General features: G+C 43.0%; 3 protein-coding genes across 5 annotated transcripts in view; 1 reads left to right on the top strand and 2 right to left on the bottom strand.

Annotated features, from left to right (window-relative positions):
- LOC308297661 (uncharacterized protein) overlaps nt 1-52,995 on the bottom strand; it is a 67,709-nt gene extending 14,714 nt beyond the window's left edge. The window contains exons 1-22 of the mRNA XM_080741192.1: nt 52,605-52,995; nt 50,154-50,701; nt 49,696-49,743; nt 40,176-40,366; nt 38,963-39,005; nt 37,914-38,105; nt 35,230-35,334; nt 34,042-34,263; nt 29,278-29,424; nt 28,254-28,466; nt 26,440-26,658; nt 16,051-16,197; nt 14,660-14,860; nt 13,267-13,404; nt 12,343-12,708; nt 10,892-10,996; nt 8,468-8,605; nt 7,904-8,011; nt 6,500-6,552; nt 5,935-6,153; nt 1,727-1,940; nt 1-937 (exon numbers count right to left, since the gene is read on the bottom strand). The exon at nt 1-937 is cut by the window's left edge and continues 518 nt beyond it. Coding sequence (XP_080597318.1) covers nt 1-937; nt 1,727-1,940; nt 5,935-6,153; nt 6,500-6,552; nt 7,904-8,011; nt 8,468-8,605; nt 10,892-10,996; nt 12,343-12,708; nt 13,267-13,404; nt 14,660-14,860; nt 16,051-16,197; nt 26,440-26,658; nt 28,254-28,466; nt 29,278-29,424; nt 34,042-34,263; nt 35,230-35,334; nt 37,914-38,105; nt 38,963-39,005; nt 40,176-40,366; nt 49,696-49,743; nt 50,154-50,701; nt 52,605-52,722 — 4,672 coding nt within the window. The 5' untranslated portion in view covers nt 52,723-52,995. The remainder of the gene's footprint in view (nt 938-1,726; nt 1,941-5,934; nt 6,154-6,499; nt 6,553-7,903; nt 8,012-8,467; nt 8,606-10,891; nt 10,997-12,342; nt 12,709-13,266; nt 13,405-14,659; nt 14,861-16,050; nt 16,198-26,439; nt 26,659-28,253; nt 28,467-29,277; nt 29,425-34,041; nt 34,264-35,229; nt 35,335-37,913; nt 38,106-38,962; nt 39,006-40,175; nt 40,367-49,695; nt 49,744-50,153; nt 50,702-52,604) is intronic.
- A 7,368-nt stretch (nt 52,996-60,363) lies between these two features.
- On the top strand, nt 60,364-61,804 carry LOC308297119 (E3 ubiquitin-protein ligase TRIM39-like; the record flags this gene model as incomplete). The annotated part of the gene is made up of 1 exon (XM_080740533.1): nt 60,364-61,804. The coding sequence occupies one exon, from the start codon at nt 60,364-60,366 to the stop codon at nt 61,765-61,767; it is 1,404 nt and encodes a 467-aa protein (XP_080596659.1). The 3' UTR covers nt 61,768-61,804.
- Nucleotides 61,805-65,496: 3,692 nt separating this feature from the next.
- cul9 (cullin 9) lies at nt 65,497-128,254 on the bottom strand. 3 transcript variants are annotated; one of them, XM_080740313.1, is made up of 45 exons: nt 128,130-128,254; nt 126,641-126,896; nt 118,056-118,210; nt 117,010-117,307; nt 115,585-115,781; nt 114,651-114,851; nt 113,492-113,633; nt 111,769-111,965; nt 107,961-108,141; nt 106,947-107,198; nt 105,386-105,581; nt 103,089-103,290; nt 102,622-102,812; nt 101,687-101,883; nt 101,400-101,530; nt 101,013-101,095; nt 100,670-100,775; nt 99,742-99,969; nt 98,444-98,534; nt 97,497-97,668; nt 96,522-96,627; nt 95,869-95,964; nt 95,218-95,393; nt 94,124-94,257; nt 92,630-92,869; nt 86,863-87,008; nt 85,496-85,678; nt 84,877-85,034; nt 84,140-84,341; nt 83,330-83,519; nt 82,207-82,364; nt 81,312-81,438; nt 79,140-79,345; nt 78,067-78,299; nt 75,030-75,453; nt 74,488-74,628; nt 73,950-74,114; nt 72,836-72,999; nt 72,148-72,241; nt 71,982-72,056; nt 71,348-71,458; nt 71,135-71,252; nt 69,542-69,675; nt 68,496-68,587; nt 65,497-67,616 (listed from the first exon to the last, which is right to left on the bottom strand). In XM_080740313.1, exons 2-45 carry the CDS (start codon nt 126,879-126,881, stop codon nt 67,400-67,402), a joined length of 7,551 nt encoding a protein of 2,516 aa, XP_080596439.1. In that variant the 5' UTR covers nt 126,882-126,896; nt 128,130-128,254; the 3' UTR covers nt 65,497-67,399. The 3 variants fall into 3 exon arrangements, with proteins under 3 accessions (XP_080596439.1, XP_080596440.1, XP_080596441.1); XM_080740314.1 differs by having other exon boundaries at nt 106,947-107,195; XM_080740315.1 differs by lacking the exons at nt 111,769-111,965; nt 113,492-113,633; nt 114,651-114,851; ... (3 more) ...; nt 126,641-126,896; nt 128,130-128,254 and adding an exon at nt 111,715-111,735.
- Nucleotides 128,255-144,179: the final 15,925 nt, after the last annotated feature.

Below are 144,179 nucleotides of genomic sequence, written 5' to 3'. Positions count from 1 at the left end.
TGTACGAACTGTTGGAAGGAGCTTGGGTGTAGGAGCTGCTTGAGGGAGCCATGCTGTAGCTGCTGCTTGAGGGAGCCATGCTGTAGGTGCTACTAGGTGGAGGTTCATAGGACGTAGGATAGGAGGAGGCGGGGACAGAAGACTGGGTAGGTTGAGGAGATAGAGCTGTCTGAGGATGAGGAGCAGCCGGCGAGGGATCTCGGCGGAGCTCCGGAGGCGGCGGATCGTACGGGCCGCCGTATTTCGGCTGGTCGCCGTACGGGCGATCGTACTGCTGCTGCTGCTGGCGGTCTTCGTAGGGGTCGTCGTACACGTCGTAGCGATCGGTGTAAGGGGCAGAGCCGGGGCCAGGGGCTGGGCCGGGGCCCCTGGGGGCCGGTCCGGGGCCGGGTCCGGGGCCAGGGCCAGGGCCGGGGCCGCTGGCGTAGGGGCGGTCCCCGTACGGCCGGTCGGCGTAAGGGCGGTCGGGAGGATAGGGACGATCGTCATAGCCGCGGCTGTCAAAGGGACGCTCGCCGTAGGGCCGGTCCCGGTAGCGATCACCGTAGGGGGGGTCGTCGTACGCCGGGCGTTCCCGATAGGGCGGCCCGCCCCTATCGTCGTACGGATCGTTATAATAAGGGGGTCTGTCCCTGTCCCGCTCGTCGTAGGGTCCCCTCCTAGGCTCCATGGAGGACGGGGGGTAGCGGCTGTAGTCGGGACTGTCGGGGCGTTTCTTCAGGATGGACCGGGGCGGCTTGTACTCGCCGAGCGGCACAGGCTGCCGCGAGCCGTGGCCGTAGTCGATGCAGGTGCCGCCCCCCGGCCCCGCCCGGGGGTCCCGGGGCTCCACCAGGGCCTTCTTGTAGGCGATCATCTGGTTGAGCTCGTCCAGCTCTCTCTTCTTCCTGGCCAGCTCGTCTTCCACCATGGGACGCCTGGAGTCCTCCCGGTAGGACTGCACCACACAGACACAGTGTCATATCTCATATATCGATACAATATATGATATTACTGTACACATTTCATATTCAATATATTAAGTGTTGCAACAATCAAAACTAAGCATTATATATATATATATATATATATATATATATATATAGATATATATAGACATATATATAGAGATATATAGATATAGATAGATACATATATAAAACAATAGCATAATAACAAGTCCATATCACTCTTGATTTTAAGTGCTATTGGGTTCCCACACTTGTTATTTGATATTCTAAGTCCATATAACCCCCATATATGTATTTAAATTTAAATATGTGGCCTTCTTGTGGGCGATTTATTTATAAATAAATATATGGGCGAAATTGAACTGAAGTGATCGCAAAAGGCAACAATATGGCATACATACTACTGCCCAGGGCGATATATCGCCCATATCATTGCCTTTTTTGCGATACTGACATAGCGCATGGTCATACCACAATAACAATAGACCCTATTCACGGCCCGCCCACGCACGCAGCAAATTTCTCATTAACTTCCTGGTGCTGACGTCAGCTTTGAAGGGTAAATTAATACAGAAATTGCTCGACTTAAAGCCAACAAATCATTATTTCTTGATCATGCTAGCCATATTTTATACTGTACTATTCGGAAATTGCATTAAATTTGCGATTTCTGTGTTAGGCTTTTAGTAGTTTTCCCCTTCAACGTGACGTCAGCACCAGGAAGTTGCGTAACGTGAATTCGGTCAATACGATAAGGACATGTTGTGCAGCGCTACCTCCCGGGGCCTCTTCCTCAGGATGAGCTCCGGGGTGGGGCTGCGGCGTGAGCGTCTCTTCCTCAGGATGAGCTCCGGGGTGGGGCTGCGGCGCGAGCGCTCCTTGCTGTGCTCCCTGCTCCTGCTGCGGCTGTGGCTCCTGCTGCGGCTCCTGCTGCTCCTCCTGCCGCCGCGACTCCTGCTGCCGCTGCGGCTGCGACTCCTGTAATGTCGCCTTCAGGAGGAAAAACGAACAACAAACGTGGGCTATGAACAATTATGTGAAGTCGCCGCGTCGATGCAGAACGGCGCAGGGCTGCATCGCAATGCAAGTAAAACGTCTTAATGAAAAACTTTCTAAGAAGTCCTATACTTCTACTCCAACACGACACTGTTTACTGTGGTTTACTGTGCTGCGGGTAGGGGTGGGCGATATTGAAAAATACTAATATCACAATATTCTTCCAAGCTGTATCACGATACACAATCTTATCGCGATTATTTTTACATGTTCTATTTCAAGTTAATTAACAGTACAACCACCTACATGGTAACAAAAACTAAAGGAAAAAAAGAGTAACACGTCATTTTGACCATTGGTCCTCAAAGTGGGGTCCAAAGTGTGTTCCTTTTCGAGGTCTAAATTTGACCCTACAAGTCTAACTCTGACAGTATACAAATGGAACCAAATGGACCCTTACGGGTCCATTTGGTGCCATTTGTATACTGTCAGAGTTAAGGGGAGGCTTGACATTTTAAAGTTTGAGAACTACTGATTTAGACCAAAATGCAGGTTTAAATGGATTGAGGATTCTGCAATGAAACACTGTATTAACAATTAAACAGGATTTTTTACAAGGCTCCCTCATTGTATCACGATATACGATATCTCTGAAAAGGCATATCGTGGAGACATTGTATCGTCTCAACAATAATTATCACCATATCGCCCACCCCTACCTATATGTGATTTTTGAAACATGGCGCGCGCACACCGCACATCAATATTTGAGGTGTTTCCCTCAAGTTCTGTGAATGTGTGTGTACGCCAATCCATGCTTCATTTTATAGAAGTATCTTCTGAAGTTCTGTTGTATTCTATTGCTAGTTCAAAATACTCATATCTTGAAATTATAACTGATTTTTTTTTTGTTTGGAGATCACTTGACTAGCGTTTTGACGACTGTCATTCACGCCGCGGCCATCGCTACACCTCCCCATCTATCTATACTATAATTTTGCGAATGTCTGTCTGTCTGTCCCAGCGTTTCTCCTCGGTGGCTGGAGCAATTGATCTGAAATCGCATCACCATCAGCATATGAACACACCTGACATAACTGTGAAGGCCGTTTGTCACTTTCACAAATCGTATGCTGTATATTAGCATTTTTATGGTGCATCTATATCTATTCTGCATCTAGCATGAGGCATATCTATTCTGCATCTAGCATGAGGCAACATGTTTAACCAGCTGTGTGTGTGTGTGTGTGTGTGTGTGTGTGTGTGTGTGTGTGTGTGTGTGTGTGTGTGTGTGTGTGTGTGTGTGTGTGTGTGTGTGTGTGTGGGGGGGGGGGGGGGGGGGGGGGGGGGCGACACAGTATCTCTGTAGCCATTAAACGAAACGGGTATTTCTCACATTGATGCTCCTACATATTATCATGCAAGCACCAGTTAAAGTTACTTTCCATCCCTCATATACTGTGTGCACAGTGCACATCCCATAACCCACACACTGCACATCATTTCGGAGCTCATATCTTTGAACGGGTAAGGGCTATTATTCAGAAAAGCCCCTATGGGATCCTCAAGACTGAAATCAGTCCCCAGGACTGAGAACTTTAACCCCTGAAAACGGTACAGGGCTGCATCGCAATGCAAGCAAAACGTCTTAATGTAAAAAAGAAGTCCTATACTTCTACTCCAACACAACACTGTTTACTGTGGTTTACTGTGCTGCGGGTGTGTGTGAAGTACAGGCATGGGCACTTTTAAGTTACAGGCAACAGAAAGGGAGTGCTAGATTTGTTAAAAATCGAACCTCTGTTCGAAGTGGAGCTGTGTGTGTGTGTGTGTGTGTGTGTGTGTGTGTGTGTGTGTGTGTGTGTGTGTATTGCAGTTGAAAACAGCGCCCCTCCCTTAACATGTGTGGTCATAAAAGGTACTTCACCACATTCTTGAGGCTACATACGGACCCACATAGACAGGGCTACATACGGACCCACATAGACGGATACACACACGGCCACGTATAGGGAGCTCCACACAGCTCCAAAAAGAAAATGCCCCACTACCCCATCCACCCACACCACCAAACTACTGGCAAAACGAGCTGAGAACAACAAGCAAATGCCCCAACAACAGGACTCCCTCCCGAGTGTCTTCAGTCAACCTGTGGGTCGAGACCCCAGAGAGGTCCCCAAATGATTTTGGGGGGTCCTCAGATCACAGCGAAGTTACAATTTAACCTTTGAAATACCTCAAGAAAGAAAATAAACAGAACAATACAGCAAAGTAATGAACTATACTATAAAAAATAAACGTTCAAACCTTAGCCAAATTGTAAAATAATATTAGAGGCAAACATTTTGAAAGTAGCCGGTCACAACGCTCAACAACATTGTATTGGGGACCCATACAATTTTGAGGTAACTGTAGCAAGGGATGTAGACAGTCACACAGCACTCTTTCTCAGACAGTTACTTAAATCAATTGAGTTGAATAATTTCACTTATAAATGCCTCCTCATTGACCTCATATCACTTTATTAAAGAAAAACATTATTTGATAACTTCTCATCGTGACCCTAAAATCATTTGTGTGCTACTAGATTTTTCAACTTGCTTTCAAATGCTAAGTGTTAAGCACTGATCTACATTATATATTCTTGGAGAAAACATCATTTTGGCGGGCTTTGATGGCATTGTAATGGGATATTTTACACTTGGCGGCATGCTGAAAATAGCCCAATTACAAGCTCATGATGCGTTGCATTTTCAGAGCGCAACACCCGAGCGCAACCAAACACAAATCTACTTACCGGTATGCGGAAACATAAATCTGCTTATAGTCTTTCAGTTCTACTGGACATCTTCTCTAAAAGTCCCTTCATATCATAACATAGATGTGTTATTCTAGTTTGTATTTGTTGACGAAATTGTCAATCTATTAACTCATTGACTGCCAAGGCCCGAGTTTCCCGAGTTATTACAGTAGTCCCAGGCTGCCAGAGCCCGAGTTTCACGAGTTGGAAGCCATTTTGAAAAAAAAAAAAAAAAAAAAAAAAAAGGGTTTTTTTTTTTCAATTTTTTTTTTTATAAAAAAAATTCTAAAAATGCCTCAAATGTATTAGGCATGATCGCAATTGTGAAATTGCATGTGTAGCCCCATAACAAACAAACACATCTTTCAAAATGTCAAAAATGGCTGTTTTGTCTGACTTTGAAGGCTTGTAACTCATGAATGCCTGAACGGATTTCCAAGCGGATTTTTTTGTTTGAAAGCTGTTAAAAAGTACTACACATATGATGCATATATGGTGCATGGGCGTGCACGATCCGTGCACTAAAAATTGATCCGTGCACTAGAAATCTAGGATAGTGGCAGTCTGGTACTTGGGGGCAGTTTTCTGTGACATAAGCAGGAACCATGCAATTGCTTAATTTAAAAATGTATTTAAATGTATTTACATTTTTTCAGGCGGCTAACAATGCTTCCTAAAGAAATGTTGTGTGTGACACTTCCTGGGGCTACAATCTGCCTAAAACTATTATTTTTATCTGTGAGAAGTTCTGTCATTGGTCGATTAAACTGGGTGCCCATCCAAAATAACAGACCAATCAGGACCGCCTCTTGTTCTTGTTCAGATTGGTTGACCTGTCTGTCAATCCTTTTAGCCCCGGTCGGCTGGTTCATGCACCAATGAGCTGCTAATGACAGAGCTTCTTACAGATAAAATAATAGTTTGGGAGGTAGACTGCGGCTCCTAGAAGCGCCACAGAGACTAGATTTGTTTAGGGAGCATTGTTAGCCGCCTGAATATAATAAAATAAAAATAACAAATAAAAATAAGCAATTGCATGATTCCTGCTTATGTCAGCAGAAAACTGCTTATTTCTGCTTTAAGTCTTAGTCATCACAGGTTTTTATTTAGTTCCGATTTAGTTTTCATCAGTATAAAAAGGCAGTCGACGAACATCTTTCGTTGTGGTTTTAGTCAATGACAGTGTACCTGCTGCTGCTGCTGCCCCCCCTGTCCTGGCTGGGGCTGCGTCTCTTCTCCAGGTAACGTCCAAACTTGTCACGGGGAGGACTCCTCCTGCTGGAGGGACTCCTGCTGCGGCCGGCGCTGTAGCTGTAGCTGTGTCTGTGTCCAGAGCTGCTGCTGCTGTCCTGAGTTCGCAGGTTTTTAACCACCGCCTTCAGCTTGTCGTTCTGCGGTTTGTCCTTCCTGTAGAATTAATAATTGGAATTACGCCTTATGTCTAAACTTATTAGGCCCTTTTGTTTGTCTTTCTTTTTCTTCTGTTTGATAATTTTTTTTTTTAAATTGTGGACATAGCCCATCTACAAGCACTATACACATCAATTCTACAAATGCCTTTGAAATCAGTAGTTCTCAAACCTTTGCTGGCGAGTGTGAATCGTTCATATATTTATTCTAGCAGTGAATGAGTTTAAAACAGAAATTTACAGCTTTTTGATGTATTGCACAGCGATAAGAAGTACGTAAAAAGAGATTCATTTTGCAAGCACAAGAGATACAGTACGTGTACAATAAGGTTTCATCAACTCACTCAGATTCTTCAGTCTCCTTAGGATCAGGCTCTTTAGCCAGCTTGATGGTCATCTTCAAGAAGGCACAAGTAAAGTATTTGTGTGAAATCAGATCATTTAAAATCATTTAGCAAAATAAACGACAAAATGTATGTCTGTCTGTAAACGACCCAATGTCTGTCTGTCTGATGTTGGTCTGACATCACTGATACGTCTTACATCCTATGACATCACTGATGCCGCGGCCATGGTAACAGCCCAAATGTGTGCACAAATTTACAGGTGACTTGCATCACTGATACGTCTTAAATCTTACTATCCGATACTTTCACCTCAGTACACACTAGGGCATTAACGAAAAAGCCGACAAGTCGACTCTGTCAACTTCATTACACAAGTCGACTCCCACCAGAGAAAGTCGAAAGTCGAAGTAAAAAGAAAAATCAAAAAAACTTTCTATTGTGAAAATAGCAGATCTACATGCTCACAACGCCTCGCATCGTAGATCGGCTATTTTCACAATTTCTGTCTCTACATATTTGACAATTTGGACAATGTTTAATTTGCCATTTTAGAGTCCTTAAAAAGTCCTTAAATTGTCACTTTAGAAATGTGAAGATACCCTCTATACACTTAAACTTTATGTTGGTTTGTTTACAGTTGAGTGAGAAAACAATGTTTCACATTAAGTTAATCATCTGGGGACCCCCCAAAATAATTGGGGGTCGTCTGTGATGTGATGACGTCATCAAGCAATAAAGTCGACTTCAACTCACCTTTTTACTGAGTCGAGTCGACTTGCAAAAATCACAAGTCGTTAATGCCCTAGTACACACCACAACAATGGGCAAGGACTAGTAATATCTTATATATACATTCCTTTAAGAGCCACTCCCACACTCCACACAACGGACATGAAGCCTCCACAAAACGGACATGAAGCCTCGGACATGAAGCCTGATTCGCCCCCTGTCGCCACTGGGGGCCACTGTTCACTAATATATGAGACAGCAATGTGGGCACTGTTCACTAATATATGAGACAGCAATGTGTTCACTGCTCTCTGGCCAGCCTGTGATGCTGAAAAAAATTATAAAAAATTAATTCATGTAATCAGCTTTCTGCACACCTTCTTCAAGATGCCTGCCAAAATGGCCGCCATCCACATGCTGTAATTGTTTGTGTGTGTTAATCTAAAAATGGATTTTTGAAAACATTTTCCTTTTTTTTTTTTTTACTTTTTTTTTTTTTTTACTTTTTTTTTTAACTAGATGTCAGCGGCCCGAAGGGCCGCGACCCTCTAGTTTGATTATATTTACATAGATGTGCTAGCTACACCAAACAGATCAGTGATCTGAACTTTTATTATTTTTTACATAATCTAAACGTTCAGTTTTCAGAGGTAATCTTGTTGGTTGTCTCACCTTTGCTTTTGTGGCTCCTACGCCTCCCAGTTTACGGACAGGCAGGAACACCTTCTCAGTGAAACGTTTTACCCTGATGGCTTGGAGTCCTCCCTCTGCCGTCTCATGCTAGAGGGAAACATGATCAAACGTGTAGAAATAAAACACACATTTAAAGAAATAGCAGATATAACAAGCTCACTCGGTGCAGCGCTGCGAGCTTGTAGATCTGCTTTTGAAAATCGTGACATGTTGTGCAAGTTTTTGACCGATTCTATAAGTGTCTTCTAAATCCTTCTAAAGTTTTTTTTTGGAAAACCTATGTTCCTATGTCAGTGGTTCTCAAACTTTTTCATCAAGAACCCCCAAAATTATATGTATTTGGCTAATGGATGCCTTAAACAAAAAATGTTGTTTTTCAGGGATCCCCCAGAAGGAAATATTTGTTACAAATGTTCGCTTTCAAAAAAGATATATTCAAAGATTTGCAAAAAAAGTTCACAATTTTTCAAACATAGCAGATCTACATCTAAAAAAAACGGTTTCTTTTTAAAGAACACATGGTGAAGTGCTGAGCGATCTTACCGGCACCACGCTGAACTCCACCTTCTCGTTGAGCTCTAGTTTCTTCCTTTCGATCACCTCCGTCATGTGGAAGTACAGCTGAGGATTCTGGGTACACTTGATGAACCCCGAATCTTCCATGAACTCAATGACGATACCCTGTGAGAGAAATCACAGGCACAGCCGTTGATTGAGTTTTCTGAACAATTTCAAATAAAAAAATTACAAACAGATAATGTTGCTATATACTTTACATAGCAACAAGAACCCCAAAAAGGGATAGGGTTCCTAGTAACACAGCAGCTGTTCGGAGGACGTCTGAACAGTGAACATAGCGATGGATATGTGTTATTTTGACTGTCAAGGTCACAGTTAATATGAAGACGTGCACCTCATGCCCATGGGATGGTGGCGGCAGTGCGTATACTGCATATACCGCCCTACTTATACCATCTGGGATTGCTCGGGCAGACTCGATGTAGGGGGCGGGCCATTTTTTCAAATTCTTTAGCAGGTGATTGGATGGGGCCGTCTATCACAGTCAGGGAGTGCTAACTCCAACCACTCATATTGGCCTGTCTGCATGACGTTAAACCCAGAATCCGCCTTAGGGGTGGGCGATATGGCGATAATTATCGTCTCGACGATACAGCTTTGCCACGATAGGCCATTTCAGAGTATCGTTTCTCTCGTGATACAAACGGTCATACAGAAAAGGCTCTGGATACAGCGAGTGCATGTTCTATGAGTCGCAGCTCTATTGCTTAATTTATACTTCTATAGTACTGTGGTGTAATTCGCCAAAAAGAACAGATCTACCAGCTAACAACGTGTCGCGGCTCAACGTGTCAATAGCTTGAGGATCTGTCCCTTTGCTTTCACGGCCCCGCCCCCGGGCAGCACGCAGACAGGCTGCGAGTGTCTACACTCTACAGTGACTGGCTGTAGCACCAAGCGAGCACGGCACACTGGTCCACGAGTTTCACTTTCACGGGAGTCCGGGACTTTGTAAAGCAGTGATGCCCTGCATTCTTTGAAGCATATTTTTAATAATGGATGCCTTAAACTAACAGGACGCAAACTACTTTATCTGTCCTGCTATCGCTATCAGCCATCTCACTGCAAAGCTGAGCTATGTGTGCTGGAGTCTCCACTTCATAGCTGTGTGTTCTGACAGTATTGATGAGGTGATAGATCGCCTTGTAAATCCATGCTTCTGTTTTTATTAACTACAAACAAGTAGCTATTTGCCGCTATCGCGTCTATTTCGCGTCCATTTCATAATTGGCTTAGTTATAAAACCATGCCATTATTGTTAGTAGAAAAGCTAAAAGCTAGGATAACAGTATTGTAAAATACAGAGTAATTCTGTAACAAACTTCCTGACTTTGGTTGGTCATAGGGTAATTTGTTTTCCCCCCAAGTTTCAATGGTAAGGCATGGGTTGTTGTCAACCTGTGGGTCGAGACCCCCAGAGAGGTCCCGAAATGATTTAGCCAAATTGTTTTGAAAATCTACAAGCTCACAACACTCAAAAAACATTTTATGGGAACCCATAAAACATTTCTGGGACCCATATGAATGACCTGAACCATCATCACACCAACTAGTAAATATTTTGAGGTAAAAAATGTTAATTGTTTAATCAAAAATCAAAATATGTTATCATTAAAAAAATCATAGATTAGGCTATCTATCTTTCTATCTGCAGCATAAAAAATTAATGGATTATCAAAAGAATATCTGTGCGGGTCTAATAATCATAATAAACCTAAAAACTCGCATAAAACAGTATCGTGATAATATCGTGTATCGTGATACAGCATGAAGAGTATCGTGATAATGTTTTTTTCCAGTATCGCCCACCCCTAATCCGCCTCCTGGGTTTCCACGTGGTCTGCAGTCAGACTCTATTGGCTCAGAGCGCTCAGAGCCCGCCTGTAGCTGTCGCTGATTGGTCCGGCCCAGGACTTTACGAGTGTTATCAACTCTCCCTGAGCAGGTTCAGATGGTAAAGTAGGGCGGTACGCACTGCTGCCACCATTTGGTGGAGTCAGGTTATGGGTCACACTAATGCGCAACATTTCGTTACCTATCGGCTTCAGTTCCTCCCTCCCATTCCATCCATGAAGGCAGGTCACAAAACGTTGTAAGTAACACATTTGGTGTAACACATGGGTCTGTAGCGCGTAGCTGAATAGCTGTGTCTTTCACATGATTTAACACGCTGTTTAACTGAACGCTCAGTCAGCTGTTTTTCAGCACAACTTGACGGTCGCTTCTCGGCCTTAGGGCGTCTTACTTGTCGATCAATCAGTTGCCAGGTCATTATACGGTATATATGCACCCACTTGAAGTTGCAACCAGGGTTGCCATGTCTGCTTATTATGAGGAACTTGTTTTTCTGTAAAAAGTTTCATGTAGTTAAGATTTCCTTAAACTTACGTGTCTTCGCTGTTCAGTGGATTCTTCAAAGGAGTCGGGGAGAATCTCGACGTACGTGGCGCGTTCCTCTTTGGTTTCCCGGTGGGTGGCGATGTTGAACCGCACCTTTGTAAAAAAAAATCGACTCACACTTTAGTTTACTGCTTTACAGGGCTAGGGTTACATTCTGTAATGTGTCCTGTGTGATTCTTATCAGATAAAATGCATGAACAGATGGGAAAACGAAGTCATGCACACCAAAGTATAACTCTAATCTTCAATTTCCACACTTGTAATGAACATAATTTTAAATTAGAAAACAAAAGTTTAACACATTTCGTTCCGAAAGACGATCTCTGTTCTTTTAAAACGTTATCGGAAGAATTCGTGAAAATAGCTGATCTACAAGCTCTGCGTTGTGAGCTTGTTGAGCTAGTTTGGAACCTGGGGGAGATCTCAAATCTCTCTTTTCGGTCTCGAGCTAAAAAGTATGGGAACCACTGGCCTAACGCATATCTATGGAGCGTTGTAGTATTGCTATAAGGTCTATAGCAATGATTTCTACCAAAATATAAAGCTATTCAGCACTTATTTGACTTACAACCCCTATCCACAAGTTTCCAACGTCCCATCGTGCATTGCACAGCAGGTGGGCGGCAGTTCCGGCGTCGGCAGCCGAGCCGATCAAGCTCACAACGGTCGCGTCTGCGACGTGACGTGAGCTTGTATGTCAGCTGTTCTCAGCTGTTTTCTACATGCTTACCGGATGTGTTCCACACATAATTCTACAGTAAATCCCAGCGGAAACGGGGGGATAAATATCAGTGTGAAACTTTTCAGAGATCCGATCTGATATGATCCGATATAAAAAATGAAATCAAAACATAGGCCATGCATATGAAAATTGGAAATGTACGGTTTGTAGATCAGCTGAAATCTAAGTCTAAGCCAGGGGTTCCCAAACTTTTATGTCTCAGGGCACCCTATAAATACTTTTTTAATCCGAGGCACCGCTACAATATAATTTTCACTCCCAGCACCTTATATTTATAGCATATCGTCGCTGTCGGGTGGAAACCTTGTATGTCCAAAACCTTTTTTGTATTTATCATCTATAAAATGTACTAAACTAGTGAAAACAGCTGATCTACAAGCACACAACGCATCGCGAGGCGTTGTGTGCATGTAGATCGTCTGTTTTCACTAGTTTTGTGCGACAGAGGTTTCTGCCTGACAGTGACGATATTTTAGTGATTATTTTGCGAGGAAAACGTTGAGATAATAGCCATTTTGGTTATTAACGGACTGAAAATAACTTTGTACTTCAAGTTTAAAATGATACTAAATATTTCTTCAAGTGTCCAAATAAATTCCAAATATTATCAAATGGTCTCGCGGCACCCCTGGACTGCCGTTGCGGCGCCCCAGGGTGCCCCGTCACCCACTTTGAAACCCCCTGGTCTAAAGCTCACCTTGTCTCCGACCATCATGGTTGCTATGGTGAGAAGGTCGCGGCGGCCGAACGTCAGCTGCTTCTGTTCCCCGGCCACCGTCATGACCAGCTTTCCCACGTCCGCCGCCGCCGCCGTGTCCTTGCTCTTCTCCGCCTCGTCCGGCTTCTTCTCGTCCACGGGCGTCTCTTCTTCCGGTTCCTTTTTCACCTGCACCACCGCCGCCGCCGCTGCTGTTGCTGCTCCTTCCTTTTTCTCCTGCTCCTTCTCCTCCTCTCCACCCGCTTTCTCCCCCGCCTGCTCCCCTCCTCCTCCTCCCTCCTCCTCCTCTTTCTTCTCCTCTGCCTCCTCTGCTTTGTCGTCCGTCTTCTCTTGCTTCACTTCCACCTAATGGTTAGAAGAAAAAAACACACACAGACTGACTTAGGCCACATTTACGGCAAACCTAAAGGAAAATCTACAAGCTCGCAAAGCGACACATTGGCTACGGTTACAAGGACAACATGTATTCATTCAGAATGAACCCATTCCGAAAACAGAGAATCATACGCAACTATTTACATGGAATCTGAATAAAAGTCTATTCTGATTCAAACGGTATATATGCCAACCCTCCAAACCCACAAGAACATTAATTCGGAATGGAATATTCTGAGGTGTTTACATGAGCATTTCCATTCTGAATACAAGCGGAATATACCTGCCCATGTAAACGCAGCCAGTGAGCTTGTAAATGTAATATTTTAACTTTTCTTCTTTTTTTCTTTTTATATAATTTATGCCTATAACAACATGCCAAAATAGGGATGACAGGTTGAGTCACACCTTTAATAAAAAAGCAAAACCACCCATTCCATCCAGCACACTTTGTACATAATGGTGTCATTGCTTCATTTACCATCCACTGAGCTATTAGTTTTTTAGCAGAAAGGTTTGGTTCCAAACCTTGTTCTCGGCGGGCTCTTCGTCCGCGTCCTTGCCGTAGGATTTGGGGATGGCTTTGAGCACCGTGCCCTCGAACCGCTCTCTGCTGATGTCATCCATGGAGTCTGGGCACGTGAACTTGAAACCCAATGGAGTCCACTGTGCGCACGCACACACACACACACACACACACACACACACACACACACACACACACACACACACACACACACACACACACACACACACACACACACACACACACACACACACACACACACACACACACACACACACACACACACACAGAGAGAGAAGAGATTAATGGATATCAATACTATAGTGTGACATCTATTTTGGTCAATCATTTATAAGTACAGGTATGTATTTATCAATTTGGACTGATTAAAACAACTTCTTGTAAAAGTAGTTCTCACACATTCAAGATGTTGTTTTTAAATGGAGGAAAGAGCTACGGCTTTTTGGGTGTATAATCCACGTTGGCTTTTTTCCGAATTAATAAATGACATTGTGATATACAGTATATGTTTTTTTTAACTGCCAATAAAGTATTCTATCATCTATCTATACGTGTGGGGATAGATAGTGACTTTTCTGTTTTGAGAAGGGCGAGAAGCGACCTGGCCCTAAGACTGGCACAATATGTCCATATATGAGAATTCCTATAATATAGGCATAATATTGATGGCATCAGGGATCTCCATATATGGGCATAAGCGCATGAGATTGCCACACTATGTCCATGTATGGGCATTCCAGATATGGGATTAACAGGGTTCCCACACATTTTTACCAATTAATTTCCAAAACTTTTCCAGAGAATTTAACCCAATTTCCAGGACAATATAACAATAATTCAGCTCAATAACAAGTCGCTTACTCCTATGTGCATTGCGCAATGCCCAACGACAGGTAGTGTATGCCAGTGGTTCTCAACCTTTTCAGGCTGTGACCCCCGAAATAATATATATTTACATATTTTAACTGGGGACCCCGGCACCCTGACGAGCACCAACAGTTGAAGAATTTTGTATAACACGTTTCTATTGTGAAAATAGCAGATCTACATGCTCACAGAGCATGTAGATCGGCTATTTTCACAATTTCTGCCTCTAATATTTGACAATTTGGCCAATGTTTAATTTGTCATTTCAGAGGTATTAACAAAATCAATAACCAAAGACAATGCATAGCTATTTCTTCCAGGACCTTCCAGGACCCTTGATCAATTCCAAAACTTTTCCAGTACTGGAAAAAAAAAATCTAATTTCAAAATATTTCCAGGAATTTCATGACCGTGGGAACCCTGGATTAATGTTGATGACATCAGGGATCTTCACCTCTGGTCTTCAACATGTTATCTATCCATCCATGCGTACAGTCCAGTTAGTACCTTGCCCTTAGCGGCGGCCAGGGCGGCGGCCACCTCAGCCTTCTTCAGCCTCTCCTCCTCCACCTTCTGCAGCTGCTCCTGCCTCTCCTTCTCCTTGCCCTCCTTCTGCTTCCTGGCCTCGTCCGCCCGCCTCCTCAGCTCCTCCCGGATCTTGTCCTTCTCCATCCTGCGCAGGCGGATGGCTCTCTTCTTCTCCTTCACCTGGGAGACCACAGATTAGGAAAAAAAACATTTGTTAACCAGGAACTAACAACCACGCCTTTCAAGACGAATGCAGGGGCCGGTCCGGTGCATCTCGGGGAGCGGGACTGGTAGGCACTAGGGCATTCACCAAGTATTCGAATATCAAAGTCACTATTCGACATTGTTCATCGAAGTCGAATATTCGCTTATTATTTTATTTTTTTGTATTGTTTTCTCTTTAAAAAAATATGCATATATTTCTTCATGGTTTATAAAGCTTGGCTAGATAGGAAGTCATAAGAATGAGTTGTCAATGCCCCTGGTGGATGAATTCGTTAATGCTGTATACCAGGGGTTCTCAAACCTTTTTAGGCCGTGACCCCCAAAATAAACATATTTGAACTGGGGACCCCCACCCTGACAAGCACTTGGAATTGTAGGTATTACATTTAATATGACTCGGTTCCGCAGATAAATATTGTGAAAATAGCAGATCTACATGCTCAACGCCTCGCAACGTGAGGCGTTGTGAGCATGTAGATCGGCTATTTTCACATGTTTGCCTCTTGCTTACTTAATATTTGACAGTTTGGCCAGTCCTGTCGAATATTCGACAATTCGAATACTTTGAGGTTGAATAATTCGAATACTAAAAATCACTATTCGTGAATGCCCTAGTAGGCACTATATAGGCACGGGTCATCAATATGTCTGCCTAGACTTTGCCACGGACAAATGTGTCCGTGGCAAAGTCTAGGCCTTGTCCGTGACACATTTTAGATTTTCTGTCTTTTGGGGGGTCCTTGACCTGAAAAGGTTTTAGCACCATTGATATTAGGCACACTTGTCACACACCATTAGGCGCATTTGTCACACTTCAGGCACATAACATGAAAAATCTACCACAGGTCTTCAAGGTAGGGTAAAAGCAAGGGTCCTCCGATCAAGATCGAGTGGGAACGGGGCTTACGCATACGAAGGCCCCACTCTATCCTGATTGGAGGAAGGCCCCCACTCTCTCCTGATTGGAGGAAGGCCGTCACCTACAAGGAAAACTGACACTGCTTGTTTCTTTCTTCTCACAGGGGATAGGGCGGAAGTCCTTATATGGACCAAACACTCTATAGTAACTCGTTTTAAATTAAATCTCTTACCCTACCTTTAACGGGTTGAATTCTTTTTTTTTTTTTTTTCTTTTAATTCCTCACCTCAGCCAGAGTGAACTCCACCTCCTTGTCCACGTCCAGGGCTCCGAACTCTGTGTCACTGAAGTTCTCTTTGACGTCGAAGGGCAGCTCTCCATGTTCCTCACTCTTCAGCACGCCCTCTTTGGGTCCCAGAGATAGCATCTTCCCCTGAAACAACACATTTACTTTAATAACATGACCAGAGATAGCATCTTCCCCTGAAACAACACATTTACTTTAATAACATGATCAAAGATAGCATCTTCCCCTGAAACAACACATTTACTTTAATAACATGGCCAGAGATAGCACCTTCCCCTGAAACAGCACATGTCATTATTACACGATCTTTGTCATCTTCCCCTGAAACAACACGTTTACTTTCATTATTACATGATCTTTGTCATCTTCCCCTGAAACAACACGTTTACTTTCATTATTACATGATCTTTGTCATCTTCCCCTGAAACAACACGTTTACTTTCATTATTACATGATCTTTGTCATCTTCCCCTGAAACAACACGTTTACTTTCATTATTACACGATCTTTGTCATCTTCCCCTGAAACAACACGTTTACTTTCATTATTACATGATCTTTGTCATCTTCCCCTGAAACAACACGTTTACTTTCAGTATTACATGATCTTTGTCATCTTCCCCTGAAACAACACGTTTACTTTCAGTATTACATGATCTTTGTCATCTTCCCCTGAAACAACACGTTTACTTTCATTATTACATGATCTTTGACACAATATAAATATCTCAATAGAGGAGCAGGGAGGCAAATCATACTCTAATTTCTGTATAAATATACTGTATAAATACTCTACAACAGTGTTTCTCAAACTTTTTGGTCTTCAGTAATCAGTACCCCCTTTTCCTGATTGCTGAATTCCCCTTTTATCGACAACAACATTTTGATGAGAAAATACTGACATCAAAAGTCCAGTTTTTATGTCAATATGTTGAAAGTAAAACTAGGTTGCCTTTTTAATATTCAGTAACAGTTGTGCTAGTCAAAACATGTACTTAATTTGTCAGTAAAATAAATGTTTCCATTTTTCATTTTCTCTAGCACCTCTGAGTAACCCTAGGGGTACACGTACCCCCATTTTGAGAAACACTGCTCTACAATATATACTGTATAAACAAACTCTACCATACAGAGTGGACACTATTACATGGTATTCTTTCTAGGGAAAGTTAGTTCTGCTTAAATTCGGTTCATATTGTATTATTTTCTTATTCTCCATAAATATTAGGACAATGACTTGCATGTTATTATTTTAATTATCGTATTATGTGTATGTCTCATGCTTGCATTTTCATTAGTTTCCTGTGACAGTCTTGTAAGATGAAGCAGGGCTTTACTTTACGAGAAGAAGAAAAAAAAGTACACGTTTAAAACTTGGAGATAGGAGGTTTCTGGTGGACAGGGACGATATAGAGGTGTGTTTGGAAGGGTCAGCAGATGGGAGCAAGCAGGCGCGTGTGGCCGGGAGAGATAAGCAGGGACGTGCTGGGCCCCTGATTCAGCCCGGGAAAAAGAGTTGGAGAGGCCATTGTTTTTTTTGTTTTTGTTTTTTCGTCGTTGTCGGGTGGAAACCTTATATGTCCAAAACCGTTTGTTTTGTATTTATCATTTTAAAAATTATTTAAAATAGTGAAAACATCCGATCTACAAGCACACAACGCCTCGCGGTGCGAGGCGTTGTGTGCTTGTAGATCTGCTGTTTTCACTACTTTTGTGCAACGGCCTTGTATGATGAAGCAGGGCTTTGCTTTGCGAAAAAATGTATACATTTGAAACTTGGAGAGACGAGGTTTCTGCCCGACAGTGACAATTTACTTTGTTGGCCGCACAGCCCCCAAAATGGAACGAAGGCCGACATTAAAAAAAAAAAAAAATCCTAATGGCCGGCCTGGACCGGCCGGGAATGAACCGGCCGTTCGGGAGTTGTCCCGCTTTTCCCAATGGCCAGCACGTCCCTGGAGATAAGGGAAGTCTAGTCATGCTTTCAGACCTCTGTGATAATAATAAACTAACTTAGGAACTGGCCGGCCACCAATGGTGGTGTTCTGGGCCCACTGGACATGCTGCACAAGTAGAGTGGCCTACGACAACAGTGGTTGTCATAAGAAGAAGAAAGAAGAAGAAGAACAGTGGTTCTCAAAGTGCAGTGTGGGGGGGGGGGACCCCCGGTGGTCCTTGAGAGGGTTTCCAGGGTGTCCCCAGCTAAATGATCGACAGTTAGGGACCAAATGGAACCTTAACAGCCAGTAATTCTAAAGAGTGTTTCAACAGAATGAAAACAAAAGGGCCTATTTGGTTCCATTCCTTTCGTTTAAATTCGCTGAAGAGTTATGGGGGTCCGTGACCTAATGCATATCAAACTGGAGGTACTCGAAATAAAAATAAAAAGTTTGAGAACCACTGGCCTACAAATAAATTCCTGTGCATGCCCCAGCTTCCCCCTGACAAGGCATCTAACCCTTCATGTGTGTTTCTGATGGGTTTCTGAAGGGTGGAGCCTCTGCCTACTGCTGCTTAAGGGGAGTGGCCTGGGCATGGCACAAGGGGGGGTCCAGGGGAGTCTGCAGCATGGGCAGAGTGAGTCCACAAGGGGAAAGGAGCAGAGGGCATGACATGGCATGTTTTAGGCCACTACTATTGGCATGACATGGCATGTTTTAGGCCACTCCCTTTGGCATGGCATGTTTAAAGCCACTCCCCTTAGCTTAATAGGCCACTCCCCTTGGCATGACATGGTATGTTCTAAGCCACTCCCTTGGCATGAGTTGGCATGTTTTAGGTCACCACCCTTGGCATGTTTAAGCCACTCCCTTGTCATGTTTTAGCCCACTCTTGGCATGACATGGCCCGTTTTAGACCACTCCCCCTGGCATGTTTTAGGCCACTTATCTTGGCATGAAACCTGGCCTGTTTTGGGCCACTCCCATTGGCATGTTTAAGCCACTCTCCTTGGCACGACTTTGCATGTTTTAGGCCACTCCTCTTATGCATGACTTGGCATGATGACTTGGCATGTTTTAGGCCACTCGGCTTGGCATGTTTAAGGCCACTCCCACACTAGAAGAAGACTTTCCTCATCTCTCTTGACCAGACATGCCTGCTTACGTCTATCTGCACATTTGCTCCGCCCTTTCCTCTATAAATACAATGTAACTTCATTGCAGAGCCGTCCAAAGTACGACGCCTTCTTATACATCTACTTCACATGGATTTATTTCTCTTGGTATTTGAATTTTCTCTCTCAAAGATGTGTTGATTGGCAGCATATCCATTCTTTAGAGCCGTGACCCTCAGAGACCCGCCCACGGGCTATTTTGGGTGTGCGATGCAATTTTGATTGACTTTTCGTTGTCACGAATACATTTTCTCCCGAATTCTAGACCGAAAGCAATGATCTAGTTTTGTTTTTCGTTTTTTCAGGAAAAACTCTCACTCGAAACTATGGAGTAGAAGTGCAAGTCAGCAGACTCACCTGCCTGACCACATGTTACAGCGAGCAGCAATGAGCAGCAGTAGCAAGCGCCGAAAGGTCGATGCAGAGAATCCGCAGTTTAACCCACGATGGACCGACGAGTTCGCCTTCATTTTACCGACTCACGCCAATCCTCGACCAATGTGTTTGATTTGTCAAACCAAAGTGTCGTCTGCCAAGGTCCGCAACATAAAGCGCCAAAACCAAGGTAGACACGCGAGCTTCCACGCCGCCTTCCCCCTCGGCAGCACGGCCAGACGAGAAAAGATCGCTGCACTTGAAACTTCCTACGTCGCCTCCAAGACTATATTGAGAGCAGCTGCAACGCCGACGCAAAAGGCGGACGCGGCCGCGCTGCGCGTGACTTGGGATCTGGTTAAAAGATGCAAGCCTCATCTGGACACTGAACTGGTGAAACAGTGCACTTTAGGTAGGGGTGGGGGATATGGAAGAATTCATAAGCAAATTCCAAGCTGTATCACACAATACACAATTGTTCGTATTCTTTTTCATGTTGGTTTTTATTTTTTATTTTTTTTATTTATCACATCATCTTGCCCACCCCTAACTGGCGGCGCGCAGGGTGGAGATGTTATACCAGGACAGCTTTTCATCTTTGCTGTCAGATCTGAAAGCAGAGGAGTTGGAGTGCATGTCCGTTGCAGTGGACGAGTCAACGGATCAAACGGACCCAGCTCGACTATCCGTGTTTGTGAGGTACTTTGACGGACATGTTTTTGATGGACACGCGATATGGTGATAAATATCATTGAGACGATACGACGACTCCACAATATACTTGTTCAGAGATATTGTATATATCGTGATACAATGAGGGAGCCTTATAACAAATCCTGTCCAATTGCTAATACAGAGATTCATTGCAGAATTAAATTTAAACCTGCATTTTGGTCTAAATCAGTAGTTCTCAAACTTTAAAATGTCAACGTCTCTCCGTAACTCTGACAGTATACAAATGAAACCAAATGGACCCGTATTTGTATAATGTCAGAGTTACATACTTACTGTGTAAGGGTCAATTTAGACCTCCCAAAAGGACAGAGTCCGTAGACACTTTGAGAACCACTTTTTCTTTTAATCTGTTACCTTCTAGGTGGTTGTACTGTTAACTTAAAAAAATAACCATAAAAACTAACACGAAAAAGAATCATGAGAGATTGTGTATCGTGATAAAGCTTGGAAATGTATCATGATATTGTATTTTTCCATATCGCCCACCCCCAGGTACTTTGATGGACACGTGTTCAAAGAGGAGCTACTGTGCCTTTTGCCCCTGACAACACCCACAACTGGAAAGGCGATCTATGCAGCCGTAAAGAACTTTTTAACGAGAATTCCTTGGACCTCGGTAAAATCAACCTCGTCGTAACCAACGGAGGGCCATCTATGATCGGGAAGGACAGGGGCTTCACATCGTGTTTAGCCACGGAATATCCCACTGTCAACTCGCTGCACTGCATCGTTCCTCAGACCGTTTTGTGTGCGCTGCTGTCCGGAGAGATGAAACAAACCATGGATGGGGTGAACAAAACGGTGAACCATATCCGTTCGACGTCAAGTAAGCAGCAGCGGCTTTTTAAACCGTTGCTCGGGGAGCAGGACGCGGAACATCCCGACGTCCTCCAGAGCGACGATGTAAGGTGGCTGAGCGGGGGTCGGATTCTGGGCCGATTTTTCGCACTGCGAAAAGACATAGCCGACTTCCTCCGCGACCAGGAGTCCACCGAGGCGGAGGAGCTATCCTCGTTCGTGCGCGATCCAGAATTCGTGTCCCGTCTGGCATTTCTGTGCGACATCACAGGGCACCTCAACGAGCTGAACCTGCAGCTGCAGCGTGGAGGTGCGACCGTTGGAGAGCTGCTCCACAAGGTGAACACGTTTCAAGCCGATCTGGATTCATTCCCGTCCGATCTGAAGGGGAGGAAGTCACACTTCCAGACTCTGCGCGACGTCCCTGCAAACGCAGCGTCGCTGGCAGCAATGGAGGAACTAGACAAGGCAGAATTTCTGTAAATGTGCTTGTATAAAGTCCCGAAGGCATTTTGCGAATATTTATTATATACAACTGTTCTAGGGGTATTAAGGGATGCTGAATCCAAATTTGCTGTATATAATGCTCAAAAATGTTCCTAAATGGCTCAAAATTGAGAAATCCAACATGGCCGCCACTGCAAGGCTGAAATCTATTTAAGTGAAAATCTTTTTGACGAAACAAAGTAGAAACTTGAACTAAATGTGTTTTTCTAGGTTAGCCTACATGGGGAATTTGAAATTCTATCCTGATTTTAGATCAGACGTGAATAATTGGCTTGAAACTCATACATGTATAGCAGAAAAGGTTCGTTATTGATGCATAATTCATCAAACAGAAACAAAAGCAGGATGAACCATGGTTTTATTCATCAAAACTCTTTTGATTTAGATTTTTCTATCAACAAGTCATATATGCAAATTATATATAGTCCTTAATATGAAGGTAGGCTACATTAATTTAGCCTATTTCCAGTCATCAATATTTCGAGCAGATCTCATAGGTATCTTGCAGCTGCATGCATCCAATTCCACTTTTCCTGAATAGAATAGAATGGATTATAATATAATATAATAGTATTTTACCATATCAATAAAAGTAAATGTACATGGGAATACTTCTTACTGTAATCCTTACTGTGGCAGTTTATTCACAGTCTTGTGAGTTTTTTTGCAGTTGCATGCTTCCATACATGCCATATGACTCTTTCTGGATAGAATAGAAGAGAGTTTATAGCCAGCACAAGTACATCAGGGTAGGGTTCATCAATCTGTCAACATCTAAGAGTCTAGAGTATGCAGTCTAGTAGGCTGATATTCTCTAAAATTACCAAATCCCATTAGTACAATCTATTATACATACATACCTGCAGCTGCAGCGTTGGCTGAGGCACTCCTTTGTACACCCACATGAAGTGAACTCCCTGCAGGCTTTGGGCATAGGTGGCAGAGAGAGTAGCCGTGGCACTAACTGGCCTTCCTTGATCATCCAATACCATTTCCTCCACTGGAGGAAGATCGGGGTGTGGCAGGTGAGCTTGATTCCATATAGTTGCTTGATAGTGTGCACGCATGATATGGAACCTCACAGCATCTGTGGTTGGTGGCAGAGTCTCTTGGGGACGACTTTTGCAGAATAACTTTACTCGTGCTTTGTTGCATGAATCAACGTCAGGCACACCATAGATCTTACAAATTAATCTTTCTGATGATGTCACGATATCTTCTGTGAAAGGGCCCTTCCCAAGGCCAGCAAGATCAGTGTGATGTTGTTCGAACACCTGCCAGGCTGTCTTCTTTCCGTGGCTGCTGAACTGAGACACACTGTCACATCCAGTAAGGGCATGGAAGGCAAGGAGTGTACACAAGGAAGCTGATACACGACCTTCACTGTATCCACGCACTGATGGAAACAGTAGTTGTGTCAGCACGTGATACAGACGTGCTTCTACTACTGCTTGCTTACTTTGACAAAATCAGATGTACCTATGTCTACATGAAAGCTGGGATATCAAAGGACCCAAAGTTTTTCCCAGTGCATGAAATTCACAGGATACTGTCTGAGGACAACTGGACACACTCCTTGCCTTCCATGCCCTTACTGGATGTGACAGTGTGTCTCAGTTCAGCGGCCACGGAAAGCCTGGCAGGTGTTCGAACATCATCACACTGATCTTGCTGGCCTTGGGAAGGGCCCTTTCACAGAAGATATCGTGACATCATCAGAAAGATTCATTTGTAAGATCTATGGTGTGCCTGACGTTGATTCATGCAACAAAGCACGAGTAAAGTTATTCTGCAAAAGTCGTCCCCAAGAGACTCTGCCACCAACCACAGATGCTGTGAGGTTCCATATCATGCGTGCACACTATCAAGCAACTATATGGAATCAAGCTCACCTGCCACACCCTGATCTTCCTCCAGTGGAGGAAATGGGATGGATGATCAAGGAAGACCAGTTAGTGCCACGGCTACTCTGTCTGCCACCTATGCCCAAAGCCTGCAGGGAGTTCACTTCATGTGGGTGTACAAAGGAGTGCCTCAGCCAACGCTGCAGCTGCAGGTATGCATGTATAATATATTGTACTAATGGGATTTGGTAATTTTAGAGAATATCAGCCTACTAGACTGCATACTCTAGACTCTTAGATGTTGACAGATTGATGAACCCTACCCTGATGTACTTGTGCAGGCTATAAACGTTGTATCCCCTTCTCTTCTATTCTATCCATAAAGAGTCATATGGCATGTATGGAAGTATACAACTGCAAAAAACTCAACATTTGCCGGAACACTGAGGAAGACTGTGAATAAGCTGCCACAGTAAGGATTACAGTAAGAAGTATTCCCATGTACATTTACTTTTATTGATATGGTAAAATACTATTATATTATATTATAATCCATTCTATTCTATTCAGAAAAAGTGGAATTGGTTGCATGCAGCTGCAAGATACGTATGACATCTGCTCGAAATATTGATGACTGCAAATAGACTAAAATGTAGCCTACCTTCATATTAAAGGGATATTTCTCTTTCAAAAAACGTTTGGTAATTTTATCGTCTAATCAGGCTTTTAAGAACACCCCGAACAGTTTTTAATTTGCTTGATTCAATATTTCGATATTTGATGTAAATGTTACCAGGCCCTCGGCCTCTCCCCACAGACACCCATTGTAACTTCAAACTTCATTTTAACCATGATAGATTCATTAAAAACACCCATTATTTTTTCTGGTGACTCATATTACCCTCCTAATATGTGAGCAGGTCGTGTTTTTTCAATAACATTTTTCATTTATTTTTAATAATTATTTTTTGAATTAAATTTTTCCCATTTTCCCAAATAATTAATAAAAACAAATGAAAAAGGTTATGGAAAAAAAACACGGCCTGCTCACGTATTAGGAGGGTAGTATGAGTCACCACAAAAAATAATGAGTGTTTTTAATGAATGGTTAAAATGGAGTTTGAAGTTACAATGGGTGTGTGTGGGGAGAGAAGCCCTTCCCCTGTTTCCCTGTTGAAAGTGGAATATCCCTTTAAGGACTATATATAATTTGCATATATGACTTGTTGATAGAAAAATCTAAATCAAAATAGTTTTGATGAATAAAACCATGGTTCATCCTGCTTTTGTTTGTTTGACGAATTATGCATCAATAACGAACCTTTTCTGCTATACATGTATGAGTTTCAAGCCAATTATTCACGCCTTTCTAAAATTAGGATAGAATTTCAAATTCCCCATTTAGGCTAACCTAGAAAAACACATTTAGTTCAAGTTTCTACCTTGTTTAGTCAAACAGATTTGCACTTAAATAGTTTCAGCCTTAGAGGGGCGGCCATGTTGGATTTCTCAATTTTGAGCCATTTAGGATTTTTTTTTTGCATTATATACAGCAAATTTGGATTCAGCACCACTTAATACCCCTAGAACAGTTGTATATAATAAATATTCGCAAAATGCCTTCGGGGTTCTGATTTTCTGAAAATGTATCCTGTCTAAACTGCTGCAACACTTGAGAGATAACTTTAGGGCGCGCTGCGACCATTTCAAAATTTGCGAATTGCTCAGATTTGTGCAGGACCCGTTCGGCGTCGCTGCCGCCGGGTCGTGTCCAGCAGCAGAAGCGAAGGCTCTGCTGCCTGGTATCGACGAGGGCACGTTCCGGCTGGAAACGACAGAGCTACGGACGGACGACGCCATGAAAGCCAAGTTCAGGGAGGAAGAACTGTGGGCGGTTTGGACTCGTTCGGCACGACAGTACAGAAACTGCCGCAAGCTTGCCATTTACCTTTTGACAATGTTTGGCTCCACCCGTATTTGTGAGACAGGGTTTTCAACCGTGAATCTGATTAACAATCGGGGGCGCGGTGGACTGACAGACGTGCAGCTCAACCAGTGCCTGCATATCGCTCTGACCTCATACAAGCCAGTGTTCAGGAATATCGCAAAAAAGCAGAGAATATGACACCCGTCTCACTAGACTGGGTCATCTGTTTTCAGGTAGATTTCTATTGGATTTGATCGATTACCCTAAGCCACTAATGTACTATTTGATTGCACATGTTGCTTTTATGGAACAACATTGTTCGTCTTGAATGTGGTTCATGTCATAATATAAATAAATGACAACTGAATGATTTCAACCTAAATTAATTGAAAGAGTTGTGCTCAAGTATCAAGGGATATTCCACTTTCAAAAAAACCTTTGGTCATTTTATCGTCTACTCAGGCTTTTGTGAACACCCTGGACAGATTTTAATTTGCTTTTCAAACAATAAAAAAAATAATAAAAAAAATCATGAAAAATGTTATCGAAAAAACATGGCCAGCTCACATATTAGGAGGGTAGTATGAGTCACCAGAAAAAAAGACGGGTGTTTCTGATCAATCTATCGTGGTTGAAATAAGAGTTAATAATCATATTTTAACTGGGGACCCCCCACCCTGACGAGCACTAAGAGTCAAGGCATTACATGTTGTATAACACGGTTCTATTGTGAAAATAACAGATCTACATGCTCACAACGCCTCGCAACGCAGATGCAGATCTGCTATTTTCACAATTCCTGCCACTAATATTTGGCCAATGTTTAATTTGTCATTTTAGAGTTGGTCTTTGAATCGTCACTTTAGAAATGTGCAGATATACTTTAAACTTTATGTCGGTTTGTTTATTGTTGAGTGAGAAAACAATATTGAACATTAAGTTAATCACCCCCCCCCCCCCCCCCCCCTTGGGTACACAGGTTGAGAACCACTGGTGCCGGGGAAGGTGAAAGGGATCTTACCTTCTCTCTCTTCTCTTTGGTGTAGGCGAAGGTGAAAGGGATCTTACCTTCTCTCTCTTCTCTTTGGTGTAGGCGAAGGTGAAAGGGATCTTGGGTCTGATGTTGGCGGCGCGGCGCTTCCTGGTCATCTGGTCGATCAGCAGGTTGATGAGCACGTGGTCGTTTTTCAGCAGGGTCACCCCAAGGTCCCTGTGGGAAAAGGTCACGTTGGTCCTGAGGGGGCCGATGTTGGCGTGGATCTGCCCGGGGTAGCCTACCATATTAGGCTGAAAAACAAAAACAAAAAACAAAAGAAGAGATTTTTATTTCTTTTACACGTGCCGTGCAATCAAGATTTCTCCACAAATATGATGTTATCAGTGTACGATTTTTTTTTTTTTAAAGGAGAGGACCATGCCTTTCTCAAAACCAGCGGTGATTCTTTTTCCTTTGTGTACATATAGCCTGACAGTCAGCGGGTCAGGCTGGCATTACAAATGATGAGCGATGACCTTTGCTGCGTGTCACTAACCATCTCTCTCCCCACCCCCTGTCGGTCTACTGTCCTATCAATAAAGGCATAAAGCCCCCCCCACCCCCCCCCACACACACACACACACATACAGATCGATCTAAGAAAGAAAAGAAATGTAGCAGACGCCATAGAATCCCAAATAATCATTGACTTCAGTCACATTATAAATCATTGTTTTGAGTGGTCGCTTGTAACATTGTAATATATTTTAAGCTAAGTATTTTTGTTTTTCATGAGCTGAATGCCATACAAATCTAAATTAAAACAAAAAAAAAGGTTTTGTATATTGTGTTGCATGCACAATGTATCTAGAATAAATGAAAGTTCAAATGTTTTTAATAAATGATAGAAAACAATTCTATTCTACAATATTCTATTTTTGTATTATTTATTTTCTCTAGTGGTCAAATGTTTTGTGTAAGGAGTGACTGACGAGTGGCAGCAGATAGGCCTGTCACAATTATTACATAACCGTCTAATCGCAATTATTTGACATAATCACAATCATTTTGTCATAATCGTTTCCATGTTGAACAATGTTCATATATTTTCAAACATGTTACAAAATAGTTGTAGATCTGCTATTTCCACTATCACTGTTATTATAACAGTATAAAGTTGGCAAATGTGTCAGTAATTTCTTTGTATATTTAGGTTATGTGTCATATCTGCCATGTGCGACTTCAAAGCCTACAAGCCAAACAGAAATGTAATTGTCAACGAAAAAAACACAATTAAATCGCTAATCGCAATGATTTGAGTGACAATTAATAGTCATGTAGAATGTCATAGCCGTGACAGCCTTAGCCATGTTCTTGTTTTGTGTCTCAGTTCGTACAGTGGTCCAATGTTTTGTGTATGTAGTGCAGGGGTTCCCAAACTTTTTTGTCTCAGGGCACCCCATAAATATTTTTTTTTTAAATTCGAGGCACCCCTACATTATAATTTTCACTCCCAGCACCTTATATTTATAGCATATCGTCGTTGTCGGGTGGAAACCTTGTATGTCCAAAACCGTTTTGTATTTATCATCTATAAAATGTACTAAAACTAGTGAAAACAGCAGATCTACAAGCACACAACGCCTCGCGACGCGAGGCGTTGTGTGCTTGTAGATCGGCTGTTGAGATAATAGCCATTTTGGTTTAGAACTGACTGAAAATAACTTTGTACTTCAAGTTGATACTAAATATTTTTTTCAAGTGTCCTAGTAAATTCCAAATATTATCAAATTATCTCGCGGCAACCCTGGACTGCCGTCACGGCACCCCAGGGTGCCCCGTCACCCACCCACTTTGAAAACCCCTGATGTAGTGACTGACGACCAGCAGGAGACAGTGTTCTCACCGTGGGTTCTATGATGGTCTGGCTGACGATCCCCTCGTACAGCTCTGTGTCCAGGACCATGGTCTTGTTGTTGAAGACCAGAGGCCGGTCCTGGCTGGGTTGGATGGGTCTGTCGGGTTTCTCCTCGGGTTTGTCGGGCGTGCCGGTGGACAGGGTGAGGAGCAGGGGCTCGTTGGAGCGCTTGATCCTCACCGCGCGCTTCACGTCCTTCACCTGGACAGACGGGACAGGACACACACAGGTTTGGATTATTATACTTGTGAGGACAAGCACCAGTTTTAGACCTCAGCTATTAAAAAATGGTAGATATACAAGCGCATAGCACAGAACCGAGTGCCGCGCTATGAGCTTGTAATGTGTGCAAATATTTAAAAAAGAATATATATATATATATTTGGGCTGGGATGCGATTAAAAAATGCAATCTAATTAATTACAGGCTCTGTGATTAATTAATCGCAATTAATCACATTTTAATCGCACACCGATATTTGACCTGAGAAAAAAAAAATTCAAGTAAAACACATTTTGTTGTACGAGTGAATCAACGAGTGAGTTTTTTAAATCTAAATTTCGAATCCACTGGGCCAAGCAAAGCGCTCTGATCGGCTACTTCTCCCTTAGCGTTGATCGTTTGTTTTATGCCCGAAACTGAAGGTTCTGTGGTGCAAAAACTAAGTGCGATTAAAATGCGTTAATCTTTTTTATCATGTTCAATTTCTGTAATTAATTAATCGCAATTAATCAGTTAAAGTCCCAGCCCTAATATATATATATATATTGTAAAAGCGTAGCATGCAGTCTGGGGCACACGGCACTGATGCAAAAATCATTGTCCGTTCCAAGGGGAGTATTCTGGTGGTGGTGCGTTCACGGAGCCTCGAAAATAAGGTTAAAAAACCTGAAAAATCCTGGCAGAATCTGCTGAATTAATTAATTATACATGTGTTAGTGGGCATTAGTTGCACAAAAAAAGGACATCAAAAAGTCACATTCATATATTCTCGGGAAACTTGAAGGCTCACGGTTATGATGGTGAACTCCACTTCCTCGTTGAGGTCTTCGGAGCAGAAGTCCACGTCACTGAGGTTCTCAGAGACAAAGAATTGTAGATCGCCATGTTCCTTGGACTTGATGGTTCCTTCCTGCTCCCTCAGAGACACGATGACACCCTGGGGACAACATAAACACATCTTAGTGACGGTCCCTTACACCCTGGGGACAACATAAACACATCTTAGTGACGGTCTCTTACACCATGGGGACAACATAAAACATCTTAGTGATGGTTTGGATTACTATACTTCAACTTCAAAGCCTACAAGCCAAACAGAAATGTAATTGTCAACGACAAAAACACAATTAAATTGTTAATCGCAATTATTTAAGATGTCATAATCGTGACAGCCCTAATCCAGGGAGCAACATAAAACATCTTAGTGACGGTCCCTTCATGATGACACCCTTGGAGACCCGCGGGGTGACAACATTAATAAACATTGTCATAAATACTTTATGGTTCCTGTCGCTAGTTTAAAGCCTTGTTTCAATCCCCATGATATGCTTTTTGTGAAAATATGGTACAATTTAAGTTATATTTGATGTTATAGCAGGGTATGCCGTAGGAGGGGCTTGTGATCATAGGCTTGTGATGATTCTTCTTTGTGTGCTTTATTTTCGGCAAGCTCAAGACAATGTCCCATCTATCCCTGCGGTTGCACGTGACCGTTGACAGCCAATAGCATTCAGATGGTACCATTTCTACCAATGACCGTTGATTCCTACAATGATGGCGTCACCCATACAACGGCCAAAAAAAGCTTAATTTGTGCAGCATAGAAACCAATGGCTTTCCACCGTCCATAATCAACCACCACTGTGCACTCAATGAGAATGCAGGCTTATACTCTCTGACCGAGAGGCGGGACAAACACTGGTACTTGTTTTTATTTAAAGGTATTTCAGGTATGCTCCCCACATATATCTGTTCCATGCTAGAACCAAGTGAAAGCACTTATCACACCCGCTCCAGTGATCTCCTTTTGCTGAAGGCTTCTCTAGCACACACAGTACTGGGCGAGGCAGCTTTTTTCCATCAGTGGCCCAACATCCTGGAACTTACTTGCAAAATCTTTAAAACTGTCCTCCCTGCCATCTCTTGGCAGGTTCAAAGGACTGATCCTTACCACTTTCAATCATGATTGCACACGTTTCACTTGAGTTATTAGCCTGTTCTATTGTAAATGACTGTTTAATTTATACTGTTTTAATATTGTGTTTTTTTATTGTTCTGTATTGTAACCTCGGCTACATTGAAAATGAGGGCTTGCCCTCAACTGTACTTCCGAGTATAAATAAAGGTGATGATATTCTTTTACAGTCTATGGCGCGCACTAGGGATGGGTATCGTTCACCTTTTAATCGATACGATACTTTTTTCGATACCTGGGAATTGATACGATACCTTTTTCGATACCATTTTCGATACTTTTTATTTATTATTATTATAAGTGGCCAAGGCCACGAAGTGGCAAATGGCCACTTATTGATATTGGACTTCAGCACTATTATTATTATTATTCTTCCGCCACTTTTTCTCTAGCGGCTAGACCGTGCAGTCGCTTTTTACGAAACTCGGCAGTATGGCAGAGGACTATGCCAAACGGCTAAAACGCGAAGCTCGCAACAATCGGCCAAAGGGTGGCGCTGTAGGAAGCCTTTGAAGAATGCCAACTTTGAACAGGTGTAGCTCATGCTCTGTTTCAGGTACAGCAATGAAACCTGTATACACTTATGCGTCTCCTCATGCCGAACAACTTTTACGCTCTGACTTTTGACCTCTGACCTTTACTTCTCCCACAATTTTGAATTATATGAAAAACAGTCAAAATCTATCTCCTCCTGGGATTTTCGCGTAACGTGCGCGAAACTTTTTTTACATGAACTTTGGACCAATACGGTTAGATATGTCTCGGCGGATTTCTTTTAAAGCGAAACATTATTTTTTAATAATTCACTCTATATTGCAGTTTTATGCAAATTATTCTTCTGCCTCTAAATCATACTTGCAAAGTGACACGTTCATGGCATTTGGCAAATATGTAGAGGGTTAGTCCAAATATCACTGAAAGCAATCTTACTCCAATTGGCCAAAGGGGGGCGCTATACGAAGCGTTTGAAAACTCAAACTTTAAAGGGGCATAAGTCACGCCTCGTTTCGTTTAAAGACATGCAACTTGGTTACACGCGTGCCTTGACTCAAGCGGAAGCCATCCGTGTCTTTGTTAAGTACGCTCCGTCCTTAGATTTTCTGCCATTTTGAGCAGTTTGTAAAACACTTAAACCCGCTTTTATTCCGGAACTTTCGCGTCACGTGCACGGAACTTTTTTTACATGAACTTTGGACCAATATCTAAAGATCTGTCAGATCGGATTTTTAAAAAATTTAAACATGCTTTTTTAATAATTCAAGTTTTATGCAAATTATTCTTCTGCCTCTAAAACATACATGCAAAGTAAGATTTTCATGATGAACTACTGTAGAGGGTTAGTCCAAATATCACTGAAACCAATCTTACCCCAATTGGCCAAAGGGGGGCGCTATATCATTTTGAAAGAAGGCGTCAAGTACATTACATGAAACTTTTTCTTTTTTCTTTTCTTTTTTTTTTATAAAATGACAGGTCCATTATTTGTGACTGCTGTAGTGTAGTGGTCAGTGCCTGTGCCTGGTATACGGATGGTTGTCAGTTCAAACCCCACATCGGGTTGAGTTGATGTTAACATCCTGGATGCCCATGGCATGTGCATATGTCAAACTCTTTAATGTTGACATGTCTGATCTAACTCCAGATCACGTTCATGTTTAAAATGAGCCCCACAACTACTATAGATTTACATGGAACTTTTTCTTTTTTCTTTTCTTTAAAAAAAAAAAAATGACACGTCCATTATGTGTGACTGCCGTAGTGTAGTGGTCAGTGCCTGTGCCTGGTATACGGATGGTTGTCAGTTCAAACCCCTTGTCGGGTTGAGTTGATGTTAAAATCCTGGATGCCCATGGCATGTGCATATGTCAAACTCTTTAATATTGACACGTCTGATCTAACTCCAGTTCATGTTTAAAATGAGCCCCACAACTACTGTAGATGGTTAGTCCAAATATCACTGAAACCAATCTTACCCCAATTGGCCAAAGGGGGGCGCTATATCAATTTGAAAGAAGGCGTCAAGTACATTACATGAAACTTTTTCTTTTTTCTTTTCTTTTAAAAAAAAATGACAGGTCCATTATGTGTGACTGCCGTAGTGTAGTGGTCAGTGCCTGTGCCTGATATACGGATGGTTGTCAGTTCAAACCCCACGTTGGGTTTAGTTGATGTTAACATCCTGGATGCCCATGGCATGTGCATATGTCAAACTCTTTAATGTTGACATGTCTGATCTAACTCCAGATCACGTTCATGTTTAAAATGAGCCCTTCTCTACCGGCCGTTTTTTTTCTGTTCTGAGTGAAGAAAATATGATCACTCGAAAATGTCAGAAATACTCAGATTACATTTACTCAGATTGATTTCACCCCAAGCCTCCAAAATATATAAAATAAATCAATAAAATCAAGGCACTCAGCCTACATAGAACTTTTTTTTTTTAAACAAACATGGTTAACAGATCCCGTGGCTGCCTAGTGTAGTGGTCAGGGCATATGCCTTTCGTGCGGAAGGTCGTTGGATCGAATCCTGCTTGGGGTTTATATAAGCATAATACCATGACATTTGGTAGACTTTACAGTTTGGTTCCTTGAACAATGTCTGATATGGAGCCTTCCTAAAAATGTACAGTATGTAAAACACATTCTTCGCTATTACTCCTTCAGATTTTATCCGAAAATCACACACAAATCAGTACACAGTATATCTACAGTGATGTAATCATGACAGATTTGTCAGATATCATATTCTATCTAATTGGCTAACATTGAATTCCAAGGTTTGCAGGATTGCTCCTTTTTGAACAAAATGTCTCAAACGCAGCCTGCTATGTGTATGAGATTTTGCACACACATTCCCACTAGGCCAAGGAACAGATGCCACCCTTCTCACATTGGCCTGTTATAGCGCCACCAGCGGGTCAATTTTTGCAAAACACATTTTTGGAACAAAATGCTTCAAATCCCGCATGCAGGTCCGATTGCCGTGAAAGGCCCAAGAACACGTGGCACCCTTTTCACTTTGGCCTATTATAGAGTCACCACTAGGCCAAAAAAAAACCTACCTGACCTGCCGGAGTCCTGTTCGGAAGAACACTGCTTCTAGTTTTTCTTTGATATTCTTCTTTGCTTTCCCTTGATGCCTTGGCCACTTTATCGCTGCTTGCAGCTATATTTATAATTATTATTTGCCTTTTTCTATGGGCTATTTTATAGACGTTGGATGATTATCATAATAATAAACATCACAGTAACGACGAGTGTAGCCTACTAAAGCAATCATTAAACTTTCAGAAGCCCAACTGTTACAGATGCGACTGGCAAGGGGTGCATTCAAAAGTATCGAAACAAAGTATCGTTCGTTTTTACGTGAACCGATACTCGATAGTATCCGATACTCAATGGTATCGATTCAGTGAATCGATACCATTAAAAGTATCGCCGACGATACCCAACCCTAGCGCGCACGCACGCACACACACGCACGCACGCACACGCGCGCGCACACACACACACACACACACACACACACACACACACACACACACACACACAGCCAGTCCCTCCAGTCCTCCCTCACCGTCTCCCTCTTCTCCCCGGTGTGCTCGAAGGTGGCAGGGATCTTGGGTCTGATGTTGGTGGCTCTCTTCTTCTCGGTGACGATGTCGGTGAGCAGGTTGAGCAGGACGTGGTCGTTCTTCAGCAGGGTGACGCCGCTGCAGTCCTTCTTCTCAAACACCACGTTGGTGCGCAGCGGCCCGATGGTCACGTGGACCTGGCCCGGGTACTGCTTCTCCCCTGGCTGTGGACCATACGAAAATGTCATGTAGGGGTGGGCGATAAGGTGATAATTATCGTTGAGACGATACAATGTCTCCACGATATGCCTTTTCGGAGGTATCGTATATATATTGTGATACAATTGAGGGAGCCTTATGAAAAAATCCTGTTGAATTGTTAATACAGAGATTCATTGCAGAATTCAATTTAAACCTGCATTTTGGTCTAAATCAGTAGTTCTCAAACTTTAAAATGTCAAGGTCTCCCCTTAACTCTAATTTGTATACTGTCAGTTACTGTCAGTTACATACTTCAATTTAGACCTCCCAAAAGGAACCCAGAGAGTCTAGTTTTTGTCAAGTAACTTGAAAAATAACCATAAAACCAACGTGAAAAAAGAATTGTGATACAGCTTGGGAAAATATTATGATATTGTATTTTTTCCATATCGCCCACCCCTAATGTCATGTCACTATTATTGTGAGTTTACGATGTTATCACAAATAAATATCCCTCCAAAATCCACTATCCTGGGGCAGAACATTTGCCAAAAAAGACGTGGCAAAGACTAGGCCTTGTCCGTGGCATGTTTTTTTTTTTTTTTTCGTCTTACACACCATTATAGTGTCGATCATAAGACCCTATTACTGGATGTCAAGTCTCCAGTTTTTATGTATGACACCGATTTACGACGACACTACGGCACATTCTCACAGTTACACACCTGTTAGGGTCAGTGTTTCTGGTAATACATGGTATTTATTGTATGCTGATTTTGTTAAGTCCATGGCAAAGATTTCCACCACAAGACAACATTGCAAAGACCCCTGCACGCAACGCCTGCTATATTTGTCGAAGAGATTTGGTGTAGATTAAAAATAAAAAGGACAAACCAAGTATAGTGGGCGTGGCAAACCAAGTGATAGGCTGGCCGAGCAGGAAGTGTGTTTACCTGAGGCTAGGCTGGCCGAGCACGACGTGTGTTTACCTGAGGCTCATTGATTGGCTGGCTGACCACGGCTTCATAGATCTCAGTTTCAACTTTCTCCGTTCCTCCTGGAGCCACCTTGACGTCTGTCGCTATCTGTTTGTTCTGTTACACACGCACGCACGGTCGCGCGCACACACACACACACACACACACACACACACACACACAGTAAAACACCAGTAAGACTCCCTAATAGGGAGATAAGCGACCGTTGGTCGCTTATCTCCACAAATAGGCCAAAAGTTTGTTTTACCAATTATTATTGAAGTTGAATCTCCATATATGGAGATAACCTACGCATCACACTAAGGCTGACCTCACCAGCCCATATTTGGGCATGAGCAACTTATGTCTCCATATATGGAGATATGATGACATCACACAGTCCTCAGCCGATGATGTGGCGTGATGTCATACAATACACAAACGAGCCCTACAGTATAAAGGGGCAATTCTTGCCAGGAAAGAAGCATTTCTTCGACTCAGACCTTATCGCCAGGGTTGGCTTATAGCAGCTGTCGGTAGGACCATATATGGATTCTGTTAGTGTGGATCTCCTAACAGGGCATCATCTGGGATACCATCCCTTTTATGCCCATATATGGAGATCCCTAACAGAATCCCTTTCATGCCCATATATGGAGATCCCTAACAGAATCCCTTTTATGCCCATATATGGAGATCCCTAACAGCATCCCTTTTATGCCCATATATGGAGATCACTAACAGCTAACAGAATCCCTTTTATGCCCATATATGGAGATCCCTAACAGAATCCCTTTTATGCCCATATATGGAAATCCCTAACAGAATCCCTTTTATGCCCATATATGGAGATCCCTAACATAATCCTTTTTATGCCCATATATGGAGATCCCTAACAGAATCCCTTTTATGCCCATATATGGAGATCCCTAACAGAATCCCTTTTATGCCCATATATGGAGATCCCTAACAGAATCCCTTGTATGCCCATATATGGAGATCCCTAACAGAATCCCTTTTATGCCCATATATGGAGATCCCTAACAGAATCCCTTTTATGCCCATATATTATGGAGAAATCCTTGCTCTGAGTATCTGACATCAGTGTGATGTCACCTGTTTATGCCCATATATGGAGATCCCTGCTCTGCGTATCTGGTTGCTATGGTAAACAGTTGGTTGCTAGGGTAAAAAAACATGGTTGCTATGGTAAACAGTTGGTTGCTAGGGTAAACAGTTGGTTGCTAGGGTAAAACCATGGTTGCTAAGGTGGTTGCTAACGTACACTAACAAACCAGCAACAACAGACTGTTGCCACAGCAACGTACACAAAGGTTTGTGTACACATGTGGTGTGATGTCATACTGATGCGGAGATATGAGCAGGGCAAAGGTGTGACGTGTGACGGACGGACGGCCGGTGGAGGTTTTCATAGTAAACTGCTCCCTGACGGTCGCAACTAGTAAGACGCCTCAGGGCGACTTACAACCTCACCTGGCCTTGGCCATCTGGCCAGTGATGTATATCGGACCAGTTACCCATATATGGAGATCCATGTACTGTATATAGTACATCAATCCCTTTTATGCCCAATTGCCCATACATGGAGATCCCTGTCTGAACCAGCCACACATCTGCCTCCCTCCATATATGGTCATTCCCATATGAAGTCCTGTTAGATATGGGCTTAATATTGATGACATCAGGGATCTCCGTGAATGGGCATAAAAGGGATTATGTTAGAGTGGTTCCCATGACATCACAACACACAACATATTTTCTGTCCATACATCTATCTGAACCAGCCACACAGATATGGTCACTTTAGATTTGAACCACTTTAACCATTATGTTATACTTATAAAAAATAGCAGATATTCAAGCTCCGAGCTGCTATTTTTGAAAAATCTTGAACATTTGTGCAAGTCTTCGAACATGCTTGACACGTTTAAATGGGTTAAACAGTGAAATCTGAGGGTCCTTTTGGGACGACGTCCACACAGACCACGGCCTTGGGGTTAGGGTTAGTGTATCTACTAAAAAATAATCGATTCACCAATTAATCGCGATTCACAAATTTCAAAAAATCTTTGGGGTTTTTTTTCGGGGCAGAACTATATATTCGCCTGCAGCGCCGTACTGGACTGTTTACGGCGTAACACAACGGTCTCAAAACAAACACGAGGCTTAGATGAAACGACAGAAAAGATGACGGAAAGACTAATTCGACTGGCTCCATCGGCATATAAAGCCTCCGAGTCCTCTCTTCTCCTCTCCCCGCTCTCTCACTCACTCTAACTCAGCTGCTCTGACGAGCGTGTTGTTGAACGGCCCGACTGTAGTGTGGCTTGTTAGTTAATTTGCTCCACCTGTGTAAGCTTTGAAGCTAGCCTCCGTGACCGATTCGGTTGTCAAAGAAATGGCAGTACCTACAGTAGTTGGTGCTATTTGGCAATACAGCTGCTAACAGCAGCTGTTGTTGTGCTCTGTCTCTCTCTCTCACACACACACACACACATACACCATTGCCATAAGTCATCACAGCACTTTGTTTATTGGTCACACAGAGAGGGGGAAATAAATCATGTATTAGAATCGTGATAATCGATAATCGCAATTTAATCGAAATCGTAGCCCTCTTAATGATAATCGAATCGCCAGGTACCTGAATCGTTACACCCGTAGTATCTACCTACCCTCTCCAGACAGGCGGTGAAGTGAACCCGGACCCCCGGGACCATGGCTTTGGGGTTCCCGAAGAAGGCGTCCTTGCTGAAGGTGAACTTCTCGCCGTCTTCTCTCTCGATGGTTCCGTTGGACGGCTGCATCGACACGTTGGACAGGTTGATGGGGCCGCGTCTGGGACCGTCAACCTTAGCGTCCTTGTACTGGAGGGGGAGACATTCGGCAAAACATAAATAGCTTGTCCATCAACTATTTTTGATAGACAGAAGTACAGGGCCGGCCCCAGTTAACTAACTATTGGTTCACCAAGTATAGAGGTTTTCGAGTGGCTATTTTTTTTTTTTTTGTATTCAGGGTTCCCACACATTTTTACCAATTAATTTCCAAAACTTTTCCAAAACTTTTCCAGAATATTTAACCCAATTTCCAGAACTATATAACAATAATTCGGCTCAATAACAGGTCGCTTACTCCTATGCGCAATGCCCAAAGACAGGTAGTGTATGCCAGTGGTTCTCAACGTTTTCAGGCTGTGACCCCTGAAATAATCATGTTTTAACTGGGCACCCGGCACCCTGACGAGCACTAAGAGTTGAGTAATTTTGTATAACGGTTCTATTATGAAATTAGCATCAACATGCTCACAACATGTAGATCGGCTATTTTCACAATTTCTGCCTCTAATATTTGACAATTTGGCCCATGTTTAATTTGTCATTTCAGAGGTATTAACAAAATCAATAACCAAAGACAATGCATAGCTATTTTTTTCCAGGACCTTCCAGGACCCTTGATAAATTCCAAAACTTTTCCAGTACTGGAAAAATATTTTTCTAATTTCAAAATATTTCCAGGAATTTCATGACCGTGGGAACCCTGTGTATTGATAGTTTTAAATCGTTGACATATATTTGCAAAACATTGTGGAGTCCCAAGGCTCTATGAACACTTAACCACTGTCAACCAGGGCATGTATTTATAGGTGAAAATATTGTAATGTGTAGTGAGCTTGTATGATGAAAGTATACAGTAATAGTGTACGGTTTTAAATTGTACTCACCCCAATGAAGGAGATGATTCCTAAGAATCTGCCTGGCGGGGGTCTGTAGCACACAGGAATTAAACATCACTTTAGTTCACCAACATTATTAGTCTCACGTAGACAGACATCTATTCCACAATCTCCGAATGCTATATAGTCTGGAACTACACCTTCTGAAAGCCGAGTAACGGAAGTAGTCAATGATGCACTGAACTGTAGTCCCGTTAGAAATATAACAGAAGCACACTAGCACAGACAGAGTCATTATAACGAACTGCAGTCCCATTGGAAACATAAGAGAAGCACACTAGCACAGGCGGAGTCATTCAAGCAGTATATTCTTGTTATGCGTGTATAGTTTAAGAAAACATATAAAAACATCATGGAAGTAACACCAACAACACCAGAGAAAGAGAAAATAACGGCCCAAGACATTTTGAAAGGAGACATAACGCTTCCAGTAGGACTTGTCATCGCTACTGCACCAAGGGACATCCACTTTATCCCATACTCATGATTAGAACTTCCGTCTCCCAGACTGTATGACGGGAGCATTTGCAAATTGTGGGAGACAATAGTCTGGCCACACAAGACTGAGGTGCCGGCTACACGGAGCTGGATATTTCTGAAGCTAGATATTTGGCTAGACATTTTTTTCGAAGCTGGATATTTTGGCCTTGAAGCTGGATATTTTTGAAACCGGATAAATAAGTGGAGACATTGAAAAATATCCGATTCACTGGATCCGTGTAGACATGTTACCCGGATATCTCTGAAGACTTTACTGTGTGTGTGCGTGCGTGCGTGCGTGCGTGCGTGTGTGCGTGTGTGTGTGCGTGTGTGTGTGCTTGTCCCCCTAGTGGAGGTCTGGGGACTTAGATTATTTTAGACCTAGATATCTTTGTTGTGTGGACATAGATATGTTTCTATGTGGGTATCTGAAAAACCTGGATATACGAAATATCCAGCTCCGTCTGGCCTAGGCCTAAGTTTCCTTTACATGAGCCACTCAACCAGTTCAAGTGTCGTCAACGGGAAAAAAAATAAATACAATTATCTCGTTTTTAATGGGTGAAAATAAGAAAGAAAAAAAACCTGCAAACACTCACTAATTCTGGTCAAAGAAGGGTCAACTCCAACAACCCTCCCCAAAAGCACTCGCTCTCTGAGAGTCAACAGCAACACCGTTAACTTCACATCACGTACAGATCGTATGAAAGTAATACTTTACTTTTCGTAGGTCATTTTCCTCAGCAGGCCCAGGGGCTTGCCGTTGGGCATTTTCTGGACTTCGGCGGGCGGGGACGCCGCAGGGGGGAAGGGCATGACGGGAGGAGGAGGAGCCATGAACGTAGTCTCCACCACGGGAGGAGGAAGGGCGATGTCCGCAGCCTTGGGAGGAGCCGAGATCAACGCTTTGAGCTGCGTGAAGAGAAAGGGCCATGAAACACATTTGAGTGCGTGGTGGGTCAGCGTGTGCCTTGCTGTCTAGGCCTGACACCCAACTTAAACCTATTTAGGCCTGAACACATTATGACGCAATATTTTATGCTTTAAATATAAAAAAATAGCAGATATACAAGCTCACAGCGCGGCACCGAGTGCCGCGCTGCAAGCTTGTATATCTGCTATTTTTGAAAAATCGTGAAAATTAGAATTTTGACCCGATTCTATAAGTGTCTTTTGAATCCTTCTAAGATTTTTGGAAAAAACCCTATGTTTCTATGTCAGCAATCTGGCCAGCCATCGTCAAAGAAAAGGTCCTTTTCACTTAACTGGAGCTCAGTTAGTCTGTTCTTGAGAGACTACTATGTCAGTGGTTCTCAAACCTTTTCATCCCCAAAATTATATTTATTTGGCCACGGACCCCCATCTCAAAATATCTAGTTCCAGGGACCACCCAGAAGCAAATTTGAGTTACAAACGTTCTCTTTGAAAATACATATATTCAAAGATTTGCACGCATTTTCACAACTTTTTTCAAAAATAGCAGATATATAAGCTCACAGCGCGGCACCGTGTGAGCTTGTATATCTGCTATTTTTTTATATTTAAAGCATAAAATATTGCGTAATGTGTTCAGGCCTAAATGGGTTAAACCCATTTAGGCCTAGAATTATTGAATGCTTTAACCAGTGAAAAATAGCAGATATACAAGCTCGGTGCGAGCTTGTAGTTCTGCTATTTTTGAAAAAGTCGTGAAAATGTGTGCAAATCTTTGAATATATGTATTTTCAAAGCGAACGTTTGTAACTCAAATTGTGCTTCTGGGGGGATCCCTGGAACTAAATATTTTGAGATGGGGGTCCGTGGCTAGAGATGTGCCGATTGATCGGCACCGATATCAGATCGGCCGATAATGGCCATATCGGTTTTGATCGGTGTTTCCATAGTTGGATCAAAGCGAGCCGATCAAGGCATTGACGTTCGATTCACGTGTGCGTTGTGCATGCGTGCTTCTGACGAAGGAGAGCTCTGTTCTCCTCTCTCTCTCTCGTGTGTGTGTGTGTGTGTGTGTGTGTGTGTGGCGCTCCATGTTCACTTCTCTCTGTGAGCCACTTAATTCTCCGCCCTCCCCTTCTACACACACATGCACGCTGCACCAGAGGAGAGACAGAGAGAGACTCAAAAGAGTGAAGTTTTTTGTTTTAAACATATTGGATAGTGGATACACCACTGGAATAATTCATCATAGATCAGAATATAAGTAGCCAACTTCTACCTTCCTTTGTAGTCATCTCAAAGTAAAATCCACGTTTTATTCTCCAACTTGCTTGGATTAGAATCCAGAGAAGTGATCACTGTTGCGAGCCAGCTGTGTTGTTAGGTTAACGAGGAGAATGACCCTGATTTGACATGGATGCACGTTTTGCATCTCTCTCTCTCCCTCTTTCTCTCTCTTAGGTTAACGAGGCTCGTAGAGAATGACCTCTCTCTCTCTCTCTGCGACGTGAGAGATAACTGCTGTAACGTTGCTGTAAACTTAGTTCCAAAAAACATAATTCCAAAGGACAACAGTTGTTGTCCATCTAAGGATAACGTTTGTAGCAGGGCCGGCTGAAGGATGAAATGACTAAGGGGGCTTTTGAAAATTGTGAGGGGGAAGTTACCCCCCCCCCCCCCCCCCTCCACGCCCCCGCCCACCCCCGCCCGCCCGGTGCGCATGAGTCGGGCTCATGCCAGCTAGCTACCATCAGCATCATGCCAGTCATTCATATGAACAACTCCTCTGCTGTGTACCCACTAAACTATACCAAACTGTCTGTAATCCATGCCTGGTGTTTCACTGTTTACTGAACATTATAGTTGGTTAACAACACAATAGCTGATATAAATAATAAAACGGAGTGCCATTAAATAGCATTTAACTCTTTGAGTGCCCCCTTTTTCACCACTAGAGGGCCCCAATGACCAGAGAATTCTACTTAGACAGTGCTGGTATATGCACAAGCCCTGCAGCCATGACATGCCTGAACACTTTCCTTTGTGCATGTACAGGAAGAGGATGAAGTTAGCTTGAAGTTAGCTATTGGCTACCAAGCATTTTAGAAGATCTATTTTCTGCAATTTAGCCTCGATTAAACCTTGCACACCTCATGCATGGGAAAAAAACAGAGAAGAATGAGCTCTAAAAAATCCAATGCAATCCAGAGTGGATTTGTGCAGTTTGTTCACAGCTTTCAAACAAAAAAATCCGATTGGAAATCCGTTCAGGCATTCTTGAGATAATAGCCATTATGTTTTACATGTTATGTAAACAAAAATGGCTGCCCTGTATGTTAGATGGGGTTGTATGGGGGTGGAACATGCAAAATCGCGATTGAAATCATGTTCACCAGATTTGATGGGGTCCAAAAAAAAAATTTAAAAAAAAATGTTTAAAAAAAAAAAAAAAACATTTTTTTTTTTTTTTTTTTAAAGCCGAACTAGTTCGGGATCGGCACTCTGCGATACGCTAATAAAGCCGAACTAGTTCGGGATTGGCACTCAATGAGTTAAGTGTACAATCTGCCAACTGTGAGTAATGTATTCAATCAATCAATCAATCAATCAGCTATATAATATGCAATGTGTTCACTTTCTCTCACTGAGAGAGTTGCAACATTTATTTTCTGTGAGGGAAACAAGTGAACACTGAACAGGTCTATGAAAACAAGCCCAAAAGACCCTTTAGCTCTATTACATCAGCTAGTTTCAGAATTAATCTTGAAAGCAATGCCAAATAAGCAACTACACAGGAAAACAAAATCAAAGTCTCTTATAATAAGCAAACCTGGCAACAAGACAGGAAAACAAGACCAAAGTCGCTTATAATAAAAAACATATATATCTATCTTTTTTTTTTTTCTAAAGATATACTGTACCGGTAGGTCTACCAGAGATCGTGCTAGTATTTTAAACTGCTGGTCAGCGTGACCTGGCACGATTCCATTTAACAGACATCTAATAAAAAGACCTTTCATAGATATCTGTATGCATTAATGACAACCAGGTCCGTATAAAAGCAGCCTTACACAACCATAAGCATTATGTTTTGGATTGAACTGTCTGAACATAATGCATATAGGCTATACTCAAATGTTAGGGCCAACTTGCACAAATACTGTACATTAATTACTGTACCCACATTACCATTTGCGCATTGGCGTGACATGTTAAGGTAATACATTAGGATACTCACAAGTTATATTGTGGATACAAGCAGTGGATGCTGTCCCAGCGTCTGGTTTAATAGGACAGGAGAGCCTTTTGGGGAAGTTGACATAATTGCTCCTCATCAGTGACGTCAATACGTGCGCGTCCCGCGTCTCTGACGCATTCACGTTGCCTAGAGACGCATTCACGTCATTGTTCTGGGGTCCCACGGACGCATCGCCTCCATGGACCATTGGTGTCCACGTTAAAATAATTTACCACGTCGCGAAAAAAATAATATTTTAAAAAGTCCACAGACGCCACCATTGTTCATGGGTGAAGGCATGCTACTTGACCCTACGTTAACACAAATGAAATCCGCGTAGAAAGTCTTAAAACAGACGATAGAACTAAGACTGTGTGTGTTTTGAATCCACAACGCCATTTTGTGCGACTGCGCTTGGTCACAGAATTCAATGGGTGCCTGAGTTTTAGCGTAGCACCGGGCCGCTCTCTGACCATAGTGGCACAGCGTGTTAGGTGATACACCGAAAAGGGTTCCCCCACAGAACGTGTAGCACGGCGCAGAAACGTGACGTCACGTCTCTACACTGCAGCTCACTGCTCAGACAGCGACCCGCCTCCTTTCCCCTTCATTCAATAACAACTGGATATACAGTACACGCGCTATTGTTTATAGATGTGGTGGACATTGGACAACGTGTTAGAAGCCACACAGGTCTTCATTGCGTCTTTACAACAATAGCGACGATTAACGTCGTGGTGAACATGGTCAAATAACCTTTATTGGCTCAACTACAACACGGAGGAAGCAAGCTAGCCTAGCATGTATGCTATCTGAGACAGTCTATGTATGTAGCCTAGGCTGCCTAACTGTTTGATTGATTATAGCGTTTTCGTGGCAGCGCCGTCCATTTGGTGGTCCGCCGGGGCAGCGTACCACCGCGGCCGCCTGTGCCTTGCCCTCCCGCATCCATAGAGGGGTGGCACGTCCCTCTAGGATCAACCGTTCAAAACAAAAGTAGCCGATCTACAAGCAACCCAATCCACTGTTTTTGACCCAGTCCACTGGTTCTCTGTACAGCAGAGCAAACACAAGCACGCCATTCCATAGAAGCAGTAACAGTACAAACAGGAGACATCATCTCACTGAGAAGATCCATATATTATCGATGTATATAAAATAACAGGTGGCTGTTGATTATGAAGACTCGGTAAAAGCTTCTATCTGCGCCCCCAAGTGGTCAACATCCGATATTACCGGTTCGGTATAAAAAAAATCAAACCGTCACATGACTATTTGGAAGTATTAAAATTGTAAGATTTGGAATTGTGGTTCATTTCTTTCAGACACATTTCTACGTAACATGAACATAACCATATAATAACCAATTCAAGTTAAATGCTGCACTTTGTCAAAAATGACATGACGCGTTGAATTTTTGTGGGACCCATAAAATATCCCTGGGACTCATCCGAAAGACCCTTCGTGGGTCCTGGGGACTCATTACATTAAAAACCTATTAACATCACTGCCTCATATATATATTCCATTCAAGGTAACGTTTTAACGTGTCCAGCTGTCCACCGTGTTTCATCTGACTGGATGCCACAGACCAGTGTTGCGTCCATGTTTGTTGTTGTCATCTTAAAATGAGCGTGCATTGTTGTTAATTAGTGGTTGAACAACTTGCCAACTTTACTCACAAGTGCCCTCTCGTTTGAAAGGATCTGTGATGTATTCTAACTAATAACAACTTGTTTTGACAGTCCATCCATTTATAGTACATATACTGTACAACTAAACCGCACGCCTGAGTGCACCGAACGCTGTGCAGCGTCACAGTGTGATAGAGGGGGGCCCATTGAGGGGGGCTTCCGATGGACGGTCAATTGCATTGACCATCATTTGGACTGAGATTTACCGGCAGTCGGAGTCCCCCCTGGCCACAGGAACTAGGCAGCACCAGCGTGTTAGCGAAAGGGGGCCCCAATGTGAGAGGGGGTTTCTGATGGACGCATTGACCGTCATTTAGAATATAAACTGAGGGGGCCTAACTTGCGGCCCCCCCGTGGAGCCGGGCCCGGTTTGTAGTTCCCTTAAACGGTCATTTCCACAGGAGCTAACTGTTAGCAGCTAGATGTAAGGAGGATGAAGCGTTGCCATTCAGTTTCTGCGACAGAAACAAGCAAACAGGTCAATAAAAAAGTGTTGCCAGATCCTGTTTTTGCCAGCAAACAGGTCTATAAAAATGAAAAAAAAAAAAAAAAAAAAAAACTGGGGAAGGTCAGTCAAACAGAAACGTTGTCTGATATTGTTTAAGAACAGTGGTTCTCAAACATTTTCATGCCAAGAGCAAGGACCCCAAATGTGTACAGAAAATCTTAAGGGTCTATTTGGCCTATTATTGTTGCTGTATTAACCATTATAACCAAATAACCTTGAAAATAATGAAGGGTAGACAATATTGCCACTATCTTATACGATATGATAATATATCGTATCGAGAATCTAATCGAATCATGACCTTAGAATATAAAGTTGAATTTAATTAATATATACAATGTCAATGTTGTGTAAGAGGAATCATTAAATATATAAATGCTCCTACAGTGACACAATAGAATAATTTATGGATTTCACGCTGTGATCGATCGGTAATATCGGGATCGTCAGATATTGATTACACTCTGTGATGGATCGGTAATATCGGTATCGGCAGATATTGATTCCAGCTGATCGGTGATCGGTATCGGCCCGATATCAGGATTTATGAAGTCGACTCGAGTCGCGGGGGTTAATCTGGCGCGTCGGCGAATCGTTTTATTAAAAAATAAAAAAAAAGTGTTGCTTTAAACCACGTAAATAGGCCTACAATAAAACAGTAACATGAACATTGTTTTAAGCATTCAAACTTGTTTTCAAAGCTAAATAAATCCATGAACTTGACGGCCGTTATTGCCGTGCATAATATGAGACTTAACCTGCGGGCGGACATTAAATGATTGATGAAAAGATTGCGTGCATCCATAGGCCTAATTGGGAATCATCAATCGTGGGGCAGAGAAAGAACAGAGACGAGAATAATGTATCTCTTTGACAACACAAATGCGTGTCATTTATTATTTTCACAGGTTGTAACTATTTTCTTTGACACAGAACAGTTAGGCCTACAGGACCTCAATGTAAATAAAATAAGCCTTTATATACATCTGTACCTCAGCTTTTTTTGTGCAAAAAAAAAATCAAACGAAATGTTTCTTTTCTGTAAACAGCATTATTTAAGAACAATGAATTAAATGACAATGACAACAGTGACATAACGGTGCGCACCACGCTGAACAGCTGAAGCCCCCCCCCCCCCCCCCCCCCCAAAAAAAAAAAAAAAAAACGAAAAGAGAAAAAGACAGTTTGTTACAGTGAGTCCAGTCCATTGTTCTATTTATCCTTATCTTTATCCTTCTTCTCCTTAATCCGTAGCTTTGGGTTTAGCTGTCGCAAGTTGTGGGCGAGAAACACAACTTTGTCCACGTTCTTTGGAAGAAGTGAGCATCGGGTTTTGTTAACAATAAAGCCAGCCTTTGAGAATATTCGCTCGGACGGCATGGATGTGGAGGGGACGCAGTGCAGCCGTCTGGCTGCCAAGGCCAGCCTGGGATAGTGGGCCTCGTTTTTTTTCCACCAGCGCAGGGGTCCGCAGTCGTCAGCTTTTGTTTGGTTCTGCAAGTAGGCCCTCATTTCATTCTGAATAGACTCCTCTTCTTGTCCATCTTCTTCTGTTGACATTGACAATAGCATGGCAATCTCTTTCTCCTTTTCCTCTTTTTTCTTTTTTTGAGTCGGCTGACTTTCCTCTTCGGAACTTTCGACCTCTTCATGCACCGTTGGTGACAAGAATTCAGCCAGATTAGTCACCGTTTCATATGCCTCATCTCGTTGAGCATCCGACAGGAATGTCAACTTTTTGAAACGTGGGTCGAGCACTGCGGCTTGCACATGTAGGCTGCGCTGAAGTTGTGGCCCTGTTAATCCCCATCTCTCTTCGAACTGTGCAGTAATCTTTCTCTTCAGGGCTTTGATGACAGCACTGTCGTCGTCGCACACTTTCAGGTGGCGTGTTTTCATATTGATGAGCATAGGTACAGTAGCAGACAAGGATGCATTCAGTTCCTGTGACAGCAACTCAGTAAGAGTAATCATGGGCTTCAGAACTGAAACAAGGTCTTCTGCTACTCTCCACTGTACCGATGTCAAGGCTAAGTCACGATGTGCCTTCTTGGTGACGAGGCGGTCAGAGAGCACTGCAGTAACTGGCCATCGCTGCTCGACAAGACGATCGAGCATTAAGTACGTGGAGTTCCATCGTGTTTGCACGTCTTGGATTAGGCTGTTCTCTTTCACTTTCTGTGTTTTTTGTTTATCTGTAAGTGCTGCAGTGGCCTTCGCACTTTTTTTAAAATGACTGACGAGTCGCCTAGCAGCTACGATGGTGCGGCAGACCGGTTCCTCCTTTAAAGCTGCGTTAATGCACAGTTGCAGCGTATGCCCAGCGCAATGAACCGATTGGACACTTCCCCAGGATGGATCGTCGGCTAACTTGCTCATGCAGAGAGTCATATTTGATGCATTATCGTGCGCAAGAGCAACCCGCTTCTCTCCTGGAATCTCATATTCATCCATGACTTCGCTGAGTCTGTTCGCGATGTTTTCTGCCGTGTGACTCTCAGTCATCTCTTTAGTTTCCAAAACAAACGACTCCGGTTCCCAGTCAGCAGAGAGTGTATGTCCCGTTACTGTCATGTACGCTTCCATTTGCAGCGACGTCCACATGTCAGAAGAGAAACTTGTAGCTGCGCTGTCATTGATTTTCTCCTTAATCACCTCTCTTGTTTCGTCATATTTCTTCACAACGTGCTCCATTACAGTCTCTCTTGTGGGCATTGTGTATTCTGGTTCCAGCAGTTCAATTAGATTTTTGAATCCTATACCCTCTACAATGTTCACGGGCCTCATATCAAGAGCAATGAACTCGGCAATAGCATTGGTAATAGCCCTCCTCCGAGCCTCTGTGAACGGCGGTTTGAAGTCCAGCTTTCTCTGTGTTAACTTCGGCGAGTCAGTACTGTCATCACTGCTTGCCTCTACTGCATGGGCCTGTGGCAGAATGTTTTAAGTAATTAGACTTATTATTGATACAAACGCTCCTGCACGCATTGCCTTCCTGCTAGTTTACCGCGCATGCGCACCCCCCAAAAAAATCAAATAAAATGAGGAATCGACTCAGGGAATGTGAGTCGACGTCAGGCTCATTTTCCGACGCGTCGATTCGTCGATTTTTAGAAGACAGGCCTACAAAAAACCTGATCGGAACATCTCTATCCGTGGCCAAATACATATCATTTTGGGGGTCCTTCACATGAAAAGGTTTGAGAACCACTGACATAGTAGTCTCTCAAGAACAGACTAACTGAGCTCCAGTTAAGTGAAAAACACCTCACAGCGCGCTGTGAGCTTGTATATTTGCTATTTTTCAATAGTTAAAGCATAAAATAATACAGAATAATGTGTACCCGTTATAAATGGGTTAACTGTACTTGTACTGTACTACAATTCTTTTGCATTGACTACCGGTATACTTGCGCTGTTCTTCATTTTTGTCAATCAATCAATCGAGTCACAATTATTACATAATCGTCTAATTGCAATTATTGGAGGTAATCACAGTTATTTTTTTTCATGTCCAAGTTATCATTCATTTCCAAGTTGAGAAAGAACACTATAAAAAGTAGAGGAAATAGCAGATCTACAAGCTCACAACGCATCGCGATGCAATGTGTTGTGAGCTTGTAGGTTGGCTATTTCCATATGCCACTCATTCCTTTGTATATTTAGGTTATTTGTCATATCTGCCCTGTGCAACCCAAACAGAATTCAAAAATGTATTCATATGCTTCGGTGTTCAGCGACAAAAACACAATTAAATCATTAATCGCAATTATTTGTGTGACAATTGATTGTCACGTAAAATGTCATAATTGTGTAATGTTCTTATGTGAACGCTTCAGTTGTGCGCATCATAGCAGAGCGTACTCACCCACTCTGGCTGGTCAGGTGGAGGGTTGACCATCACCTCGGCTGTGTTCTGTAAGTCAAGAAGAATGTATTTATTTTATTTTTCTATTCCCATGAGTAGAGACCGACCAATATTATTATTATTATTAGAGTTCTCGAACAGCCTGCAAAGTAAGGCCTGGCCCTATCCCGAGGCCCGGCCGGACTAATTAGCATACATTTTTAGGCCCTACCCGGCCCGAAAACGTCGGGTCGGTTCAGGCATAGATTAGCTACGGCCTTAGTAGTCAACCCCTGAAATAATTTTATTTCAGTGGTTCAGTGGCCTCTATCACAATAGGGGGCGTGAATTTGTAGGAGCCTGTGTGTCTCTATCGTCGGCTATTACGCAGCCAATATCTCCTGACTTTTAACCACTTTCAAGTGGTGTCCCTATTTTGGACATGTCATTATACAGTCTTCTATAATGTCTTCCTTTACCTGTCCGGTCCAGCCAGGAGGGGGGTAGGCCACCGCCGGCGGGGGAAAGGAGGCGTAGGGCACAGGCTGCACCACCGGCGGGGGTATGCCCGGTGGGGGTATCCCCGGTGGGGGCATCCCCGGCGGGGGCATGCCCACCGGCGGTACCACCGGAGGGGGCATACCCGGGGGTGGCATGCCCGGCGGTGGCCCCGCAGGGGGTGGTATCCCTGGGGGAGGAATGCCCGGCGGGGGCCCCCCGAACCCCGGGGGCGGCACCGACACGGGGCCAGGCGGAGGAAGCGCCTGCGGAGGGGGCACAGGGGGAGGCGCGTCGTAGTAGGGGTCTGGGCGACCGGGACCGGGGCGGCCGTAGTACGGGTCCGGACCTGGAGGGCCGTAGTGGTCGCCCGGCGGCCCCCAGCTGTCCGGAGGCGTCATCGGCCGCCCTGGACCCGGTCCCCAGGGGCCCGGCTCCCCCGGGGGGCCCCCCCATTGGTCGTCCTGGCCCCAGCCGTGAGGGGGAGGCCCCTCGGGGCCCCAGTCACCACCACCACCGGGCATCCAGCCTGGAGGAAACCAGAAGCACAATCAGTCGATTGACTCAGAGATAGGCCTGTCACAATTATTACATAATCACCTAATCGCAATTATTTGACATAATCATAATTATCTAGTCATAATCGTTTCCGTGTTGAAAACTATATATAGTGGAAATAACAGATCTACAAGCTCACAACGTGTCCGCGATGTGACACATTGTGAGCGTGTAGATTGGCTATTAATCAATGATGCTTTTTATTAAGTATAAAGTTGTCAAGTATGTCAGTCATTTCTCTGGTTATGTGCAACTTCAAAGCCTAAAAGCCAAACAGAAATGTAATTGTCAACAACAAAAACATATCATTAACATCATTAATCGCAATTATTTGAGTGACAATAATCACCATGTAAAATGTCGTAATCGTGACAGCCCTAACAATCAGTCGATTTTATCAACATCAATGCATTAGCCGCAAATTGCAACACTAGATTTTTTTTTATAATCGGTTGAATCTAGGGTTGCAATACCTCCCATAGGCAGCCAATGCATCAAAACGTTTTTTTGCTATCTGATTGTATTAAACAACGTCAAACTCACCAATATTGCGGCTCTATGGAAAGCTTGGAATTTACTCTTTCTATCTGCAAAGTGTTTGTTTCAGAAAAATCCACAGTAGACATGTTATGAGTTACTTTCTATCCAAGAAATTTGGTTCAGGTGATTATTTTTTCTAAGTCCTGGAGTTTGGAAGCGCTCGTGGAAAATCCCTCAATGGTCCTGTGACCACCTGGTTCTAAATGTCACATTATGCAGGAGGCAGCGGGACATGGCGTTATGGAAGACAAGCGCTTCCGAAGTTCAACACTTAGAAAATAAACCATGTCTGCTCGGATTTCTTGACAGAAAATAGATCATAACAATTATACGGTGGACTTTTCACTGAAACAAACACTTTGCAGATAGCAAGAGTAAATTCCAAGCTTTCCATAGAGCCGCAATATTGGTGAGTTTGACGTCGTTTAATACAATCAGATAGCAAAATAAAGTTTTGATGCATTGGCTGCCTATGGGAGGTATTGCAACCCTAGATTCATCCGATTCTAAAAAAAAAATCTAGTGTTGCAATTTGCGGCTATCAATGCATGTACACTATGTTTTTTGGTCACAACCACACACACACACACACACACACACACACACACACACACACACACACACACACACACACACACACACACACAAAATACAATTTTACACAACACACTGCAAAGTGTACTGGATGCTGACGCCATGTTAAATCCCTAACTATTTATGTATTGTTATTTGCATAGGACGGTCTGTGTCATGTAATGTCTCTATAATTATATGAACTGAGTACAAAGGACCCCAATGTAAACAAGTCATAGTTATTTCGTGGGTAAATTTAAAAGGCTATAATTAGTATAGACCTTGTATCTGTACTGTCTTATGGGGACCGTTCCTATGTTCCCCACTTTCTTACCACCTAACCTACCCCTACCCTCACTAAAACTAATGCTGTGAGGTGGGGAACATAGAGAGGGGAACATAGATTGGCAACATAGGTCGAGGGAACCATGGCCATGCATGCATGATCCCTTCTTTTCGTCTTTCCACTGCAACATCAACTTCTGACTCCCCCCCCCCCCCCCCCTCATACAGCGGCGGCATATTACAGTTTCGGTGAATGATAGCTTGAAAATCACGCTCTCGCTCTCTCTCGGAGTTTAAGGACACCGGACTATCGAGATTCGAAACATAAGGACGACAACTTTTCTAGGACAAACGAGCCCTCGAACCATCGTGCCACAAATTGGGCGTCCCCATACTCGGACATTCGGGACATCGAATCTCCGTGCATTCGGATTTTCCGGCCATCGGAAAAGCACCACGCGCACGATGAATCCCACCTCTTGGGCCCCCCCAGTCAGGATGTGGGGGTCCCCGGGGTCCCCAGTTCCCGGGGGGTCCCGGGCCGTCCCAGAAGGGTGGGGGTCCTCCTCCTCCTCCTCCTCCTCCATGGAACATCTTCACAACACTGGAGCAGCTAGCAGGCTAACAGTTAGCTTAGAGCTAACACAAACCTCACCATTTACAGCAGCGAGCTAGGCTAGCCGGATAGCTAGCTAGCTAAATAAATACACACAGGCTGGCTAATAGGTTTCACGCAGTCCAATTTCGACAGATATCTGACGAGTATTAAAGCATTAAAGCCCGGAGGTAACTTTATGTTGAATAAATTACAGTTCTAATATGTTTGTTCGGCTAGTAGTTGTTTCTGCATAGAGCAGAGCAGACTGTGTGGACATTTAACCATAGGCCTATGTGAAATGAGCAGAAATAGCGTTAGCAGAAATAAGGCTTCCGGCGCCGATCTCTTCAGAATAAGAGTACCCCTAAAGCCATTGAAAAACGTTGAAAACAGATTATTTTGTGATTGCGACCGTAAGGTCGCAGTTTAGTATGAAAACCTCCACCGGCCGTCCGTCCGTCACACACGTCACACCTTTGCCCTGCTCAATGTATACGTGTAACGCCTGATACTGAGGTGAGGTGTCACTGTGACATCACAGATACTGAGGTGATGTGTCACTGTGACATCACAGGTGAGATCGCAGTGATGTCAGATACTCAGAGCAGGGATCTCCATATTTAGGCATAAACAGGTGACATCACAGTGATGTCAGATACTCAGAGCAGATAATATGGACGTTAAAAATATAGATTATTATAGATTAAGTATCTAAACGAACAAACAAAATGCAAATTAGGTTTCTGGGTAAAAAAGAAAGGTTTTGATAACATAAAAACATGATAAATGGATAAATGCTGTTCACTGGAGTGCATAGCCTTTACAAATTTGACTCTGGACAGCAGACGGCTCTTTGTGGCGCCACTTTGGAGACATGCACGCGTGCGGGGAAACCTCCTCTATCACGCCACACTCTCCGCTAAGCGGGGGAGGCGTCCCCTCAATTTCTGTTGGCTTTCCAGTGCAGCCACCCGCTCAAAAAAGTGACATTTTTGGACATTTTCAGACTCTAGTTGGCGCTGGAGAGTAGACGGCTCTTTGTGTCGCCACTTTGGCGTGATAGAGGAGGTTTCCCCGCATGCTGGACCTCCAGAAGGCATTTGACACCGTCGATCATTCTATTCTGATTGAAAAACTCAAAGCTATTGGTCTTGATAGCACAGCAGTGAGATGGATGCACTCTTACTTGGTGGGGAGGGAACAGATGGTGGAAGTCAACGGAACCCTGTCCCCCCCCTCCCAGTAAACTGTGGAGTACCTCAAGGGAGTATACTAGGACCACTGTTGTTCTTAATATACGTAAACGACATGTCATCTGCTTGTGACTGCAATCTGTTTCTGTTCGCGGACGACTCGGCTCTCCTAGTCTCAGGCAGAGACATATCGCAGGTTGAAAAGGCCCTTAACTGTGAACTTAATAAGATCTGCACTTGGCTCAATGATAACAGACTATCAATTCACCTAGGCAAAACTGAATGTATCCTCTTTGGATCTAGTCAGAAACTTAGCCTAGTTGAGAACTTCACAATTAAAGTAGGTGACACTGTGATAGAAAGAAAAAACTACATCTGCTACCTGGGTTGCATCCTGGAGGCTAACCTATCCAGTGAAAAAATGACCACCAAGGTAATCAATAAAGTCAACCAACGAATTCGCTTCTTGCAAAGGGTTGCCCCGCTGATCAATATTAAATCCCGAAAGACACTAGGAGGTGCTCTTATTGGGCCCCTCATTGATTACGGAGTCCTTGTCTGGTATCGCGACGCCCCAGCTGCCTTAAAGTTAAAGCTCCAAACAGCCCAAAACAAACTAATTAGGGTTGTGCTTGGTCTCCCTCCTCAGACCCACCTTACCGATCATCACCACGAAAGCGTGGGATGGCTCAAAGTAGCTGACAGAGTACAGCATCTTGCAATGGGCATGGTGTACAAGATACACTACACCTCCAAGATTCCCATGTACCTGACAAACTACTTCCTAAAGGTCAAGGATGTTCACAATCACAACACCAGAGGCAGCTCCACTAATCATCATCAACGTAGATTTAACACTAAACAAGGCTCTAACTCGTTCTCCTGCTACACCATCAACATGTGGAACGCCCTTCCACAAGCCCTAAAGGAGAGCAAATCCCTAGCCTCCTTCAAAATTGATATGAAAAGTCACCTTCAGACAGCTGCTACCCGTGACTTGTAAATAGACTAAGCCCCCATGCTCCCCCCCCCCCCCCCCCCCCCCTTTTTCTCTTTTTTTGTTTTTGATGTTATGCTTTTGAAACTGATATTATCCTAGATAAAGTACTATGTTCTATCCGTCTGTCCAGCGCCAACTAGAGTCTGAAAATATCTGAGAATGTCACTTTTTTGAGCGGGTGGCTGCACTGGAAAGCCAACAGAAATTTAGGGGACGCCTCCCCCGCTTAGCGGAGAGTGTGGTGTGATAGAGGAGGTTTCCCTGCACGCGTGCATATCTCCAAAGTGGCGACACAAAGAGCCGTCTGCTCTCCAGCGCCAACTAGAGTCTGAAAATGTCCGAAAATGCCACTTTTGTGAGCGGGTGGCTGCACTGGAAAGCCAACAGAAATTGAGGGGACGCCCTGAAAACGGCACTTTTTGTACTCAATTTTAATTTGAAAATAACAGATCTACAGGCTCACAATGCGTTGTGATGCAACGCATTGTGAGCTTGTAGATCTGCTATTTTCAAAAGATATTTATTTAAACATTTGAAAACTTGAAATGGGAATTCTGCACAATGAGTAGTCCTACTTTTACTTTTGATACTTTAAGTACATTTTAATGCCAATACTTTTGTACTTTTACTCAAGTAGACTATATTTTGAATTCTGTGACTTTTACTTGCAACAGAGTATTTTTATATAGCACTTTTATGGTGAGTTGTTACAGGTATATTTTCATTAATTACATTGATTTATTACCCTGCTTGTTAGAATGCTTGATTCTGATTGGTCAAGCGCTGAAATCAGAGGTCTGTTATCACCCGATAACAGACCGCTCCGCTCTATAACAGACCGCTGCCTAATCAAAGACTCAGAGCACCTGCTGCAGTCAAGTTGCACTGCGTGAACCTTGTGCTGTAGCCAACATGTCAGCCATGTAAACAAACACACAGCGACATTTACAACTAAACGTTGATCTCAAGAATGTTTTTAAAAATATTTTAAGCGAGAAATAGAGGACGTAGTATCAGAAAATGGATTCTATCTAATCAGCACTTCCTTGTTTTCCAAGGCGACCGTGTCGCGCTGGGAGGACGCCCAGCGCAACACTTGTGGAACACTTCCAGCCGTCTGTAAACAAGGAAATACTTTGTTTTGTTTTTAGTTTTGAGTCAAATTATTACTTTTATTTAGTAGCCGGGTAATAAGCGGGATAATGAATGGCTCCTTGGTGAATGACGACAGATAACTTCATGACGACAGATAACTCCCCTCGGCTGGAGAAGCTAACCGCTGCAGCCTGCGGGAAGTCTGCACCGCGCGTCTGCAGACCCCATACTACTTAGTGACTTGGACAGGGCGTCGTGGGGCGACGGTGAGATTCGATCTAGTGATCTCTGGCACTCAAGTCGGCGACGCTATCCATTCAGCCATCAATGCTGATGTTTATCGTGGGCTTGCCCAGGCCTTACGGCCTGGGCATAAATAGAACGATTGCATTCACCACGGCTTCGTAACTCGCGCGGCGCTCCGCCGGCCGCGCGGCCCTGGCCCGCTCTTCGCGGCCACTCGCGCCTGCGGCGCTCGGGGGCGAAGAGCAGGACCAAGGTCCGCTGGCCTTCGCGCCGCTTGCAATGTCGTGGACAATCGAGCGGCTCCGCCTGGCTGCCACTGGGAGCAGTAGAGAGGTTGACCTGGGTCTGCAGTGCTGGGTCTGCAAACAGGTCTGCAGACTCGCAGACGCCAGGTCTGCAGACTCGCAGACACCTTCCCGCAGGCTGCAGCCGTTACTACTTGCTCGGCTGCGCCTCGGGGAGTTATCAGTCCGTCGGTCAGTTATCTGTCGTCATTCACCGCGGAGCCATTCATTATCCCTTACATAGTAGCCTACCATACTTTGCATCTGTCCTGTCAAAAATAAACAGATAAACCCCTGCTCTAGCCTATGATAGCTCTTTTGTGGGATTACAGTAGAACGAATTGAATTGGAATGGAATTAATTTTGTTAAATGGCCTTTAATATCAATTTTCAATCTGAAAGAACCTGGAAAATGTGTTAGGACAATTAGAAGTACACTAGTATAGAGACATACATCATATACTCATCTTTTAAATACATTTGTGTCTTTTAAATATACATTATTTACAGCACTTTTATTTTGAAGGCTGGAGCCTGGCTTATTTCTGCCTGCGCCCAGACCGGAAACGTTCTTTCTGCTCATTTCACGGACCTTAACCATAGAGCATCGCAGCGGAAGTGGATTCCTGGGGTCACTTAATATTACCCATTCATTTTCGCCATAGACTTTTACAAAAATATTTTTAACAATTATGTTAAGCCTCAAACCAAGCCATCCAGGATGGAGGTGAATCATGACCATAAAACCTTTGATCCTATGTGAAAACATATTTTAATATTACATTATTTGATATAGGCTACTACATTTAATAACTACCCTTTGTTTAGCGATTTTCAAAATGTTCTTTTCATAGAAAAAAAGGTTTTATGGTCATGATTCACCTCCATCCTGGATGGCTTGGTTCGAGGCTTAACATAATTGTTATAAATATTTTTGTAAAAGTCTATCGCGAAAATGAATGGGGAATATTAAGTGACCCCAGGAATCAACTTCACACAACACACTTCCTGTCAAATTCCTTATTCTCGGTTCTCGCAGACCAATGTTTGTACTAGGTGTACACCGCCACCTACTGGACCGCCAGAGTACGTTTGCATTCTTTGATTTGCTTTTTTGATCACCTTTGTTGCCCTGCCATCCTATCACCAGACAGGTATTTGTCAAGAATGCAGCCCAAATAATTAATCTCTTAATAGAGATTATTAAGTAGTCCTTCAGATTTTTTTTATCTAAATATCACACAAATCGGTAGGCCTACACGTGATCTTTTTGGACATGTGATGAAGACGGAACTGTCAGATCTTTCATATTCTATCGTGGTTGGTGTTTAGAACAAAATGCCTCAAATCATGAACACTAGCGTCCAATTGTAGTGAATGAAACTTTGCACACACATTTCCACTAGGACTACATTGAGCAATAGGCCTAAATGCCAACCTTTTTCACAAACAGTCCTGACATGGCGGAGACCTGTGCTCGGAAGAGAACATTTTCTAGTTTCTTGTCAGGAACAGGTAGGCCTATAGGCTAAGCATGTAACATTTGGATTTCATTTCTGTCAGAATCGTTTCCCTTCGTCTGTATGAAAATAATCTGTAGTAGCAGATAGGAGTGACAGGAGGAGTTTATTTTTTGAATATGACCTGATTTGGCCATATAGGCCTAAAGTACATCATTCACTTTGATCAGGTACCGGTCAAGTAATTTCTTTGTAGGCTACATTTAAGTTATTATGTTCCAGGCAGGGACGTGCTGGGCCCCTGATTCAGCCCAGGAAAAAGATTTGGAGAGGCCCTCATTGCGCGCTATAGAGAGAGATCTCTCTCTATAGCGCTGCTGCTACTCAAAGATTTGTGACAAAGTGACAAGCCAGTGGGCCAAATACATGAGTTATATTTCGTCGTTGTCGGGTGGAAACCTTGTATGTCCAAAGCCGTTTGTTTTGTATTTATCATTTTAAAAATGATTTATAGTGAAAATAGCCGATCTACAAGCACACAACGCCTCGCACCGCGAGGTGTTGTGTGCTTGTAGATCTGCTGTTTTCACTATTTTTATGCGATGGCCTTGTATGATGAAGCAGGGCTTTGCTTTGCGAAATAATGTACAAATTTGAAACTTGGAGATACAAGGTTTCTGCCCGACAGTGACGATTTACTTTGTTGGCCGCCCAGCCCCCAAAATGGAACGAAGGCCGACATTTTATTTTTAATTTTTTCTTTGGACCGGCCATTCAGGAGTTGTCCCGCTTTTCCCAATGGCCAGCACGTCCCTGGTTCCAGGCAAAAACATTGTTAAAGCTGTACTGTGGAAGCTGCTCAACTAGTGGTCAGTAGCGGTATTGCTTTTTTCGGCCGGAGTCGCAGACCACCGCGGCCGTCGCGAGCACCTCCGCCTCGCCGATACGATTCCGTAGAGCCGTCTCCCATCATTTTTAGACCAGGATTGAGGGAGTAGCAAGCAATATTCCTTCACCAATGTAAACACAGTTGCTGAGGGAAGCTACTTCCTTTAGAGACAGCAAGACTCGCTGTGATTGGCCGGTGGTGTATGATCGGCACTGTGATTGGCCGGTAGTGTATCATGTGGGAGATGACATCATTTTGCTGGGAAATTCTCCCCCCCTCACAACTCATAGAAAACATATAAAGAGAAGGCTTTAGAAGCTGAAAATAACAGAGTGGGTGTTCTAAAACTTTAGCGATGTAACAGTTAGGACAATTTTAAGATTTGTTTTATAAAAAAAGTTACATGGTATAACTTTAAATCATTGTTCACAGTTATTTGTGTGACAAATAATTATCAACTAAAATATCATGATAGGGACAGTGAGGCGCACATTGTAGCCTAAAGTGAAACAATCAAAGTCTACTGAAATAATAAACATGACTTGTGTGTGTGTGTGTGTGTGTGTGTGTGTGTGTGTGTGTGTGTGTGTGTGTGTGTGTGTGTGTGTGTGTTTGATTGATGACTTTATTAGAAGTTTGCATAGGAAAAGGTACAGTTTCATGACGGTACAGTTCACTGGTACAAGGTCTACTAAAAGGAGATCCTAGAAAAGACTAAGCTTATTTCCACAGGAAACCATTTAAGTATCTCATATAACATTGAATGACAGACGAATAGAACACAGTAGGCCTACTATGCAGTAGATATGTAAATAAAATAAAATGAAAGAACAAAAAAAAGAAAACAGTAAGTCTAAACAAACAGTAAGTAGGCCTATATACAAAGAAGGGGCAGGGGAGGGTAGGGCTGGGCTAGGTTTGTTTTTTTACCAGTTGCGAACGGCTGCTGCCTGTAAGTGGTTTTTCAGGGCGATTTGTGTGTGTGTGTGTGTGTGTGTGTGTGTGTGTGTGTGTGTGTGTGTGTGTGTGTGTGTGTGTGTGTGTGCGTGCGCGCGTGCGTGCGTGCGTGTGTGTGTGAACGTGGACGTGAACTTTGCAATAGTTATGTTGTGTCATAGCTCCACCCCTGGCAGTTGCAGACTAATCTGAGAGAAACCAGGAAACAGGCAGGCTATATTATTCTGACTCTTCTCACTGACAACAGAAAGAGACAGACTACGGTCTGTCTCTTCACCTTCAGAGATTTTACCTTCAGATCAAACTCAACTTCCAGGGAGGGAGGGAGGACAGTCTTTCCACAGCTACATGAGGGAATACTGACCCAGACCACTGGAACCTGCTGCTGACTGGACTTTAACAAGAAGCAGGATTCAAAGTGAAAGTAAACTTCACGGAACATTCCAGAGGAGGGAGTGTTGACTGTTGACTGACTGGCTGAAAATTGCGTTCGTAGCTTCACTCAGAGACGAAATGGCTTCCAAGTTGTCTCGCCCTGAAGAGGATTATTGCTGTCCTGTATGTTGTGACATCTTTAAAGATCCTGTTATCTTGTCCTGTAGCCACAGCTTCTGTAAAGACTGTCTGCAGGAATGGTGGAGAGAGAAGGTAGTAAAGGAATGTCCAGTTTGTAAGGAGAGACATTCAGTGGATCCACCCAGAAACCTGGCTCTGAAGAACCTGTGTGAGGCCTTCACAAAGGAGAGACATCAGAGAGCATCATCAGGGTCTGAGGTTCTCTGCAGTCTGCATGCTGAGAAACGCAAACTGTTCTGTCTGGAATGTCAACAGCCAGTGTGTGTTGTGTGTCGAGATTCTAAAAAACACACCAAACACAGTTTCAGACCCATCGATGAAGCCGCTCTGGATCAAAAGGAGGACGTCCAGAAATCACTGAAGCCTTTACAGGAGAAACTGAAGGTCTTTAATAAATGTAAAACAAATTATGATCAAACAGCAGAACACATTCCGTTCCAGACTCGGCACACTGAAGATCAGATTAAGGACCAGTTTAAGAAGATGCATCAGTTTCTACAAGAGGAAGAGGATGCTAGGCTTGCTGCACTGTGGAAGGAAGAGCAACAGAAAATTCAGATGATGAAGAAGAAGACTGAGAGTCTGAACAGAGACATATCAACTCTTTCAAACACAATCAGAGCCATAGAGGAGGAGCTGAGAGCTGAACACATCTCATTCCTGCAGAACTACAAGACCACAATGCAAAGGGTCCTGCAGCTCACACTGCAGGACCCACAGCCGGTCTCAGGACCACTGATAGATGAGACCAAACACCTGAGAAACCTGACCTTCAGAGTCTGGAACAAGATGAAGGACATTGTCTCCTACACTCCTGTCACCCTAGACCCCAACACTGCCAATCCATATCTCATCCTGTCTGATGATCTGACCAGTATGACGAGTGGAGAGATACAGCAGCTTCCTGACAACCCAGAGAGGTTTGACTACTTTTGCTATGTCCTGGGTTCTGAGGGCTTTAACTCAGGGACTCACAGCTGGGATGTTGAGATTGGAGACAACACGTGGTGGTCAGTAGGTGTGTTAGCAGAGTCCTTCCAGAGGAAGGGAGACAAAGCGGGTCAGTTCTGGAGAATAGTGTTGTATGAAGGTAAATACACAGCATGCTCAGGGTCACTAACTGATTTCACATTGAAGCAGAAACCTCAGAAGATCAGAATCCAGCTGGACTGGAGTGAAGGAAAGCTGTCCTTTTCTGATCCTGATACTAACACACACCTACACACCTTCACACACACTTTCACTGACACACTCTATCCATACATTTCCACTGGTCAGATTGGTGGTTCTCTGAAGATGTTACCAAGGAAGGTCGGTGTAACACTGGAACAACGTAGTTAGACATGATGATGATGATGATTACAAACTGTATGGAGTCTATAAAGAGCTGTTGATTTTAGAATCCATATGATTATGTTGTTTGAGGACGGTCAACACAAACAAGTCTCTCTGATCTGTGATGTCATCATCAGCTACACCAGTGATTTACAAGATGTGGGTCATACAATGGACCTGTAATTGTAATAATGTTGGGCAGTTGGGGCACTTTACTACAATAATATAATAATTTTACTTGTGTACTTCCTCAGAGTTTACACATATCATATGTAATTATACCACGTTGGATCTCAAATGTATTATCTTTTCTTTTGGAAATTATTACGATTTAGTGTGTTGCATTATGCTGTTTTCTAGTAACCAACCACTTTTGTTCTTTAACATTAGATTGTATATTAGTCTACACGTTTCTCATTGATCTCTGTTTGTTCTGAGCCCTGTAACATGAATTGATGATTGACTATCTTGTCCCCACAAATAGAACATGTGTGTTTTAACTTTTCATGGCAGACTGAGAATGCTTTTTTTAACTGAATCATGTATCTGTTCCCGCATCCTTTGTGGTAGCACATTTTGATTGTGTCTCTCTGTGGATCATTAAAGAATCATTATCTGCCAAATCTCTGTGGACATTTACTTCGTAGTTATGTTGGTGTGTGAGCGTTCCTTTTGTCTTATTATTGTATTGAGTGAAGCTGAGGATAGAAAGACAAACAACACATGACTCTGACTGGAATCAAACCAGAGACAATGTAACCATAGCCATACTGGTAATCTGTGACTATTCACTAACCATCGTGCCACATACATTATCTTTAGTTCTGACATATTCTTCTGAGATAAAATCTTGCAGTGGTGTAATAAATTAGTACTTTTACTTGTACTGTACGTACAATGTTGAGTTATCTGTACTATATTTCCAGTTTTCAGAACTTTTACTTCTACTCAACTACATCTCAGAGGCAAACGTTATACTTTTGCTCCATTACAATTATTTAAATATGTTAGTTACTATAGTTACTTTGTAGATTTAGATTATTACATTAACCACTTAATACATTTCGGCTATTTGAAAATAGACAATCTACAAGCTCACAATGTGTCGCGGTGCAACACATTGTGATCTTGGAGATCTGCCATTTTCAAACGATTTATTTACATTGGAAAACTTGAAATGGGACATTTTGCATAATGAGTACATACTTGTGGTACTTTAAGTACATTTTGATGCCAATACTTTTGTACTTTTATTCAAGTAAATTTTGAATGCTGGACCTTTACTTCTAACAGAGTATTTCTATAGCAGTATTGAAACTTAAAAAAAAAGAAGACAACGATGGGTGTGATACACATGCTCAGGGATGAAACTGAAGTGCTTGTCCTGTTGGGGTGTATCAGGTACAGTGTAAAGTACAGATGGAGCATTGCAAACTCATATTCATATGCAAAGGCAAGATCAGAGCACTAAAAACGTTGCTGACAGGGAACGCACCAGGCTACCCTGATGTGCTGGGTGAAGTGGGTGCCACAAGTCACAAGTTAACAACAGCCAGTTGCACCACGTGTTGAGGAACATATTGCCTACATGATGTACAAGTGATGTTGTGGAAAGTGGCAGACTGCCAAGCTCCACCTGAGAGAAAAAGAGGTCCAGGCCTATGACCGGTTGTCAAATATTGGATCATTAGCTCAGCAATGAGACAAAAAAAGAAAATCTCCTTGAATTCATGTGTTGGATGAACTATTTCTTTAAAAGACCACTTCACCCATTTTCAACCTTACCCATCTTCATATAATTGGTCCTCACTAATGCAGTATACAGCCTATATAAAGATGGCAACTGTGTGTCAAATTCCTGTGTTTCAGATGTGCACAGCTCAGAAACCTGCATACCAGTGACATCATTGGTAGGTTTGGTCATTTCCAACAATATTATCAATATTTATTTTTATGCAAAACGACTTCTGTTTCAGTACTAAACTTCCAGGAAGAGAAAGGCTGCAGTTTCTATTAGCTTGGAATCTCCATCAATCAACATCTATAAAGTAACTATAGCAACTAAAGTTATCAAACAATTATAGTGAGTAAAAGTACAATGTTTGCTTCTGAGATGTACTGTAGTGGAGTAGAGGAAAATTGGAAATACTCCAGTGAAGTAAAAACGCCTCAAAACTTGTACTTTAGTACAGTACTTGAGTAAATGTACTGTGGTGGTGGTGTGTCATCAACTTTGTGGTTTAATAAAAACTATTTAAACAAGAGAAATCAGATTTGAATTGCATTTCAAACTACTGTAGGAATGTGGTTCAGATCTGATTATACCTGTTTTAGTTTTTTTGCTGTTCAAACTAGACAAAAACATAAACCAATCTGATTCCAATCTGGATAGATAATCTGATTATCTGATTTGAGCTTCCAGTGTGAACATAGCCAATTCTCCTTTTGCACAAAGTAGTGCAATGCAAGATAGAGGGCGCCAGAACCCTTTGAGTCACACTCTACCACTACTTCCTGTTCATCCACAGAGCATTGATTCTAGTTGTTTTCTCCATTAGATTAAAGTGCTTTCTTTTAACTTTTTTCAACTTTTATTACTTTTATTACATTTTATTTTGTCTACCTCATCTTTTTTACCATCCCAAGTAATACAAGTTGAAAAAAGTTAAAAGAAATCTAATGGAGAAAATGACTAGAATCAATGCTCTGGATGAACAGGAAGTAGTGGTAGGGTGTGACTCAAAGGGATCTGGCGCCCTCTATCTTGCATTGCACTACTTTGTGCAAAAGGAGAATAGCAGTGGTCCTCAAGTCCAGGGACCCTCAGGGGTCATGGAAGAGGGGTCCAAGATCAACCTTTACACAGGTCCGTAACTCACGAGTGTGCAAATGGGTCCATTTGGTTCCATTTGCACACTCTGAGTTAATGGAGTCCATTGAAATCAGAAACTGAGAACCACTGGTCTAAAGGGTCATTCACACCAAGCACTATAACGATAAATTATAACTAGTCCTGTGCCCGGGGGTGTGCACAGTATAAGGGATTGAATGTAGGAAGTAATGTTGGAGAACCCAGACCGGTGCCCGTTGGGCAGAACAGTCTCCACATTTAGGCCTAACCTATAGTTAGGCCCAAATCAGAAATTAGCCTACAAAAACAAATATGTTGATATATACTGTACATGTACTATAAGCCCCTCCCATACACTAAAATGTGTACCCGGCCTGAATGGGTTAAATCCAGTTGTGCAATGCCTCTCTGTGATGTAGGCATTGTTTCAGCATGAGACTGTTACGGTGGTCGGTGGCGACACCGTTTATTGTCAGTGATGTCAGCATGCAGACAGATGGAGGACATCAGCTTGCGGCTGTTACCATGGTGGATGTCACCATGCTCCTCTCCAAATTTGGGCATTGTTTCAGCATGCAGCAAAATGGTGTAGTATCAGTGATGTCAGCATGTAGACAGACGGTCAGACATTCGGTAAATGAATGGTTAGTTTCTAAAATTGTTCCAACTCAACACCACAAAGACACCGGTGATTGAATGATATAAAATAGATATAGTTTTGTGTGTTAAAAACCCTTAAGTCTCATTCATATTCTGGGGTAAACTTACTGATTGACGTCACGGTTAGCTAATGGACTTATCAATACATGTAAATGTAGTCTGAATTAAACACAATATAAGCATGTTTCGGCCTGCATGGCAGCAGAAAAAAAAACAGCTTTTATTTAGTTTGCCTGCTGAAGTCGCACGACTTCACACAACCAACTCTGAAAGATAGAACATTTTGGAACATGAACAATAAGAATATAGGATCTCTCAAATTACAGCTTATACCGGACACTGGGAAACCAGATATCTGCTTTTTTTTAACGCTTAAACATTGTACAGAACATCGCGTTCATACATTAAACTTAAACAAAAAACAAACGAGAATATCCTTTAGGAGGAAAACAAAACAAACGTGTGCATGTAACATACATTTTTTGTTGTGTTTTTGGATTTTTTGTTTTTGTTCAGCAAATAATGCAACATTGAACCATTACACTTCTAAGCCTCATTTAAGCCTGATGGGTAGGCTGTGAAAATAGCAGATCTGCAAGCTCACAACCCATCGTGGTGTGCGCCGCATGTGAACTTGCAGATTGTGCATTTTCTTGGCACGCAACCAATCAGGCTTTTGTGGCGGTGTTACTTTCAGACACAGCAGTACTGCAGAAACTCAAGAGGCGGAGGAGAGTCCACGTGTCAGGAGGACAAACGTAAACCGGACGACAGCTGAGCATATTCACCTCCATGACTTCAACGCGGCATCGCATTTTCAGATGCAGGGAACCGAACCCATAAAGCCTTCTGGTAGCGCTGACGTTAAACAAAAAAACATATACTTTTTCTTTTTTTACAAATAAACCTTAAATCTAAACCCAAAGTTAGCATGGAACCCAAGTGTGATCTCTCTCTCTCATCATTTTTTCTCAAATATGAAGGCAAACTGTTTTCTTTTAAAGAAAAAAAATCAAGGCAAAACTTGTGATGGAAATAAACTAACAAAAAAAATGTAATTGTGCCAACTCAATTAACAACTATACAACATACATACATACATACATTTAGGCCTGACAGAATGTCTTGTGATGGACAGTATAATCCCTTCTTAATTATTTATTAATTTGCATGTGTAAAAAAAAAGAAAAAAAAAGAAAAAAGAAAATCCAACATAAAACAGCAGCAATAGAACTGGTATCAAACCCAACACAAAAGGCCTTTATTGTTTCCCCTAACAAACATCTCAAACACAAAGGTACGTTGCTTTCCAAAAATCCCCTAGCCTTGTAAACCGTTGCAGAATTCACATGTCCATGTGTCTTCTGCAGAAAACTAACAGAATGTGAATTCAGTATTGTTTGCCAGGCTAAAAAAACTAGATCCCCAGCTTCAGAAGAAAACTAAAGAGAAAATCCTACTGCTATTACAGAGTCAAAACGAGACAGAGAATGTCACAAGTGCAGCCATTTTGAATGGTTAAAGGTCATGAGAGAGAGAGAGAAACTAATCACCACTTAAATTCCTATTAATGTCTTTAATTTCTCTTTATTCTTTGATATCAAACATACTATATGATGTCCATAACAGTTGAGGTCATACTGTAAGCCTTTAACATAAACCCTCGATTATTTTAAATTATCTTCACTCTGAATTAAACAAGAAAAATAATAATCTGATGTTCTAATAATCGTTACGAGACCCTCCACAGGTTTATTTTCCAACCCTCTTAAACAGCTTTAAACCCTCAGTTGAGTCCCCCAGGGGTCTTTAGTAAGCCCTCCTCCTCTTTTCCCCCTCTACAAAAACAAAAAACAAAACAGTGAACCGTCATTTTTTTAATCTATTTTTTTCCCGGCTGCTATCCGTTAGCGGTTCGGGTTTCCCGTCGTCCAGAGTGTTTTGCGTTCGCTGCGTGCTCGGTGTGGAAAACAGCAGATCTACAAGCACACAACGCGTCGCTTCGCTGCGCGTTGCGAGCTTGTAGATCGGCTATTTTCACTACTTCTCGATGTCGTTACTTTTGGGTTTCCCGGCCCACCGGAGTGTTTTTTCTTCTTTTTTTTAAGTTTGTGGCGTCGCTGGGTGTCAGTCGAAGGGGCTGAAGTCTCTCTCCAGGTTCTCCGACTCGTCGTCCTCGGAGAAGAAGTCGTCCTCGTCGATGTCGTCCTCGTCGTAGTCCTCGTGCCACTCGGGGACGTACTCCTCGTCGTACTCGTCGTCCTCGTCCTCCTCCTCCGCGTCCTCCTCGCCGCCCTCGCGGTTGTTGTTGTCCGAGTCGTCCGAGTCCGAGGCCGACTTGGCCCTGAAGGAGAAGATATGGTTAAATGACAGTGTTAAAGGAGAAATTCATCACAACCCGTGGTAAGATGACACCGTTAACACATTTATTTCCACAACCTGAGGATCCCGAAAAAAATGCAGCTGTCTCTCTCCGCCATGCCCGAGGAACCCGAGAATTTAATATTCTTTAATCTCTATAAAACAATTAAAAGTATGATCGCCGATCTGCCGTTTTTTAACACTCTAGAGGCAATACTTCTGTTTGGGACCGGATACGGATGTATGTGAACCGGAAACAGGGTGCAGGACAACACTTGCATTGGGGATGCAACTCCAACGCATTACTCCCTTTTTTCACGCTAGCAGCTGTAGTGCAGACTGCCAGACATGGTCGCGTGGATGATCACTGTTGTTTTCGAAAGCTGACCAAGGCATGCTCACAGAGCCGCAGTGCACTATGGACACGCACGTGCCCACGTTAAAGCCCTTTGCACACAGGCGCGTTAACCGCACGGATAAAACGGACAATATAATTTTTTGAAAAGAAAACAATGATTCTCTATGACCTCATGCACACCGGCTCCGAATTAGCCGTGCGACGAGTGGCTGCCGCCGTGCGTTTTTTCTCGATCGAACCCAGTTCGATTCGTGCGTCTTGTCGCATGCGGTAAAAAACTCATCACTCCTTTTATGACTCCTTTTTGGATCCGCAGCGCCGATTCCGCACGGCCTTGCACACCAAATCCAATGCGTTTTATTCATGCCGCAAACGAAAAAAACGCAACTGTCCTGTGTGCAAAGGGCTTAAAAGGTAAGGACATTGTGGCAGAAAACGACATAGGACGACTTTTTAATAGCCGCTTAATAAATACATTACCGTTTTATTTACAGACATACTGACTTTTTATTGGCGTCCGTCTTGTTGGAGATGTTGGAGCCCTGGGCAGCCTCCGCTTCTGGACCCGGTTTGGACTGACAGCCGACCCGGAAGTCCTGATGGTCAAAGACAGAGAACATGATGTAGTGCAGAGTTTCTGGAATCTTCAGATATTCATGCTCAGTGTTCCTTACAGAATAGGGATGCTGGGATTGAAGTGGTTAATCATTTTTGAATAGGGCTTTAAGTGGTATAAATAATAATAATAATAAAAAATCACACCCGTGTGAACTGAGCGGTGGTTTACCCACCTCATAGATCATGTGTACCGATTTTTGTGACATTTGAAGAAAATATGTAGGAAAAGGAGCAAAAAGTGTGTTTTGGAGAAAATTCAAGATGGCGGAAAATCTATCCTGGCGCAAATGGGCGTGGCCTATATGGGGAGATGCGTCTTGACCCAAGGAATCCAGGGAAAAAATAATGTGATGTAATTATTTTTGGATTCATTCTTAAAATCATTATGAATCTCCTCTCCGAGGTTTGAAACTATAGCTCCTATGGTTTACGAGAGAAAAATACTTGAAAGTGATTTCTTGCATTGTCCCATTATATGTTTTTTGCCGATTACGTCGGCATGGTAAGGCGGATCGGAACGAAAGGTAATAGCACACCATTCCCGGCCGAGCCGCACATTTTGATGTATATATTGCGCGAGTGGCGTAAATGGTGCGGCACTAGTTACGCGCCGAAGTTTAGGCTACATACAGACAGACACGGACGGACGGACAGAGACCCACACACACGGCCACGTATAGGAGCGTTGTGACCACCGCTCAAAAAGTTCAGTTTGTGTTTATTTTATCTAAAGTATCAAACATTTTAACTACAATCTTTGCTTCTGGGGTCACTGGAACAACACATTTTGAGATGGGGGTCCACAGCCATGACATTTGTCGGTCCTTTGCATGAAAAGGTTTTGAGAGCCAATGATATACATGTTTTTTTTTTTTTTTTGTTTTTCAGAAATGTTGAAGAAATTCAGAGGACACTTTTTAGAATTACAGTACCTGTGTGGAGTGCTGCAGGATGGCCATCAGTCTCTCCTGGATGCGTTGGTTCAGCTGCTGTCCCGTGCTCAGATGTTCTGGCTTCAGCAGACGCACGCAGGAGGCCAGGTCCACGCTCTGCAGCAAAGTGTCCTCTGGAGGAAGCAAACTGTGTTACTGACAACGTAGGCATGTAGCAGACTGACCTCCCTTCATCCAGAGCCACTCATGGTGCAATCAAACCTGAACAGATATATCTGTCTCTAGTCACTTCAATTCACCCTTTGTTAGCCTTCTGATTGGTCCCTGACTGACCAACCAGCAGGCTCTATCTGCCTTGTCCCGCCCTGGTTCCGCCTTTTTTATGTTGAATTTGCTAAAACATAATCTTTGGAGAAATAAAAACATTTAAAAACATGCTGAGTCACTATACTGCCACTGAGCAGCTCCATTTGACTGAAACCAAGTTTGAAATGAGAATTGAACACACAGAATAACAATACGAAGCAACTGAATTACAATTGTAGTGGATGGAGTGTCCCACCGAGTGTCCCACCAAGACACAGCAACCAATGAGTGTGAAGAGGGGTGGGACAACGAGCGGGACTTGACAAAGGGTGAATTGCTTAACTTTGGTCACGCTGGTCAGCGTTGGAAAAAGAAAAAAATATTTATGTCACGTCAGAATCAAGGCGAAACACCTGGAAAAAAGGGAGTCCCAAAACCAAACACCCAAAACATTTCTGTGTCTCCGGACAACATCAAGGCTGATTGGCTGTCAGGACACGATGGATGAAGTGTGGGGGAAGAAAAGGTCGCTTCAGTTGGATTTTTCCAACTGGGGGCGAGGATACCGAAGCAAGCGTTCATGTTGTTCACGCCGCACCCAGTCTTTGCATTCACTTTGTATGTTATCGCCACTCAAACTATCCAGGTTTGAACGCACCATTACAATGAGCAAGGTAAAAACACACATCAGACACACAGCGTCAGTGTAGTGTCTCTGTGAAGTACGAACACACGAAAACCAAGAACCAATAGCATCAGTCTTCTAAGTCAGTTTCATATCAAGGTCCATTCTTTTTACACCATTTGATCAGATTTAGCCTCTCAGACCCCAAAACCTAGAATAGTTTGTTATCGTTGGATACAATTTTGTCCAAAATTCCATGCTGTATTGATGTAGTACCATAGGAGATATAAGAGGTCAATCAAAATAACAATTATTCTACATTCTCTAATTGTGTAGGCTTCTTGTAAAATAAGTAATGCAGATGTTTAACAATAATTTAACTCTTGAGAGCGTAAAATGAAACCAAATGGATTTGGTTTCATTTTACGCGTTAAATAATAGTTAAAGATCTATAAGGGTCCATTCGGTTACGGACTCTTTGTCATTTTGCTGGGGAAAACCAGTGTTCTAAACAATACGTGATAGCAGTTCTCTCTCACCCAGTAGGATCTAAACAATAAGTGATAGCATATATCTCACCCAGTAGGATCTAAACAATAAGTGATAGCATATATCTCACCCAGTAGGATCTAAACAATAAGTGATAGCATATATCTCACCCAGTAGGATCTAAACAATAAGTGATAGCAGATCTCTCTCACCCAGTAGGATCTGAAGGGCGTTGGCATGGAGGTCCAAGGCCTCCACCTGTTGCTCCATGGTGTCCATCTTTTCCGTGTCCTGGTTGTAGTAGCTGTACACACAGGAGTAGGCCAGCACCTACACCATAATAACACAATGTAACAACGTGTTGATTTCATCAACTAAAACTATGATGAAAAGTGTATTTTTTCGTGCGTGCGTGTGTGTGTTACCTTGCGTGCCTGGGCCAGGGCTTTACATGCATCGATGACGAAGCTCAGAGACTTCATCTGCAGAGCTTCATTGATGGAGGACACTTTACTCTGCAGGCTGATGGCAAAGTCCTACAGCACAACAAAACACACAGTGAGTCAAGTGTTCAAGGTTCAAGGTTGTACTTTATGGTTACGTCTTTAGTACAGGTACATAAGAGTGAAACTTATTTTTGTTCGGCTTCCTTTCAGACAATGCAGAGGTACTGTATATACAATAACAGCAGAACAACAAAAAACAACACATCTAAAGATAAAATAATAAGTAATAATGACTTAAGAAAGAGAGTGCAAAAGAGCAAAGAGAATGAAAAATCATCCACAGCTGTACATGTGCATAAAGTTTGGTGTATTTTATACACCAATGACATTATTTTCCCGTAGTAGCTACTGTACTTTAACCTTTTTTTATAACTATGTGTTATTATTACACCAGTGGTTCTCAACCTTTTCAAGCCGCGAACACCCAAAACATATTTGAACTGGGGACCCACCAAAATAATCATATTTGAACTGGGGAAACCCCAAAATAATTATAATTGAACTGGGGACCCCCCAAAACTAATCATGTGCGTGCGTGCCCATGTGACAGTACCTTGGCCTGGTTGTGGAAAGTACATCTCTCGTTGTAATCTTGAAACTTCTTCTCTTGCCGAGCGGCTTTGCTCACCTGAAGGACAAACACAATGGAGTTTCTACAAACGTCTGTGTGTGTGTGTGTGTGTGTGTGTGTGTGTGTGTGTGTGTGTGTGTGTGCCCACCATAGCTGAACAGTTGTAGTAGTCTTTGTGTGTTGGTTTCCATGGCTTCAGACACCGCCAGCAGAAACCATGGTTACATTTGGCACAGGTCATACTGAGGGAGAGAGCGAGAGAGAAGATTATTATTGGAAAGGTTCATTAAAATAAAGCAAACTGATGTTTATTTTATTTTATTTATTTTGCTGTAATTAATCATATAAAGTAGCTTCCGAAGGTTCCCAGTTCGATCCTGGGCTCCCCCAGAGTTAGTGTCGAAGTGTCCTTGAGCAAGACCCCCCTGGTGCCTTGCATGGTTTCCTCTGTCATCAGTGTATGAATGCGTGAATGCACAATCTATGTAAAGCGCCTTGGATAAATGCGCTATATAAATGCAACCTTTAGGTCAGCTGTGTGTATTATGTGTTTCATACATGGCTGCTGAGTCACAAGACAAACCTTTTTGTTAGTTAGAGTGAATTGTAACCTAACTATTAGTCAGCTAACTATTAAATATACATATTTTTTAGCCGGACTACAAGGACAGCTTCTGGTCAACTGTTATTTTGCCTGCTATGTAGGGCGTTGATTTACGAAAAATACTATGACATTAAGTGTGCGAGTGTGTGTGTGTGTGTGTGTGTGTGTGTGTGTGTGTGTGTGTGTGTGTGTGTGTGTGTGTGTGTGTGTGTGTGTGTGTGCGTAGACGTACTGTAGACATCCCTCGTTCTTCTCGATCTGGGCCTGGCAGCTGGGGCAGCGCTTGGAGATCAGCTTGGCCAGATGTTTGCTCTGAGCCTCGGCGCTCATGCCCTCGTAGAAGCCCCCGTCGTCCAACCACTGGGACATGTGGCTGCAGCTGGCTGGGTAGTGGGCCTGGGGGGGAGGGGGGACAACTAGGGTTGGGATCCTTTTAGATTTTAACAATTCCAGTCCCTTAACTATTCCCTCTTAACGGTACGATTCCTTAAAGGACCATTTCACCTCTGGGACAACCAGAGATTGTTGTTTGGGACACGATCAACACAATCCTGAGTTATTTTTTTATGTTCAATCTGTGTTTTTTTTTAAATATATTTTAGTATTTCAGCATGCTGCAAAGCATCATATGATGCAAAATGCATAAAAAAATAAATCAAGATTGTGTTGATCGTGTCCCAAACAACAATAAATTAAGATTTGGTTGAAATGGTCCTTTAACGGTTCCCTTGACTATTCCTAATAGGAGGTTCTAAATGGACTATTAAAGGTCTGTAACTCTGAGAGTGTACAAATGGAACCTAATGGACCCAGAGGTCCTCGAAATTAAAAGGTTTGAGAACCACCGGTATTGTAAATTATATAGCAGACGGTTACACCCCGCCACTCCGACATGTCTCCTTTCTGACATGTCTCCATTCCGACACTAACCCTATCTCTAACCCTAACCCTAAACTTAACCCCTATGGGAGTGTCGCCACTCCGACAATAAGAAGTCAATTTCGGAGTGGTGACATGTCGGAATGGAGAGCGACTCCCATAGCGGAAAAGAAGTCCACATAACTAGCTTTGGCAGCGCGACACGTTGTGATCTTGTATAACTGCTATTTTCAGCATGCAACCAAGTGTAAAATCTGCCATTACGACGCCATCAAGGGCCAAGGCTCACCAAAATACATTTTCGTTGACAAAATCTACTGTAGATTTAGTCGACTAAAATCTTATATTTAGAGGACTAAAAGTAGACTAAGACTAAAACAATATGACTAAAACTAAATTACATTTTATTCAAAACTACATTGAGAGTCTGCTGCCAAAATCAACAGTGCTGAAGCGTGCAGACAGACCTCAGGGAAGTTGCAGCTGAAGCAGGAGGACCAGCAGCACTTGGAGCAGGTCCCCATGCTGCCCAGGTTCTCCTTGCAGAGGATCTGGTCACAGCCCTGGGGGTTGGTGCACCACGTCAGGTTGGAGCAGCACTCCACATAGCCTCGCAATAAGGACGCTTCGTACTGAAACATAGAGAGAGAGAGAGAGAGAGAGAGAGAGAGAGAGAGAGAGAGAGAGAGAGAGAGAGAGAGAGAGAGAGAGAGAGAGAAGACAGGAGGAGAAGAGAGAAACAAAGTGTAAAAGGCAGTGTTTCTCAAATTTTCACATTTCTCCCTCCCTCCCCGTAGCTGCTGCTGATTGGTTCGAACCGGGCGTTGTTCGGTGCCAATCTCTCTCACATTACAGGGAAATTACATCGAGGGTTACAGAGGTCTCATTATTATTCAGAACATTTGAATTATCTTCACCAGCGCAGTTTCAAATTCAAATTTGGTTTTGTGCATCGCTAGTGTGCAAATGGAGCATTTGATGGTGTGTTTGTTTTTGTGTGATTACCTTGGCGATGGTGTCCTTGTCAGTGAGGATGGAGTAGTAGAAGTGGGAGGTGGGCTGGGCACGGCAGTACGTGATTGGACAGTCACAGTTCATCAGCAGGTTCTGCTCAATGCGCGCCGTCAGGTACTTCTGCCAGCACGACTGCGCACGCACACACACACACACACACACACACACACAACACACACACACACACACACACACACACACACACACACACACACACACACACACACACACACACACACACACACACACACACACACACACACACACACACACACACACACACACAAACAATTTCATGGATTAAAGCAAAAATAAAATCTAACAAGTGAAAATGTTTGTTAGGCCAGCGTGAAAGCAGCACACGAAAATAGCACTGTTATCTGAAGTTCAAGATTCAAGATTAATTTATTTGGTCCCGAGGTAAATTTGTCATGGACATGCATGCTGCAACATAACATACAACAGGACAAGACAACAGAAAGAAAGAAAAATACAAGAATAGTGCAAAAAAAAAAGAGAAAAAAAAAACATACTTTACAGCAGTAGTGCATACAGCAGAGCGTTGGCTCCTCCTCTTCCTCCTCGCTGCGGGTCACCAGACACACGGGGCAGGTGGAGGGGGGACGAGCCTGGGGGTCCGAGGAGGTGGAGGAGGAGGAGGGTCCGGCAGTGGCGTCGGGGGCGGGGTTCTTCAGGCCGGCGGCGGTGGCCAGGGCGTCGGGGTCGTCGGTGTGCCGCTGCACCAGCAGGTCCACGCTCCAGCGGCAGTGCACCAGCAGGTGGCGCGCCCGGTCGGCGTCCAGGCTGAGCGTGGCGGAGACCTGCTCCACGGTGCGGCACATCAGCGCGCGCACCTCCTCCTGGGACAGCGTGCGGCCCAGGGAGAAGTGCAGCGCCTCCAGAACGCCCACCTCCTCCTCGGACGAGGAGCGGCGGCGCAGTCCCGCCTCCACCAGGCTGGAGGGAAAGGAGGGAGACGAGAACGGAGATATTGCAGGCGTTGACACTAAGGGTTGCCCCACCTGCCCCTGGCAGGTAAATAAAACGTTGGTGCAGGTGGAGTTTGCTTTCGGCGTTGCCCGAACGGGCAAGTGCATTTGAGAAGGGACTCAAACGTCTATAAACACAACACAGACAGATATCTTTCTAAACTCCTGAACATGGCCAGGGTCCTCTAAAATGTTTTATCACAGAGGCCCAGAAAGGAAAAAAAATAAGTGTTAAATCGAGCTGCAAATTCTATTTACTTTTCGGGCAAGTGGGCATGACCTTTTGGACAAGTAGAACATGACCTGTACATGCCCGATGGGCAAGTGCCTCCGAGACCTTCGTGTCAACCCCTGGGGTGGCATTTGTTCCTCGACCTAGTGGGAATGTGTGTGCAAAATTTCACAGAAATTTCACAGAAAGTGCACTCTGCGTTCATGATTCGAGGCATTTTGTTCAAAATGGTCCAATCCCCTAAGCTATGATCGCATGACTATAGAGATACTGTGTACCGATTTGCGTGATTTATATATATATTTTTTTACATAAGTCGGCCTCTTGGTGGCGCTATAAAAGGCATATGTGAAAAATGCAGGTAAATGTTTTTCCTTGCATACAAAGTTTTACACTGATCAGTGGAGTTATAAGAAAAAACACGAATTGGCCCGTTATAGCCACCATGAGGCTGAAAATCTCTAATGGCATTTCTTCCTCTGCCTAGTGGGAATATGTGCGCAAAGTTTCACTGAAACTGCACTGTGTTCATGATTTTAGGCATTTTGTTCAAAACAAAGCACTCCCGCAAACTTAGGAAGCCAATCTTAGCCAATCAGGATGGAATCTGAAAAATCGGAAAGAGACGTTTTATTTTTTTAACGTGTACCGATTTGTGGTATTTTTGGAAAGAATTTAGGAATACTGTCCAAAAATGTTTTGCACAAATCCGCCTCCTGGTGACGCTATAACAGGCCCATGTGAAGAAGTCGGGGCAGAGGTTCTGCTCTGGCACCAAAGGAGTGTGCGTGCACATTTTCGCTGCCAATGTGCCAGCGGTGATTAGCTGTCAACAGACGGAAGGACACACGCGGACAGACGGATGCAAAACAGTCTTAAGCTGTGTACACACTACAGATATATAGTTGAACGTTTAGCTTGGTAATTCAATGTAATCTCAATGGAAACCAGCTTTAAAGCTTTCAAAGCTTTGTCCTGAGCGTCTCCTGTATCTTTAAAGCTGGTTTCCATTGAGATTACATTGAATTACCAAGCAAAACGTTCAACTATATATCTGTAGTGTGAATGAGGCATTAGTCATGACTTTCAGCATGGCGGCGACAAAGCCATTGAAAACGGAGTATTCATGAAAATGTTTACTACGGTAATAAGTGTGAAGTCCGGCCAAAACCTCATTCACTTCAATGGAGTGAATACATTTTTGTGTGATATGAAAAAACTAAGTTAAATAGAAATAAGCTATGTATTTGCATGCGACCCCCATCTCGAAATATTATGTATCAGGGACCTCACCTCCCCCAGAAGCAAATATTTGAGTTAAAAATGCTTATTTAAAAATATAAATATTCAAAGATTTGCAAACATTGATCATGATTTTTCAAAAATAGCTTGCAGCCCGGCACTCGGTGCGTTTGTATATATGCGATTGTTTAATAGTTAAAGCAGAAAATAATCTTTAACGTAATAATGCGTAATTAAGCACTGGAGAAACTCCACAATTGGAGCCTTTTCTTTAATAAGAGCAGGGGGTGCAAGGCAGGAATGACCACATTTCTACAGTACATATTTCTCAGGTCATCTTGGATCAGGGGTTCTCAACACTTTCAGGCCGCAACCCTCCCAAAAATTTCAACACCAACCCCCCACCCTGACAAGCACTTGGAATTGTAGGAGTCGAGGCATTACTATTTGTTTGACTACATTTTGTTCCAGAGATAATCGTGAAAATACATTTGATGCAGTAAAAATGGTTAAAAGTCCTTACATTGTCACTTTACTGTCATCTGGTGACACCCCCCAAAGTCATGTGCCGACCCACAGGTTGAGAATCAAGATTCTTGATGAGCTGACAAAGATGTGATTGTCAAAAGCAGCTGCTCGAGCGACACCGCTTTGGCCCGATACGTCACTAACAAACGATGGAGGGGCGCCCGCTGGCCTAACGGTCCAGGCGCATAGCACATAGGCTCAGTGTAGCCTGACAGCGTGTCGCTGGTTCGAGTCCCGATCCCGACTGCCTTTGCTGCGTGTCAACTCCCAATCTCTCTCACCCATTTCCCGTCAGTCTACCGTCCTATCAATGAAGGCATAAAAGCCCAAAAACATACGATGGAACCTGAATTCCAGTGTTACAGATATAATCAGTATTTTTCCAACACCTGTGACCTGACCCACAGCGACGTGCACACACTGCACATTTCATTCTCAAAGGAACAACACTCAAACCAAACACAGATTATAGTGCATACATACATTGTTTATTTTTTTTCTTTATGATTTTTAACACTAATAAATCATATGATAAACGCTTCGGGGGGTTCTGTAAAGGGGTTGAGGTTGGAGTCGGACCTGATGTCTGCCTTGCCCTCCGTGGCGTGGTGGTCCAGCCGGGAGAAGGAGATCTGCGCCTGGCCCTTCTGCGGCGTGGAGGGGTCCTCGGGCAGGTACTGCAGGATGTGCGGGCTGTCCTCGTTGCGCTGGGCGTAGCCGCGGCTGATGACGTGCGTGACGCACGACAGCACGTCCATGGTGCTGCAGGAGAAGCGCACCGGCGCCTCGTGCTTATGACACGACTCCAACACCTGGGGGGAGGGAGGGAGAGAGAGAGAGCAAGATTCATGAGCTGCTGTGATGGGTGAGGGATATCAAATGGAACCCACCCTTCAGTCATTTAGGCCTGAACGCAAATCTGTTAGCCATTATTTTATGCTTTAATTATTAAAAAAAATATTAGATCTACAAGCTTGCACGCTGCAAGCTTTTTTTCCCTCTTTTTAAAAAAAAATTGTTAACATTTGTGCAAGTCTTTGAAATGTTTTTGAACCTGATTCTATAATGTCTTCTAAATGCTTCTTCTAAATCAGTGGTTCTCAAATGTTTTCACATCAAAGACCCCCCAAATTACATGTACCGGTATTTGGCTGCTCAGAATATGTTGTTCCAGGGACCACCCAGAAGCAAATATTTGAGTTACAAATGTTTGTTTAAAAAAATATATATATATATTCAACAGGGTTCCCACACATTTTTCCCAATGAATTTCCAAAACTTTTCCATAACTTTTCCAGAATATGATCATGCAGCCCATTCGGCAAAATTACATATTTTGTGTGTTTTAGAAAATGTTTTTAACAAATTCAATAGCCACAAACTATGCATAGCTTAATATTTTTTCATGACTTTCCAGGACCCTTGATCAATTCCAAAACTTTTCCAGTACTGGAAAAATATTTGTCTAATATCAAAATATTTCCAGGAATTTCATGACCGTGGGAACCCTGATTCAAAGACTTACTAAAAATAGCAGATCTACAAGCTCACAGCGTGGCACCAAGTGCCGCGCTGTGAGCTTGTATATCTGCTATTTTTCAATAGTTAAAGCATTCAATATTTCTAGGCCTAAATGGGTGAATAATATTTACCATGAACACCAGGTTGTCTATGTGCAGCTCTCTCTCCTCCTTGAGGATGCGGACAATCAGACAGTACAGGAAGTTCCTCTTCCTCTCCAGGATCTGCGCCGCGTCCTCGTCCACGCTCAGGTACGTCTGTCTGGGCAGCAGACGGCGCCACCTGGGGGTGACGTCTGAACTGTCACACAGAGCCTGCTGGGTCAGCCTCAGGGTGCCTGGGGAGAGAGGGGGGGAAGAGTAGGGCTGTGTCACAATTATGACATTTCTACTTGACGATTAATTGTCACACAAATAACTGCCATTAACGATTTCATTGTGTTTTTGTCGCTGAACACTGGAGTAAGTGAATAAAAATTACATTTCCGATTGGCTTTGAAGTTGCACAGGGCAGATTATGACAAATTAACTAAATATACCAAGGAATGACTGGCATATTTAATAACTTTATTCTTTGTACATTTATAGGGGAAATAGTCGATTTACAAGCTCACAAAGCATCGCATCACCATGTGTTACTTGTGGACTTGTATTTTAGCCTTCGTGAACAAAAGTTGCACAGGGCATAAGTTCATACTGTACTTTATATGACTTGTAGAAAGGGCTGATCTACTGTACAAGCTCAAGTTTTGAGTTTGTAGATCTGCCATTTCCATGATTTTTTGAAAATATAGAAACATTTTTCAACATGAAAATGATTATGACGATTAGGCCAAAAATGATTGTTATCATCTGAAATAATTGCGATTAGGCGAGTGTAATAACCGTAGGAGAGGAGTCGGGGAGAAACCGAACTCAAAAACATTCTCCTGCCTCTAATCACGGCATTCCAACGCGTGAATCCAGGTGCTCTGATCGATCCAAACCCCAGGGGGTTAAAGCCAAAAGAAAGTCCAAGCCTGAAATGTATTTTCAGACCATGTCCCAATATGTGATTTTTGAAACACCAATATTTGAGGTGTTTCCTAGCCTGGATGCAGCCCATAGACCCGCCCACTCTCAGAGTGGACTGATTCTGAGGTCTGGAATTGTGTTCATAATAAGTAATTTCTGGAGCCGAAATGATGGCTCCTCCAATTAGCGCAGGGGGTGGGGGTGGGTTTAACAAATAACCAATCCGTGCCGTCAAAGTCCCTCCCCTCCAGAAATCGCTCAAACAGGGCACAATGTCAGACTCAAGCTTCAGCTGAGTCTGAAATCAGGCTAGGTGTTTCCCTGAATTTCTGAACTGCCTTCACTGAATGTGTGTGTGCCAATCCATGCTTCATTTTATAGAAGTATCTTCTTAAGTTCTGTTGTATTCTATTGCTACAGTAGTCTGGCCAATTCAAATACTCATATCTTGAAGTTAATTGCTTTTTAGTTTGGAGATCACTTGACTAGCGTTTTGAAAACTGTCATTCATCGCTCCACCTACACCTTATTTATTATTATTATTTTTCAGATCTGTACTGATCTCAGAAAAGGCCCCTATGGAATCCTCAAGACTGAAATCAGTCGCCAGGACTGAGAACTTTAACCAATTTAGGCCTAGAATTATTGAATGCTTTAACCAGTGAAAAATAGCAGATATACAAGCTCACAGCGCGAGTGCCGCGCTGCGAGCTTGTAGATCTGCTATTTTTGAAAAAGTCGTGAAAATGTGTGCAAATCTTTGAATATATGTATTTTCAAAGCGAACATTTGTAACTCAAATTTTGCTTCTGGGTGGTCCCTGGAACTAAATATTTTGAGATGGGGGTCCGTGGCCAAATACATATAATTTTGGGGGTCCTTCACATGAAAAGGTTTGAGAACCACTGACATAGTAGTCTCTCAAGAACAGACTAACTGAGCTCCAGTTAAGTGAAAAGGACCTTTTCTTTGACGATGGCTGGCCAGATTGCTGACATAGAAACATAGGTTTTTCAAAAAGTCTTAGAAGGATTCAAAAGACACTTATAGAATCGGGTCAAAATTCTAATTTTCACAATTTTTCAAAAATAGCAGATCTACAAGCTCGCAGCGCTGTGAGCTTGTATATCTGCTATTTTTCAATAGTTAAAGCACAAAATAATGATACACAATAATAATGTGTACGCGTTCTGAATGGGTTAACCCCTGAAATCCAAATAACTGGATCGGTTGATCGCAATGTACCCTATCGGGGGGAAAAAACAGATCAGGGAGGGTTGTGAATCTTACCCTGGGTCAGCTGGTCAGGGTGGGATGCAGCGAGGACGCCCGTCTCTCCCGTCAGAGGACCCAGAGCGTGGGCCAACACCGTGGGGGAGAGTCCTGAGCTCTGCTGGAGATGCTCCACACTCACCTCCTAATGCACAGAGAGACCAGACAGAAAGAGAGAGAGAGAGTGCATTTAGTTGATTAAATACTTTGTAACAGTTTGCAAATAGCACAATAGTATGATTTAGGGCATTCACCAAATATTGGAATCTTCGAACATTCGACTTTGTTCACCAAAGTCGAATATTCGCTTATTTAATTTTATTGTTTTCTCTTTAAAAAAATATATAGTTTATAAAGCTTATAAATAGCAGATCTACATGCTCACAACGCCTCGCACCGCGAAGCGTTGTGAGCATGTAGATCGGCTATTTTCACAATGTTCGCCTCTTGCTTACTTTTTAATTTGACAGTTTGGCCAGCCCTGTCGAATATTCGAATAATTTGAGGTCGAATAATTCGAATACTAAAAATCACTATTCGTGAATGTCCTAGTACGATTATACAATGGTGCAGGAAGGAGAACCCAAAAAGCCCAGAGGGCTTGTTTTCCAATACTTCCAGAATGGAAGAGAGAGAAGTAATTGCAAAGAAGTGCATTATATTATAGTGTATATGTCGCAGTATGTTTGGAAAACCTGAAAGATTGTTAAAGGTGCACTCGTTTTTCTTCGGCGTGAGGCGGAGCAAGCGGGAGGCTTTGATGTCCACGCGGTGCAAACCGAGCATTCTGCTCACAGCCGACAGCAACAAACTAAAGCGAGAACGCTGCCTCCTTTCAAAGTGGTCCGAAAATTGATTCAAGCGTCATTCCGAATAAAATAATGAATCTTATTCTGTTGTGAGTATTTAATACCTCCTTCTGGTTGAAGTGCAGCAGTATGAACATCTGTACAGTAGAGACGTAGAGCGTCACGGAGCCGAAACTGAGCTCTGCGTGACCCAACCACGTCCACTGGAGACGCCGAGGCTTCGCCTGATGGGTGGAGTACACACCACCGTACAGACACTGACCTGCACGCACACACACGCACGCACACACACATACACGCACACACAAAGAGAGAGAGAGACACGCATTAGATTAAAACTCATTGACTGCCATAAAACGAGTTTCCCAAGATATTATATGTTTGTCCAGGTTGCTACGCCCGAGTTTCACGAGTTTAGCCGCCATTTACGCCAAAGCGCGTTTTCAGATTTTACTTCACTTGGCCGCCATAGACGCATAAATCGGTCTTTTCATTGTATAATATCAGACGGCAGTCTTATACACCCCGCAGTGACTCAAGCAGGGACTCAATTTCCCATGATCCTTCGGGAGATGAGGCCACCGGGATTTCTGGTTTTCTTTTCAGACCAATGATAGAGAATTCAGAAAAGTGGATTTATCTAGGATTCTGCTCCCAACAGACCATAACTAAAGATCGCCTATTTTTCTTCACTGGGTGAAAGAAGACATGATCTGTTGATGTTACAAACAGCGAGTACACTCATCGTGGTCACACCCGTGACTTCCGTGGGTCCTTCAAAATAAGGTAAAATCATGAAAATCGCTGGCAGAGTTGCATTCCTGAGAATTCTCTGAAAAACTACACGGACACAATGACAGAAATATTTTCCATTTGTTTTAGTCGACAGAATAAACACTTTAGTATTAGTAGTGATAATACTAACTGTGCAAATAGAAGTCAACACTGTAGATCAGTAGTGATAGTACTAACTGTGCAAATACTGTAGAAGTCAACATTGTAGATCAGTAGTGATAGTACTAACTGTGCAAACAGAAGTCAATACTGTACTGTAGATCAGTAGTGATAATACTACAGTAACTGTGCAAATAGAAGTCAACACTGTACTGTAGATCAGTGATGATAATACTAACTGTGCAAATAGAAGTCAACACTGTAGATCAGTAGTGATAATACTAACTGTGCAAATAGAAGTCAACACTGTAGATCAGTGGTGATAATACTAACTGTGCATGTAGAAGTCAGTGAAGTGCTTGAGGTAGGAGGCCAGCTGTGGCTGCAGGTGACCCCCCAGCTTGTCGGGGTGGTCCAGGTGACACAGAGAAGGGATGGCCCAGCAGCGAGGAGACAACACCAGGATCTGAACCTCTGTATCCTCTTCTGATGCTGCTTCCGATGGAGCCCAGTCCTCCATCAGCTGCACACCAAACACACATTTAGACAACACTGTTGTCATTGAATGCACTGTAGATCAGTGGTTCTCAAACGTTTTCCTCATCCAAAACAAAACTATGATATTTCTTAATCCAAGCGTTTATAGGGGTCCGCTCAATATGCCGACGGGCCGCTGTATGTTAGTTACTACTCATCACGGTTACTGAGGTTAGGTTTAGAGTTAGGGTTAGTTTTAGTGTCGGAATACCGGCCCGTCGGCATATTGATGCGGACCCACGTTTATAACAATATATGACTATTGACATAAAAATGACACTGTCAGTTATGTAACACATGACGATAAAATAGGATTAAACCTCACTTAGGCCAAATTGTTTACTGATAACACCAGATTTAGGCCATTTTCTTTTGGCCCAAGTCACACTAGGGAGATAGACCATAATACTAAAAGGGGTGAGAAAAGCATGATCCTTTTCAATTAGGAGTTAGATGTTTTTATCAGAGGTGGCCACAATGTCATGAGGAGCAGACTTAGGCAAAAAATATACATTTCCTCCAAAAATGACTTGGGCCATTAGTTTAAGTGACAATATGTATTTGGCAGCGGAACACACACAAGCGCGCGCGCGCTTAAGCACCGACCTCTGTATCCTCGTCGTCCAGGGCTCGGTCCATCTTCTGCAGCTGGTAGAGGTGGAACTCCTGCTGCAGCTCCTGTGACTCCCTCAGGCTCCTCAGCATCTGCTGGGGGTATCTGTTGGGGAAGCAGGCTCCGATCTCCTCCACCACCGCCTTCTCCAGCCACAGCTTGCTGGGCATCAGCAGGCGGTCCGCCATGTAGTACCTACAGTACACATACACACCCACAGAATCAGAATCACTTTGTCACTTTCTCCATATACTTACATACATACAGTACATAAAATGAAATATTGTTTCCCCTCTGTCACTTGCAGAGCAACATAAAAGCTTCAAGCCTATCTATGAAACAAAAGGTCCTACAGTACTACTACTAGTATGACAGTGACCTGTAGAAGTGTTAAAGGTACTAATAGTATGACAGTGACCTGTAGAAGTGTTAAAGGTACTAATAGTATGACAGTGACCTGTAGAAGTGTTAAAGGTACTAATAGTATGACAGTGACCTGTAGAAGTGTTAAAGGTACTAATAGTATGACAGTGACCTGTAGAAGTGTTAAAGGTACTAATAGTATGACAGTGACCTGTAGAAGTGTTAAAGGTACTAATAGTATGACAGTGACCTGTAGAAGTGTTAAAGGTACTAATAGTATGACAGTGACCTGTAGAAGTGTTAAAGGTACTAATAGTATGACAGTGACCTGTAGTAGTGTTAAAGGTACTAATAGTATGACAGTGACCTGTAGAAGTGTTCGAAGGTAGCAGCTAACTCCAGTCCAGACAGGAACAGCATGGGTTCCAGGAACTGATGCAGGCGTCTCAGAGTCTCCTCACTGCTGCTGTCCCTCCCACTGTCCTGGATCAGCCTGTCGATGTACTGGGCGAAGCGCTCGCTCACCTGCACACACACATACACCACACAAAGATCAAATGCATATTACTTTCTACCACGTGATCTTTGTTGTAGTAGTCTCACCTTTCAAATAGTTCCATCATACAGTCATACGGTCAAAGCATCGCAATGTAACGCATTGTGAGCTTGTAGATCTCAGTAAATGTACTTGTGTAAATGTAAAACCTGCTCGGCTGCTCCCCCCGGACTCCCCCCAGACTGGAGTAACGCGTTCTGCCTCTCGTAAACTGCCGGTATAGTGATCCGTTATCAGCACGAGTAATCACAGACCAACGACTAGACTCAGCTGCGCCGTGTTCGTTCTGCTCTGTGTTGCAGATATACAGAACATTTTCGCCGACTTTATTGTCGCCCGTCGCCGCAGATAATGCCCAGAAACATGCTCCACGTTAATGGGGTCCTGGAAGACCCCTGCTGCTAGCCTCTACCCGGCTTACGGTACTCACATGCATGGCGTTGAGCACAGACATCTGCAGCAGGGCGGCGGAGAAGCCGTTCCTCAGGGCCAGCATGAAGGCGGTGTGCATGCCAAACAGCTCCTCCATGCCTTTCCTCAGACGCAGGTACAGAGAGCGGTAGCGCTCCACAAAGTCTGGGTGGCCGCACCACAGGTCCAGGAAGCTCTTCACCTGCACGCCAGTGACAACGTAACACATATCATTAGCAATGTTTGGAATTAAAAGCAGGGTTAAGTGATACTTTTTGTTTTTTGTGAAAATATTAGATATTTTTTTTCCTAACCAGATTGGAGTCGGATTGATTTCATGCAGTCTTGAAAAAGGCTAAGAAGTTTTTATTATTTCTTCCTGTTGTTCAGACTTGATTAACAAATGTGACTCCAATATGGACATAATAATAATAATTAACATTTTATTTTGAAACAAATCTTAAACACCAAATGCGTACATATCATTTTGGGGGACCTTTGCAAGAAAGTTTGAGAACTCCTGATTTAGAACAAGGCATCTGTAGAAAGGGCCTCAGTTCTTAATGTTTTTTTTAAGCGAGTGTATAAACCAGGGTTTCCCAAAGTGGGTGCCGTCACTGTGGCACCCTAGGGTGCCATGATGCCAGTCCAGGGGTGCCTCAGAATACTTTGATATTTGGAATCACTTCAGTTTTACCACTTAGACCCCTCTATATTGAGTGCAAATCAGATAAAAACATATCTGATTTGCACTGTACTTGATGGGTTCTTATTCCATATACCTCAACTCTCTTCACCAAAAACATCTGATCTACAAGCTGCTGGGGGGATGCTGGGGTTCAAGTGGTTATACATCAAGTATAAATGTTATTTTCAATTTGTTCCAATGGAAACCGACATTTCCCAGTTACGTATCGTATCTCAGGTGGAAAGATGCCCACAGTATTTACCTGGCGTAATATGATAGGCCTTTAAGATTATTTTCTTTTCAAATCTTTTTTATTACGGTACAGTGTCACATTGAGGCAGGTACACACACACACAGTGATGAGACCCCAAGTCCCATTCCCATCACAACAATCATTGGTACAAAATAGCACACGATCTGAGGCCATCACGGTACGTAAAAGTTCAGTACAAAAATAAGAGACCCTGCCCATAAAGGATAATAAAAGAAAACATTTTCTCTCCTCCATATTCCCAATTTAGTGTTAAGCCAATTCCCCCATTCCCATACTATACGCTAGACCCATCCCTGCTAATCCCCATAGTAGTCATTGGGAGGGTGAAGATTCTAAAAAGTTAACAGTGTAATGCAGGGGTGCCGTTGATTAAAAGGTAATTTACAGGGGTGCCCTGAGTCAAAAGAGTTTGCTATAAACTGACCTGGCTCTGTACCACTCCCTGCCAGCAGAGGGCAATGCCAGTGATGCTGCTGCTGGCCTTCATCTTGGTCTTGGCCGAGGAAGAGGCAGCTAAGGCGGCGGACGTGGAGGATGCAGCTCCGTCTTTGTTCTTACCCTCCTTACCGTCTGAAAGAAGGAGCTCAGAGGGTCAACAACTGCACCAATTAAATAAAAAAGGTCACTTTAGAGTAAAAATAAACTAACTAAGGAAAATAAGTAAAACGATGGAAGCAGTCAAAGACAGAAAATAAGCATCGTCGCGTTTTATGATTTCCTTCTCTGTAGTCTGAAAGTAACAGAAACGATAGTTCAGTCTCATCAACGTTAACGAGTCGAGGGGTGAAAAGATCACAATGAAAATGAGAGAAAGCAGCCAAAGTCATGGGATCACAAAGTCTGTCTGTCATCTGTGAAGACAAGAAAACATGTCAATCTGAATAGCAGCCACAAAACTCTACAAAACCACACTATTTAAAGGGGGTGCACTGTAAGTCATTATGTCTTTGGTAAATTCTGATAGAACTCATTGCTATAGAGTATAGAATGATGTTGGTTCAGTAACAGTGATAAATAGCTCTAAATTCTGATATAACTCATTGCTATAGTGTTTGTTCAGTAACAGTGTTAAATAGCTCTAAATTCAAATAGAACCCATTGCTATAGTGTTTGTTCAGAAACCGTGTTAAATAGCTCTAAATTCTGATAGAACTCATTGCTACACAATAAAACTATAACAACATTAAATTGCATTAATTCACATTAGTACATTAATATGATATAGATTCAATACCTCCTAGCAGGATATAACTTTTACAATTTAATTTATCCTGAAGCTATTTCTAACTGCTTTCCAGTAAATACCTCAGCACTTTTTTCTTAAAGGCTGATTTATTTTGAGTTAGACGAATGCTCAAGGGTAATTTGTTCCAATAGTCTATGGCTCTATAAATTACAGTTTTTTTCATTGAATTAGTGTTTGAACTAGGTACAATAATATGTTCATTAGCAGCATATCTAGTATTGTAAGAATGTCTGTTATTACAATAATCTACCTGGTCAAACAGAAACAAGGGAGTCTTTGAATTAATAATACAACAGAGAAATGTTGCCAAGCCTGAAGAAATCCTTTGCTCAATAGTGAGCCATGAGAGGCTGGAGTGCATCTTTTCAATACTAGTTCTCATAGAACAGCCCAGGACAAGCCTAGCCGCCCTGTTTTGTGCAACCTGTAATTTAGCGAGATTTAAATAGTGTTTGTTCGGTAACAGAGTTAAATAGCTCTACATTCAAATAGAACTCATTGCTATAGAGTGTTTGTTCAGCAACAGTGTTAAATAGCTCTACATTCTGAAATAACTCATTGCTATAGTGTTTGTTCAGTAGCAGGGGGCACAGGGTTTCCTGCAGGAAAAAGTCTTGACCAGGGGGGGATCTCATGGCGCACGCGCGAAGCGCATGCGCCGAAAATTTTTGTTAATTAATTAATTAATTCGAGTAATTAATTCACTTAATTTTTAATATTAATTCTTATTTTTGCCCTATAAAAAACACATGAATGTGCCCATGATGACGGAAAACACAACTACATGCTATCATCCACATTTATTCAACATTGAATAACTTATATTGCCGGTTCGCCACCAAAGGGTTAAAAAAATAGTGTGCACGCTGGTGTACGAATTCGTGCACAGATGATGCACTATGCATGTACACGCTTTTCACAGCTTTCAAACAAAAACATTCGCTTGGAAATCCGTTCAGGCATTCAGGAGATACCAGCCCTTATGTTTTCTTCAAATGTAAACAAACATGGCTGCCATGTTTGAAAGATAGGGTTGGTATGGGGGTTAAACATGCAATTTCGCGATCGCGATCATGCCTAGTACATTGTTGGAGGTCCAAAAAGTTTTTTTGAAAAAAAAATTTTTTTTGAAAAAAAAAAAAAAAAAAAAAAAAAATATTTTATACCCTTGGGGGGGCGGGGGGGTTTTCTGGCCAGGCGGGGCGCCTGGCCTGTAAAGTGCTGCAGGAAACCCTGGGGCATTTCCCTGTCTCTCCAGCTCGTTAGTCAACACAAAAATACATTTTCAGATCGGGATATCAAGTTTGTCCAATCAGGAGAGAAAGGCCTCATAAAGGATACGGGATAAACAAAAAACTAAATCAGCAGACAAACATGGAACCGGAACACTATGAAATGTAAACAGATCATTCATTTTGGGGACCTGAACAAACATTCTATTGAAGTCAGAATACAAAGCGTTAACTTCGTAACTAAGACATACCCCCTTTAAATAGGGAGGTTTTGTACAATTCATCACAAACGGGTAAAAAATTAACAATAATCACAAATAAACTCAAATCTACACGACAAAAGGTTGTTTCTGGCAGGACAAGTTATCGTGGCGCCGTGCACAAAGTCAGACCTACTGTACGCGTACTGCACAAACCAAGTGAAATGTTGCGTGTTATTCAAATTGAGAACTTACTAGAATACGGAGCTGTGTTTTCGTCCATGCCTTACCCCTTATCACTAAACTTCTTTGCCTTTTTTTTTTATTGTTTTGTATTTTGAAAAACATTGTAAAATACTTTGAATAGCCGATCTATATCTACTTGTTGTGAGCTTGTAGATCAGCTACAGTACCTTAACCAATTTAGACAGGCATTATTACTTTTACCATTATTTTATGCTTTAGCTATTGACAATTTGCAGATATACAAGCTCACAGCACGGCACCGAGTGCCACGCTGCGAGCTTGTAGATCAGCAAGTATTTGAATATTTGTGACCGACTCTATAAATGTCTTCTAAATCCTTCTTCTAGATCAGTGGTTCTCAAAATCTTTCATGACAAGGACCCCCACGATTATAGGTATATTTGGCCGCAGACCCCAATCTCAAAATATGTTGTTCCAGGGACCCCCAGTAGAAAAGACACAAGACATGAGTGGTGCATGTGTTTTTATTACAGCGTACCAACATTGAAAGGATTCTTGCCTGAGAAATACCTTAAGCACTGGTTTAAGTTGGTTAAGGGGGTCTTCGTTTCTACTTGGTGAAAATATAACAGCCAAGCATAAATCTGAATCTGAGAAGACTTTAGAAATGGAGGTCCTGACTCCTGGTCTAGGCTAAGTAATGTCTCCTTCAATGTGCACTTATGTCTTCATCTACCCAATACTGCGAAGAACAGGGGTCCTCCGGATGGACACCCAAATGCATTTGGGTCCCCGTCCGGGAATCAATGGAGGTACATTTATTGTAATAAAATTATTGTCTTTGCAATGTGACAAACCTAGTTTTATAACCTTAATAAACATTTTCATAAATACTTAAGGACCATTTTCAACATACTGTATCTTCATACAATTGGTCCTCACTAATTCGCATTACTAGATGTTTGCGGCACTGTTTGAAATGTTTTTATTTAATTTCTTTATTATTATATATATATATATTTTTTTTGTTTTGTTTTCTTCAAAATATAAAAACATGGCAGAAGAGAAGAGGAAAGGCATGGACGGAAACAGGGCCCATTGGTGGAAACCTCTCAAGAACAAATCTGAGTCACTGATTCAAATCGAACAGCACAAGTAGCAGATCTGCAAGCTCAAAATGCATCGCTTCGCACTGTGTTTAGAGCTTGCAGATCTACTGTTTTTGAGGCTTGTGTGTGTGATGATGTAGCAGTATGATCGAGTAAGGAATTAATTAAAAAAAAAGAAAAAAAAACACAAACAGTTAGAATATGGAGATAAGAGGTTTCTGCCCGAAATACTGATTATTATTCACAACATGCCACAGTGTTACGTTGTGTCTGGCAGATATTTTAGCAGAAATATCTCGAATATATATCAATATTTCCGGGTCGATGTGGTGCAGCCATGGCTTTGACACAACTCGCAGCCGGCAGGCGGGAGCCAGCAGCTTTATTTCATATGGAGGGAGAAGCAGAATGCCAAAGTCCTCAGCGATATGAACATGAAAATAAATCATAATAATAATAATAAAGAGTCTAAATCAGTGGTTCTCAAAGTGGGGCCGGGGGGGTCCTTGAGGGGGTTCCAGGGGGTCCCCAGGAAAATGTCTTAATACAGCATCAAAATCAGTTTAAAGCGACGTTCCCACCTGGCATGATAAAGATAGCTATAACGATAATTAACAACAACTGCCGCCGTGTTGTCCTGCCGAGGACGGGAGCTTCAGTTGAGAACGATTTTTAAAACGATATTTTTATCTTTATCGTGGCCGGTGGGAATGACGTTTAACCACTTTAACCCTATATACTGTATGTTGACTATTTGAACTCTTTTATGGGGGTCCCTGGCAAAAAAACATGCATATTCATTTGGGGGTCCTTGAGGTTTGAGAAGCACTGATCCAGATGACACGAGTCTCAGGGGAGTTACTTACTTTTCACATCCCTGCTTCGGTTGATGCCTTCTGGAGACAAAACATGAACCAACAACAGCTCCAATCACTGTCTTAAACAATACTTCTCCGCAAACATCACTTTAGTGTGTGTGTGTGTGTGTGTGTGTGTGTGTGTGTGTGTGTGTGTGTGTGTGTGTGTGTGTGTGTGCGTGTGCGTGTGTGTGTGTGCGTCAACTACACATCAGTAATCTGTGGATTTGACTATACAGTAGCAAAAATAGCAACAGAAAAACGATATGCATGCTCACAGCATGTCGCTTGGGTCGTTTGGGATGCATAGCACACTTTTATTCAGTCCGGCGACAGTTCGGCCAATCAATGTAAACACAATCTTTCATATGGATTATTTTGGTTGCTTTGGTTAACTGTTTGCTGCATTAACTCATTCTGTGCCAGATGCCAAAATGGCTCCAAGGTAGCTGTGCCGAGATTTTGTATGTTTTTCTTTACTATGCAATGAAAAAAAATGATTTTTTTTTTATAATTTTTTTCCCCACAGAAACAGACACAGTTGTTGTGATTCAGTGGCAAAAAGAATTTTGGCAATCGGACAAATGGTTCCAGAGATAGAGCTGTTTGAATGAAAAAAAGTGTCCATCCACTAGAATGGACACACATGAACACACATTTTCTCAATCAGCTAAACGAGGGAGCGAACACACAAACAGAGAAAAGCATCTCTCTGATCTCAGGTCATTTTGACATCTTTAGAAAAAAAAAAGAAAAAAAAAGATTTTTTTTTATTTTTTTATTTTTTTCTATGTAAAAAACACAAAAACCGTCATAAGCCGTCATTGGCACACAGGGCTATTGGAAAAAAAACGTCATAAGCAGTCATTGGCACAGAATGAGTTAAGGACTAACAGGTCTAGTTCTATGGGGCAGGTAAGGACTAACAGGTCTAGTTCTATGGGGCAGGTAGAGACGAGCAATCTGACACAAGCAGGGACGTGCAGAGAACGTTAGAGAGGCAGGGGCTGAAAAAGGTCTAAAAAGGGCATTTTGGTGACAATATCGAAAACAGCCGACCTCCAAGATTTTGAGCTTGGAGGTCGGCTATTTTCAGTGCTTAAGCACAAATCAAGTCAATATACTGGAGATGTGACAGCATGGATTTCTACACAGAGGGGGCAATTATTTCAACATTGTGTGGCTGGTGGCTGGGCGTGTCTGTAGATGTGTGTGTGTGTGTGTGTGTGTGTGTGTGTGTGTGTGTGTGTGTGTGTGTGTGTGTGTGTGTGTGTGTGTGTGTGTGTGTGTGTGTGTGTGTGTGCGCGTGTGCATGTGCGTGCGCGCGGTGGTCCACTCACTGGATTTGACGGGGGGCCTGAGCTCGGAGGTGTCTATGTGAGCGGTGTCGGCGTGGACCAGCAGGTGTGTGAGGCGGCGGACCCTGGAGTTGAACACGGCCTCCCTGCAGCGTTGGGGCCTTCTGGCCGCCTCGGTGTTGTCCAGATACTCACTGATCAGCCAGGACAGAGGACTGACCCTGCTGCTGTGTGAGGACGAGGAGTTGGAGGAGGAGGGGGACGCCGAGGGACTGGAGGACCCTGTGAGGGATGGGACGATATGAACATTTCATATCAGGATTATTGTGACCAAACAAATCAAAATAAAACAATATCCCCAACATCCATTATCCTGGGGCGGAAAAAATAGCAGATCTACAAGCTCACAACGCATCTAGCTTGTAGATCGAAAAAAATTTTGGCAGAGAGATTTGGTAGAGAGTAAGAAAAAGACTGTATCAAGTATGTATATTATTAAGTATGTTTTACCAATAGAGGGTTTTAAATGGTACCGGATATGCAGCTCGGCAAATAAAGGGGAATTGATCCCAGTGCATGACGGACGAGGACGATATCACGATAAATGAAATCTCCACAATATGATTATCGTGAGTGTTTTTATCACAATAAACGATAATACCGCTTAGCGTCCCATCCCTAGCACCTGTGAGGCCAAAAATCACAAATCAATCGACTAGCTAGCACTGCAACGTTATGCGTGTGAGGGAGAACCCCACCCCCTCCAAACACTTTTTTGAGGAAATTGTAATTGGAAAAGCTAAGAATAATTGCCTGCATTCAGAATACGAACTGCTACCCTCTGTTAGACGTTACAGTATAGCAATGTGTGTTTCCTATGGAACAGTGGTTCTCAAAAATCGCAGATGCACAAGCTCACTGCAAATAATATGTGTGCATCTGCTATTTTTGAACATTCATTTTGTGTTTGAAACAGTTTGAATAATTTAGATGTATTTATAATCTTTTGTCATAAATCTTCTGGCGGTTCCTAGCACAAAATAAAATAAAAAGCAGGTGGGCTCATTGCAAGTTGCTGTACTCTGTCCTGGACCCTGAGCCATCCCACCCCCATAATGAGCCCATCTACAGTACAAGCTGTGACCACAACTGTGTGCTTGTAGATCAGCTTTTCTCACCATTTCAAATCATTTTTCAATAACACAAAAAAGGACATGGTGACAATGGCGATATATGGGCTTTCCTTTGTGCCTAAAGTACCACAGACATGTCTGTATACGTTATAAAGTAGACTGATTGATTGAATACTATTAGTCAGAAATGTTAACTCAACTGCATGTTGTACACAGTAAGACATCGAGGCTAAAAGGATAACACACAAAACAAAGTCCAGGGGACTTGTTTCCATTGTGAGGCTATGGATTCAATTCATCAACAACGTTACGTACCAGCAGCAGTGATACTGTGCACTATGGGGGTGATCAGTACATACCAGCAGCAGTGATGCTGTGCACTATGGGGGTGATCAGTACGTACCAGCAGCAGTGATGCTGTGCACTATGGGGGTGATCAGGGCTTCCCAGCAGGTTCGACCCAAAGCTTCAGCAGCCTCGATGTCTGGAAGGAAGCGCTCTGCAAACATCTGTTCATGACGCAGAGCGTTGTTCAACCTGAGAGAACACACACAAACACACACACTTAATAACCCATTTAGAACGCGTACACATTATTGTGTATCATTATTTTATGCTTTAACTATTGGAAAAATAGCAGATATACAAGCTCACAGCGCGGCACCGAGTGCCGCGCTGCGAGCTTGTAGATCTGCTATTTTTGACCCGATTCTATAAGTGAGTGCCGCGCTGCGAGCTTGTAGATCTGCTATTTTTGACCCGATTCTATAAGTGTCTTTTGAATCCTTCTAAGATTTTTTGAAAAACCCTATGTTTCTATGTCAGCAATCTGGCCAGCCATCATCAAAGAAAAGGTCCTTTTCACTTAAATGAAGCTCAGTTAGTCTGTTCTTGAGAGACTACCATGTCAGTGGTGCTCAAACCTTTTCATGTGAAGGACCCCCAAAATGATATGTATTTGGCCACGGACCCCCATTTAGTTCCAGGGACCCCCCAGAAGCAAAATTTGAGTTATAAACATTCGCTTTGAAAATACATATATTCAAAGATTTGCACAAATTTTCACTACTTTTTCAAAAATAGCAGATCTACAAGCTCACAGTGCGGCACTCAGTGCCGTGCTGTGAGCTTGTATATCTGCTATTTTTCACTGGTTAAAGCATTCAATAATTCTAGGCCTAAATGGGTTAATTGCTGCACACCTGAATAAAGAGGTACATTGGTATGGTGGAGTACACCTGTAGCTGCATGTGAAAAAGTTTGAGAACTACAGAACTATAAGAAGGTGAACAACTAAAGGGTCTTACTTGGTGAAGAGCTGCAGCAGCTTGTTCCGGTGACACCAGGTGTGAGAACTATGAACTACTGAACTATAGAAAGGTGAACAACTAAAAGGTCTTACTTGTTGAAGAGCTGCAGCAGCTTGTTCCGGTGACACCAGGTGTGAGAACTATGAACTACTGAACTATAGAAAGGTGAACAACTAAAGGGTCTTACTTGGTGAAGAGCTGCAGCAGCTTGCTGCGGTCCTCCAGGATCTCCTGACACCAGGTGTGAGCCTTGGTGCTGTAGAACAGGAAGGTCCGGCAGCACAGCTGCTCCTTGAACACCGGCCAGAAGGTGGGCTTGGGACCCAAGACCTCGAAGCCGTGGACCCTGGTGTCTATGCCTCCCTGGAACATAACGAGAGAGAGAGATGAACCCTGGTGTCTATACTAGGTCTGTCACGATTAAGACATTTTTCCTGACGATTAATTATCACTCAAATCATTTGCGATTAACGATTTAATCGTTTAATTTTCGTTGTTGACAATTTACATTTCATTTTGGCTTGTAGGCTTATAAGTTGCACATGGCAGATATGACACATAACCTAAATATACAAAGAAATGACTGACATATTTGATAACTTTATCCTTAAAAAAGAACATTGATAGTGGAAATAGCCGATCTACAAGCTCACAACGCGTCGTGGCGGGTTGCGAGCTTGTATATCTGCCGTTTCCACTATTTTGGAAAATGTTTGAAAATATATGAACATTTTTCAACATGGAAACGATGAGGAGAGAGAGAGGAGAGACAAAGAGAGAGAGTGGGAACAGGGTGATGAGAGGAGAGACAGAGAACAGAGGAAGTGAGGTCACAGACCTGCTGACATCTCTTGACCCGGATCTGGATGATGGGCCAGAAGCGAGTCAGGTTCTGTACCAGCACCACCCTGCTGGCTGTGGGGGAGACGTTGACCTGGACACCACACACACACACACACACACACACACACACACACACACACACACACACACACACACACACACACAGTTGTATTACTATACTGTACTTGTGAGTGCATCAGAATTGTAGGACAGAAACAAATCACAAAGTTCTGGAAAAATAGGCCTGAAAAATACCTAAAAATGTTTTTTCTTTTTCTGAAAAACGTATGTTTCTATGATCAGTAGTGTTCAAACTTTTTCATGTGAAGAACTCTTAGAATTAGAGTTTGTATGTAATGATTGTAAGTTAAGTTGCAGTTACTAAGAATGTTGAGCTCCGTTATAACTGTTACCTTTTTGTGTGTCATACCCTGAAGGCGGCAGTTTGTTGCCGAAACGTTGGTTTCAATATGCTCTGCGTCCCAAAATAAATATTGGCTCTTTGGCTACAGTGTGTGCGGCCTCTTCTTTAGTATCAAGTTTTGTGTGACACCATGTTGGCACTTTTTACCGTGCTGTGCGACACTGTTTGCCGAGTTACCGTGTTCAGTACTGTGTTAATGTTGGTGTGTTAGTGTGTTGACTTACCGTGTTCAGCTCTGTGTTAATGTTGGTGGGGTCGTCTCCTCCCTGGACCAGAATGCGTGCTGGCATGTAACTGGAGTCTTCACTGGCCAGGAGGACTGACAACTGCCTGAAGATGAGCGCATACACACACACACACAAACAGAGAAGTCAGCCACGTCTACTTACAATATGTACTTCTTATAACTTATATCCAGAGCAGAAGTAGAGGTGGTCTGTTTAACAAGCCAAGCGAGGGGGCGACATCTCAGCACCAAGTTGTGCGTGTGTCAAAGAAAAAGAGAGCGAGAGCTGCTCTAATGAAATCACATATTGTTGCAGCCGTGAGGAAAACTTGTATGTCCATAAGGTTTAAATCGTTTTACAGCCTGGAGCCTATATCTGCTATTGTTGAAACATTTGGTGATGACCTACAATAGATATGCAATTGTTGAAACATTTGGGACAGAGCTTCTGCTCTGGCCTCGGTAGCAGCAAAAAACATTAAGCAGCTTCCTTTTAGATTCATTGTGATGCAGACATGGACGGTTATGAAACATGGACGATTATGAATCGATTCACCAGTAAGACTCCCTAATCAGGAGATAAGCGACCGTCAGGTCGCAGTGTGATTTTAGGGCAAAATGTGCAGGAGCAGTGTCCAAAAATGTGGTTGAAAAAAATCGGCCTGATGGTGGCGCTATATGGGACATCCATATTGATGAGATGAGTGTAGACATACTGTGTACCGATTTGTGTGATTTTAGGGCAAAATCTGTAGGAGCAGTGTCCCAAAATGTGTTTGAAAAAATCGGCCTGATGGTGGCGCTATATGGGACAGATCCATGTTGATGACATGAGTGTAGACATAGTGTGTACCGATTTGTGTGATTTTAGGGCAAAATCTGTAGGAGCAGTGTCGATTCACAAATGTCAAAAATCTAGAAATATACGTTTTTTTTCCATGTTGGTGCAGAATGTTTCAGCCCTGGTATCTACCTGATGATGATTCCCTTGTGCATGTAGATGTTGATGAAGTGGGAGCCCGTGCAGCCGTTGGACTCCCAGTAGGTTTTGGGGTTCTTGTCTGTCAGCTTGTGAGCTCTGTGGTGGTTAGAGGACACCTCCACCTTCTCCCAGCACTTATCTTCCTTTAGCTCGATGCTGGAACCTGCAGATCCCCCCCCCCCCCCCCACACACACACACACACACACACACACACACACACACACACACACACACACACACACACACACACACACACACACACACACACACACACACACACACACACACACACACACACACACACACACACACACACACACACACACAACCTTTGAGATAGTATTTCACTAATAACACATTTACTGCCCCAGACGAGATATGAGACAAGAGTCATTACTTCAGCCAGACCCCTGGAGAGAATATGATACAGATTCCATTGTTGGCCACTAGAGGGAGCTGTTCACTAAACTATGGAGTCAACTCAACACTTAGTTCCTGGCTTCTCCATCAGACTGCAGCCTTGTCGATCAAATGGCCGTGTGTACGTTTGGGTGTGTGTACGTTTGTGTACCAAATGTCCCCACAAGTATTTCAGGTCTCAGTTGAAAAGGTCTGGGAACCACTGCTTTAGAAGGTGTACCAGAGACAGTGAATATGAGCTGAGTGGAGCAGCGGGAAATGCTGCTCTGCTCTCCATGGGGCTGATGTCCCGCTCGCTAGTCGCTGATGTTGATCCCCCCCCACCCCCATCCCCCCTCCCAGCTCCGCTCCACTCAGACTCATTCGCTCAGGAGCAAAAACAAAACGTATCCGAAAGACTGCTGCAGTGTTGAGGATTTCTTTGTTTCTCTCTGTGCGATCATGCATGCTCAAACATGTGGTGAGTCTGGCTCAGATGAGTTTGTCCCAGAGGAGTGTGTATTAGATGTTGACGTACCTTGGCACAGATTTCGGAGGAACAAGTCGAAGAAGGGGATGTGGATTGGCTGATGGCTGCGTCGGTGTTCCTCGATTTGACCCAGAACCATCTGGGGAAGAACAGACAGGCATTAATGCATTACAATTATTACAAAATTGTCTAATCGCAATTATTTTGTCATTTCCATGTTGAAAAATGTTCATATATTTTCAAACATTTTCAAAAACAGTGGAAATAGCAGATCTACAAGCTCACCACGCGTCACGATGCCACAAGGTGTGAGCTTGTAGATCGGCTATTTCCAGTATTTTTTAATTATAAAGTAAAAAATCTCAGTAATTTCTTTGTTGCGACCGTCAGGTCGCAGTTACTATCAAAACCTCCACCGGCTGTCTGTCAGTCCGTCAGTCTGTCACACATAACACGTCACACTTTTGCCCTGTTCATATCTCCGCAACCGTTGCCCAGATCCATGCCAAATTTTGCACACACACTCCTTGCCTGCCAAACAACAAACTCCACCAATCATTTCTCACATGCCCCTCTTCTAGCACCACCATGAGGCAGATTCTTGCAAAACACATTTTTGGACACTGCTCCTACAAATTTTGCCCTAAAATCACACAAATCGGTACACACTTGGTCTACACTCATCTCTTCAACATGGATCTCTCCCATATAGCGCCACCATCACGCAGATCTTTTCAAACACTTTTTTGGACACTGCTCCTACACAATTTGCGCTAAAATCACGCTGCGACCTGATGGTCGCTTATCTCCCGATTAGGGAGTCTTACTGGTGTATTTAGGTAATGTGTCATATCTGCCATGTGAAACCTCAAAGCCTACAAGCCAAACAGAAATGTAATTGTCAACAACAAAAACACAAATCATCGCAATAAGCCCTTTGCACACAGGACAGTTGCGTTTTTTTCGTTTGCGGCATGAATAAACCGCATTGGATTTGGTGTGCAAGGCTGTGCGGAATCGGCGCTGCGGATCCAAAAAGGAGTCATAAAAGGAGTGATGAGTTTTTTACCGCATGCGACAAGACGCACAAATCGAACTGGGTTCGATCGAGAAAAAAACGCACGGCGGCAGCCACTCGTCGCACGGCTACTTCGGAGCCAGTGTGCATGAGGTCATAGAGAATCATTGTTTTCTTTTCAAAAAAATATATTGTCCGCTTTATCCGTGCGGTTAAACGCGCCTGTGTGCAAAGGGCTTTACGACACTTAATCGTCATGTAAAATGTCATAATCGTGACAGCCCTAGACGCGCCAGGCTCCTTCCCCGTTGCCCTCTCAGCGTTTTACCTGGATGCAGCCTGCCAGGACGCTGGTGGTCATCTTCTTGTAGAGGCTGGCGTACTTCTCGCAGTCGGTGACCAGCTCACGCAGCTCGGGCACCATGAGCAGGGTGGCGCTGTGCTTGTCCAGGGCCTTGACCAGCGCGTCCTTGGTGCCCAGGCGGCACATCACCACCGCGTAGTCCTTGTTCAGGGACGCCAGGCGGTACAGGAAGCGGATGAACAGCTGCACCACCTGCTCACACACACACACGCACGCACGCACGCACATATAGGTGGAAAAAACACTCAATAAGTGAAAGTATCAATACTGCAATGTAGAAAATACTCTGTTACAAGTAAAAGTACAACATTATTTGTATCAAAATGTAGTTAAAGTACCAAAAGTAGAAAGTACTCATTATGCAGAATGTCTCGTTTCATAGGTTTTCAAATGCATAAAATGTACAAAAAAATAGCAATCTACGCTGCGTTGCTTGATCTCCATTTTCAAATGGCCAAAATGTATATAGGGAAATGTAAATTTCGTAATAATAATACTCAAAATCTACAAAGTAACTAGTAGTTGTAGTAGTAAGTTTAAGAGCCTGTAAACTGTGTCCGGGTAGCTCAGTTGGAGAGCTCTCGCCTAATGGACCGCAAGGTCATGGTTTCGATCCCGGGCACTGCTAACCTAGCTTATGAGTAGCACACGGTAAGTACTGGGAGCTGATGGTAGGTGTGACACTGTACCTAGTGCATTTTAACTTGGACAGACTCATGCGTTTGTAACCGATACCGACAATAAGCCTCTGCTGCTTACTTATTTAATGTTGGTCTATTGTGACAGAGTAAGACCCTAGGGGGTTGATGTGGTTAAATCATGTTAAGTGTTGTTAAGGTTCAGTGGGGAGGAGTCTTCCTAGGGTAAGGGTTAGGGGAGGAGTCTTCCTCACCTCTCTATCACTGATGAAGGCGTTCATGGAGGACAGGCAGGGCTCGATGCTCTCATGCCATGGAAGCAGATCCTCCTGGTAGTTATCCAGGAACATGTTGAGGATCCTGCACAGCAAGACAATAGAGTCTGTTAGATGACGACAGTAGTCAACACAAGACAATAGACTTGTCTTGTGCTTAACAGAATGTTGGAATACAGTTCTATGAGTAGAATACCGTAGGTTCAGTACTTAGTCCCTGTCGGTCAGTGCAGTGTACCAGAGTATAGAGTATACACTGTACAACACTGTAGTCACTAAATGGCTTTTTACCCGAGTATAGAGAACAGTGTAGTGTACCTACCTGAGTATAGAGAGCTGCACTGCGCGGTCAGCTCGGTGCTGGTCCATCAGTCTGACCAGCTCCTGGTAGAAGTCACGGGTCACCTGGTGGCACCACGAAACACAACCAGTGTTAACAGAGCAACCATTATAGCATACATACGTACGTATAAACACAAACCACATCTAGCATTACACAGCAACCATTGTACCATACATAAATATATACAACTAGTGTTAACACAGCAACCATTGTACCATACATACATATAAACACAAACCACAACTAGTGTTACACATAAATACAGTATATACAGGTAGAGAACGCATCGGCCGCTGGAGATTTTCGTCAACACTGTGTCACGGTTATAATTGGAGCCCTATTGGAGTCAGCAGTCCTCTCATTTACCTGGGTGTCACAGAGGTCACAGAGCAGCTGCTCCAGGGTCAGGATGACCTCCTTGGTGGCGGTCATCTCCTTCAGACTGCACACCAACATCTGGAACTCTGTCTCCTTCAGGTTGACGTCCTCCCTGAACTCTGAGCCCACACACACAAACACAGAATGAAAGGTTATATAGACAATAATAAGACAAGGGGCAGCAGTGTCTCAGGTATAGAGTTATCTTTGGTCACAAAAATCGTGACAACATTTTCATATGGTCCCATCTTTTGTTAGAAAGCAGCAGAGCCAACCTTTCCTCTCCTGCTTGTGAGCGACGGACAGGTGTTTGAGGGCGATGATGGCCAGCATCATCTCAGGCCGGGAGGAGGACAGACACGGCGTCAGCACAGACTTGACGTCGCAGGCGGACAGCTGCTCCGCCAGGCTCTGGTGGTTGGAGATCAGCATGGTGAGCACCAGCAGACCGTTACACACCGCCGAGGTGCACCTGCCGGGGTTGAGAGAGAGAGAGACACCGTTATCGATCCAACTGGCTGGCTTGTTGAATGATCGATCTAGTTGGATATGTCTGTCGGGGTGGAAACCTCATTTTGTCCAAACCTGCTACTTTTCATGGATTGAAATTCAGAAGGAGCAAAAAGTAGCAGATCAAAGCTTGCGTTTTTCTACTTTTGATGCTTTGTGTGAGGCTGTAGTGTGAGCAGGGCTTTAATTTACGTAAAAGATTTAATAAAAGAAAAGTTAAATAATGTTAGCCCAAGACCTAATCTGTTAAAATGTTGTTAGGGCCAAGTGAGTCCTAATCTGCAATTTGTGAAACCGTATGAACGTTTTTGTTCCTCTTTGGTCTTCCTCCAGGCCTCCTGCCTGGCAGTTCCATCCTCAGCATCCTTCTACCGATATACTCACTATCCCTCCTCTGTACCTGTCCAAACAGTCTCAGTCTGCAGTTCAGGCCAAAGGTGGTACTGCAGCTGAAAATGCTCTGAGAGCCATTCAAAAATGAGAGGCTCTCTATTCAGGAGTGGTAATTTAGCCTCAAACCTTTTGAAAAACGTTTTTGGGACATAAACAATATGACATAAATACTTTTTAAATGCATGGTGTATCACCTTTAAAGAAACTAAACAAAACTAGACTGTGTGGTTACCCTTTAGAGCTCTACATCAGTCTGATGGCAGCAGGGATGGCTCCCAACAGGGTTAGGGTTAGACTCTATGCTTACCCCTTGGTGCTCTGCATCAGTTTGATGGCAGCAGGGATGGCTCCCAGCAGGCCCGGTGAGCCCTGCGGCGTGGCCGAGCCGATGCTGGCGAAGATCTCCAGCACCACCTGCTGGCCGGACTCCGTCAGCGGAGAGCTGGAGCCCATGTTCCTCAGCTCGTACTTACTGGCTCCCGTCAGCACCTTCAGGGTCTGGGGGAGGGGAGGGGACAAAAAGGTGGTTAATATAGAAATGGAGAAAAAAAGTTTCTATCACACAAAGATTTGGAGGACCCCCTGCAGTAACTCTGAGGACCCCCCTAGGGTCTTCACCCCCTGTTGAAGACCCCTGCTGTAACGGATGACCTTTTTGGGTAACTGAACAAGTTTGTTTTGCAATTTAGTAGTTGGTTACTAGTTACCTTTTCCAAAATAATGGTGTTAATGTTAAAACATATAAAACAATAAATAGCATATAATGTGCCTCACCGCCAGTGCTATCTGCTGCAGCTGCGTGGCGCTGGGGAACTCCTGCATGCAGGAGAGGACGGCTTTGACCCCACCCTCCGTGGCGAAGGACACCCGCCACTCATGTTTGACCATCAGCTGGTAGGTCAGCCGCAGGGCGCAGGTCACGATCTCTAGACTCTGACCGCTGAGCAGCTCCACCAGAAGCTTCAAGAGCTTGTCTCTGTGGAGAAGGGAGGAGCTTGTTGTGAGCTTGTAGATCTGCCATTTTTGCCATGTGTCATATCTGTAAGTGCACTGTGTTGTCGTGGAAGATGGACTGTCACTGTACCACTAAAGGTGGACAAGAGCGTCTGCTAAATGCCTAAATTTCACATTGGTGCGTTTTTTCGGTGTGATTTCGAAATGCGAAATCCGCAAAAACATTTTTCAGGCCAAGGACCCCTCGCTGAGGCAGAAAGCAAGGACCCAGTGGCAACAGCTGCGAAACACAGAGTACGAAATAACTGTGTGCAAACGTGATTGAAATAACGTGAGGTCGATTTCTTTATTTACATGCTCCGAAATTCGCTCCTATAATAGTCTGAAAAAAAAAAACACAGCAATGTGCAAGGACCTTAAGTGTAACAAGCTTTTCATTGGTGTAGTAGGATGGATTGTACCATTAACTGTACCAAAGCTGTCATTGGTGTAGTAGTATGGACTGTACCATTAAGTGTACCAAGCTTTCATTGGTGGACAGGACACTCTTTTGTTTTACTTCCTGCATCACAACACACCTCTCGGGCCACCACTTGCCCCGGCCTCCTCTGTCAGTCTCAGTCTGGTTGAAGTGATAGTCGCGCCAGGTGGGGATATCACCCCGGGAACTAGAACACAACGTAGTTGAAGTGATAGTCACGCCAGGTGGGGATATCACCCCGGGAACTACAACACAATGTCACCATCTTTGTTATCGCTGATTCATTGCGATTGAGTGGCTTAAAACCCTGACACTGAAAAAATACCTAAAATGTTTCTATAAAATGTAATTGTAAACTGTCACTTTAGAAATGTGCAGATACCCTCAATACACTTAAAACTTTATGTTGGTTTGTTTACAGTTAAGTGAGAGAAAAATGTTGCATATTAAGCTAATCATCTGGGGACCCCCCAAAATAATTTGTGGACCCCCCTGGTGGGCCTTACCCACAGGTTGAGAACCATTGCTTTAAATAAATGGTAAATGGACTACATATAGCGCTTTTCTCCAAAAGCACTTTACACTGTACTTCACATCCACACACGGACGGCGGAAGAAACGAATATCATGCTGCCAGTTGGACATCTCCCACCTCCACCTGCTCTCACTCCACCTCAGAACGGACATGGTACAGGATATTGCAATGCAAAACACCAAATACTAAATAAAACTAGAAATACTGTTGTTACAAAACAGTGTGGGCTTGCTGCTCCCTCATTGACTGAAGGCCCTGCCTTTTTTGGAGCTGTGTGGAGCTCCCTATACATGGCCGTGTGTGTATCCGTCCGTCTATGTATGTGGGTATGTATGTGGGTCCGTATGTAGCCTCAAGAATGTGGTAGTACCTTTTATGACCACACATGTTAAGGGAGGGGCGCTGTTTTCAACTGCAATACACACACACACACACACACACACACACACACACACACACACACACACACAGCTCCACTTCGAACAGAGGTTCGATTTTTTTTTTTGGGAGAATATTATTCTCCCAAAAATAACCTTAGTATATTAAGATTTGGGAGAACATACTGGCCTGGGAGAACATACGCTTTCAGCGAGCTCACAAATCTTGGGAGAACATACTACAAAAGATTTCATGTGGGTGTTGTTATTTACATCAGGTCGCACTTGTTGGTGGTGATGTCACCAAGAACGCTGCTCCTCATTGGCTAAAGGCCCTGCCTTCGTACTGTCGGTCTTTTTTTTTTTAGGAGAATAAACTTAAAGATTTGGGAGAACACACTGGTCTCGCTTTTCAATGAGCCCACAATGAATCCAAAATACAAAACATACACAGACAAATACAGCCAGCCGTATCTGAGACAGAGACAGTGTCTCTGCTCAAGGACACTTACGACACTTAGCCAGAGGAGCCGGGAATAGAACTTAAAACCTTGGGATTCCAAGGATGGCCCGCTATACCTCCTGAGCCACTGTGGCCCCACTGCCGTGCGTTAGTATGGTGTATGGTGGTGTGGTGTGGTGTGGTGTGGTGTGGTGTGGTGTAGTGTGGTGTGGTGTGGTGTGGTGTGGTGTGGTGTGGTGTGGTGTGGTGTGGTCCTCTTACCGGATGCTCTGAGGGGAGTCGGAGCGCAGTGTGCTCCTGTCCTGGCCTCCGCTCCCTTCCTGCTCTAGGAGCTGCAGCATGGTCCTCATGGCCGCCAGCTGTAAGGAGGAGTCCTGGTTCTTCTTCAGGAGGTCCATCACCTCGCCCAGCTTCTCCAAGCACGTCTTCTTAGACTGCAGCCTTACTATGCTGAACACTGGAGAGGAGGAGAGGGGAGGAGGGGGATAAAATGTTACTTCAACACTTATGCTGCCATAGCAACTAATGTAGATTAACTGCCAAGGCTTTTTCCTATTGTATTCATCTGATTTTCGCATTTAATATTTGACAATTTGGCCAATGTTCAACTTGTCATTTTAGAGGCATCAAAAAGTCCTTAAATTGTCACTATACACTTAAACGTCATTGTTGGTTTGTTTACTGTTGAGTGAGAAAACAATGTTGCACATTAAGTTAATCATCTGGGGACCTCCTAATTCACCCTTTGTCAAGTCCCGCCCGTTGTCCCACCCCTCTTCACACCCATTGGTTGCTGTGTCTTGGTCGGACACTCGGTGGGATACTCCATCCACTACCATTTTAATTCAGGTGCTTCGTATTGTTATTCTGTGTGTTCAATTCTAATTTCAAACTTGGTTTCAGTAAAATGGAGCTGCTCATTGGCACTATAGTGACCCAGAATGTTTTTAAATGTTTTTATTTCTCTGAAAATTATGTTTTAGCAAACTCAACATAAAAAAGGTGGAATCAGGGCGGGACAAGGCAGATAGATTCCGCTGGTTGGTCAGTCAGGGACCAACCAGAAGGGGAACCCCCCCGCTAGGAGTCCCGACCCACAGGTTGAGAACCACTGGGTTAAACTAAGGACCCTAAAGCAGGGTTTCTCAAATGAGGGTATGTGTACCCCTAAAGGTACGCAGGGGTACTGCAGGGGGTACGTGAGAAAAAACTAGAAAATGGGAATATGTATTTTAGTGTTATGGTCAATAATACAAAGATATATATATATGATACAAAGTCTGTCAATAATAAAACATTAACAGACTTTGTGTGAACCTGCTCATTTGGGAAATTGTTCAACCAAATGACATCAATACCTTGACTAGTACAACCGTTATTGAATAGAAAGCAATGTTTATTTGACATTATGCATTTTTTTATGTCATTCTTTCCTAAGCAAAATGCTGCAGTCAGGGGAAGGGGTTACTGCAGCCAAAGAAGTTTGAGGACCACTGTCCTAAAGGTAGGGAGGGCAGTCACGATTTAGGACATTTTACATGACGATTAATTTTCACTCAAATAATTGCGATTAACGATTTAATTGTGTTTTTGTCGTGGACAATTACATTTCTGTTTGGCTTTTTGGCTTTGAAGTTGCACATGGCAGATATGACACACAACCTAAATATACAAAGAAATGACTGACATATTTGACAACTTTACCCTTAAAAAAGAACATTGATAGTGGAAATAGCCGATCTACAAGCTCACAACGCGTCGCGATGCGACGCGTCGTGAGCTACCTAAAGGATCCCGACCCTAGAAGAGAAAGAGTCCTTACCTTTCATCTTGTCCTCCAGGTCCTCGGGGTAAGTGGACAGGTCCTCGGCTGGCAGCTCTCCCTCTGCGTCCGGGCTGCCTGGGCCAGAGTTGGAGTCTCCTCCTCCTGGCTGCTGCGCCTCCTTGTTGGCCTTCTTGTTGGCTTGTAGGTTGGAGGAGGACGCCTCCGACGAGGAGGAGGAGGCGTTGGCGTTGTTGGTGGAAGAGGAGAAGGAGGTGCCTGCTGCTCCTCCCGTCCCAGAGGAGCATTCTGCTGGGGGGGGGGGGGGGGGGACACGCACACGTGGGAGACCCTTTTTTAAAACCATTTAGGCTTGAACGCAAATCTGTGTCTCTTTAGATTTGAACCACTTTAACCATTTTTTTAATGCGTTGAATATTTAAAAAATAGCAGTTCAAACAGTGTTGTTTTTTACAGCAAAATTTTATTTAGTTTTAGTCAGTCTTTTGAATAAAATGTCATTTAGTTTTAGTCATAATGTAGTCACCTGAAAAGTTTTAGTTTTAGTCTAATTTTAGTCGACTAAAAGATTTTAGGCGACTAAATCTACAGTTGATTTAGTCAACTAAAATGTATTTTGGCAGGCTTTGATGGCATCGTAATGACTGGTTTTACACTTGGTTGTGTGCTGAAAATAGCCAATCTACAAGCTCACAACGCGTCGCAGAGCGCGACGCGTTGTGAGCTTGTAGATCGGCTATTTTCAGCATGCAACACCTGAGAGCAAACAAACATAAAATGATTCTCTTCAGCACTAGTCCCTCCCTAACGTTTTAGTCTAGTTTTTATTTTGTTGACGAAATTGTCAATATATTTGGTCTTAGTTTTAGTCATCACAGCTTATTTTTTACTTAGTTTTTATTTAGTTTTCGTCAGTGAAAAAAACGCAGTCAACAAACATTTTTCATTATAACTTTAGTCGACAAAATCAACACCGAGTTCAAATATGATTATTTTGGGGGTCGCGGCCTGAAAAGGTTGAGAACCACTGGTGTAGTGGAACGGGAGTCTCACCCGTAGGGGGAGGCAGCTCCAGGCCCACGGTGTCTCCTCTGTGCTTGGCGAAGCAGTGGGAGCACAGGAGGTCCGGGAGGCTGGAGGAGGGGAGGTGCTGCCTCAGGTAGAGCAGCAGAACCCTGGCCAGGTCCACCGGGATCACCACACTGATCACACCACTGTCATCTAGACTGGAGTACTGTAGAGGAAGAAACAACCACACTGATCACACCACTGTCATCTAGACTGGAGTACTGTAGAGGAGGAGGAATTATGAATTAGTTCATTGCTGTAAAATACTATTTGGCAGATGTTAAGTGCAGCCACTCGAGCCAGCTAATATGTGACCACTCACAGAGTTTTCAGACACAACTCGGGGGTAATGGATTTCTACAATAGAGCTAAATGCATTAGATTTTATTTTTGGTTTTTTTTCGTTTCTAGCCATAATAAAACAGTTTGAATGTTGTAGGAGGTTTTTATAACAAGAGATAAGCGTTTTAGGTTCACTAAATGGTTAAAATTAAATCTTAAACATGGCTCTGTTTAAGACATTTTCCGTGGTTGTTTGGGGGTGTAACATTCTTCCACGTATTTAAATAGAGTGCTTGCGATTGGTCTGGCCTATTGTTCTCCCTCCTGGCTGAGCACCGCCGCAGCACCGCCCATAAGCACACGTGTTTCTAACAGTAAACACAACAATATCAATGTATCTTCTTGATGGCTAAGTTTGCTACTCACTTTGTGTCAGCACGCTTGCTATAATGCGTTGAATCATGTACCAGGAACACAACAGGACAGCTGCCTGTCTCCACAGTGGCGATCACTCAGATCGAAAAAGTGAGAAGTTTTAGCGTGGTGAAAAGAGTTGATCTGCAAGCTCACAACATGTTGCGAATGCGACGTGTTGTGAGCTTATAGATCAGCTAGTTTCAGAATGCATTGCAACACGTTGTACGACGAAGTGAAAGTCCGGCTTGACTGCGGAGTTGAGTCGCTTTTTTGCAAGGAGCGTTTCTCTTTCTTTCTTTTTCTCTCTCCCCATCCCCCTCTCTCCCCCTCTCTCTCTCTTTCTTTGTCAAGACTCGGTGGTTCAATCTAGCATAGAAGGATCCGGGGATCAATTGGTTTATAATCAGCGTCAGATTAAGTTTATTCTTATTGCATGCACCGTTTCACATGACCACTGAGCTCCCTCTTTCTGTCTCATTCATGTTACAAAACCTGTCGCGTCGCTACCTTCTCCGTGAGAGAGAGAGATGACGGGTGAATTACTGATGACTGGTAAAGTGAGCATCACTCTGTATGGAGAGAAAAGAGAGAGAGGCGGGGGGGGAGGGGAGGAGTGACTGGTAAAGTGACCATCGCTTTGGAGAGAGAGAGAGAGAGAGAGAGAGAGAGAGAGAGAAACAGAATCGCGTCTTTGGGCAAAGAAATAAGAGTAGTGGTGGGAAAAGTACTCAGATCTTTACTCAAGTAAAAGTATCAATACTATAATGCAGAAATATTCAGAATTTACTTGATTAAAAGTATACAAGTATTTCCATCAAAATGTACTTAAAGTAAACATAGAAATAAGTAGGCCTACTCATGAAGTAGGCATCTTTCATTATTCATTTCATGTTTTCAAAATGTAGGCTATAAAATAATACTTTGAAAATAGCAGATCTACAAGCTCACAGCGTAGTGGAGTAAAAATATTAGAAACTGGAAATACTCAAACAAATACCTCAAAATTATACTTAAGTAGAGTACTTAAGTAAATGTACTTAATTACTTTATACCAGTGGTTCTCAAACTGTGGGGTCTCCAAATTATATTTTGGGGTCCCCAGATGATTAGCTTAACACATTGACCGCCATTTTAACATACCTCCGTACTCCCACCTGCCATTCGTCTCCATAGACTTCCATGTACAGTAATTGGGTGTGCACGGATCATGCACACCCATGCCTAGCTAATGCACCACGTGTGTCCACATTGCTCACAGCTTTCAAACAAAAAAATCCGAATGGAAATCCGTTCAGGCATTCATGAGATAACAGCCACTATGTTTAACAAAGATGGCTGCCAAAATGGCTGCCATGCTTGAAAGATGGGGTTGCTATGGGGGTTAAACATGCAATTTCGCGATTGCTATCATGCCTACTCCATTTTTTTGGGGTCAAAAAATCTTTTTGAAAAAAAAATGTTTTGAATTTTTTTTTTTTTTTTTTTTAATTCTCGGGACTATCGGGCCTGGCGGGGAAAGACATTGGAATAATCTCGGGACTATCGGGCCTGGCAGGGAATGAGTTAATGTCATTTTATTTGTTTATTTTGGGGGTCACAGCCTAAAAAGGTTTGAGAACCCCTGATTTAAATACCATTCATGAGTTATGAGTATTATTAGATCTACTGGCTTGAAGGTCTGTCTTAATGTGAAATGTGTTTTAAATATTGACAGACAGTTGACAGCTAGTGGGGGAGTGGTTTGGGGAGTGGTTAGAGGTGGGGTTAACTACTATGTCACTCCCATTTTCTGGGACCTGAAAAGGTGTTAAAATAGAGAAACCTTTCAAGGGCATTTTCTTTGCTTTGGTGTTTCTGGACTTACAAGTTTCAAATGACCGTATCTTCTTCAAATTTTGTCAAATTTCTAATAATGATACATCATATGAAAGCTTAGATTCTGTACTTTCGGAAAATGTGAAAAGTAGAAAAATGACCATGGCCCCGTTGTGTCTGAGAACACCACAAGCGGTCACATATGTCTCGTCAGGCCTGTGGAAACACCTCAAGGACCTCACTTTGAGAACCACTACAATAATATGTACCGCTGCATGACGCAGAAGCACTACAATAACATGTACCGCAGCAGATACAGAGGGGTTTCCACACACTTTTACCAATGAATTTCCAAAGCTTTTCCAGAATATTTAACCCAATTTCCAGGCCTATACTGTATAACACTCATTCTGCAAAATTCTCAAATGATTTCTATACATTTGAAAACTTGAAATGGGACTGAATGATGGGACATCATTCATCCATGCAAATACTTTTGTCCCTTTACTCAAGTCAATTTTGAATTCCAGACTTTTTACTTTAACAGGGTATTTATACTTTGCAGTAGTAAACAATGTGAGTACTCTTTCCACCACTGCTACCAACATTAATGTGCAAACACAGCAGCAAGATTTGTGAACTGTTGTTATAAAAGAAGGCTAGAGAATGGAATACAACCACCCTAAGGACTACAAACCATTGATTGACATCATCTACAGTAGACCGACGGCACATTTTAAATCAGAGCCTTTTTTTTTATATTATTGAAATTGTATTGAGAAAAAAAGAAATGCTGCAATTTGTTCCAAAAAGCTTTATACCCTGTATAAATAAAATGACACAATATGACATAGCTCTGGTTACACAATTCTGTACCCCCTACAACTGGGGCAATTCTCGCTATTTCTACGGGTAATTATTTCGACTAAGGGTCAGTTTTACTGAGGTTAGGGTTAGGTTTAGGCATAGTGGTTGACATTCACCAGGTAAGCATTCACCAACGTCGGCAGGTTAGCATTTCACCAGGTTAACATTGACCTGCGTCGAACAATTGCAACGTCGAACAAATGTTATGTCGCAATATCGACACGCTCCCCTCCAACTGTATATAATGTTCCTCATTTTCAACAGTTTTTATTATTTTATTTTGACACTTGGCTCTGGCAATGTAAACGCATCTTTTCTCATGCCAATAAAGCTCCTTTGAAGTGAACTGAGCGGCTACCTGGAGGTGCATCTTCTGGGTGATGATGGAGGTATGGAGGCGGTAGGTCCTTACCTGGAGGTGCATCTTCTGGGTGATGATGGAGGTGACCTCCTGCTGCTGCTTGGGCTCCAGCTTCTTGATGAAGAACAGCAGCTCCCACCACTCCGCCCTGTTGAGGCTGGGGGTCTCCGCCCCGCAGCCCCCCTCCTCCTCCAGGTAGGGCAGGGAGTACAGGCCGCCCGGGGGCTTGCAGAAGAACGACTGGCTCACTGTGGACACACACACACACACACACGTGTTACAATTTAGACCAGGGGTCTTCCGGGACCCCTAGGGGGGTCCTCAGCGTTACTACAGGGGGTCCTCCAAATCTTTGTGTGATAGAAACCTTTTTTATATTAACCATCCTATAGTGTCCATATTCTGAGAACTTTAGCCAAAAATAGCAGATCTACAAGCTCACAACGCCTCGCGCTGCGAGGCGTTGTGAGCTTGTAGATCGGCTATTTTTGGCAAAGATCCTTGGTGTAGAGGGGGAAAAAGAGCAGACTAAGTACAGAGTGAAACGCCAAGTTTATTAAGTATTCACGGTTCAAGTGGTTAAATATCTGAAAACATTCATTGACATGAATCCAAAATACACTGATGATCGTGCTGTCAAACAATGAAACTATGCGGAATCTATGAAAAGGTTGTGGGGGTCCCTGCTTCATCTTTCTCTCAACTAAGGGGTCCTTGGCCTGAAAACGATTTAGACATTTAGCAGATGCTCTTAATCCAGGGCGATTTACGATGAGCAAAGACAGGAAAGCACAAGTTAATATACATCAAATCGTTGTTGTCGGGTGAAAACCTTGTATGTCCAAAACCGTTTGTTTTGTATTTATCCTTTTAAAAATGATTTATTTAAAATAGTGAAAATAAGTTACATTTTAGCCTTGCAAGGTCGTCGAGGCCAGGGCGAGTGCTATGGGCCGAGGTGCAGTCTGAAGAGGCGAGTTTGAAGAGTACGTTGGGAGTAAGGGCTGATGCACACACAGTACGAATTTATTTCGGTTCGGTCCGGGGAGTCACAAAATCTCGGCAGCGCCGAACAGCCAAATTAATCGCCCCCGCCCAACCTCTGAATGACATCATATTGTAGTTTGCACAGAGCTGAACGGAAGTACATTTGTCTCTAAAAGTGGGGTATGCATCGGCCCTTAGTCTGCTGTTGTTTCATCCCAGTTCCGGGAAGCCCTGTCCTAAGGCCTCAGGTCTTACTAGGGCATTCACGAATAGTGATTTTTAGTATTCGAATTATTCAACCTCAAAGTATTCGAATAGTCGAATATTCGACAGGACTGGCCAAACTGTCAAATATTAAGTACAAGAGGCGAACATTGTGAAAATAGCCGATCTACATGCTCACAACGCCTCGCGTTGCGAGGCGTTGCGAGGCGTTGTGAGCATGTAGATCTGCTATTTTCACAATATTTATCTGCGGAACCGAGTCACATTAAATCTAATACCTACAGTTCCAAGTGCTTGTCAGGGTGGGGGTCCCCAGTTCAAATATGTTTATTTTGGGGGTCACGGCCTAAAAGGTTTTGAGAACCCCTGGTATAAAGCATTAAAAGAATTCATCCACCAGGGGCATTGACAACTCATTCTTATGACTTCCTATCTCGCCAAGCTTTATAAACTATATATTTTTTAAAGAGAAAAAAATAAAAAAAATAAGCGAATATTCGACGTCGAATAGTGACTTTGATATTCGAATATTGGAATATTTGGTGAATGCCCTAGGTCTTACCCGTGTTGACTCGGAGCATCTCTGTGAGCGAGGAGGCTTTCTCCTGGGTCTCCTTGGCAGCCTGCTCAGCGTTGCCGTTGCCCAGGATCTCTATCATGTGCCAGTGGACCCAGTAGGTTCTGGCCAGAGAGGTCCAGAACGCCTAGAACCAAACACAAACAGGTTTGTATTACTATGACTTGTGAGGACAACCACATTTTAACTCATTTACTGCTTATGACTAGTTTGACGAGTTATATAAATGGGTCCACTCTGCCTATGACGAGTATGACGATAAAAGTACAGTAATAACTATAAAACAATTAATGTATGATCGCCGATTCGCCGTCATTCACTCTCTATGGATGGTAGCTATTCACAAAAAACGGATCCGGATGTTCCAAACCGGAAATGGGGGGGGGCGGGACATCGACACCTGTATCCTGTCTGCCAAAATGCCATCCGGTTCAATGTTACGCAACATCCACATGGCGCTCAATCACTTTCGCTTTGGGCAATGGAAGGCTGTTGTGTTTTGTTGCTTACCGTGACTGGATCGTATTGTGAATGCACTCGCAATGGATTCACGCACGCGCCCACGTTAAAGGTAGGCAAAATCCTGGCGGTGTGGACCATTAGAAGGGTCTTAAAATAGCAGTAAATTAGTTGTTTAAGAAGGTGATTTTATGAATTACATTTTTAAATTTGCCATTTTCAATCGCCTTATGAGTTTTGAATGGTGATCTGTCGTTCATGAGTGATTTGTTGCTAAGAACGAGTCACAAGAATGAATCATGAACGATTCGTTAATTTCCTCAAACTGTTACGTTCGTGCTTTCGTGCAGATAAGGTTTTGTGCAGATCTACAAGCTAGAACGCCTCGCGATGCGTTGTGAGCTTGTAGATCAGCCATTTCTACAATAAGTGTATAAAGAATAACGTTATTAAATGTGTCAGTCATTCCTTTGTATATTTGGGTTGTTTGTCATATTGTCTGCGCAAATTCAAAGCCAAACAGAAATGTCATTTTTATTCATATGCTCCAATGTCGACAAAAACACGATTAAATCGTTAATCGCAATTATTTCTGTGACAATTAATCGTCACGTAAAATGAATGTGACAGCCCTACTAACGGTACCTGTACGGGGGACAAGGGTTAATAATAATAATAATAATACCTGTACGGGCGGCGATCCGTCGTTGCTGTATCTGAAGTCGCCCACGTCTCCGGAGCTGACCTCCTCGTAGTCCTCCAGCATGCGGACCATCATGCCGCTCTTCAGGTGGTCCTGCACGTACTCCACGTACGCCGAGCGCGACGCAAAGTCTGTGCGCGTCTTGAAGGCCGTGGCCGCCGCGCCCAGCTTCTTCTTGGGGGCCTGCAGGGAGGGATTGGGACGATATTCATGAAGATTTCAAATCACGCATTCAAGTATTGTGAAGTACCAATGAAATTGTGGTTTACGATCGATGATCAAAATATCCCCAATATCCATTATCCCGGGGAACATTTGCCAAAAAATAAATTAAGTGTTTTTTTTAACACATTTAGATTGGGTACACATTATTGTGTATCATTATTTTATGCTTTAACTATTGAAAAACAGCAGATATACAAGCTCACTGCGCTGCGAGCTTGTAGATCAGAATTTTAAATTAGAATTTTGACCCGATTCTATAAGTGTCTTTTGAATCCTTCTATGTTTTTTTGAAAAAAAACCTATGTTTCTATGTCAGCAATCTGGCTATAGCCATCGTCAAAGAATAGGTCCTTTTCACTTAACTGGAGCTCAGTTAGTTCTTGAGAGACTACTATGTCAGTGGTTCTCAAACCTTTACATGTGAAGGACCCCCAAAATGATAAGTATTTGTCCACAGACCCCCATCTCAAAATATTTAGTTCCAGGGACCCCCCAGAAGCAAAATTTGTGTTACAAACGTTCGCTTTGAATATACATATATTCAAAGATTTGCACACATTTCACGACTTTCTCAAAAATAGCAGATCTACAAGCTTGTATATCTGCTATTTTTCACTAACCATTCAATAATTCTAGGCCTAAATGGGTTAAGCACGATAAACGATAATATCGATAATCGTCCCCTCACTACCTGTGAGGAGGCGGATCCCGAGGCCGAGGAGGAGGAGGAGCCTGTTGCCATGGGAGCCACGTTGACGGAGGACATCATGGAGGGGGGCGGGGCGTAGGACAGGCGCAGCTGGAAGATGGAGCGGGACCTGGACGGGTGGGCCTGGAACTGGAGGTCGTCCCCTCGCTCCTGGGACATCATCACGCCCCCTACCGTGCCTGCAAGACAAGGAAACGTAAGGCTAAGTCAGGGGTTTTCAAAGTGGGTGATGGGGACACTTGAAAAAAAAGTGAACAGTTATTTTCAGTCAGTTCTAACCAAAATGGCTATTATCTCAACGTTTTCCTTGCAACATAATCACTAAAATATCATTACTGTCAGGCAGATGCGCGATGCGAGGCGTTGTGTGCTTGTAGATCTGCTGTTTTCACTCATTTAGTACATTTTATGGATGATAAATACAAAACGAACGGTTTTGGACATACAAGGTTTCCACCCGACAACGACGATATGCTATAAATATAAGGTGCTGGGAGTGAGAATTATAATGTAGGGTTGAACGGATTTAAACAAATATTTATGGGGTGCCCTGAGACAAAAAAGTTTGGGAACCCCTGGGCTAAGTGATTTCACTTTAAGTTTCGGTTTCAGTTTTCATGTAGGTGACAGTCGGGGGCCTTCCTCCAATCATGATCAAGTTGTAGATCTGCTATTTTCACTACTCCTAGTTTGGGTCCCCAAACGTTTAATTTCTCTTGGGTCACGGGCTAAAAAGTTTGGGAACCATGCTTGCTGTAGACAGGGGTGTAAAGACTTTACACCACTGTCTACAGCAAGCATGGTTCCCAAACGTTTTAGCATGCTTTATACATTTTATTTTATCATGCTTTATATAAACCCTATTATATTAAATAAGCAGTTTTCTGCTGACATAAGCAGGAATCATGCAATTGCTTAATTTTAAAAAATATTTGTATTTTATTCAGGCGGCTAACAATGCTTCCTAAAGACATGTTGTGTGTGTGACACTTCCTGGGGCTACAATCTGCCTCCAAAACTATTATTTTTATCTGTGAGAAGTTCTGTCATTGGTCGATTAAACTGGGTGCCCATGCAAAATAACAGACCAATCAGGACCGCCTCTTGTTCTTGTTCAGATTGGTTGACCTGTCTGTCAATCCTTTTCATTTCATGCACCAATGAGCTGCTAATGACAGAGCTTCTTACAGGTAAAATAATAGTTTTGGAGGTAGACTGCGGCTCCTAGAAGCGCCACAGACTAGATTCTTTTAGGGAGCATTGTTAGCCGCCTGAATATAATAAAATAAAAAGATTTCCAGTGAAAAACCCGTATTTTTTCCGGGCTGCGTGGCTGAAAGGGGCCGCTCTACTGGTAGGCTGGCTCAGGGCACCATATGGCCCGGGACCGCTGCTGGTAGCACCTACCAACAGAAGTGGGGTGGGGCAACATGCGCAGGTTGCGGTCCCAGCCCATGACCCGCACCAGCTCTGAGATGAGGTTGGCCATGGCCAGGCTGAAGTCAAACTCCCTCTGGAGACGCAGCGACTCCGAGGACGAGGAGGAGGAGGAGGACGAGGGGAGGGAGGACGATGAGGAAGGGGAGGGGCCTTTGTCCTGTCGCTCAGAGCTAGACTCCGCCCCCGCCACCGTGTTGAGCTTGTCCATCAGCGACGTCACGCACAGGTAGCGTTTCACCAGGGAGAAGAGCAGCTTCCCTGGAATCTGGAACGATACAACATGTTTAAAGGGATATTCCACTTTCAACAGGGAAACACCTTATGGGCTGCTCCGCACACACACCCATTGTAACTTCAAACTCCATTTTAACCATGATAGATTCATTAAAAACACCCATTATTTTTTCTAGTGACTCATACTACCCTCCTAATACGTGAGCAGGACATGTTTTTTTCGATAACCTTTTTCATTTATTTTTAATAATTATTTGGGAAAATGGAAAAAATGAAATACAAAAAATAATTATTAAACTAATTCAATAACTATTGAAAAATAGCAGATATACAAGCTCACAGCGCGGCACCGAGTGCCGCGCTGCAAGCTTGTAGATCTGCAATTTTTGAAAAATCGTGAAAATGTGTGCACATTTTTCAATATATATTTTTCAAAGCAGACTTTTGTAACTCAAATCTCTGCTTCTGGGGGGTCCCTGGAACAACATATTTTTAGATGGGGATCTGCGCCCAAATAAATGTCACTGATTTAGAGGAAGGATTTAGAAGTCGGGTCAAAGATCGAGTCAAAGATATTCAAAGACTTGCATACATTCTCACGATTTTTCAAAAATACCAGATCTACAAGCTCGCAGCGGTGTGCCGCGCTGTGAGCTTGTATATCTGCTATTTTTCAATAGTTAAAGCACAAAATAATGGTTAAAGTGGTTAAAATCTAACACGACTCGGGCACGTTCCAACGTATTTGAGGGTTAAATGACGTTTGGTGTTTACGGTACCTGTGGGAGGTGGATGCCGTCGAAGGAGATGCCGTGCTCCTCCGAGGAGGTGGTCTCAGCGAACAGCTCCAGCAGAGTGTAGCGGTTGTCAAAGTCCATGTGCTGCTCGATGCCGTCCTGTTGGCTCAGAGAGAGCAGCACGTAGGCTCTGCTCCCTGGGAGAGAACACACAACAGGAGGAGAGAACATTAGACAATGTGGAAAATCTGGAAATTCACTAAGGGCATGTTTAGACGACAACTGTCTGTAGAGAAAACGGCGAGGTCCTGGGATTTACCATCATGTGTTTCCAACCCCCGAAAATGCTGGTGGTGTCTGAACGGAAGGCATATCTGACATTTCATTTTGCGGATTTCTCATGGTAACGGCATCGTGTAAACGGCGGCTAAGAAAGGAGCGTGCGTTTTCTTCTTCTTTAAATATATATTTTTGAAAGGGAACATTTGTAACTCAAATCTTTCACGAGGTCCCGGAACAAAATATGTTGAGATGGGTGTCCGCAGTCAAACACATCTAATTTTAGGGTATTCTAACGGGCTAAATCAGAACAGACAAGTCTGGTCATCTGCTGAGGAACAACACAGCAGATGCAGGAGACACCATATGGTGCTATAACTCTATTAGTCTGCTTGAAGAAATCAACGCTTCAACGTTTCATGCACAGACAGACACCAACAACATCCACTGAGGATGATGTACCTGTCAAATGTTTCATAAAACAAAGTCAATGATGTGCATGCATTTCCTGTCACGCATCATCATCTCCATGACATCATCCGCCCAATGTTGTACAGCAAGTGTTTCCCAAACAATGGGTCGGGATGATGATTTTTTTAATCACGCGAGCATCGCTATGGGTCATGAGTGAATATCCCGCTGAGTGAATATGTTATTTTCACAGGATGTTCACCTATTATAGATGGTATGTGTGTGAGTTAAATCATCATCATACCCGGAAGTTATGCGGGAACGCCTACTGGCAAAAAACTACTTTCTGGCCTTGACAGCCCATACATCCAGACAGAAAAGTCCCATCTGATTGCATTAAACGACGTTAAACTCACTTTGCCACTCGATTTGCCATTCACTATATGCAGGTGCATACCCTCTATTATGATACACAAAAGCATGAAAAAATAGCAGATCCACTTGTCGATCTGCATTTTTTCTGCTATTTGTGAAATTGAATCCAGAGCAGATGAAGTTTCCACCCGGCAGAGACGATATGACGCGCAATTACAACAGTATTGATTATGTTCACAATAAAATGCAACGGTTCAACAACGGAGACATTTAATCTCCCCCGTCAGCCCTGTGTGTTGGCTTGCATTCCAGCGTTCTGCTCCTGGAAGCAGGTTGTTGAGAGAACTCTGCTGTCAAAAACAAACAGTACGTTCTGCCTTCAGTGGTGGAAACACACAAACACCTGACCACTGTTGCCACACTCGGTGAGAGAAATAAGCAGCCTAGGTCTATGAAAACAAGCCTAAAAGAAGAGACTAGGCTACTTATTGTAAACGAGGACTTTAAAACTATAGAGGGTATGCGCGTGACATAATCATCATCATACCCAGAGGTTATGCGGGAAGCCGGGAACGCCTACTGAGTGACAAAAAACTACCTTCTGGCCTTGACAGCCCATACATCCAAACAGAAAGGTCATATCTGATTGCATTAAACAACGTTAAACTGACTTTGCCACTCACTTTGCCACTCGATTTGCCATTCACTTTATGCATGTGCATACCATAATAAGCTATGTCGTCTATTTGAAAACGGCAAGTCTTGTAGGTTACAGCCCATACATCCAAACAGAAAAGCCTTATCTGAATGCATTAAACGACGTTAAACTGACTTTGCCACTCACTTTGCCACTCGAATTGCCATTCACTTTATGCATGTGCATACCATAATAAACTATGTTGTCTATTTGAAAACGGCAAGTCTTGTAGGTCTGTTATTAGATATGGCAACACTGCACCTGACCTACAATGACCCAACCCTGGTTGTTCCAATGCAAAACGTGTTTAACCACCACGACATCAGTGTTACATTCCTCTGTACGTCCTGGGTGAATGAAGTATGGCCCAAAACAACAACAAAAAAATAGAAAGTCATCTACGGTTTACTTCCCGTATCTGCGTGAAATGATAAATGAAAGCAATAAAACTTTGCTTTTATGACATTTCTGAAACCATTCGTGTTTCATTTCATTCTGATGTATTCTATTGCTAGTTTGACCGCATCAAATACTCTTTTAATCTTAAAATAACCAATAGCTGAAAATGGCTGACATGCTGTGAGATTGTAGATCAAGACATGCTGTGAGCTTGTAGATCAAGACTTGCCGACTTGTATGGAAGTCAAATGACTGAAATCAGTCGTGATGATGTGGAACTTTAATCCATGCACACGCACATGCGCGCCACAGACAAACACACACACACCTTGAAACCTTGCTTTAATCCATGCACGCGCACCACACGCACACGCACACACACACACACACACCTTCAAACCAGCTTTAAACTGACGTGGAGGAGAAGTGGTAGAACCAGAATAGATGCCACAGATAAGACGTGTATTTTTAGACTAGAAAGAGTCGAGAGAGAAGGAACGCTGTGGGAATAATGCGAGACATGTTAAATATGTTTTCATTCCGAGACGTTAAGATAAAAGCGCGGATAGATGTTGCTTCACGTCAAACCGGTGCACTTATAGCTCATAACATCCTCTGCTGGCCTAATGCACTGCGGCACCGCGTGCGTTTTATTTATGAAGTATTAAATAAATCATGAATCATCATCCAGAGACTGAAACTCTCCTTTTAGCATCAAGTTATTGTTACGTCATATTACCCCAGCGTTGTTTTAACACATAAAGACATCCGTGTCATTTTAGATCCGAGTTAAAAAGCGTTATTTTATACTTTGGCTGTTCTAGCAGATATACAAGCTCAGAGTACCTCTGCTGTTTTTGAAAACTATGTGCAAATATAAAACCCTAACCCTAAATGTGCAAATCTTTGAATATATATATTCTTTTAAAGTTATTTTTTTACTCATTACTTTGCCTCTGGGGGTCCCTGGAACAAGATATTTTGAGATGGGGGGGGGGGGGGGGGTATCAGCGGCCAAAAGCTTCATTTTGGGGGTTCTAGACATGAAAAGGTTTGAGCGCCACTGATAATATAGCAACATAAGTTTGTTTTTTTGTTTTGTTTTTTCTTCAGAAAACTGTTTGTACATTTAGTAGAATCGACCTCAAGTCTTTAACAGGTTAAAAACCAGTCTGGTTGGGATGCTATCCGTCAAAGGACTAGTTTAGACATGAGAGCTAGGCTGTGTGTGTGTGTGTGTGTGTGTGTGTGTGTGTGTGTGCGTGCGTGCGTGCGTGCGTGCGTGCGTGCGTGCGTGCGTGCGTGCCAAAGTGTAGCCACCGGCTACTTAGTCGGTGGCTAGACATATCCCATAGCCTGCGGGAGGCTGTAACCGCGACGACACATCCGTTTGGCTGTCAATTTGCTAATCATCAAAAGGTCGCGGGAATCTGCCCGCGGCGACATCAACCTCAGGATGTGTGATTGGTCGGACCGGGTATCCCAGTCCTAAACTAAAAGTTTGGTCCAGTAGAAAACTAGGCAGCGTTGCTGTGTCCTCAGCATTGCAGTGTCACAGTTAAGGACCAGTAAGACTCCCTAATCAGGAGATAAACGACCGTCCAGGTCGCATCTATACACAAATTGGTCTGTCCATGTTGATGACATGACTTTCGAGATACTGTGTACCACTTTGCGTGATTTTAGGGCAAACTCTGTAGGAGCAGTGTCCAAAAATGTGTCTTACAAGAATCTGCCTCACGGTGGCGCTAGAAGAGGGCCACGTGAGAAATGAGGTGGAGGTTGTGGTTTGGCAGCCAAGGAGTGTGTGTGCAAAGTTTGGCATGAATAGGGGCAACGGTTGCGGAGATATGAGTAGGGGAAAAGTGTGACGCGACGTCACGTACTTTAATGGGCAATGGTAGCCAATCAGGAGGTAATATGGGAAATGGGACAGATCCATGTTGATGACATGACTTTTCAACCCTAATCTGTAGGAGCAGTGTCCAAAATGTGTTTTGGCAGCCAAGGAGTGTGTGTGCAAAGTTTGGCATGGATTGGCATAACGGTGGCGGAGATATGAGAAGGGCAAAAGTGTGATGTGACGTGACAGACTGTCAGCCGGTGGAGCTTTTCATAGTAAGTGCGACCTGACGGTCGCAAAAAGTTTGGTCAAGTAAAAAAACTAGGCAGCATTGCTGTGTCTGCAGCATTGCAGTGTCACAGTTAAGGAAAAACGTAACAATGGAGCATGGAACACTGTACTGTAATGTACAGTCAACACTGTGTACACTAGTGATATCCTGATGGCCAGAGTGTTCTTACTGCAGAGCTTTAACCTTGTGTGAGACGGTTGGTTCCTGTGTGCAGGCGGTTGTTGCAGTGCAACGAGGGGGGGCTGGAATGTGTTTCTGTAGCATTCATGGTGCAGTGCACCCTTCATCCCTCAACCTGCTGCTATCTTAACCTAGAATTATTTCATGATTTAGCTGTGGAAAAAATAGCAGATCTACAAGCTCGCAGCGCGGCACTCGAAGCTTGTAGATCTGCTATTTATTGAAAAATCGTGAGTCTTTGAATATATCTTTTTAAAAGCGAACATTTGTAACTCAAATGTTTGCTTCTGGGTGATCCCTGGAACAACATATTTTGAGATGGGGGGTGGGGGGGTCCGCAGCCAAATACATGTAGGTTGTCAAGGGGGTCTTTGAAAAAGTTTGAGAACCACTGATTTAGAAGAAGGATTTAGAAGACATTAATAGAATCGGGTCAAAAATATTCAAAGACAAATGTTCACGATTTTTTTTTTTAAATAGCAGATCTACAAGCTCGCAGCAAGGCACTCTGTGCCACGCGGTGAGTTTGTATATCTGGTATTTTTTAATAGTTAAAGCATAGAATAATGGTTAAAGTGGTTCAAATCTAAAGTGACACAGATAGACCTAAGATCGATTCTACAAATGCCTTCTAAAATAAGTAGTTCTCGTTTTGGAAAATCGTCTGTCTACCTTTGATACTTTTGTGTGATGCTGTACTGTGATCAAGTAGGCTGTCGATTTACGAAAAAACGGAAAAAGTTAAAATATGCAATATGCAGATGCAGATAACCGGTTTCTTCTTCCCAACAGCAACACAATGTGACATGGGCCAAATAAGAGGCCAGGCTGGAAGAGGTTAAAACCTGGATTACATGGACAGAGCAGCCAACGGTCCCTTTAAGGCTCAGGCGGTCCTATCTGTGCGGGCCGTAGGGAAATAACCCTTATCTTACACCTTGATATGAGCTTACACATAAACCCAGTGAGCCGGGTTGCCACGTCCTCTTATTATAAGCCACTTTGGGCTTGTTTTTCTGTGAAGTCGCTTGTAAGTTATTGGGTAGTTGCGGGTTGCCTTTTCTGGGCTTTAGTTAGGAAGTAAGAATAAATAAGCACAATTTTATTCATAATTATTTACACCAGTGGTTTAAATAATATCATGGATACCCCCAAATGAATATGCATTTGCCCCAAACCCCCATCTTTTGTGCCAGGGAGCCCCGTAACAGATTTGTGTTATTAGAATGGTTCAAAACTATTCCACATTCTATTTCAAGAATAGATTGAAAATAGCATGTCTACAAGCTCAAAAGGCGTCGCATTGTGATGCATTGTGAGCTTGGAGATCGTCTTTTTTTCCAAATAGCCGATGTATACAATATACAGGTTTAACCCATTTAGAACGGGTACACATTATTGTGTATCATTATTTTATGCTTTAACTATTGAAAAATAGCAGATATACAAGCTCACAGCGTGGCACTCAGTGCCGCGCTGTGAGCTTGTATATCTGCGAGCTTGTAGATCTGCTATTTTTGAAAAATCGTGAAAATTTGAATGTTGACCCGATTCTATAAGTGTCTTTTGAATCCTTCTAAGATTTTTTGAAACCCTATGTTTCTACGTCAGCAATCTGGCTCGCCATCGTCAAAGAAAAGGTCCTTTTCACTTAACTGGAGCACAGTTGGTCTGTTCTTAAGAGACTACTATGTCAGTGGTTCTCAAACCTTTTCATGTGAAGGACCCCCAAAATGATATGTATTTGGCCACGGACCCCCATTCAACATATTTAGTTCCAGGGACCACCCAGAAGCAAAATTTGAGTTACAAACGTTCGCTTAGATTTTGCACACTTTTTTACGACTTTTTCAAAAATAGCAGATCTACAAGCTCGCAGCGCGGCACTCGGTGCCGCGCTGTGAGCTTGTATATCTGCTATTTTTCACTGGTTAAAGCATTCAATAATTCTAGGCCTAAAGTTCTCACGTGGCCTAGTCGCTTCTTTTGGGCTTCCTAGACCTGATTTGCTTGCTTCTCTCTCAAGCTCTGGCAACGCTGCCAGTGAGTCACCGTGTCCTCTCTCCAGACACCACGCATTACGTTTTACTTCCAGAGAGGGAATTGTTCAGGAACATTTGCATTTCACTTGTTTTATTACAGCTGTTCATTACAAGGAACGGTTTAAGAATCTGGATGAGAAGAGATCCTGTCATGACTACAGCAGGGTTTGTTTAAAATAATTAAAGACTTTCGATGTCTACCTGAGACACAAACAAGTGAAATAGCAGATCTACAAGCTCACAACGTGTCACGTTTCTTGGAATGGAATTTCTTATTTTAATTGGAGAGAAGGTTTTGGTCATTGTACAACCAAGTATAATACAGGGGTAATCAAACTAATTACGGCAATGAAATAAAACACATAAAAAGAAAACCTTGCTTCTCGATTATTCGGTCCATTGTTCGTTATAAATATCAGTTTCAACGTATTTTCTGTAGATTTCCCAGCCATACAATCATGAAGGCATGCCTGTGCAGGGGTCATCCGTACACAGACAATGTGTCTGAGGTGAAGACTTGTCCTTGTCCGTGGATAATTTTAGATTTTCTTTTTTACACACCATCATAACGTTCTTATTTTGATCATGAGACCCAATTACTTGTCAGTCTCCAGGTTTTCTTTGGAATGTAGGACACTGATTTACTATGGCACTATGTATGGCACATTAGAAGTCCACTACTACTCGTGATTGTCAAATGTTTTATTTGCAAGGACCTCCCTAAAGAGTGTAGAAATGGAAGCAAAGAGCCATTAAGGGTCCATTTGTACTCTCTCAAGAGTTACAGACCCGTTATGGTCATTCAGGTAAAAGCCAGCATGGTGATTGAAGACCCATGGTCGTGCGAGGTTAAAAATGTGACCAAACTGGGTGGTGTGGGTGTGATCATAGATATAACAAGCTAGATAACTCATCTGCCGCTGCAGTTCATTGGAGCAACGTTCAACAACTGGAGGCCGGACGTACGGAAAAACTGGAGGATCGCTGCCAGTCAACGTGACTACTGGCCAATCACAGCGTGTCTTTTCCGGGACTTATAAATTCAATTCAACAGAGCTTTATTGGCGTGGCTCAGCTGTTCTTAGAGGCTGCAAACGAAAAAAAACAAAAAAAAAACACCTGCCTCAGATTGGCCTACCAACTTCCGTTTCTGTGGTGCACGTGGAAGCGGCGCTCACGGATGCAATGCAGATTCCCTTGGTCCCCCTGCTCCCCCGATGCATAAGCACCAGAGCCGAAGGAGGGGTCTACCTTTCTTTTTTTTAATATTTTTTATCCCACGATTTTGTAACCCATTTTTTCACCCAGTGCCAATAAATTGCCTAACCTGTAATCCTGGTTTCTGCGCTCCCTCTGCCACGACTGGAGGCAGTATAGAAAACTAGGATTACTGCATGTTTTCGTGAGGGTATCTAGTATCTACCCTAGGAGATACGGGAAGAACATGCAAACTCCACACAGAAAGGCCCTTTCGCCAACCCCACCTAGGGTGTGGGCGCTGATGACGCGGAGGAGAGGTGAGGCGACAGCGCTACCAACTGCGCCACCGTGCCCCCACCTTTCTATGTCCAGGGTTCCCACAAATTTTTAACAAATAATTTCCAAAACGTAATATTTAACCCAATTTCCAGGACTATATAACAATAATTCAGCTCAATATCTTACTCCTATGCGCAATGCCAAAGTGTATGCCAGTTGTTCTCAACATTTCCAAATAATCATGTTTTAACTGGGGACCCCGGCACCCTGACGAGCACTAGGAGTTGAGGAATTTTGTATATCACGGTTCTGTTGTGAAAATAGCAGATCTACATGCTCACACGCGAGGCGTTGTGTAGATGTAGATCGGCTATTTTCACAAGTTCTGCCTCTAATATTTGACAATTCGTCCAATGTTTAATTTGTAATTTCAGAAGTATTAATAAAATCAATAACCAAAGACAATGCATAGCTATTTTTTCCAGGACCTTCCAGGACCCTTGATAAATTCCAAAACTTTTCCAGTACTGGAAGAATATTTGTCTAATTTCAAAATATTTCCAGGAACTTCATGACCGTGGGAACCCTGTTTCTATGTCTATGGGTGTGATGAGGTCATCTTGTCCTTACCTGCGTCGTGCGAGGCCAGCGCCCGCAGCATCTTGCCGGCGCTGCGTCTGGTCTGCCTCTCCTTGTTGCACAGCAGCTCCATCAGCAGGTCCAGCGCGCCCGTCTCCTTGAACTCGCCCACCAGCGAGCCGATGGCGGCGTAGGCGCTCAGCACGTGGATGGTGTGGTGGATGGAGAAGTCGTTCTTCTTGCTCATCTGCTTGCGGGCGCGCAGCACCAGGCTCTTCACGTCGCCCTTCATGTCCGACAGCTCGCCCTGCGGTGGAAGAGAGTGTGGGGGGGGGGGAGTACATACTGTAATTATGTCGTCTCTAGTTGCGTGGAAACATAATACAGTATAATACTGTTGCTTTTCAGGATTCAAATTCAAAAATATCAAAAGCAGCGAACTCAAAATGTGTCGCTTCTTGTTGATCTGCTACTTTTGATACTTTTGAGTGGCGCATTAGGGTCTTAATTTATGGGAAAAAGAACACACACATAAAAGGTTAAAGAGGTTTGTGCCAGACAGCAATGAGCAGTTGTGTTCGAAATGATTCAACCCCCTCGGAAAAAAATGTTCATAGCCACTGTTCCTTTGATTTAGAACTTGCTCAAAACTGTACTTTGTGGAACATTCAGTGTCTTTGCAATTGTTTTATATCCTTTTCCTTTTTTGTACAAAGCAATAATCTCTTCTCTGAACTTTTCTGACCATTCCTTAGGATGTCAGTGTTTCTAACTGCTCTAATCAAAGTCAACAAGTCAACAAACTTCCAGTCAGGCCAGGTTGCACATCTGATGCAACTATTCAAGCCCTTGATTAGTCGATTGCTAATAATAATAATTGAAAGTGAAAGTGGTGTTGGAAGTGGCATTTAGCATTGAATTTGGAAAAAAACACACCAAATGTTACTTTTGTTGAGCTATTTACATTGTTCTTGTATGATGTTTTTATTTCATTCAGTTGTCAGTTTGTGAATTTAGCTAATAAACCAGATTTGCAGAGGGGGGTTGAATAATTCTGAGCACAACCGTATAAGATGGGAACGTTCTCATACTACTGCTCTGCCCCCCTGGGGTTTATTTAAATAATAAAATGTTACTTAAACGAATCTGTATGGAGGTATATGTTAATACAATACAACTAGTACGTCTGCAGTGGTTGGAGGTGGTCTCACTGAAGACAATGGATGGACACAAAACTTGTGGATTGTAGCTTTTGAAAATGGCCATCAAATCTATGCATATACTAAAAAAAAGAAAAAAAAAGTATGGCTAATATTAGATAAATGGTCTACAGCAGTGGTTCTCAAAGTGGATTTCAGGGACTCTCTAGGTTCCTTTGTGAGGGTTTAAATTGAACCTTACAAGTCTGTAACTCTAACAGTGTACAAATGGAGCCAAATGGACACGTCCATTTGTACACTGTCAAAGTTAAGGGGATACCTTTGTTTCAAATTTTGAGAACCACTGTTCTACTGTATGTGTGATTAGGGTCAAGTCACACCTCGTCGAATGTGACGTTGGTGGGGAACTCCTCTCCGGACCTCCTCCTGCCTCCCTCCTCTTCCTCCTCTTCCTCCTCGTCCCTCCTCTCCCTCCTGGCTCCTGCCCCCTCCTTCCTCTTCTTGCCCAGCAGGGTGGGGCAGTTGGCGTACACGTCCTCCGTGCTCATCCACATCAGGATGCTCTCCGCCTTGCTCTCGCCGGCCGTGGACGAGCTGCCCGAGCCCCCTCCGCCTCCTCCGCCTAGGGCTGTCATCGTTAGGACATTTTACATGACGGTTAATCGTCACTCAAATGATTGTGATTAACGATTTGTCATTGACAATAGAGGGTATGCGTGACATCATCATCATACCTGGAAGTTATGCGGAAACGCCTACTGAGTGGCAAAAAAACTACTTTCTGGCCTTGACAGCCCATAAACAGAAAAGTCCTATCTGATTTCATTAAATGACGTTAAACTCACTGTGCCACTCGATTTGCCACTCACTTTATGCATGCGCAAATTGCGCATACCCTCTATTACATTTTTCTTTGGGTTTTAGGCTTTGAAGTTGCAAATGTCAAATGTGTCTCATATCTGCCAACTGTATACTCAAAAAATAACATTGATAGTGGAAATAGCTGATCTACAAGCTCGCAACACGAAGCGTTGTGAGCTTGTATTTTGAGCAATTTCCACTATTTCTGAACGTGTTTGAAAATATACGATCATTTTTGAGCGGTGGTCACAACGCTCCTACACGTGGCCGTGTGTGTGGGTATGTCTGTCTGTCTGTCTGTCTGTCTGTCTGTCTGTATGCGTCCGTGTCTGTCTGTATGTAGCCTACAGTACCTTTTTTGACCACACATGTTAAGGGAGGGGCGCTGTTGTTCAGGCCAGGCCAGACACACACACACACACACACACACACACACACACACACACACACACACACACACACACACACACACACACACACACACACACACACACGGATGGATGGATATATATATTTGTTTTGCTGTTGCGCAGCCTCCACGACCACCGCTCAGTTCACACGGGTGTGATTTTTAACATGGAAACGATTATGACAAAATAATTGCGATCATGTCAAATAACTGCGATTAGACAATCATTTATGTAATAACTGTGACAGAGCCTACCTCCGCCGACGCTGGCCGCGGCCCCCGAGCCCCCTCCTCCCCCCACGCCGCCCACCACCCCGTCGCCGGAGGACCCCCCCGGCAGCAGGATGCCCCCCGTGGCCGGGGGGTCCTCGTCCAGGGTGACCAGGGTCCAGCGGACCAGGTACTCGGTGGTGCCGTCGTGGGTCCTGCGTTGGCGCAGCAGCTCCTCGGGGTAGGCCTGCAGCCGCGGGCCCAGCTGCACCAGCAGGTTCCCGTTGCGGCGCTCGCCCGCCATGGCTGCGGCTGCGGGATGAAACAAAGGGAGAAAACAGACGATAAGAGAGAATTAGTGAAAAACCCCAGGACAAAAATCCACTCGGTCTAGACAGTTCACCCTCCTGGCCCCCAAATGTGTGGAATAAACTGAACTCCCTGTCGCAGAACGACAGACTCACTCCTAGGGGTGGGCGATTTGGTGATAATAGTTGAGACGATACAATGTGTCCACGATATGCCTTTTCAGAGGTATCGTATATATCGTGACACAATTGAGGGAGCCTTGTAAATACAGAGATTCATTGCAGAATTCAATTAAAACCTGCATTTCAAAATGCCATTTTCAAAATGGTCAAAATCATCAGTTCTCAAACTTTCAAATGTCAACGTCTCCACTTAACTCTGACAGTATACAAATGAAACCAAATGGTCCATTTGGTTTCATTTGTATACTGTCAGAGTTACATACTTGTAAAGTTCAATTTAAACCTCCCGAAAGGGACCAGAGAGTCTAGTTTTTGTCAAGTAACTTGAAAAATAATCATAAAAACTAACGTGAAAAAGAATCGTGATAAAATCATGTATCGTGATACAGCTTGGGGAAAATATTGTGATATTGTATTTTTCCATATCGCCCACCCCTACTCACTCCCTAGCTTTCGCCATGGACTTAAGACTCACTTCAGACTCCACCTAAGCCCATAGAACTTATCATAGCACTCGCCTACTCTCAATGACCATACATGAAAACTAGATAGCATTTTGTAGTTTTATACATCAAGTTTTTTACTGATTAGGTGCTTGGTCTACCGACATTATTTTTCTAGATTGATATTTCTATGTAATTGATGTATTGATGTTGATGTATTGATCATTACCTTGCTTATTGCTCTGGATTAAAGGCGTCTGCTAAATGCCTAAATTTTAAATTGTAATTGCAGTGAATAATACAATCATCATCATCTTGGAATACATCTGTGTCACGTTGGACTTGAACCACTTTAACCATTATTTAATGGGTTAGGGTTAAGCTCGAGCATGTAGATCTGCCTTTTTTAATCCTGAAAATGTGTGGAAGTCTTTAATATTTTGACCCGATTGTCTTCTAAATGCTTCTTCTAAATCAGTGGTTCTCAAACTTTTTTTATGTCAAGGACAGCCAAAATTACATGTATTTGGCCACAGAGCACAGACCCCCCCCCCCCCCCCCCAAAAAAAAATATGTTGTTCCAGGGACGCCCAGAAGGAGAGATTTGAGTTACAAAAGTTTGCTATGAGAAATATATATTCAAAGATTTGCAAACATTTTCAAAAATAGCAGATCTACAAGCAAAATAAAATCTCACTACAAAAAATGTGTGCAGGACAGAGGCACCGAGCATATCTAAAAGCTTTCAAATACGTCACAAACTTAGGTGGTGACACAGATTTTGATAGTATAGTAACGTAATTTGCTGGACCCCTTCAAATCCCCTCAAGGACCCCTGGAGGGGCCCCAGACCCCATTTTGAGAACCACTGCCCTATATACTTAGTTGACCTCACCGGAATCCCTCAGGGCTCTGTACTAGGTCTGCTCCCGTTTTCCCTCGACACCAAATCTCTTTGCTGAAAATAGGCTATTTTCACAGTATGTTTGACCGCAGAGCAGACACACTGGGGTTCATGTGGTTGAAGTCTAAAGGACCGTTCACAGCAACAACGATAACTATAATGATCATTATTAAAAAATATCTTGTTTTTAAAAACTGTTCAAACTCAACATAAAGTAGAGTCCCGCAACTATAATGAAGGCAATGGTGAACTATATCAGTGGTTCTCAACCTGTGGGTCCGGACCGGGGACTGCCCATAAGTCCTACATCTCATTAGTCCTACATCTCATTAGTCCTACTTTGGTTAGGGTTAGGTTTTAGGGTTAGGTTTAGGCATAGTTTTACTGAGGTTAGGGTTGTGGTTTGGGTTAGGTTTAGACTTTTTGGTTACCACCGCGCTCTGACTTGACTGGTGCGGTGTCCCTTTAGATCAACATGTATTCATTGGAGGATGGATCGCACACAGTGGCAAGAGTTGTTTTTTCTTTCTTTATTATTACATGGATGAGAAACAAACGTTCGGCTATCAGCCTTCTTCTTGGGTTAGGTTTAGGCATAGTTTTACTGAGGTTAGGTTTAGGCATAGTATTTTTACCAGGTTAACATCACCAGATTCTGACTAAGGGGATGTACAAACAATGAGATGTCGGACCAATGCCATGGCACCTCTGGACCCCCAGGGGGTGTCCAAATTATTTTGGGGTGTCCCCAGATGTTTAGCTTAATGTTTACATTGTTTTCTCACTCAACTGTTTTCTCACCCAGCATACAGTATAGGTAAGGTGTATACTGTAGTATACATGGTACACCTACACATTTAAACATTTCTAAAGTGACAATTTAAGTAGCCTTGCGTTGCCAGACACAGCCAGTGAGTAGAGTAGTAGTAGAGTATGGCAACGCAAGGCTACAACTTAAGGACTTTTAAGACCTTTTTAGTACCTCTGGTTAAATTGTCAAATATATTAGAGGCAGAAATTGTGAAAATAGCAGATCTACATGCTCACAACGCCTTGCGTTGCAGGTTGGGGGGTCCCCAGTTGAAATGTGATCATTTTGGGGGTCGCAGACTGAAAAGGTTGAGAACCACTGATCTATATCACTGGGATGATGTGGCATCACTATCTGGGTGAATACAACACGACAATGCCAAGCTTGTAGATCAGTTCCTAAAGACAAGCGACACCAGCGTGTGATGGAATATAAGTTAAAATATAAGAAAGGAACCTACCACCCAAAATGCTAGCAGGCTATTGTCACTTAGTCTTCGCAAGCATAACTACATTTAAGTGCCATTAACAACTCTCTCTCAGAACAAAAGCACACAATTCAGTTTCATTCATGGCATAAATATCTGTGAGGAGGATTAGCAAATAAATAAATTAAGGCGTTTTCGTTTTGTTCACAACTAAAACTATTCCATATATTATGTCTGGCCATGAATTGTCAAAGAACTTCAATGAATCCGAAGTGGAATGATTTCTTATTCAGTTCCTCACCATACCCACTGTTCTGTTGTGTCATTCTGTGTATGACTTGTCTTGTGACTAATAATATTAACATGAGCATGCTGTTCACCCGGTTTTGACCTTATGATAGGTTCAACCTCTGGCTAAATATCCTCACTGTCGGAGTCGGACGGAAAGCTCTTATCTCCAATTTTTGTTTTACTTTTTAAGTTTTTATGCCACGGTTTTGTAAAATGTTTTCACCCTGGTGCTACACTCCCTCTGCCAACCTGGGGAGAGCAACGGACTGCGCTCATGCTTCTTTCTATGCAAGAGAAGTCCAAACCGCTTCTTTTCACCTGACAGAGGGGACTTTCCCCCGGCTGGACGTACGTAGCACGTAGGAGGAACACGTTATTCCAACCAGTTCCTTTCCCCTCCATCAGGCCCTCCTGGCTGGCCAGGGGGAGGCAGTATAGAGACCAGGATTACTGCATGTTTTTTGTGAGGGTACTACCTACCCTAGCCTAGAGGAAACGGGTAAACATGCAAACTCCACTCAGAAAGGCCCTTCCGCCAACCACACCTAGGGCACTGATGACGTGGAGAAAAGAACATGCGACGCTTTTTGAGCTGGTAGATCATCTGCTACTTTTGGTGTTTTTGAATTTGAATCGTGAAAAGTACGTGTTTTGGACATGTGCGGTTTACACCCGACAAAGACGATCTTATAGAATTAATATATTTAGATCTGAACGCAAATCTGTGTCACTTTAGATTTGAACCACTTTAACCATTATTTTATGCTTTAACTATTAAAAAATATTAGATATACAAGCTCACAGCGCGCTGCAAGCTTGTAGATCTGCTATTTTTTTTTAAATCTTGAACATTTGTGCAAGTCTTTGAATATTGTTGACCCGATCTCTATGAATGTCTTCTAAATCCTTCTTCTAAATCGGTGGTTCTGAAATGTTTTCAAGTCAAGGACCCCCAAAATTACATATATTTGGCTGTACCCCCCCTCCCCCCCTCCCCATCTCAAAATAGGTTGTTCCAGGGACCACCCAGAAACAAATATTTGAGTTGCAAATGTTTGCTTTTAAAAAGATATGTTCAAAGACTTGCAAAAGAAAAAAAGAAAAAATTAAAAAAATCAAGATTTTTAAAAAAATAATTAAAAGCATTAAATAATTCTAGGCCTTAATGGGTTAAGACGCAGAAGTGTTTAGGCCTGGTACTGTAATCACTCTTTTGTGTACAAAACAATGGCTCTATCTATGACAATGACACTTATCAACGTGTGTAATTAATATGCTCTGATCCCTGTTTTCTCCAGGGAAATACCAGACCACAGACCTGAGTGTTGCATGTATTTCTCCAGTGTGAGCTTGTGTAATAAACTTCTATCTAGGGGTGGGCGATATGGTGATAATTATCGTTGAGATGATACAATGTCTCTCTCGCCTTTTCAGAGATATTGTATATATGGTGATGCAATTGAGGGAGCCTGGTAAAAAATCATGTTTAATGGTTAATACAGAGATTCATTGCAGAATTCAATTTAAACCTGCATTTTGGTCCAAATCAGTAGTTCACAAACTTTAAAATGTCAAGGTCTCCACTTAACTCTGACAGTATACAAATGAAATTTGGTTTCATTTGCACACTGTCAGAGTTACATACTTGTAAAGATCAATTTAGACCTCCCAAAAGGAACCAAGAGAGTCTTGTTTTTGTCAAGTAACTTGAAAAATAATCATAAAAACCAACGTGAAAAAGAATCATGATAAAATTGTGTATCGTGATACAGCTTGGAAAGATATTGTGATATTGTATTTTTCCATATCGCCCACCCCTACTTCTATCACAGAAATACAGTATCTCACTCCCGTTATTGCCTCAACTTCCTTATTGATCCAGAATTCCTTGACACATGTGTAGGCCAATAGCCTACTGTTTCTTATTAGATGAAAAGGGTAGTGCATAGACTGCATACACAACACATCCACTGTAGGACAAACAAGGGATCAATATCATTAAAATTAAAATCTGCACACTGCTCCCAGAGTTCCCACTGTTTACTACAAGTTCACTTCAATCTCTCTTCTAAACGAGGAGTCTTCATTAGGGGGTCCCGAAACCCTAGGGGATCCACAGAGATACTGCAGGTGGGGGCACAAAATCTTTATGTGACAGGAACTTTTTCCTTCACAGTTAGCAGATCCACAAGCTGCTTGCTTGTAGATCGGCCATCGATTACTCACCCCACAGATACGTTTTGGTTTTGTCACATTCCTAAGCCGATAATTTGAGGACTCTTAGTGTCTCCATATGGAACAAAGCAGGCTCTTTGTGTCTCCATAGGGAACTACTTCTGGTCATCAAATTATTAGCTTAGGGTTAGCACAAAATAATTAAGCGCTTAACTGTCTGAAAATACATATCATGAGTCCAACACAACGCTACACGTTGACAGCGCTGTCAAACTAGTCTATGACGCTTTACTTATGAAATCTATGAAAAAGTTTTATCTCCAACACAAAAGTACACAATATGTAGTGGGGGTCCCTTCCTCATCTCTCTCACAGCTCCGGGGTCCTTGGCCAGAAAAGTGTTCAACACCCCCTTGGAATAAACAGTCATACTATAGCACCGAGAAATCTTGCTCTTTCGACAACGCAACATTTTGACAACGGAGCGTCGGCAGGATAGCGCCTCACTCCATGGAGGTTAGGGTTAGGTTTGGTTGTCGAAAAGATGACATGTAGAAACAGCAAAACGCTCCCCTATAGCACTATGTCATAGTATGTCTTGTTCAAATGTATGGATGAATTGAATACATAAGACCAAAATTGAAATAATTAAGCTCTTAGGAGTTAGGACTTCTTGTGTTATGTTATCCTCATAGCATTGTATAAATGTACCTCTGTTTCATTCTGCAAACCTTTAAAGTAATCCTCCAGTGGTTCTCAACCTGTGGTCCTTGAGGGGGTTCCAGGTGGTCCCCAGCTAACTGATGGAGAGTTGGTAACCAAATGGACCCTTATATATCTTAAACTCTTGAGACTGTAAAATCAAACCAAATGGACCCATTAGTCCTAGCAGTCACTTGTGTGTGCAGACACCAACAGCATCATTGATTGGCCAGTTTAAAACAGCTGTGCTGGCCACTTATCTTCCAGTATATAAGTCATAAATTCCACCTCCAGTCAGCTATGGAAGCACAGTGATTGCCTACATAGTGAAAACGAAAGTTTATGCACTGTAAACGTGTACAAACAATCTCCTCGTGTCCATGACTCAAGCAGAATGTATCAGCATGTGATGGTTGCGTGTGTGTGTTGCCTGACATTACATCACCTACAAACGTTTACACATTCAACTTGTCTTATAATAATAACTGACCAACACATAACTGTGGACAATGACTGGACATTTGGGGAACGTGTACACGTCTTGCGAGAGCATTTTTGTTGCTCCCTTCCTGTATCTCAGTGGTTCTCAAAGTGGATTTCAGGGACTCTCTAGGTTCCTTTATGGGGATCTAAATTGACGCTTGGCAAGTCTGTATCTCTGACAGCGTACAAATGGAACCAAGTGGACCTTATGTTGCCATCAGTGTTTCTCAAACTTTGTCATGTGAAGGACCCCCAGAATGATATGTATTTGGCTACGGACCCCCATCACAAAATATTTTGTTCCAGGCAGGGACCCCCAGAAGCAAATATTTGATTTTAGTCTATTCTGCATCTAGCTTAAGGCCACAGACCCGTTGGGAAACGAGTTTGGGGCGACTTTGAAAGAGGGCGACTTATCTGGCTACCGTTCGGGTCCACTTGGTTCCATTTGTACACTGTCAAAGTGAAGGGGAGACCTTCAAATGTCAATGTTTGAGAAACACTGCTTTATCTATAAACAAAATCAGTGTATTATAATGTTCACAATAACCATTCAATATTATGCATGTTTGCCTGATTCAGTCTGATTCACTTTGTCACACATAGGCTATATACCACAACTTGTATGTGGTTCGACCACATACAATGACGTATTTTAAACAGGAAAAACGTCATTTTTGTCCCCAACTCATGTCATGGGCTTAAAATTAAACCTAGAATTAAAACTACAACAAGCAACAAGGATAAAGTTAGTTGCTCCAGCAGTAAAGCAGCTTGAAATGTTTGCAATGCATAACTATATTGTTTGTTATGACAGTTTAACTCCCAGTGCCAGCTAGCTATAGTCAGTAATTAACGTTAGCTAATGTTAACCAACTGTCAATTTTCACCCCGGATATAAAACACAAAACGTGACAGCTCGTTGCTAACAGCCGTGGCTAAACAGTAGCAGTGTGCCTGAATTAGAGGTGTAAAGTAACTAAGTACAGTGTGTACACCACTGTTTAGTTTGTGGTTGTGTTGGTATTGGTGTGTCTGTGGACTGTAGGACACAGTAGGACCGGGCTGTGGTGCGGTGGTCAGGCCCGCTAGCCTCGCTCTCTGCTCGGCCAGGAAGAGCACGGCCGTAAAGGGTGTTACGGCGAGATCTGTGGATCTGTCAAGGTTTGTGACCCCCAGGGGTCGCCGTTTTTACAATCTTTCGAAGGGATGCGAATGGAAACCAAAACAAAACAGACGTTTATATAGATCTATTAAGTGTATAAACCAGCGTTTCTTAGACTCAGATATTTTATGTACTGGCAACATTGTCCCTAAAACATAGTGAAATAGCAGACCCACAAGCTCACATATAGCTGGAAGATCTGTCAATATTCTTTTTTTTTTTCTTTTTTCGCTATTTGGGGATTTAATTTGATCTCAAAGTAGACTCCAGGGACTTTGTGGGTTCCTTTAGGGGGGTCTAAATTGACCCATACAAGTCTGTAACTCTTGTGGGCTCCATTTGGTTCCATTTGTACACTGTTAAGAGTTAAGGGGAAGACCTCGAAATTTGAAAGTTTGAGAAACACAGAATTATTCAATCAAGACTGTAACAAGTAACAAAAAGCGCCACCTAGAGTCACACATTTCCACGGGTCACCTCGGTCAGTGTAACGCACGCTAGTAAGGAAGCGGCCCAACATCAAACCAAACCCTTTTATTTTCCCTTACCTGGAGTCTGTTCACCGCCTCTCCTCCTCTTCTCCCCCCGCGCTGGGCTCTCCTCCTCCGGCCGCTGGACTTTCCTTTTCCGCGGTAGTTGTGTGTCGTCTCCCAGCCTGGAGCTTTTTGTGCCGAGGCGTTTCTCTTATAGTTCAATAAAGTGTTTTGTTGTGGAATGTCAGAGAACGCAGCGTGAATCCTATGGTCTGACAGCGCACACACACACAGTACTGCCGCTTCACAAGCAGGAGCGCTTCACAAGGCTTCTTCCTTGGCGTGGTTTAGTGCGGTGACGCCCCCTCTGGTGACCCCCTGCGGGCAGGGACAGGAATGTCATCATGCCTTGTACCACAGTTAAAGGAGTAGTTCATCCCCAAAATGACTTTTTTTTTTTTACTGTTGATTACCTCATGGAGACTTGAGTTTAAAAAAAAAAAAAAAAAAAAGTATTATAATAAATGTAGCCCCATTGATTAATCCTGACTGTGATTTATTTTATTTTTGACACTTGCTTTGGCAATGTAAACGTATGTTTTCTCATTTCAATAAAGCTCCTTTGAATTGAATTGAATAAAATTGAATTGATTGATGGGATAGGGACCCAAATGCATTTGGGTCTCCATCCGGAAACAATGGGCCTACAAAGAGTCTCCTTAAATTATTGGCTTACGAATGCGACAAAAACAAAAAATATATATATATATTGAACTCAAGTCTCCATGGGGTGAGTAATCGATAGAAAAAATGTCATTTTGGGGGAGAGCTCTCCCTATAAAGGTGCATTTCACAAAGAATGTACAATTAATATAATAATACCTTTTGTCCCACAAGGGAAATTAAGTATTTTCAGCCCAACTCAGCTGATTCGCTGCCCACAAGGAGCACGTGAGCAATTAGGGGTTAAGAGTCTTGCTCAGGGACACACATCCACATTGCTACCCTGGCCTGAATCGAACCAGGGACAACCAGGGACTCTGGTTCCCCCAGGCGGGCTCCCTAACCATTCAGCTATGCCACACCCAAATGAATGTACAGTAGGGATGGGACAATAATGATAATCGCTATTATCTTTTATCGTGATAAAAAACACTCACACACAATAATCGTATTGTGGAGATTTACATTTATCGTGAAATTGTCCTCCGTCATGCAGTGGGATTAATTCACCTTTTATTTGCCGAGCCGAGCTACATATCCGGTACCATTTAAACCCTCTATAATTGGTAAAACGGACCTGGAAATAAACGTTGATAGTCTTTGTTTTCCCCCTTTCACACTGTGTCACATTAGGACTTGGTCATGCAGATATTTGCAGCCGTGAGATTGTATTTAATGTGTGAATAAAACAGGAATGCAATTCAATTCAATTCAAAGGAGCTTTATTGGCATGAGAAAACATACGTTTACATAGCCAAAGCAAGTTTCAAAACATAATAAAAACAGTTGAAAAGGGGGAACATATATACAGTACAGTTGGAGGGGGGTACAGCATTGTGTAAACAGAGCTATGTCACATTTTGTCGTTGTGTACAGTATATACAGCAGGGGTGTCCAAACTTTTTTCAAAGGGGGCCACATTAGGAAATATTAAAACACCCAAGGGCCGACTACATTTCCTGACATAATGTACTTTTGACCATAACAAACTCGCATCGCATAGCATTTAAACTATTTTATTTAACTATCATCGTCAATATTTAATATCAATGTGCTTTTGTCAGATGTGTGCTCTGAGCAAGACCTTATTTCACATTACCAAAACCAGACGTGCATGGTAAAAAATACAATAAAATGGCCTTTCTTTGACCCCTTCCGAATGAAACAACAGGGAACCAGGAATCCTGACAAATTATAGTCTGGGAAAAAAGTCTTGTTTGACAGTGCTGGCTGGCTGTTTATAATACAATTTAGGAATGAAGCCGCAGGCCGTATAAAACTTGTCCTTGGGCCGCAATTGGCCCCTGGGCCGCACTTTGGACACCCCTGATATACAGGGTATGAAGTTTTTTGGAACAAATAGCAGCATTTATTTTTTTCAATACGATTTCAATAGTATACAAAGAAAAGAAAAGAAAAAATCCTCCAATTTAAAACGTGTTTAAAGGTAGCAGCTATCTGTTTATACTGTATGTGCAGTAGGTCTGGATGTCATTCAATGATTTGTAGTCCTTAGGGTGGTTGTATTCCATTCTCTAGCCTTTTATTTTTTATCACAACAGGAATACAGAGGAAGCCACGTGGGATAAGTTGATCATGGACATGACATGAGTCATCGTCCCTTTCACACACTTCATCCTGGCTGGAACGCTCCAAACGTCCCAGCTGGCTTCCATATACGTAGGCTTCTAAAAGGGCAAATTAACTGGACTTAATAAGAATAGAATAGAACTAGGGTCCATTCGAACATAAATGTGCTCCGAATCATGAGTTTGGGTTATGTGGTGTGCACAGTATATGAGGGATTGAATGTAGGAGTCTCAGAAGTAAGTAATGTTGAAGAACCCAGACGTATCAGTGATGTCAATCATATCCAAATTTGGGCACTGTTTCAGCATGCGGCTGTTACCATGGCGGGGACGCATGCGCTGTACAGGCGGCAGTATCAGTGATGTCAATTATCTCCATATTTGGGCACTGTTTAGTGTCAGTGATGTCAGGTATATCAGACATGAAAAAATAATCCACAAAGAAAGATCCCGCACACTGCTCTTCTCTTGCTCAGCTGCTCATCTCATTTGTTCATGGTCATGGATTATCTTTTCATGATCGCTTCAGTTTTCACTGTCCAACGCACCTGCATCCGAAGCAAGTGGAGGTGTGAATACTTCTTTTACAGACATCGGACACACAGACATTTGGTTGTTTATTAGTAAGATAGTCACCACTCCTTGGGGTGTTTTTTGTCACATAATGTACATTCTCTCGAGACAGAGTCATGATAGCTAGAGGGACAACCCTAGTGGGCGTTCCCTTTTCTTTGACGATGGCTAGCCAGATTGCATAATGTATAATGTATAATAATATATATGTATGAGTATAACAACATTGGATTCTACGGTGCTCAGGGAGTAGGAGTTAAGAGTCTTGCTCAGGGACACACAGTGACATTGCTGGCCTGGACTGGAATCGTACCTGGGACAACCAGGCTCCCCAGGCGGGCTCCCTGACCACTCAGTTAAAATGATGTATTCTGTTGTGTATTTGTTGGTTTTGTGCCAGGGACCCCCAGAAGAGAAAATGTATGTTTTTAAAAAATCTAAATGATTGAAAATGTTCTACATTTTAAAAATATGTTAATCATAAAAAATAGCAGATAGGCCTATACAAGCTTGCAGCGCATTGTGCGCTGTGAGCATACATATCTGCTATTTTTGAATAGCCTTGTCTCGAATGATCTTGAATGACTGTAATGCTGTTTGTGGGTGGGTGTCTGTACTACTGTATGTGTTATAATGCACAATCTATGTAAAGCACTTTGGATAAAAAGCGCTATATAAATGCACCATTTACATTTATACCATTTACTGTATCAACATGTTTTGCTTGGTACCCCCTGGAACCCCCACCAAGGACTCCTGGGGGTCCCCCGACCCAACTTTGATAACCACTGATGCAGCCTATTCTCTTTATGCCAGATGCCAGCGCAAGTGGCCATTAGTGTCAATCACTGAGTCTCTTTAATTAGGTTGGATCTCACAGACGCCACGCACTGGTGAGCAGCACACCACACAGATTCATCAAGAGACACTGTCTCATTCCCCTGGAAGAAAACAAAACCTTCATTGGTAATTGGTATTATGATTCAGAATCAATTCAATAAGGCACTGTGTGCCAGCCAGCCAGACAGACAGAAAGACAGCCAGACATACAGACAGACAAAAGGGTCATATGCGTTCTCCTGCTATGCCGCTAAAATGTGGAACGCCCTAGTACCTGAGTGTTAATCCCTATACCTTCCTTTAAAACGGCACTGAAAAGCCACATGTGATGTGATTTGACTTCATATGGTGCAATTATTAGTATTATTAGATGAGAGCGTGTATGCTTAATGTCACAGCAAACACAAGGCATGCAATTACTAGTAAGGAAGGAAGGATGTGATGTATACAGTCCTGCCTGTTTCATTTTATTAATACGTCACATTGGTGTAGCAACGTGAACACATGTTGTCTTTCTGACAGGGGGGGACCTGTTTCATTTCATCATAACTCACACTTACATAGGCCTACATCTTTTTAACCATCTCAGTGGCCTTGTGGTTAGAGTGTCTGCCTGAGACGGCCGGCCAGGGTTCAATCTCCTGCCGGGTCATACCAAAGACTGGGAGAAATGGGATCCAATGCCCCCCTGCTTGGCTTGGCCTTGGATTGAGGGGTATCCACATGCAACATACTAGTGTCATGTGTGTCCAGGGGGTACTTGTACATCAAGCTGCCTGTGCAACAGAAGCATGTGCTTACTTTACTAGGCTACTCATACACATACATGTTGTAGTGCAGTGGTTCTCAACCTTTTCAGGCGGTGACCGCCCACAATAATCATATTTGAGCTGGTCTGCTCCTATTTACACCTAGCCTTCATGCCCCAAATGAAGATGCCAGACTGAAAATGGTTAAATTATTCTTCTCAGTGTTATAAGATGCAAAAGTAAACTCACTGTCTTGCACTGGTGGGATAACGACAGCCTTGTGCCCAAAAAAGGTTGCCCTGCACCCTTAATTATGATGCCAAGGCAATGAAATGCCATGATAGCAGCTGCCCAGTGCACTAGGACAGTGGTTCCCAAACCTTTTAGACCTTGACGCAAAAGAGAAATTAGACCTTTGCCCGGGACCCAAATTAGTGAAAATAGCAATAACAAGCTTGTAGATCGGCTATTTTCACTAATTCTTAAACATGTGTTTTCTAATTTATGGAAATTCTTCGATTTTTCATTGATTTCTTCATATCTTGTGAGTTGTGGCTGTGACTACAGGCTGCATGATTGGTTATATCTGTGTCCACTAGGCGGGGTCCCGACCCAGCTTGGGAACCAGTGTGTCAACAGCCCCCGTATGCGTACAACACGGTCACGGTGGGTGTAGTGTAGAGTCAGGATTCAGCGCGCGCGCACACACACACACACACACACACACACACACACACACACACACACACACACACACACACACACACACACACACACACTCCGACTCCACGCACACGCACACACACCACGCACACGCGCACAGTGTGTGACACACAGACTAGTAGATGATGATGAGGTGACATCACGTTCGTTCTGACTGAGGCTTGCTGAGTGAGTGACAGAATGTGACCGTTGATGATCAAAGAGGACACGCCAAAACTTAAGGAATCGATCGGCCTGGCGGAGAAGAACTGTCATTATAAATGATGATTATTTCATCAGGAACGGATGTATTATTTCTTTATGATCAAAACATCTTCACACATGCAGTGGACGGGACCAGCGCACCAGCTGATTGCTGATGTGGATGTGTTGACTCGCTGGAGGCAGGTATAGCCTAATCAGAGGATTATATTAGCCACAGAGTTTTATAGATATGTGTCTTGTATAGGCCTATTAAATAAATAATAATAGTGACATGCGGAGGAATGATGAGGGCTACTATGTGAGTAGTAGAAGGCTACCTGAATGCGGATCACTCTACGCGGCTGTTCCAGAAGACCGGTCCACCTCCACCTCGGAAGGTAAGAAGTGTTTTTATCATCACAATTGTTTATCAGTCACATCACGACTTTTCTGTTTCAACGTTTTCAGCATCACGATATGCGATGCCATCATGCCATATAGCGACGGAGGATGCTTATTGCACCAAATATGACACACTGTGGATTCAGAGCATTTTCATAGCAAAAGGACTTCCAATGTAGTATATGATTCGAGTTGAACAAATAGACTATAGCCTAGGAGGCTATTCAAGATTTTACAAATTACCATACTTTCAAGATGTTTTTTTAATGTTTTTTTATGTTAAAAAATGCTGAGCTACAGCCTACAGTGCAAGCTCGCAGCACAGCATGAGCTTGTAGATCTGTATTATAGACAGTATAAAATATGGATATGGATAAAATATAGGTTCATATCAAAGGTCTCCTAAAATTAATGATTTGTGTAAAAAAAAAAGTAAGAAAAATCTTCCAATACTTAAAGATATATTTTATATTTTTAAAACATTTTCTAAAATAGCAGATCTGTATGTCCTAAGCTCCTGTGGCACAAAGTGACGCTCGATCTGTGCGATGTTCTAATAGCCAGCGTATAAAATATGGATATGGATCCAATATGGATAAAAAAAAAAATCCCAAATTAATATCAGTATTTAGCTCTGTGTGGACCCCCATCATAGGCGGCGGGTGAGCCAAACGTTTGGCGAGGCTGCACCCCGCCGAACCCCCCCGAACCCCCCCCCCCCCCCCCCGGTGGAGGGGGGGCGCGCCTCCACCGGCTGTGTCAGACACTGCCTCCATGCCATTTATATACAAGAATACAGCGAC

This window comes from Nannobrachium achirus, assembly GCF_963921795.1.
Source record: "Nannobrachium achirus genome assembly, chromosome: 13".
NCBI classification, from domain to species: Eukaryota; Metazoa; Chordata; class Actinopteri; order Myctophiformes; family Myctophidae; genus Nannobrachium; species Nannobrachium achirus.
This window is presented reverse-complemented; position numbering and strand designations above follow the sequence as displayed.

What these genes read in the sequence shown, in the direction of transcription:
- cul9 (XM_080740313.1), bottom strand. Translation starts at nt 126,881, where the DNA reads ATGAAGGGCGACGTGAAGAGCCTGGTGCTGCGCGCCCGCAAGCAGATG. An exon ending in CCCAGAAGATGCACCTCCAG is followed by an intron (nt 108,142 to 111,768) that starts GTAAGGACCTAC and finishes CTTCCTCTACAG; the next exon opens with TACTCCAGTCTAGATGACAG. An exon ending in AGGGAGTGGTACAGAGCCAG is followed by an intron (nt 85,679 to 86,862) that starts GTCAGTTTATAG and finishes ACTGGCGTGCAG; the next exon opens with GTGAAGAGCTTCCTGGACCT.